At 39.2% G+C, this 144,179-nt stretch overlaps 1 protein-coding gene across 1 annotated transcript; it reads right to left on the reverse strand.

Annotated features, from left to right (window-relative positions):
* Positions 1-2,907: 2,907 nt before the first annotated feature.
* Gad1 (glutamate decarboxylase) lies at positions 2,908-99,952 on the reverse strand. The gene is made up of 11 exons (XM_083143343.1): positions 99,819-99,952; positions 69,588-69,824; positions 45,128-45,331; positions 44,652-44,770; positions 43,182-43,261; positions 40,753-40,924; positions 38,765-38,832; positions 29,140-29,218; positions 17,243-17,392; positions 13,260-13,457; positions 2,908-7,705 (listed from the first exon to the last, which is right to left on the reverse strand). Exons 1-11 carry the CDS (start codon positions 99,907-99,909, stop codon positions 7,532-7,534), a joined length of 1,572 nt encoding a protein of 523 aa, XP_082999469.1. The 5' UTR covers positions 99,910-99,952; the 3' UTR covers positions 2,908-7,531.
* Positions 99,953-144,179: the final 44,227 nt, after the last annotated feature.

Consider the following 144,179-nt stretch of genomic DNA (forward strand, 5'->3'; position numbering starts at 1 on the left):
ACTTTTCAAGCATGCACTTTTCACTTTTAAAACTTTGCACAAAGTACAAATAAGAAAAAAATTAAAGCTTAAGAAATATTTGTGGTAGAGATTATGTCAGCTTTTTTTTTTCTCGGAATAACATTGCTTTTAGCAGAGCTGAAATTTATACATTGTACTTCCCAATAATGTAAGTTAAAAGAAGAAGAAGAAGAAAAGAAAATTGCAATTAAAAAAATGGCCTCTTGCAAGCACAATAGACTAAAGTGAAAGAAAAATGTAGTTTGTAATAATAGTGGTACGTTCCTACAACTAGGAATGTGCCAAAGCCAATTTCAGATGTATGAAAATCGGCAGAAATTGACATATTGGCATCGGCAATAATCCGATATTTAAGCTGGTACAGATAGTACCAGAGTTTACCTTCTAATGAGTTTTATATTTTAATTTTTAAAGTTTTATTGAAAATTAGGTTATGATTCATCATCATTTGTAGAGTTTTTGTAATAAAATTATTGCAAGCTCTCATTCAGAGGATCAACCTACCTCAAAATCAGAAATAAAACAATACATTGCTGAACCAACTATTCCATGCGCAGAATCTGCTGTTGTGTTGGAAATTCAAAATAGAGTATCCAAACCTGAAGCAAGTGGTGAGAAAATACTTGGACATACTTGCTGCATCAGTATTCAGTGTTGCTGGACAGATTTGTGATAAGAGAAGAAGTAGGTTACTTCCAGAACTTCTTCAAAAACTCGTGTTTCTGAAGTTTAATCTGGCACAGTGGTGTAGCAGCTGCCCCCGCAACCCCCGCAATGCAGGGGCCCCCAGGGTGTATGGGCCCCACAATGTGCTCCTGAAATATTATATAATCGCAGAAATTCCACAGATAGTGGCACTTATAAAAATATTGATTTTCGAAAGGAAACAGAAATTTGGTTCCCAGTAACATCATATGACAATGTCTGCGATAATAAGCAGTGGAGTATTGTCTCAACCAGAGGGCCCCGGGCCCCTCCGAAATGTAGAATTAATTTACTTGCTCCCCAGATAGCAATCAATACTCATCTCATACCTTTATAGCTAAGCAGTTTGTCTTAAACATAGTGTGGTGTGTCAATTGTCTACAGGTATGAATCCAGTAGAAAGATTCAGTTGCTCAACCAGTCGATGTCTTATTACTACACAATAAACATCAAACTTGGTAATTTATGACCTTTTACCGCTAATATTAGTTTTATATGTGATATTTAAAATGTAACTTTACACTAAATATTTTCAAGGGGCGCCAAGCCTTTTCATATTGAAATAATAGCTGAAATGAATTTCCTATATTATCTACACCTGTTGCGTTTTAATTCAAAGGGTCCACAAACTTCAGTAGGAGGTGGAGTTCAGGGGCAATTAGCCCTTTGCCCTAAGAGCAATCCCCTACTCTGCCATGCAGGGTACACCATATGAGTTAAAGGTGGTCATTATTTTGTGTAATTTTGTAAGTTCATTTTTATTACACATTGAAATTTTGTGGACTAGCTAACTAGTGAACGAGTACGTCCGTCCCACTCTGGCATCATATTTTTAAGGGGGGCCCCAAATATTTACTTGCAGGGGGGCCTCCAGAGAACTGCACTATGCCACTGATCTGGCAGCATTAAATTTTTAACATTAAGAACAGGAATTCATTTTGCATTTTAAAGAACTGCTTATGTACTAATGTTAAAACTCTTGACAATCTGTTCTTCTTAAAGGTTCACATATCCACTTTGCATCTCTTGAGAATATATATGTATATACATATGGTACGCAATAGAAATGTACATAGCAAATTTATTTTTGTCATGCTGAAAATAACATCCCATTTCTGTTGAATAATCTTATGTATCGGAATAGGTTAAATATCGGCATCGGTTCCAAAAATTATCGGTGAGTACATCAGTATCGGTAAATTTTGAACTTCGTCACATCCCTAACATCCAAAAGTTCATCAAAGGTGTGTTGAAGAAAGTCTTGTACTTTGCTGGGGGTAAAAATAATGTGTAAGGAAAGTAGTGTTGCCAGCTGTTTTTTTTTTTTTTTAATTCAAGGGTTAGGTGGGAGAACAGCATATGCTGAACCTCACCCGCTAAATAAATATATATTATTATTATTATTATTATTGTTACTTCTAGCATCAGCCTTTTGGATGCTGGATGGACCAAATTTGCAGGGATGCAAGACAAAGACCACTCTCTGAGGAAGGACGTAATGTCCGTCCCCCATTTTTTAAAAAAAGAGAAATTATTCAACATTTTTGAAAGTTGTAATTTTTGGGAAATTTCGAAAATTGGATATTTTCCCCCTAGACTCATAAGTGTTGTAATTGGACAGTTGTAATTTTTGGGAAATTTCGAAAATTGGATATTTTCCCCCTAGACTCATAAGTGTTATGAGTCTAGGGGGAAAATATCCAATTTTCGAAATTTCCCAAAAATTACAACTTTCAAAAATGTTGAATAATTTCTCTTTTTTGTTGAAGGTTGTGAATGTGTTCTTTTGTTCTCATTCTTACATGTAAAAATGAAATATATCAGCAAAAATCGGTGGTTAAAGAGTTATAGCCCATTTTATTACAACTATCCCATAATATTCAGAGGGAAACATACTTTTTTGAATTCTGCTTATTAATAATAGTAACAATAGATATGTTGTTTTGTAATTCGAGTATGTCATATCTTCACATGTATACAAATGACCAAAACACAGAACTGAAATATGTGCAGTTTTGAAGAAATGGCACATTGATTGCTACCACATGGTGCTTGTGCAGTTGCCCTGAGCACGATGCACTCATTGTGAGGTGTGTGTGGATATCAATCGTCCTGAGGAATTTAACCTAGATGGATTGAAAAGGAATGGACAGTAATGAAAATACAAAGGAAACAGCTTTTTATTTATTGTAACATACTTTATTCTCTTGTAATACATTATGAGTTTCTCTGACACAGGAAGCATGCTTAGTGCAGACAATATTAACTGCCAATGCACAGTCAACAATAGTACACATGGACACAACATCATCTAAAACAGCTTTTACTCTCATCTCTACACTCACCCTCCCTGCCTCACTAAACGCAAATGTCTACGGTGCCGAGTGATATAATTATCAGGCTTGCAAAAATTAATATGCACATATTTTTACAATACCAAATGCTGTTATTGTTTACAACATGGATAAGGGCTATTGCTATCTCTGTTTAGTAGTGCTAGATGTTATTTTTTTTGTTAGTAAAAGATTTTTGTACTACTGGTCCCCATTGTTAATGGGGTGAGACAGTATGAACGTCCTACCATTTTTTCACTATTTTATTTGTAACACGAAATATCTTGTTTCCCTTAAAGTTGACTTGTGAGAATTCTTGCGTTGATGCACAGCTTGTGGCTGAAGAGAACAGTGTGCATTGACTCGTAAACATGCAAATTACACATGCACACTACACACTCGTTAACATTCATGCAAGTGCCACTTCACTCTAGATTCATTCACAATCCTTATACACTAATATAACAACATGCCATAACAGGATAACTCAGTGAATAGATTGTTCTAAAATTTCCAAAAGAATATTTAAAATTGATATAAAATCTTTGATTCCTTATTGAAGGTATTAAAATTGCAGTTTTTTTTCATGCCTTGAGACTTGTCATGTTTTTTGTAGTGTTGTAGAAAATTGTAAAAAAATAATGGAAATTTCTACGTATTGTTTTATGGTGGAAGACACAACTAGCTCAAGTGGAAAAAAGGGAAGTGGATGGAAACTAATGTGTGGTTTTTAGAGCAGTATTTTGCTTTCATGCATTTGGTTGTTTATTATTGTTCACTTTTCTGTGTTTGTGATGGTTGTGGTTGTGTTGTGTTTGTTCCCTTTGGAAGTGGAACAAAAAGGAATTTTAATGGAAACTTCTTCCCTGTGTGCATTTCACAATTGCCACCCCTATTTTGCTACCAGACTTGTCCGGTTATTTCATGCTTATTTGTTTCAATAGTCATGGCTAATTCTGATGGACTGCTTAGGAATAAGAAATTTTGTCTGGAATTTTATAATTTACCCAGAAAATATGTAACTATCTTGACAGGGGCAGCTCAAGATTTTCACCCAGGTGAGGTGAAATTTTGGTGCACCCCACCCTGTCCACTCCCCCATCTTTCTACTTTGGTCCTCGTACTTTTCATCTTCCTCCAATAAAAACAAAACATGACCGGGGTGTATATATGTACGATTTTAATGATGAAAATTAATAGCCTTGTTTTTAAAATACTTTAATTGATACTGTTAAAGAACATGTTTATTGTAGGTATGTGTTTATTTAATACCTACATAACGACAACAAAGTAACAGTAATTTTGCAGCTTAAATTGCTACATGATTTTGCACTATACTTATGTTATGCAGCAGTAAATTCAATTAATTCTTGTCAATAAATCAAAATCGTTTTAAAACAAGTAGCCATGGATCCGATGGAGGTACATATTGGTTCGGAGACCAATTTAAACAGTTCCAGGTTTGACACCCTAGGCAGTCACCCAGGTCTTAAGCTCCCCCCTTGTATCTTGATAACAATCATAGCCAATTCCACACAGATAAAACAGCTAGAAGAGAAAAGCGAGTGGGAGAGCTATGACATGGTTTACCAGCCCCCTAGGCAAAAATTCATGTTGCTACATAGTTTCAATTTCATAATGCATGCAATGCATAAAATATGTAATGAATTCCGATGATAATGAAAATTGCAAGTGTCCTTCCTTATTAATAATAACATATTTCACTGAGTTATTCCGTTGCAAGGTCATGCTGCAGATTTTTGGTGGGTGGGTGGTGGTGAGAACCGTTTTTGGGTTCTGCAACAACACACCCTATTCCACTGGAAGACATGGATGTTGCCTCAGAAAAAATCGTTAACAATTTTTCTGAAATATTGCTTTCAATATTATTGTTACCATTATTAATATTCTCATCTTATGGAACATATTGTACAACAAGAAATATAATCTCTCATTTAATACAGTCAATATGCACACAGCAACAAATATAATAAGAAAATATGTAACAAGAGATGGAACCTTATGTGCATGTCTCTTTGGAATGAATGTCATGATTTGAATATTTTTTTTCCAGTTCCAAGTAAACCCCCATCGAAAATTATTTGTTTCAATGTTCTGAATAAAGGACAAAGGAGTTCTAGTTAGCTTTTGAATTATCAGTTACGGTAGGTTTTGTTAGTTTTTGTAAGGTGTTATCTGGTTTATTGTAGTGAGAAATCAGGTTTTCATAAATGCAGTACTAATTATGACAAGTTAGAAATTGTTTTAGTGAATTTCCAGTTTCATTACCCTCATTGTAATCGATTTAGTGAATGAAGAAAACTGCATCAATAGAGTGGCCAAGTAGTAAATGTAAGTACGATATATGGATGGACACAGTATTTATTACAATAAGTACCAATTTGGTATATTCATATTTGAAATCCAGAAGATAACTAGAAAGACTTGAATTTTTTGAAAACAATAATTCTTCATCTATTTGCAGTCACTGTAAAAGAATGCAATATCGTCTCCATGCAAATGATATTCATTTATAATTTCGTACCTGAAAGAACTTTAAGATAACTATTCGACATGTTACTAGAACTATTGAATTTTCTGAGCAATTACGAATTAGCCAAAGAGACTTGCTACAAGTATTCTGACTAGAATGTTATTTCCATCTTCTGCATCAAATCACAATTGAATACATAAATAAGCAACTTCAAACCTTTTAACATGACAAAGAACAAATATTCAACACATGCACACACTCTCTCCCTCTTAAAAATAATATTTCTTTTACTTTATTTGTCTCTCTCACATCTTAAAAATCATGATCTGTGGATCTAACCATTGCTACAAAGATGCTGTAGCATACGGTGATGAAACACCACATAAATTTGTCACCACAGAAAATTTGCAACACTGTACATATATAGATATTTCTATGTATTATATAGATATATTTTTATATAGATCTCTTATTTACATGTGAATCTAGATTACTATGCAGTAACCAGGACATATCACAGCAATATACAACATACCAGGCAGTGGGCGCATACTCACGTGGGAAAGTGAATTTTTTTTATAACAGTTGTAAGTTAAATGCCAAACTTTTGTAGAAGTCTTGTACATTTTTAAGGTTTGTTACTCGTTTGGTTTTATTCAGTGTAAGGCATGAGATAATGCAAAAAAGATTCACCTTCTCATCAGCGTGTATGTCATTAATGTCATTTGGTCTACAGTTTTACTATATGTGTTTTTTAACATAATTTTTTCCTTTTTTGTTACTTTAACAACACTACGTTGTCCATGACTGACGTACCTCTGTGGTTACGTGTTCAAGTCTGTTGCTGCGGAAGACATTTCGCCGTTTACGTACGATTAATGTGCCTTTTTAGTTTTATCTATCCCCCAAAATCATCTACAAAATCATTCCTTTCTTATGAAAAATATATTCTGAAGAGTTACGAAATAAATATCGTTGTTTCAAAGACATTTGCCACTCCTCAACCCTTTATTTCATGGTCATTTTCTACTAAGTCTCATTTATACCCTGGAGATTATTACTATATTGGATAACTAATAGAAGCATTAAAATCAGGTACCATGGACATTGTTATGTAAGGAAGATAGAACCAAACTATTATGTTAAATATCTTAGAGAAGGCACAGATTATGATAATGAATTAGCAAGAGAACTACTTGGTTAATACTTACTAGGAAAAGATACAGGATTCTATGATGTCAAATTATGTGTAACAAAGGCTGGAAATAGAAATCAACAGTGACTTCGGAACTATATCGAAGAGCCTGTATACTAATGCTCACCGTACATGTATTCGTAGTTTCCTTATTTAGTCCTTCACAAGTCAAGCAAGGGTTCTGCCATATACGTCAAGAAAGTGAAACCAAAAAGTGCCAATGAAAAGGATGCTCACCAAGGATATAGATATAAGAACTTATATCTTCGTTAACCATGAAGAACGGCAACAATATATAATCGCAACAGACTCTCTCACGTTCCCTACGGGCATTGTTACATTTCGGATTTTTTTGTGTGGAATTAACCCTGAAGAAAATGCCATGATGATGATAATGACAACAGTCTCTTTGCAATGTTGCAGGGTAAAAAGCACAATATATATCTACACATTACAGCACACCATCTACCCTGCACATCGAGCTAAAAGACAAATTACTGACTAAAGGGTTGTTTTTACCCTTATTGATCACTCAAAGAGGTTCAGACAGTCATTTTGTGGTCTACGTAGTGCACATTTATTGCAATGCTACACTATATTTTTCTGCTGAGGTTGCAGGTTTTTTCCCTTCAAATATATATTTATTTATATATATATATGTATATATCTTTCTTAAATTATAACATCTCTTCTTTTTTCAACATCAAATGTGAAGATAACAGATTCCTCAAATTATAATTCAACATGATACTAGGTAAGTCTACTCTAAAGCCACGTTGTGCATTAAAGATCGTGTCCCAGTCTATCTAGCTCTTCTAAGAGGAACTCAATGTCGGACTCTGTCACGGCTATGCTAGAGATGATGTTTCGGAAGAAGTTGGGAGTGTCGTCCAGTGGCTGGTAACCAATCATCAGAGTTCCAGACTCCATCATACGGCCTTTGAGAATGGGTGTTATCTGGAATAATTACAGCAAATTTTAGCCGACAAGGAGAGAGTGGTAATCAAAATAAGCACATGCGTTATTTACATATACACAGTAGTAGGGACATGACGAATTCCGATGTAAGAAAATCAGTCTAAAATGTAATGTTGAAATTGATGTCAGGAATCATTAGGAAAGAAAAGTCAACCAAAAATTATACATTTCACACATATAATTTAATTTTCTTCACAGTAATATATGTTAATTATTGCGAGAATGTTGCAGGAATACAACTTCAGACTAAAGAAGTGTTTTTTGAAGGGGCGACACTATTATGGAGGCAAATGTACTTTGCTTGGCCCCCTGCTCCCTTACCTCCCTGCTGAAGCTTTCCATGGAAGAAATCTTGCGGACATTCATGTACTTTACAATCTGATATATTTTTGGTAAGTTTAATACAGTGCAATATTATACTGAGCCTCCCTGATGGTGGTAATGTAGATTTGTAATCAGAGTCTTGGGTTTTATCCCCTATTAGTGGTCCATATACAGTGGTTCCGATTTCATTTTTAACTGTAAGTTTAGTCTTATTATAACACCATTAAGCCTTGTTTCCATGATTATGAAAAAATATAAATATGCTGACCAAGGCAGTAATTTATTTTATTAAAAACATAAACTAAACGTAACGTTTCAACCTTCTAGCAAGGTCTTCATCAGGCTCTGTATCAAATACAAAAGTAACAAGATACCAAAAACAGGGCATTATATATACACAAAACATTACTCCCTCCATACTATTAGAAAGTTGTTTTGGAACTTTCTAGCAGGTGGCTTTCACTTGTGAACTGAACTTTCACCTAAAAGGCTAAAAATATATGCTTTCATATAGAATGTGGTTGGGCTTTATATCTCACGCTCTTTTTCCTTCATTTTCTTCCTTCTCCTCTCCTCTTTCTCTCTTGTCCTTTCCACTCTTTCTAATAGTCTGGAGGGAGTAATATTTTGTGTATATATAATGCCCTGTTTTTGGTATCTTGTTACTTTTGTACTTGATACAGAGCCTGATGAAGACCTTGCTAGAAGGTTGAAATGTTACGTTTAGTTTATGTTTTTAATAAAATAAATTACTGCCTTGGTCAGCATATTTATATTTTTTCAAGTTTAGTCTGTTTTAACTCAACTTCTCATTGGACACAGTTGTCTTGATTTGTTGGACTCTCTCATTTGTCGTGTATGTAATGTTGTTCTAATTGTTTAGCATATTCTTATCAAATGTGCTGATTTTAATATCCGCAGACAAACTTTTAACCTTCCCAACTGTTTAACCTCCATGTTGAGAGATGGTGACAATGTTTCAACCAACATTCTTAGCTTCCGTACAGACCTTGTACACTGTATCTGAGGAAGTTTTTAGCACCTTACCTTTTTAATGTGTCATGTATGTCCTGTGCAAGTTCCGTTACAACTTGCACTTTAATTATTCTCAAAGGGCTCTTCACATCCCTTTTTTTAAACTCTAATGCAAGGATTTTAGATAAGTGAATACTTCTCATATACATTGAAGGTGCAAAATTGCCAAATATGCTGATGCACCCAAAAATTTTAATTCACTCACTCAATTAAATTTTCTGGCATACAGTGGACTTGAAATAAGTTTGACTTTGACTTTCATAGTGTTGTATTGTAAAATTTCTTTACGCTATGTGTGGCCTATTACAATTTTATTGGATTTTGGGGACCAAAGACCTTAGCTATTGAACTGTCATTGTGATCCTAGGTCTTCACTGGCAGTGGTGCAAGAATGGTGGATTACAGGGGCACATTGCAGCCCCTTCCAAATCTTTTGATCCGAATTATACCCCTCAAATAATTAGCCTTAAGATTCTTTTGTTCAAAGAAACTAGTTTTATTGGTAACTAACGACAAGTTTCTCTTGACTAAATGCTTTCCTTCATGTGTGCAACAAGAAAATGCTCTTCTTTAAAGCATCAATACAGGTGTTGGACTAAGTCTGAGAGATATGTAACGAAAGTAACAGAATCGGCCTTTCATTTCCCAGAAACAATAGCTTCTTGGCTCTTACAAATGTGTTTGTTGTGTTGTGTTGCTCAGATAAGTAATCAGATCTGGAATTTTCTCACAACAATTTCTGCTCTCCAAAATTCCTCAACAGGAGTAAACTGTATAATACTAATATCGCTCTCTTCAAATTTATTTGCCCAGAAAGATCCGACGAATAGGATTAAACAAATGAAGGGGAAAAACACAATGAAGCTCCTATCCTTTACCTGGATTCGAACAGAGTACTCGTGAATTCGTAGCCCACAGAGAATAGTTAGCATATGGAAATTCAATTATAATTTTGTCTGTCTACACTGTGTGACAAACTAACACCTTACTTTCAGTGGGTATTTTCCCTGTACATTAATGGTAATGCTTTACTTTTGAAAGTAAAGTAAGTTGTTACTTTTCAGATAAACTTTCCCGTCTCTGGCGCCAAGATTCCCACAACTTCACAATATTAATTTTCTTACTCGTGTATATCGGGGAGCAATGATTTGTGCTCGTATAACTGTATTCAAAAGAATCAAAGCTGCCATGAACGTATTACATTACATTCTGGTAACTGTTTACGAGGTGTAAGGGGTGACTCTCTAAGAAGGCACCCAAAGTTAACTCCATTTCCATCGTAGTACATCCTGGTAACTCTTTTTTCAGGCCAACGAGGCTTTTGTGCATGGATCCACAGCCAGAATAACCCTCTGTGGGGTTGTTTTGTCCTATGCTTGTCCTTACATTTGCTTAGTGCCCCTTCACAGTCTCAGCTTCTAAGTAGGGTATGGAGATTTCTTTTTCGGATAGAGTATAGCTTAGTTGTTAGGAGTCTGTGACCATATTGGTTTTAGCAATTGATTTAGAAAGTTTTTAACAGATATATTTTTTTTCCCTGAATTAAGCTGCCCTATTGCAATACAAAAATTATGATACCACCATGGGTGCACCAGAAGGGGTGAGACCCTTTGCTGAAGGTGATTTTCATGAGGAAAATAGGGCAATATAATTATTATATATTTTAGTAGTTTAAGACTAAAAAGTTCTGGGTATGCCTATGATAACTTCCTACCATTGAAACATCTAATACCCCCTCAAATTCAGATAGACTAAATTCCATTCTAAATTTCTTCCTGGCCATTGTTCGACACCGAATTCCATCCACAAAACACTTGCAAAAGTCCATCCTCCTGCAAATGTTAAATATCCAAACTCTTCAAGAGAGACATAGACTGACTGACCATATATTTCTACATAAAATAGTGAATGGCAACATCAGAAATGACCGCCTTCTTCAGGAAATTCACTTTCATGTGCCTGCCTGCTCAACAAGAAGCACTCAACTTTTTGCTTCTCAGAAGCCGAGATTGTGCCTCATCCAGCGCTCTCTGTTCCATAGACTGCCCAGTGAATATCATAATCTAGGAAGCCAAATAGACATTTTTGAAAATCTGGACCGTTTTAGAAGAAAGTTAACTAAAAGTATGTAAGTCTCTTAACCACATGTAATTTTTCTATGTTATTATTTTTGTTGTATTATGTTATTATTTTTGTCCTTATGTTCTATAAAATCGTTCCAATGTAAAATGGCTAATGCTGTATTTGGAATCTTCTATTAAATAAATAAAATAAATAAATAAATAAAGCTTCTTTATTCAACCTAGCAGTCACTTCTAAAGAGAAAGATCATCCGCTTCCAAAAACACATAATAATAAAAATAATATTGCTAATCAACAACTGGTTTGTGTTCTCGTATAGCATAATGTGTGTGTGTGTGTGTGTGTGTGTGTGTGTGTGTGTGTGTGTGCGTGCGCTGCAGAAGTGACAATAAATGCCGAAGGAGAGAAGTAACAGCATATGGCTCCAACAGTGGGTAGAAGGCAACAATGCGTTTACCAATGCTGGAAGAGTTATTTATTGTCAAGTATACTCTAAATATGTAATACATTGCAGGTATTTAGAGTAGTTTTTGGCAGCTTAAATGGAAATTTGCTGAAATGCAAATTTACCATGTTCAAACAGAGCTTTCATTTTTGGTAAAAAGCATTTGCGTAGGCCTGGACACTAATTTTTATAAACTTATGTTAATTCTTGTGGACAATGCTGCTGTATAACCTAGTGAAGGATCATTCTATTGTTTGTGTACAAAATTAGAAGACAGTAGGGAATGATGGTCAGATGATGAAGATATGCACTATGAGCATATTTTATTCTTAAATTAGATATAATAAAAATGCAATAACTTTTTCCTATTATGTCTGTCGATTGATTGCAGCTAAATATTTAAACAACATACTGGTGAGGATTAAACATGATTTTTGAGTCCTTTTCTTCATGAAGGGACGATTTGAAGTGCTAATTTTACTATTAAAGTAATTTGAAGCAGAAAGATGGCAGTCCCATAGAAACTGAGATAGTGTCCTTGGGATTTGTGTACTGATAGATATATCTAATGCACAGTGGCAGCGATTGGGTTCCAAAACCAGGAGGGAGGGCAAGGTGCCAAAAAATTGTATATAAGGTTTAGCATAGTGCGGGCGCAAAAGTGGTGAAAAGTTGGGGGGGGGGGGGGAACTGATCTCCCTAATAGCCGCCACTGCTAATGCAGTCTACATGAAATCAACGATAAATAATGTCTAGTGTATTGAAATGTTAATGTAAAAGAATAAGATATTGATTAATGCAACGAAAAGAGGATAGTGTTTCCCACAAGATATGTATATTATTATAATTGCAATATTGCAGTTTTTAGAGCGAGCCTACAAAGAAATGCATGTAATATAATCATTTTGTTACATGAGACTAAAAACATGTGTAAATTACTATTTTCTGGTGATCCTAAATAGCACAATTTATCACACTTTCATTTCTATAATTATGTTCAGTGAGTTACTGGTACATTTACTTTGCATGTAAGGCATATAGAACCTTAAAATAGGTTGTTTTCAAAATTATTAGTGCATATTTTGGCCTTTTTTAGTGCATATAAATCCGCCCCTACTTATCATAACAATTAATTCAATAAAAATTGAATAACCAAAACAGAACGAAAGACATCAAGAGGGTATTCATATTTTTAAGTTAAAAAAAATGGATAACCACAATTTATTCTTGTTAATTTATGACTCAGATTTAGGTGTCTCATGTGCGCACATGAATCAAATGAGTCAGCCATGGTGGAGTGGTTAGTACAGCATGCTTCAACACCAGGGGTCCTGGGTTTGAATCCCAGCCTGGGCATGGGTGTTCATTGTGAGTGTCCCTTCATAAATTTCATCACTCATCCTCATCGCTGCGATTAACCAAAAGTGGCACAAAAAGCGACATAAAATAATCTAATTCAATCAATCAAACAAACAAATGAGTCAAAACAGATTTTAGACAGGCTGCATGAAGTTCTCAAGTAAGACCATGCTTCAAGCAGTTGAGATTAGAGAGCATTAATCATGCTATAAGGATGGTTTATAAGCATGGTAATGCTTTATTGTAATGAAAGTGGCAATGAATGTGCATTTGAGATATGGACCATACCTCTCCCAGTATCTTCTCCTTCTCTGGTCCATGCTTCATGTTCCTGACGCGGGTGGGGATGTACCAGAAGCTCACGTTCACCAGTTCTGGTTCTGGAAGGAGGAGGTGATACTTGTCCGGCATCTGTTTCATTCTCTTCACCATGTACTCACTCAGTTCCATCAACCTGTCCATGTGCTTCTCGAACCCCTCTGTACCCTGGAAACAAAGGACATGCAATATTGTTATTGATAGAAAGAAAATAAGCTGACATTGAACAATCTTGGATCAAGTTTACCTCTCAACCATTTTTAACTTAATTTTATCCATTTTAACTTTTGCCATATCTTGTTCTTAACCTTTCTAGGAAGGATTTAGGTCGATCTGAAAATTTTAACAACTGAAACAAGGCACGTATGGTGACCATTGTAAATAGCCTGTAGCGTAACAGTGCTTGATAACAAGGGCCTACCTACCGACTGCCGGCTTCACTCCCACAGAAGTGTGTGATCATTCAACCAGTTATGGGGTGACATGTGATCAGCATGATGAACCCCCAGTCCTTGTTGTAGGTTTTACATAACCAGGTTATGCTGCTCATTGGTAGCTCTCCAATTTCCTCACGATGGTGGCGACCATCAGTCCCATACACTGGCTGATATCTCAGGAGAAAAGATGTTACACTTTCCCCCCAGGAGACTCAAACCAGTACATGTCCTGTAGCCCAAGCCCGAAGCCTGATGCCTCAGAGCGCACGGCCACAGTGCAGAACATTGTGACCATTGTATTAGTGTCTATTAGAAATACCTTAACAAGCATCTACCGATGAGTAATTTTGGGAATTATGTAAAGTTCCTGGTCATCCAAGCAGAAACTTGAAACTAAACCCAAACACTCTGAAGCATCTTTAACATAGTTTCTAAGTTTGTGCATGAGACCATGGGAAATATTGTTCACGTGTGAATTATCATTGAAACACAGTCTTTTTCACTTCAGAATTAAACTAGACTATTGATCTCAAAGCACCACAGATTAGAGAATATCATGTTCAACAGAATCATTATTCATTTTTTCTAATTTTCAAACTTATATTGAAGCCTCCCTGATGGTGAAGCAGTAACATCATAGTCTTGTAATCAAGGGGTCTTGGGTTTGATATCCAGTAGAGGCACATTGCAAAGTGGTTTGTATACCACGTTAAACTCTAGCTCCGGTCCCGATTAGCCTATATGAGCATAAAGTGGACTTAAAGCAAAAAATTCAAATTCAAATTTATATTAGTGTTGTTCTTAAATATTTTTACAAGTACTGTGCTAAAAATAGTACAAGAATTCTTATTTGAAATGGCTTTTTGTTCCTTTGGCGACATGTTGTTTCCTTGAACTTTCTCAAACTAACACTACTAAGATATAAACATACTTACATGTCTAGTCACACTGAATGTGATTCAACTCTCTCAATTTCTTGGTGCATGCTGACTATCCAGGTGTATATATATTAAATGGACAAACTTAAGAAATATTAACTTTTAATATGGTTACATGTAAAGTCAAGATCACAATTAAGTAAAATTGATGAAAAAAAAATAGAGAAACTGAGTCATTCCATGCGAAATCAACACAGCCTTTGACCTGACCATCTCCGATTTTCATGAAATTTGGGGAGCTGAAACTATGCATGGAACTTAGTAAGTATAACAATTTTTAGTTTCGTGCTTCTTGTAATTGTTAAATTATTCAAGGTCAAAGTTAGCATAAATTGCCCTTTTTGAGCCCGCTTAGCTATACTAAATCTGCTGTAACTCCGCCCCTATTTTGCCTAGAAAGCTCAAATAAAGCTTATTGTACAGGGAATTGAACAAGCTTTCCAGTGATATATAACAAGCCTACCTCTGGATAAAAATATAATTTTGTCACGTGACCTTGACGTTTGACCTTGAATATCTCAAAACATGTCATCACCAAAAATCGTGAAAAAAATATATTTGGTCCCTCATTCCATACTATAAAACATATCAAAAAATCATTCTGGGACTGCAATGGGATCAGAAGATACAAAATAATATGTGTAACTATGTGATTGATAAAAGCCCCATTACATGAACTATGAAGAGTCAAATGTCCCTTAACACTCCCTACAAAATGTGAAGGAGTTATCCTGGATATAATTGGTCATGAAAGAAATAGGTTAGGTACAGGGAGATCCCTAGCCGTGTGTGTCAAGCGCAGGTCCGGCATATTGTTGACCGCCATATTGAATTCAACGCAAAAATTTCAAAGGAAAGGTGGTGATGTGATATATATCAAATGAGGCTAGAATTTCACGAGAAATGAAGTGACGAAGGATTTTCCAACGTATCTTACGCCAGAAAAAAGTTATACACATATCTTTCACTTACAATATATGCACATTATAATGTTGTCAATGTTCCTGTGAGCACACTCGTTGACGTCTCTCACACTCGCATAGAACATTTGGTAATGTAGCATGTGCAACAACATCGCAAGCAACTATGCCTTCTCTCAGATGGTCAATATCAGGGACTTTTAGTGCATGCACCATTCTCTTCAAATGTTTCTGAAGGTAAAAGTCCTCCTAAGATGTTAGATCTGGGGAATGTGCAGGCCTTTTAATAGATCCCCGTGTGCCCATCAATCTATCTAGAAAATTACCATGAAGAATTTGCGAAAATGTCTACATAGTGTGGTCACACTCTGTCCTGTTTCAAAACTCTCGAAAAGTGCCATATCCCGTAAGCAAGGGTGAAAAAACCTGTTCACTTAACAAATCCAAGAAGCCCTCACCATTTAAGTTACCGATGTTGAATATGGACCAACCATTGCCGTTCGCCATACATTATACCACATAATTAGCTTACCAGCAACAACCATTCGACTGAGCAAATCACAGGTATTGCATATTATTTTTATTAACTTCACCGTGAAAATAAAAATTCGCCTCGTCACTGAAGAATTTTTCATTCCAAAGGAAGTGTCACGTAATTGTTTGAGATACTTTTCCCAATATTCTTCACTATTCAACTATTTGGTGAATGTAGCTGATTAAAACAATATGCAATGGTGCGTATACTTCTTTCTCTCCCAAGATGTCAGCGTGATCTCGATGAGTTCCTAACACGTCAAGAGCATTATAATGCTTTGTTTTTAACACCTCGAAAAGGAGAAAATGGTTACAAGCATGCAGTAATAAATTTTTGCTGGTTAAATATATGTTGGATAAACCTTCGTCATTTCATTTCTCGTGAAATTCTAGCCTCATTTGATATATCACATCACCACCTTTCCTTTGAAATTTTTGCGTTGAATTCAATATGGCGGTCAACAATATGCCCGATCTGCGCTTGACACACACGGCTAGGGATCTCACTGTGCCTAACCTATTTCTTTCATGACCAATTATACCCAGGATAACTCCTTCACATTTTGTAGGGAGTGTTAAGGGACATTTGACTCTTCATAGTTCATGTAATGGGGCTTTTATCAGTCACATAGTTACACATATTATTTTGTATCTTCTGATCCCATTGCAGTCCCAGAATGATTTTTTGGTATGTTTTATAGTATGGTATGAGGGACCAAATATATTTTTTTCACGATTTTTGATGATGACATGCTTTGAGATATTCAAGGTCACGTGACAAAATTATATTTTTATCCAGAGGTAGGCTTGTTATATATCACTGGAAAGCTTGTTCAATTCCCTGTACAATAAGCTTTATTTGAGCTTTCTAGGCAAAATAGGGGCGGAGTTACAGCAGATTTAGTATAGCTAAGCGGGCTCAAAAAAGGCAATTTCTGCAAACTTTGACCTTGAATAATTTAACAATTACAAGACGCACGAGACTAAAAATTTTCATAGTTACTAAGTTCTATGCATAGTTTCAACTCCCCAAATTTCATGAAAATCGGAGATGGTCAGGTTAAAAATTGCACATATCTGTGTTGATTTGGCATGGAATGACTCAACTGTGATTGGTAATTTACCTTTGACCGCCACTGGAACCACAGCTTAAAGATGTCGTTATGTCGCCCACATTGAATAACCTTGTCTCCAGTATCGTACTTGACATCATAGAGTTTGTCTTGCTGGAAAAGATACTCTGCACTCATCTGATTACAACTGATTAACAAGCCCTGGAAAGAGAGCATAGAAGTATGTGGGTGAAAATCGGTTTATGTTTCATGAAGGAGGGTGTCAGGGATTTTTCCTACTACAGACCACCCTCCTGGCGACAACATAATAGACATATGAAACAAATATTTACCTGATGTACAGTTTTTTGCAAAGTAAGTAAATTATATTGATTTCAAACATCAACATTTGAACAAACTAATGTAATTTAATTGCAAATTTATTATTATTATATCCTTGGGGAGATTTTTATCCACGATCCACCAGATGAGTAAAATATCCAGCACAACTCTTTTCTTAAAATTTTGACTACATTTTATGCAGTTAATGCATATTCTGTTAGCTCCAAAACTTAGAATGAAACTTTAGCCACAGTGTTTATATTGTGTAACCTCTCGCATAATATTATATTTTTTGTAACTACTAAGACATTTTTTTCCTTGGTTTCAATGGTAGAATATGAAAACACAAACTAGTTCGTGTATTTTACACTTATTTTTTTATTTAACGCATTTTTGCTTGGTTATCCTATTCCAATAACTAACTGAATTTAGTCCCCCCCCCCCCGACGCCCATGAAACCGAGTTGTCTGCAGTTCGTGTTAACGCAGCTCCAACTCGTCCCATTTTATCGTTGCCAAATTGTATTCATTTGACGTAAGGGAGTCTGCAAAGTAAATACCGTTGGCTGCCTGCCTTCCTGTAGGCACTTGACTAAGGAGCCCTTAATCCCACTTCCCTCCCTGAAAAAAATCCAAAGCGGATTAGCATGGGAAAAACACATTAGTCCAAATCAATAGGGTCGCTCGAATGTCCTTTTGAAAAGGGGGCGAGGAGATTAGAAGTCGAGGAAGGCCTGTGTCGCAAAAAGGGCGGGAAAATCCTTTGTTTAAAGGAATGGAAAAATAAAAGAAATTGCATACCACTCCAAGAGCCCCCTTACCTATTCTTCATCCCCTGGAAGCGTTGGCGTAGCCAGAAATTTTTGAAGGAGGATCAAGCCATTTAAAAAACTTGATTAGCAGAAATTATTATTATTATTATTGAATTTTTCTACCCGATTCACCAGATGAATGAATATCCAACACAACTGTTTTTCATTATACTGTATTTTTACATTTCGTACAGTAAGTGCAATAAAATGCATAGTTTTTGTATCTTGTTATTAACAACTTTAACATAACATGGCCAGTGCGATCTCAGTAGTCTGCAGACAGCGCGAGACAACGGCGTCTGAGGAATTCAAAGACTTTCAACGTGGTCAGCTGGTTGGATGCCACTTGTGTAAGAAGTCTGTGCACGAGATTTCCACCATCCTAAACATCCCTAGATCCACTGTTTCCGTGAAGGAACGTGTACAACCCAAAAGTGTGTAGGCCAACCTCCCATGTTGACCTCCAGAGGCTGTCGAGTGTTGAAGAGGGTCGTACAGCGTAATCGTCAATCATCCATCGCCACCATCAAACAGGAATTCCGAACTGCATCAGGATCTACTCCAAGCACCATGACTGTTCGGCGCGGGGTGCGGCAACTTGGTTTCCATGGCCGAGCAGCTGCCCATAAGCCAAACATCACACAGGCAAATGCTAAACGCTGCTTCGCGTGGTGCAAGAAGCGTCGAAACTGGACCATACAACAGTGAAAGCCCGTTGTGTGGAGTGATGAATCACGGTACACAATGTGCCGATCCGGTGGTAGGGTGTGAGTGTGGCGAATGTGTGGTGAACGACATCTACTAGCCTGTATAGTGCCGACAGTGAAATTCGGAGGGTGGCGGGGTTACCTTGTGGTCATGTTTCTCCTGGAGGGGCCTGCCCCCCTTGTTGCTTTACGTGGCAATGTCACGGCACAAGCTTACGTTGACATTTTTACCGCTTTCATGCTGCCTACCGTCGAAGACCAGTTCTGACCATTGTGGGGGAGTGGTTTGACGACGACAACAACGTCCCACTAATGGACTGGCCTGCGCAGAGTCCTGATTTGAATCCCATAGACCATCTCTGTTTTTGGAACCCCGACTTCTTCTCATTTCGGCGTTCCGCGAGGAATGGGCTGCCATTCTCCACAAAACCTTCCGTCACCTGATTGAAAGTATGCCTGCGAGAGTGAAGAGTGTCATCAAGGCTAAGGGTTGGCAACACCCTATCGACTGCCAGTGTTCTCGATGGAGGGCGGCCCAAACTTGTATTTTTAGGTGGGTGTCTGGATACTTCTGATCACAAAGAGTACATCGTTCAAGAACAGCCGTTAAAAGTTAAGGGGAAATTCTAGTCATAAAGTTAATGTTGTTTGAATTTGCACATAAAGCTCTACTTTTTAGAATATTGGAAACTTTAACCTTTACTTTAAATGACAGAATATGAAAACGTAACCTGTCACTCAATTTTTTGATATAACGCAGTTTCTACTTTGGTTATTGTATTCGAATATTAAGTAACTGAACTTTATTATGTTATTAACAATAACAATAAAAAGTTTTCTGCTTTTTTGTAACTTGAAAGAACGACTCCAGTTTTCATGAGACCTGTTCGACCCCCCCCCCCCCCCCGACGCCCATAACTGGAAGATCGAAATTAATTTAAGTAAAACCACGTGACTTATGAGAAATAGTTCCTTTCCTATATTCAGGTTTCATTTTGCCCATGAATATATTGTTCTTAACGGTACAGCTTGTCATGTTAAGTCCCACAACTTCATTATAGTAGCTACTTTGATTTGCGTGGCTTTATGTCATGCACTATTTTCCTACGCGCATTACCCCTGCACAGCAACCATTGGAATAAGCAATATGTCCGTGTTACAGCATTTAACGCCGGTAAACCAACATTTTTCGCATATTTTTATGCATGGAAATTATTAAAACAAGCTTCAAAACCAAAGAACTTACAGACTGGGTTATCAACGCCAGTGTTTCTCAACCGTTGGGCCCCGGTGCCAATTATACCAGGCCGGGAGGTTCTCTTGAAGTTTGCGACTTGCAGCCCGAGCTGGCAACCACCTGAAAATACAGGGTGCTCGGAAATTCCCCTTACAAACTCCTAGGGCAAGTAGAGGGGACTGAGTAGACAATATTTGGAATAGGAACCCATGTCCGGAAACGTACCGTTTCCATGCTACAACCATGACAATGTGTCGGATGTGCCTGTGTTGGTATGAAACCGGGTAGGCAGTACTTGATGTCAGAAGATCACCTGATGGCACGTGACGTCTACAAATTGTTGTGTTTCACTGTCGACACAGGTGTGGTGTTGATCAATGAATAGTACGTATCTTTTTTGTTCCCTTGGAATTGTCACCAAATAATTTTGTTTGTATTATGGACTGAGTCACACGTCATTCACTTCTGTACCTTACGTAACACCTCATTTGACATGGTTGTAATAAATGATTACACTTTAGGTCATCAGGTGATCTTCTGACGTGATGTACTGCCTACCCGGTTGCATACCAACACAGGCACATCCGACACATTGTCATGGTTGTAGCACGAAAACGGTACGTTTCCGGACATGGGTTCCTATTCCAAATATTGTCTACTCAGTCCCCTCTACTTGCCCTAGAAGTTTGTAAGGGGAATTTCCGAGCACCCTGTATTGTCATTTGTTCGGGATTCACCAGGGATAAAGAGCAAAGCTGCTGAGAGGGGACTGTCACCCGTGCAGCCTCCAAATTTGGATTACAACCTGGGGCTGTTCAGGAGTTAAGGCCAGAAGGGTAAAGCGACTTGCAGCCTGAGCTGGCAACCACATGGAAAGACACCCTTTCGTTCGAGTTTCCAATGAGATAGCAGAAAATGCTTTTTTACATTGGTGATGAGAGGTCAACAATCTAACCGTGGAGGTTGACGGACGGACATCACGGTCAATTTAGTTTGCGCAGCAATTTCCATTAACAAATATATTGAAGTGGCTATATTATGATTAATTGCATTTTTTCGGTGTCCGAAATGGAACATTGCAATGAAAATTAGCAATTACCAAATGACATGGCCGTAGACAGGAAAAATATTCGGGGGGGGGGGGGGGTTCATTCATAATTGTTCCCAGGGCGTCGCCAGAAATTTGAATAATAGAAATAATAATAATAATTGTACAATAATAATTAAAATTTCATAATAATAAAACAATTTTATTCCATAATAATAATACTACTAATAATAATTATTATATTATTGTTATATCCTTGAGGGGGCTTACTCAATCCAGCAGATGAGTGAATATCCAGCATAAGTTTCTTTTTGTATTTTTTACGTTTCATACAGTGTGTACTGAAATGCACAATTATTTTACTTCGTCATTAAACTTTAGATACCTTCAAGAAAAAACTTTAAAAGTTAGATGGAAATTTTAGTCATAAAGGTTTTGTTGTTTGACTTTAAAATTAAATTTTTGGAATTTTGAAAAGTGTGGAACCAGTTATTCTCTTTAAAAGCTCAGCCTGGTGCATGGATTGTAACCTCAATCGCGAACGTAATGCGCTACGAAACTGGAGGTACTAGGTTTGAACTCCTATCAAGGGGGATTTATTTTCGATTTTATCGGACAGGGAATTTAAAAGCTGGAAAGGGAATTTTGGAACAATCATAATAGAATCTTCAGTCTATATTCCTTGTGACGCAGGAGCAACACTGGAAAGAGGACAGCAGAAGTGATAATGGAGGGATCGCCGGTGGGCTGCGATTCCGAGAATAAATCCTGTTTCACTAAACTTTCAGAATTCCAAATGTATGAAAATTCTAGCTCGATCGTTTCAACATTGTCTCCTTGTATCAAGAAAGTGTGGGGCGTTACCCCCACACCCCCTATACGCCTTCATGGCGTGGTGCTATGCACAGGGGAGCACTTTACCTTTTTTTTTACCTCCTTGTATTTTTTTGATGCTTCGAAAAAAAATTGAAAATTTGTTACAGATTTTTGGTTTCTGAACATCCATTAATCCAACATGTCAGAAGTTTCTGGGGGGGGGGGGTTGAACCCTAGAAACCCCCCCTCTAAATACGGCCATGCCAAATGACATTGACCAGAGGAAACTAAGAGATTTCTTTACATCTAGTCGTTAACTAATTTAAACCAAACTTTATATTTGGCAACAAGCCTAGACATAATCGAACTGATACTCTCTATGATTATGCCATAATTTATTTATTAATATTAAATTTCAAGGGTATATAGCAGGGTTGTTTAAGGTCCAGGGACCCATACTAAATTGTAATAGGTTCTATTCGGTTCCGCTGCAGGACCGGAACCTTTTTTCTCGCACAATTAATATTCGGTTCAAGTTGCGTATTGTTTCATTGAACCCGGGTTCGATACACGTAGTTGTTCGGATCCCAGATTAAACTGTAGGTCCAGTCTTGATTAGCCTTTCTGTGCGTAAAGTGGACTTAAAACACCAAATCAATCAATGTTTCATTGAAAAATGGTTCCTGGACCGTATTTAAATTGATTCAGAAAGAAAGGTTCCTGGACCGTATTTAAATTGATTCAGAAAAATGGTTCCTGGACTGAATTTAAATTGATTCAGAAAAAAGGTTCCTGGACCGTATTTAAATTGATTCAGAAAAATGGTTCCTGGATTGAATTTAAATTTATTCAGAAAGAAAGGTTCCTGGACCGTATTTAAATTGATTCAGAAAAATTGTTCCTGGACTGAATTTAAATTGATTCAGAAAGAAAAGTTCCTGGACCGTATTTAAATTGATTCAGAAAAATGGTTCCTGGACTGAATTTAAATTGATTCAGAAATAAAGGTTCCTGGACCGTATTTAAATTGATTCAGAAAAATAGTTCCTGGACTGAATTTAAATTGATTCAGAAAAAGGTTCCAGGACCGTATTTAAATTGATTCAGAAAAATGGTTCCTAGACTGAATTTAAATTGATTAAAAAAAAGGTTCCTAGACCGTATTTAAATTGATTCAGAAAAATGGTTCCTGGACTGAATTTAAATTGATTCAGAAAGAAAAGTTCCTGGACCGTATTTAAATTGATTCAGAAAAATGGTTCCTAGACTGAATTTAAATTGATTCAGAAAGAAAAGTTCCTGGACCGTATTTAAATTGATTCAGAAAAATGGTTCCTGGACTGAATTTAAATTGATTCAGAAAAAAGGTTCCTGGACCGTATTTAAATTGATTCAGAAAAATGGTTCCTGGACTGAATTTAAATTGATTCAGAAAAAAGGTTCCTGGACCGTATTTAAATTGATTCAGAAAAATGGTTCCTGGGCTGAATTTAAATTGATTCAGAAAAATGGTTCCTGGACCGTATTTAAATTGATTCAGAAAAATGGTTCCTGGACTGAATTTAAATTGATTCAGAAAAAAGGTTCCTGGACCGTATTTAAATTGATTCAGAAAAATGGTTCCTGGGCTGAATTTAAATTGATTCAGAAAAATGGTTCCTGGACCGTATTTAAATTCATCCGGGAAAAAGGTTCCTGGACCGAATTGAAATAATTTACAGATAAAAAGGTTCTTTACGGAACCCATTTACGCTTGCTGATTTTCTCTCCTGGACCGGAATTGAATTTATTTAAAATTCCTGGACCTTTAGCAACCCTGGTATATAGTAATTAACGTATGAAGTTTAAAAAAATAGAAAGCTCTTTACGAGTAAATGTGTTGGGATCGGGGCATTGACCTTTAAGAAACAAATTTCGCGGGCAGCGAGCTCACGAAGCTGAGAACTACTGATCTACGCGAGCTTGAGCAATTCCACCGTTACAAAGAGCGTTGGCGGGAGAACAATGCTTGCTCCTTCCTGCTTTCTGTGTCGCGCTTGGCACAGGCAGTGTTGCTACATGAAGGGAAATTACCCTTGGTGAAAGGGAATCCGAAACAATTTATTGAAAAATATAGAAATTGCCGGTAAATTTTGTTGTCGGACTTCTGCTTTTTGTTTTATTTGCATACCTTCATTGGTTTTTTATTACTTTTATACTAGCCCAATTAATCTAGATGACATGTATAATAAATATGTATAATTAATAAGAATTGTTGCGGTAAATCAGGTCAAATTTTCAGAGTACGTCAGTGCCAATCAGATTTTTTTAAAAAGGTTTTAATTAGGTACGTTCTTACAGCAGACAGAGAATAATCCCCAAATGGTTCATGTGCTTGCATTCATGAAAATGCATACAAGTTATAACCAGACTCAAATTTAGCTAGAGGTAGGAATTAATCAATAAGAAATTTGTTTCTTCAGCGGCCGAAATTCTTTAACTTGCACAACGTTTCGCTGTGTTACACATGCATCATTTTAAAGACCTAAGAATACAATGAAATGTAATGTCAGTTACTAAAGATGAAAGGCAACGCTATTATAACAATTAAAGTCTAGTATGAAAGCAGCTAATAAAAAAATAATTTTTTATGTGATTATTGTTGTTAAGTTTATCCTCATAGATTCAAAACTCAACTTTCGAACCTCTCAACTACATCTCACATCATCACAAAAAAGGCAATGCATATGCTAGGCCTACTGTACAGATTTACCGAAGACAATAACCCGAAAGCACTTTATTCGCGATTAAAATTATCCGATATGCCATCTGGTGGGATTTTCAGGAACCACTCCAAGTAGGACACTTCGCTGTGCTTCGCTGTGTTGAAGCCGTTCAAAGCATGGGGAACATGCGAAAAAGTAACGTCTACTGTTCACTTTTTTTTCTCTAAATCATTTTGTAGGTCATGACAAGTGAAAAGCTTAACTGTATTTTCCACCCCGTGGAATCAACAAAATGAAATTTGTAAATAAATCAGGGAAAACAGAACTGATTGACAAGATTGGCATAACTGAAATGCGGCAAGGAAATTACGAAGAACGCACGAGTCTGTTAACTTTATTTTCGGAAAGATGATATTATTACCATTAAAGTAAGTTTTAAATTGTTCTTTATGAATATAACATTTTTTCTTCGAAAACAATGTAGTATTTATGTGCGAAGATAAAAATAGTTTGAGAATTAAATAATGTCTGTAATCATAATCGTAAGTCAGAAAAAGGAAATTGACATGCTAATGTTGCTGTTTCATTCAGTAATGACCGGTTCGCTCAACGCGCGTTAAATTTTAAAGAAGCGTTCAATCAAGTTAACGCTACATTAGCACATTGAGGCATTTCTCCAACCTTCGTTAAGGCTAACAGACCTCTAATGTCGTCGTTAAATCTAAAGGCACTCTTTTGCTTCATTGAAGTGCTTAACAGCGCGTTGTATTGTGTCGGAAATAAGATGGCGAAATTGCGTATGCCAGCTGTTGTGTTGAAAGGTTATCCCAAACCGATTTGAACACATTATTTGCATACCATCGCAAAACATACACTAGTTCGATTTCTTTCTACAACAAAAATAATTTTCCCATTTCGTATTTCATATTATAAATTCGTACTGCAAATCAGAAATCACATGTAAGTTAAATGAGAAATATTGTATCAATGTACTTTTTAAAGTTTTGTCAATAATGGCATCTTGATCATCACACATTATTCAAATTTTATTAATTTTGCCTGTCGAGCCAAAAATATATGCTTATAGTTAATTATACGAACTTCATGTTTTTAAAATGCATACTGGGCTTCCACCTTCAATGCACTGTGACCATAAACACAAAATATCACATGACTTTTTAAAATAATGTAACCTCCTTTTACATATTTGAATTTCTATAAGGTGAAGTTATTCACCAAAACATTCGGTGTCGTCGTCCACGCCGTTTTCCAGTGGATCACATAGAAACTGGAGAAAGTCGTGGTTTCTTGCGTTTATGCTTATGTCTGCTTATAACTACCATTCCAATTTTATGTTGTTTTTTAAACTGAAAAATTTCAGAAAACGTAAGAGATAAAATTAAAATGAAGCAACTGTCCTAGAAATAGGCAATACACGTCCTGTACTCTCATTTAATGTAAAATAAATTTGTGACATTACACAATGTAGCCTGCAATCTTTCAAAGTAGTAGGGAATTGTTCTTTAGAACTTTTCAAATTATTATTCACCTTCTCCAATTAACATAATGGAAAAAAATGATTTTGCAGTGACGAGAATGCTCGACACAAATGTTCATCATTCTATATCTGAATTACAAGCGGCTAGGGACAGCTGTATCAAACTGGAGATGCTAAAAGCACCAAACCTAACCTGCCTAACCTAACCAAGTACAGAAATAAAGCAAACCTGCCTAACCTATTTACTTATTTAGCTCGTAGCTGTACGTAAGTACTGTAGAATAAAACATGTTGTTTAATATAACGTGAGTCTTAATATAATCACAAAATCAAAGCAATTATTATGCAGTATATTGAAAATGGGCTGACATATAACGGTGCAAATGAAAATTAAATCGTATTCATAACAAACTGAAAGAGCACTTAAAAATTGAAAAAAAAAATCAACAATTACATGTACAAGGTACATTTACGAACGACTACCATCTCTATGATCTCATCACGTAATATAGCTTACATATGTTGTTTCATTAAGAAAAAAAGCTTGAGGTGCTAAGCAGTTTCAGGTATATAGTTTCGTGCATGGACAATGTAACATTTTCACATTGTGCAGTGACATAAAACACACTACCATCCATTCGGAAATTATTCCTTGTACATACATACAAGTGGTAATGATATTGTCCAAGTGCACTTGTTATATTTTTTACCAGTTATGGTAAATTAAATGTAAAATATATTAATCAACCGTTCCATGTACAAGGTACATTTTCTGAATGACTACAATTGCATCACATAATGAATAATCAAACATATTGTAAAGAACCGTACTACACATGTATGTTTCATTAAGGAAAAAAGCATCAGGTCCTAAGCAGTTTAAAGGTGTTTTCGTTTCGTGCATGGAAATTGTAAGAGTATACATATTTGTTTGAAAAACACTCTACCATCCATTCGGAAATTTTTCCTTGTACGTACGTACAAGTGGTAATGGTACTGCCTAACAGTGCACTTGTATGTTTTTGTTTTTTTACCAGTTATGATAAATTAAATGTAAAATATCATATTAATCAACCGTTCCATGTACAAGGTAAGGTACATTTTCTGAATGACTACAATTTCATCACATAATGAATAACCAAACATAATGTAAAGTACCGTACTACACATGTATGTTTCATTAAGAAAAAAGCTTAATCCTAAGCTTTCTGGTAATGTAGTTTCGTGCATGGACATTGTAAAAGTATGCATATTTGTTTGTAAAACACACTACCACGCATTCGGAAATTATTCTTTGCACGGTACGTTCGTACAAGTGGTGAGGATACTGTCTAACAGTGTACTTGTCCTCTTTACCATTTATGATAAATCAAATATATAATATCGTATTGTATTATATATATTTTTTCTTTGAAAAATATTTGTACGAAACAAAAACGCAACCATTCAGAAACGTCCCTTGTACATATGCATGAACGGTAATCATACTGGTAAACATTTTACGTGCCTTCTTTTTTTGTCAGTGATTATTTGGAAAGAGTAGATTTCTTGTTTGCAATGCCACATTCACATCAATTCCAATAGAAGTGACTTGCAATATTTACATATTATTTAATTACCATGGCACAGTAAGTTAAGTTATGCATGGTGTACATTTCGTGAAATGTTCTCTTTTGTTGAGGAAAATTATTATAGCAAACACACGTTCATTTCCACCTTTAGGCCTCTTTTGCAATGCCGTTTTAATATAATTAAATTTATCAAACTTCAAACAGGTTACCCTAACCTAGAACAGTAGTTTTTATTTATATATTCATGATCTTGTATTGACAGTCGGTAGGCACTCATTTAAATCTAACTTACGAAATTACAATGTACAGTAACTGTTAATCCTAATACATAACATTTTCGGTGTGCGGACGTAAATGCCTAACTGACATTCATTTCTTAAACATATATTCATGTGTTACACATTACTTTATTTATTTTTGTTCCTGGGATTTCATACAAAAAAGCCCAAATCCGCTTACGCACAGTCTACTGTTCACGGTGCAACCAATGAAAACGTTGCATTTCTCGTATCAAAGTATGAGAATAGCAAGGCATCAAAGCAAAACGTCTCTAACATGTCGTTAGTTAACGGGCCTATAAAATCGCTTGAGCGAACATTAAAAGTTTAACAGGCTGCTAAGATTTTAGTGATGCGTTAACTATCAACTCGTTAAGAACGTTTTAAAGATGGTTGAGCGAACCGGGCATTAGTAAATTTTCAGTGAAGACTGAAGATAGCCTCAATGAAATTGTTGTTGTTGTTACTATTATTATTATTATCCTGTGTTGTTATTAAACCAGCCTGCCTCTTTGGGGAAAGAACTGCAACGGCATGTTTACAGTTTTCTCCTGCTCACGGTAGGTAATACAGGTGAATTGCTTTATTTTCAAATCATTTCTGAGAGCCCAGTAACAACCGAGGTGCAGATGAAACAGCACTGCTTTGAAGAACCAGTGCGTATACATTACTTTCGTCTGCGTTTTCCGTGTTATTTTTGCCTATCATAATTAAATGCTTCGCTCTCAGCACATCTTCACCTTCACATCGCATTCGCAATATTTTAAAATATCGCGTATTTTAAACGTCTCTTCCATACCAACAATGGCAACACGCTGCTATTACGTACTACTACTGAATGTAAACAAAGATTTATCCTACATAGATCGGCCATATTGGAAGCGACACTAGCGCTCAGGTGGTAATTTTAATCGCGAATAGTTGGCGACCGGAACGACCAAAAACAAGGTACTTACGTCTTCCTTGAAGTGTACAGTAGAGCACTGCAGCAACGCCCCCATCAACTTATGTGGATTCCACGTCACGGAGTCGGCCCTGGAACAAGAACAAGAAGGGATCTGATAAATAGGGAGCTAATTAATGCCAGTTCGGCGTCGCTAATTACTCTATTCAAACTGCCACGGTTACGGATCCAGGACAAGGGCATGCTGGCGGTGAAGTCTATTTAATGGAGGGTGGGCAGCCATCTTGCCTATAAATTACCCCCATCCTGGTTTATCCCTCTTTTTCGAAGTCTTCCCGGAATCCCCTTCCTTAGATAAAACTCCTTGTGCAAGGGAAAACAATGATCAACCGTCCCTGTATAAAGTTAGGCTTATGCACCACCCCCCTCTCTCAGGGGAAATAGTTTTTCGCACACCCACACAATATAAGCCCCTCCCCTCCCCTCTTTGCTTTCGTATGATTAATGGCGTGCATTAAAATTCAATTACCATCATTCAAATGTGGTCTCCGTCTCTTGCACATGACGATCTTGGCGCCCGCCCCAATTGAGGAATCCGTCCCTCCATTCAGTGTGCTTAGCCGGCAGGTTTTGGCAACACTGAAGCCATTGCTCCGTGAGTAATGGAATGGCACTTGAATGCACGCGGCGGTGGAGGCAGCACGCACCAGATGTTGCTCCGGACAGTGATTTCAGAGCTGTTCGATACGTAATCCCTCCAGTAAAAAATATGTGCAAGGGGAAGTAAGGGGGTCGATAGACGATCGATATGGTTCGCATTCTGTAGCTACGTTGTTACACTTTTTCCGTACACAGAAAGTTTCTTCTAATTTCTTTTTTTAAACGAACAAAGTCGTCGTGAAGAGAAAGAAAGAAAATATATTCAATCTGCGCATGGACAGTCATGTGTTCAGAAATTTCGTAATAGAATTTTAAGCTTTCCATTCAATAGGAACGAGACAGTGAAAGAGTGTTATAAAATGGGGCAAAGGGAGGATTGGCCCCAACCAACCCCACGGGATATGCCACTGCTTCGAATGTACGTTAAGGTATAATTAGGATGAGTCCAAAGAGATCCCCATTTTCCCTTTCAACATCACTTGTAAAATTTTGTTCACTTTGATAATTTTTGTGGAAAATTTAACTTTACAAATATCTAAAAATGAACCTAGCCCCCCCCCCAGTTTGAAAATTCTGCATTAACTCTAGACTATCATAAGGTAGGCATGCATGAAATAAATTATAAAAGTAAAAATACTTATGCTTAAACAATTCAAAAATAGAAACCGATATTAAATATGCTGAGATGATTTTTTTGGGTAAAACTAACTAGTTCAAACCTTTAAAAAAACGATGGCCTTGTAATCAAGAGGTGCCAGGTTCAATTCCCAATAAAGGCCACATTTCAGTAGTGCTCATCCTGCACTTAAAAGCGTGAGCAGGTCTAATCATGATTAGAATATCATTAATTTCTTCTATTCTTTCATGTAACTTATCAATTAAACGTCGTGATTAACCTAAAACGTCAAAAAGTGACCCGTAATAAGTGTAGTTGCCATATTAATACATTACATCATAAACCTTCCATAGGTTCCACAATGTACCGCGGCAAACTTTTTTAACAACTGTAATCTCGCTGACTCGGTGGAGGGTTATTGTTGTTGATTTGTGCTACTACGGGGAATGGACTTCAGCCTTTCTCACAATCTACCTCCCCCCCCCCCAACTCATGTCCTCTCTCACCATCTTCATATTATGGTTTTTAAGTCCTTTTTCCAACTTTACTTTTATCAATTCTTTCTTCCTTTCTTCTGCATTTTTCTTGTCATGAGTTGAACATAAACAAACCAGCCTCATAACCTTACCCTATTTTCTCCTGTTCTATTTCTTCATTATTTATTATCCATGCATCCCTTGCTTCCATAGATCATTCTGGTGACTTTTCTTTCAAAGATACGCAGTGCATTTTTTTCAGTTGCTGTCCTTGTCCATGACAACAACATCTCTTATTAAGAGTTATGTTTATTTACCATTTGGCTTTTCTGGATAGAAGGGAGGAAATTACATGTCCACTGTTTTGTATAGTTTTTAAATGGGCGAGGAAATCAATGGTGTCCCTCTTTGGTAGAAAGTAGGAATATCGAATATAGACTGAAGTGCTAAATTACAATGTAGTTTCAAAACTTAAAAATCTGATTTGGTGCTCTCAGAACGACGTTTAGATAAATGTATCTGACAATTTTTTCGTCTATGGTTAGCGAGGGCGTAGAAAATGGATTGTTGAACATCTAGGATCTTATAATATCTTTGTATGTGAATATTGATCTGTTTTGTTGATTCATCGTTAAAGTTGCATTAGGCTATATGATTCTCTCTCTGTTTTTTTTTAGCCGCCCCTCGTGGCGGAGTGGTTAGCTCATCGCGCTACGATGCCAGGAGGGCCCGGGTTCGAATCCCGGCATGGGCATGGATGGGTGTTGGTTGGTTGATTTGCTGTTTCAAGTCCACTTTATGCACAGTAAGGCTAAGTAAGTGGGATCCGAACCACTATGTGACTTCACCGCGTATCGAACCCGGGACCCTTTGATTACAAGGCGACGACGCTACCACTGCACCATCGGCGAGGCCCATATGGGCATGGGTGTTTGTGAGTGTCCATTCATCAATTTCATCTTATCATCACTCATCCCCATCTTTGCAAATTAGCCAAAAGTGTCATAAAAAGCGAAGTAAATTAAACTAAATCAAATCAAATCAGATCATTCTTTTTTTCTTTTTAGATAAACAAGCCTGCATACATTATTACTACCGTGGTTGGTAATATAGGAAGTTGGCAACTGTGTATGGAAAGCAAGGACATGTAATGGGACCATTTGATGTTGGAAAGGGTAACCTAGAATATTATTGAAGACTAAAATTAGTAAACGCTGTAAGTGCCACAATAATTCAAACACCGTTTTCCACGTTAAGCCGTGAAATGTGCCATGCTTTATAATGTGGTAAACGTGAAATGTGGCTGGTAGCCCTCTAAGTAGTTCAAAGGGCGTGTAAAGAGGTCACTATTGTAAACGATGAGATTTCCCAACACTTTCGCTTTTGGCACTTACAACGTTTACCACTTTTAGTCCTCTATTGTACTTGTATTTTTGTTATTTAGCGTCGTATTTGCCACTTTTGGGTTATCGCAACGATGAGGTTGAGTGATAACGATAGCTCGTTGCACTTTTTGACCCTAGGTGTAGTGCAGGTGTACCCCGGTGTCAGGCTGGTGCAAGGAAATGACGTTTACCCAAGTAGACGAAGAGCGGTGTTCATGTTCAGAATATTCAGCAAATGCCTGTTTGCTGCTTTAAACGTTCATCTGATTGGTTAGCACGGACCACGTGATCGTACACCACACGCTACACCGCTCCAGAACGTGGTGCAAACGGTGCAGACGCCAAATCAACGAAGTAGACGAGTCTGGGATTTGAACCTGGAAACTTCGTTTGCGATACCATTTCATAGGCGCCGACTCCATCGGGCTTGGGGGGGGGGGGGGTCGAGCCCCCCAATGTTAACGATGTGATGGAAGAGCCCCCAAATAATTTTGCTTAAGAGGATCTAATGTATTATTTTGCTTCTCTTGTAAAGTTTACTCTGAATTGTGCCACATGAACTTAACTTTAAATACACATTTGAAATGTTCTAGACCATCAACTTTGGGTGGCTGAGACCGCTGAATCATCAACTTTGGGGGGGGGGGGGCTATGACCGGAGACAGCAAAACACATGACTTATTACTATACCATACTAAGTATATAATTATGAGTATTGTTAACATTTTTACTAAAAAGCGTTTCAAAATAACGAGTTGATATGACAATTATACCAGTATGTTGTTTAGTGAATTCTGAACAATTTGAGGCCGTAAACATGACTTTCAGGCAATATTGATATGTACGATAACCGAGACCTCCGGATCAAGGCGAGTTGAGTCGACCACCCAACACGCTCGGCTACCGAGGCCGGCATAAAACTGTTAGGTTGTCCTCCTAATGTAAATACATACTTTTCAATAAAAATGTTAATTGTTATCTAAAAAACAAATGACCAGATACAAAAGACATAAAAAGACTTTGAAACATTTTCTAAACGTTTTTCATGTTACATTTCTTTTGCATGAGGAATATAATAGCTGCTTAAAAACTGCTATACGAAGACGTAATTTCTATTTTTAAAAAAAGGGAGGAAGTGAGTCATTCATTCATTTATTTCAGTGATCATAGCCCCCGCAATACTTTTGACAAGTCGGCGCTGCTGTACCATTTGAATCTTAGTTTATTGCAAATAGCATTTCAGAAGCGGAATACTGCTTAGTCACTCACTGTTAAAGGAAAATACTGCTGAAGAAAATATTTTTTCACTACCCATGCAGTCCTTTTTCAACTGACAAGGCCACTAATATAGTGTTTATGCAGTTAGAAACAGTAAACAACCTTTCAAAAACAGAGACGGGGAAAAGAAGCATCTTCTTGGGTACCTCACTTGTAGCTAAGCTGCTTTGTACCCAGTCCGCTTAATTCTTCCCACAAAAGTGGACAGAAGCGCCCAGCAGAAGTGACGTGTGTCAGTCACGTGACTCACCCCGTGCGCGCAGGCTTGCCACGCTCGGCAGCGAAATAATCCAGGATTACCTCCGGACCTCTTTATCCTTCTCGCGGCGAGAGAGGAAAGTCAAGCCGAGAGGGTGGCTTTCTGAAAGACCGTAAAATTTAGCACTTTACCTGCACCAAAGTAGGGTAAGTGTAGCAGATTGGGCGAATTTCACATGAATTTACGCCTAACATTTCAAGGCAGATACCCGCGAAATAAATTCTTCCACGAATATTCTGATTACTCTGGTAGAGAATTTATCCCAGAACACTACGAATCAAAAAAATATGAGGCACTGCCTTAAAATGTAGAACACAATCAAAATTACAGTAATTATTTTACTGGGAAATATTAGCAAATAATGTGAAGATCACATATTTTCAGTTTAAAAAACATTTAATTTCAAGTTTAATTTTTTAATCTAAAATCCATAAAGTCAAAATCAATGTGCTTTCAAGAACGATTTTTTCCTGAGAAGTCAATTTTTTTCTTAAAATTCCAGTTTTAATTATTATTATAATTTCAGTCCTCATCTGTGAAAAATTGTAGGGATATTGTCAGAATAGGGCTAGGATGCATGTGATTACATATTTCAATCCAGTGTATTTAAATGAATAAAATCTCAAGGCGTCCACGAATTACACTAATAAAACTCTTATATTATTTTTTGTTTTAATATTTTTATTTATTACTAGATCTTGGATTTTAGGTTATTAACCTATTTTTTTTCCTTTGCCGGTAAGAAATGACAAGTTGCAGCGTTTCATTAAAAAAACAACTACTGATCAAGTTTTGTAGTGCCTAAAATAACCTATTTTGCTTGTTAGATCCTATTGTAGGTTTTACCGCCTAAATCAATCCTTTTTTTAGGTCTTTTTATGTATTTTTTTAAGGTTTTAAAGGATTTATCACACAGCGGTATTTGTTCTGTTTGGTGACGAAGAAATATTCAATGACTGATTTGTTTGAAACATACTCTATCTCTCAATTTCCCATCCTACAAGTCCATGATGTTTTTTCAAAGCTCGAAACAAAGCAAAGTGTCCTACGCCACTGTTGCCTGCACTGACTAGGCGTGTTTCTGTTGAAAGATCATTTTCAACATGTAAGATGATACTCACAGATAAAAGACGGCGTTTGTCTGACATGAAAAAGATTGTTATGTATTGTGCAGGAAATTATACGTACGGTAATTCATTTTTCATGTCGACATGTAACTTTTGCTAATTACAACAATTTGTGGATAATTTTAAAAATAGTGCATAGAAATGGAAAAATTTTGGAACCTACTTCAGTATTTTTTAAGTCTAATTTAATATTTTTAGAACCTATTCTAGGATTTTTAGGACCTATTTTAGATTTTTGGAGCCTATTTTAGGGACCTAGAAACACACGTTTTAGAATCTAAAAATCCGAGGTCTATTTATTACAATCATTTCTAGGACCTCCCCGATGGCGTACTTGTAACGTCTTCACCTTGAAATCAAGGAGTCCAGGGTTCGATACCCGGTGGAGGCACATTGTGGTTTGGATCCCACTTTAAACTGGAGCATGGGCGTCGCCAGAAATTTTTAGAAGGGGGGTCGGGCAAATGATAAAAGTTGAATAGTAGAAAGAAAATAAGTATTATTACCACGGTTATAAATATTATTATACAATAATAAATAAACTAACACAAATAAATTGTATTCGAAATAATAATAATACTTTTGCAAGTCTCGTTCAAGAAAAGGCTTTAAATGTTAGGGGTAATTGTTTTTCATAAAGTTTGTTGTGCGACCTCTCACCAACAACTGTAATTATTGGAATTTTGAACCATTTGTTCTTTGGATGAAATGGTAGAATCTAACCTTGTTGCTTTATTTTTCACTCAATATTTTCGAACCAATGCATTTTTACTTTGATTACTCTGTTCGAATACTAACTAAATGAACTTTATTTCTGTTCTTAACAATAAAATTAACAAACAAACGGCTTTCTTGTATCTTTAAATGAACGATGCCAATCTCCGGGGAAGGGGGGTCCACCGATCTGTTCGACCCCCCTGCCGACGCCCATGAACTGGAGGTCACATCCCGATTAACCCATCTGTGCATAAAGTGGACTTAAAACAGCAATTAAGTTCAATCGTTTCTACACATTTGTACACTGGTCACTTGGTCTATATAGTAAGAGTTCGGACTTAATTACAATTTTGCTTTAAATGGTGGCATATTTCGAACACTTCTAATTCTAGAAAGAAGACTGATCAGAAGACAACGTTCCTTTCTCCCCTCTCACAAATTCTTTTCATGTTGGACCACTCTGTCAATCGCTGCGAGACAGATGGTCTTTTCTGGGAGACAATCAAATGCTATTTGCTCTGACAAGCATTCAGCTTAATCCCCATATTTTAATCCCTGCTCGGAAAGCACGTGGCGTGGGAAAGGCTCCACGTGGTGTCAGATTCCTCTCTGGAAGAACGCCCCCGTCATTGATCCCGGTGGATGTCATCGTTGACTTGGTATGAACCCATCTCGTGTGACTCTTTTTGAAAAGAAAAATGTGTAATTTTTTTTCTTCTGCGGAAACAAATGTACTTCTCGTGTTTCTCCGTGTGATAATCCCAGGAACGGTGTGAAAAGTGATGTACTGTCTTCTCGAAATTCGAGGCGAGATCACAACTTACTCTACTTTATCCAATTGTAGGGTGAGAGGTGTATGCAAATTTCGTCCTAAATTAATAGGCGAATTACTAATCTGTGTTACTGAGTGTACAAAACCTTAACATTTTATTACACACGTATTTTAATTTAAAAAAAATGTTGATATCAAATATTTCGACCTAAGAGACAAATGGATGAAAAACTTAACAGGTAGGGAGGTGATAGAAGTGGCAGACGACAGAATAAAGATAAAGGAAGCGGGGCAGCAAGTGGGGAAATACCTGGGGGAAGTAAGAGAACGGCGGTGAAAGCTATTAGAGAAGGCAGCGAAATGAGTGATCATGCTCCAGTGTAAGTGTAAGTGTGTGTAAAGTAAAATGTATGCGTTTTTGGTGAGAGTGCAGGAAAAGAGAAGTGAGGCGAGGAAGAAGGGAGAAATACTGGAAGAAGAACTGTTGGGGGAGGGGAAGAATGTGTATATAGGGGACAAAGTAAGAGACAGCTTAACAGAAAACTAAATGTAACAAAATATTGTAGAAAAATCAAAACTATGTAGTGCGTACACTCGCACAAAAAAGAAAATAAATCTAAATCTAAATCCATAAAAAATAAACTTAGGACGAGACCGACACGACCCGACCTTCGTCACCCCGAAGGCTTAGTGGTAACGTCGTCGCCTTGTAATCAAGGATCCCGGTGGAGGCACAGCGGAGGTAAAGTTCCCCGTGCATATAGCAACGTGCAATGAAGTCACATTTATGGGATGTGGGGGTAGGGTCCCACACATTCTCGATCGCGGACATTTTGGAGGTGATGTGTTCAGCACCACGCTCCGGTCGATTTTACCCCAAGGGTTGTCCCCAGGTACCCATTGATTTGAGGCTTAGTGTGCCCCAGAGCCACTTTATGCGGGGGACTAGGCCGCAAAAAACTTCAACCTTAGATCATTCACCCCGGGAATCGAACCCGGGTCTCCCGCATGGCAGTTAGACGGAAGGTGCATAGTTATTTGCTTAAACTAGCCCCGATTAGTTTATCTGTGCATAAAGTGAACTTAAAACAGCAACGAGCCAAGCTCCGTGCCGGAGTGGTTAGCACATGGCGCTACGACGCGAGGGTTCCAGGATTTGAATTCCAGCAGGGCATGGGTGTTTTTTCGTGAGTGTCCATTTTGTTAATTTCATCACCAACAGTGGCAGACAAGCGAAGTGAAATACACCAAATAAATCGATACCGACACGAGATCGAAACTTCGAGAACGAGACGAGACTGAAAACGAGACAGGTTCCCACACACACGCTGCTTGTCCTTGTTCCGATCACCGGTAGAGGCACATTCCACAGTGGTTGGGATCCCACTCTAAGCTGTAGGCGCAATCCCGATTAGCCTATCTGTGCATAAAGTGGACTTAAAACGGTCAAACTTTGACACTAGGCTGTGTCTGTACTGCACCGAGTTGAGACCTAGTCTAAATATGGGTGTGTCCCTTTATCAATTAATATCTGCTCATCATTAATCCTCATCATCGAGGTGGTTTAAAGAGGCAGAAAAACGACGTGAAATAAGACAAGTATAAAACACGAAGGCATACAAGGTATGTTTTTATAGTATTATTCTCATTATGCGTAGCTTTTGTTTACAATTTGGTTAATCACGACGATGATGATGAATCTAGTAATTGGACACTCACAAAGGAATCACCATGCCAAAGCTGTGATTTGAACAGAAACCTTAGATAGTGAAGCGTCTTTTCATAAATGCCCATTCAATATCAAATGATCTGAATCTATCCTTTATATGGTAGCATTGCATTCAATTTATATTTTATGTTACTTCCACTGTACGCATTCCAAAAATCTTACTTTGCATATAAATATCAACTCACCTTTCTATTCCTAATCTTACTTAGCATATAAATATCAACTCACCTTTCTATTCCTAATCTTACTTAGCATATAAATATCAACTCACCTTTATATTCCTAATCTTACTTAGCATATAAATATCAACTCACCTTTCTATTCCTAATCTTACTTAGCATATAAGTATCAACTCACCTTTCTATTCCTAATCTTACTTAGCATAAAATTATCAACTCACCTTTCTATTCCTAATCTTACTTAGCATAAAATTATCAACTCACCTTTCTATTCCTAATCTTACTTAGCATATAAATATCAACTCACCTTTCTATTCCTAATCTTACTTAGCATATAAATATCAACTCACCTTTCTATTTCTAATCTTACTTAGCATATAAAGATCAACTCACCTTTCTATTCCTAATCTTACTTAGCATATAAATATCAACTAACCTTTCTATTTCTAATCTTACTTAGCATATAAATACCAACTCACCTTTCTATTCCTGTTAGCCGGGGGTGTCTGTACTTCCTTGACATCAGTATACCACCTCCCCAAGCCGCCTATAAATATATAAAAAAGCATCCAGTTAGAACATCCGAATATCCAACGATGCTAAATTGTTCGTAATTGTGCTCGTAATTTAAATCTTAAATGAAAGCTACCTACAGTCGGGCAGAATTAACTTGAGACAAATGGCTGCCGGCGCCGCTGCAGGAGTACCAACATAAAGCAAACGCTTGACTCTCACGCGAATCATGGGCAATCAGCTGACGATGGGAGATTTGAAAAATTGTACATTGTGTAACGGAAATATCACTGTATTAAGAGGACATGCTAAGAAAATTATAAGTATTATATTTTACACAATAAATGGATAAACAGTTTATTCTTTATCTTTAATCCGTGATTTGGAAACACTGCCGCTTCGCTTGCTTCACCACTCACTGCACGTGAGTCCTTTCAACAGTTGGCAACATTTCGCGCGCCCGAACATAAGAGTTTCCATTGGCCCGTTACAGCGGGAAGTCCCCCGCTCTAGCCAATTCGAGCGCGGTTGCATCACTCACAGAGCGGCCATTTCTCTCAAGTTAATTCTGCCGGACTGTAGGTGTGACACGTTGCGAAGAAAATTAATTTCCAGATGAACAGATTAATGAAGAGTTTACAGGGAGCGAGTGCGATTGATGACAGCTGATGAAGTGTAGTCACTATAAATTTTCTTTCTGATATAATACCTTTATAATAATTCTGAATATTAAAAAAAAAAACACTAAGACTTTATGTACACGGAGGGTCAATGGGGATGGGGATCACCTAACCCCCCACCTCCTGGAATTTTGTAACATTTACTTCCATTCGTTGTATTGTTGGTATTCGTTACCCCACTTTCGTATTTATCTCTTTCTTGCAGGATTTCCGTTTCCCCTTAGAATCTATTTATTCTTGCTTACTCCCTCTCTTTTCGTGATTATTTATTTTACTGATCACTTTCTCCAGTTTTCTGAGTAGTTTTTTTTCCTTTATCCTTTCTCTATCGAACTTCTTTTCTTCCTGTTTCTATCACAGTGTATATCTTTCATCTTCTTTTTCTCTCTACAACTCACTTGCTTTTGTTTCAGTTCATTTCTCTCTTTACTTCTCTTCTGTCCCTCTCCGTGCGTCTTTAAAATGTATATTTTACTGTAACTCTTAAATATGGCGTCATATGGTTTTCTACACACCCACACACATACCACTTCAGAACGATTTCTTTATGAGGACCCTCTACCAGTGCTCGTGTTTATGTGCAATTTATTTTCTTATCCGATATTCTGATGCAAATAAATAGTGTAATTTCAACTCTATCAATCCAATTTAAGCCTCATTAGCATCATGCAAGTTTTGCGGAAATTGCCTATGTTATGTAAATAACACATGTGTAAACATCTAATTTTAGAATTTTACAACTATTTCTGGGGATCAAGACAACTTAAGACCTCATCTAAATTTATTGTTCCTTTTAATTCGACAATAAATGCGAACAAGTGTTCTCGGGTTACAAGTCTATGTTGCGCTCGAAACGTTGGAAGCCAACATAGACTTAACCTGACTTGTAACCCGAGAACACTTGTTCGAATCACGTCGCCAGGAGAGCTACAATTCCGATTTTCAACAATAAATAGTTTTGATTTTCGATTTCACCAAAGCGTTTGATAGAATGCAGTCATGTGTTTTTGAATTGTGATGCAATCTCCGATCGGGCCTCTTCGGTGGCGCAGTGGTAGCGTCGTCGCCTTGTAATAAAGGGGTTCCGGGTTCAATACCCGGTGGAGGCACACAGCGGTTCGGATCCCACTTTATACTGTAGGCCTAGTCCCGATTGGCCTTGCTGTGCATAAAGTGGACTTAAAACACCAACTGAATCAATCAATCAACAGTCTCCGTTCAGAGAAGGTGCGATCGAGGAGAAACTATTGAATAAGTTAGGAATTCCCACTTACATCAATGTGGAGCCAGAGTCCATACTTCTGGCAGATGTCAGCTATTGACTCGATAGGGTCGAAGGCGCCAAGAACCGTGGTCCCTGCGGTGCAGTTCACGAAGAATGGGATGTGACCCTTGGCTTTCCTCTCGACTACAAGGCGCTCCAGCTCGGAGGGAATCATGCGGCCCCTGAAATAGGATGAAAACTTTCTTAGAATCATCTTTACCCTTGTCTCGCAAGGTGCAGTCAACAATTGAAAGGGTTGTGCTCATAGCTTCAGTTCCCATGATGCTCGAGCGTCGGACGTGTTAGAAACTATACCAGCAGTCACGAGATAAGATGGTTTTGACAAAAGTGCGCTGTTGCCATGTATAGAAAAGACAAAGCGAGTGAGGGCGAAGATGGGGTGGTTCTCTCGCATGATGTGGCAACGTTCACCATGCAGCGTTGCAATATCTGATCTATCCAACTACAAGAAGTACGAGAGAAAGGAAAGGAAAGATAAAGAATATTCCACATTGTCGTAAATATCCGAACAAATCAAGCTGTAAGAACGATCTGGCAACAACGCACTTTCTACTGGGCGCCTCATTTCGTGTCGCCGAGTGTAGGCAATCACTGTTTATAGAACGTGCACATTGATATAGTTCATATTTCAATTGAGTGATTGATTTGGCTTATTTTACTTCGCTTTTCTTCCACTTCTGGCGAATCGCGAAAATGAGGATGAGTGATGGCATGATGAAATTGATGAAGCAACACAAAGAACACCCCTGCCCAGGCCAAGATTCAAACCCGGGACTCCTGGCGTCATAACACGCTGTGCTAACAACGAAGATCGACAGTTAGATACCACTATGAAGTATGGCACAAATTTGTAGTAATTAACAACCGCTTATACACAAATCGGTCTCACTTGCGTAGGGGACGATGAAGGGTTAAATTCTTATATCAATCAGTGCAAGCTGTGTTTGAAACATAAATAGTTTAGTGCTGAATAGGCTAGCCAAATTTGACACTTGCATTTGCTCCCCCCCTGAGATTTCTGGAAATAGTTAATATAATTCGAATGGTGAAATTGTAGATATATTTTATAACAAAAAGTATTGTTTTCTGTGACTTACAGGCCGTAAGTTACAGCAACTGTTATTATTATTATATGAAGCAGGGTTACATATAAGCTTACAGTCTATTTTACACTGATTATCTAACTATAAAAACAGCTTTTTGTCCTACATGAATTAATGTTAAGTATACAGTTATGCAAATTGTATTCCATACAGAATATGGACATTACAAATGTATGTAATTAAAAAAAACATAAGTAGTAATAGTAGTAGTAGTAATAGTAATGTATTAATAATAATAAAAACAACAAAAATAAAAAACAGTAGTAATAATAATAATAATAATAATAATAATAATAATAATAATAATAATAATAATAATAAAGTCTCTTTAACTCTCCCCCCCCCCTGAGAAAAATCCTGTGGGCGGCCCTGCGCCTACATGATGCACCTATTAAAAATCGTCGATACTGAAATTGACCATCCTCCCAAAAGAAGGGATAGACGGAACGGTGGAGTAATTGCCGATTTGTTACTTAGTACTCCCCATGGTTTAAGCAGCAAATATTGATTCCTGATGTTCATTGTATTTGGTCACGTTCTATTGCATGCGAGTGTTCTAATGCAACACTGTGCGAATTAAGCTTTTTGCTATGGAGGATGCCCACCCAGTGGCATATTTGTGATTTAATTTTGGGAGATATTTTTTTATTTTTAGTATGGAAATTTCTATTTATGTTAGCAGTCAGTAAACTAGTCAGTCAGTAAACTTGGGTCACTAAATTCTGCGATAAAATTTACACGTGATTTAGACACACTTACTATATTTACATTCTTCAAAAACCCAAACTCATTCACAAAAAGAGCTATAGAATTAATAACACGAAAACTTGACCAAATCTTCCATTGCCAAGTTCAAACTTAATGTCCATCTAACCGACCTACAAGTTTCTTGTGAACACTTTAATGCATGTAAAATATCATCACTATGCCATGAAAACTTAAGTGGAAAACAGCTGCTGTTGTCTCAGTGAGGTGAAGTTGGTCAGTTGCAGAATGGTGTCCTCCTTTTATCCTGCATCATTTTTGGCAGGGAAATCTTTGATGACTTGACCATTAATAGACACGAATAATTTTTCAATTATATTTGTTACATAAATAGAAAATGGCATACTAACTTTCAATCTCATTTTCTTTGAGGAGGACAAAACCATCCCTGGAAAAAATAATGTTCTTTTGCCGAGATAAACTATTTTCTGGGGGGAAATACCCGCCCCCGGTAATTCGCACACTGGTCCTCAAGCTAATAATATTCAATTGAGAGACTTGCTGAAGAGTTCACAATCAAAATAAAACCTATACCATGGCAGATACTGACCTTTTATCAGACGGGACCTCCACGCAATGGTCTGTTCCCAAACCACACACAGCGGCACAGCTTTTTATAGAATAATGGCACTAGAACGAATAGAAAGGGAAATTAATAGAGGTCACCAGGTTTTGGAGTCATGAAAAAGCAGAAAAAATGGCCTATTTATCAATTCCGGTATTGGGCAAGTTTTCCAAAATCTTTGGTTTTAGCGACCTGCATCTCTCAAATGTATTGAACTCCTGAAGAACATCAACAATACTTTTCTTTTCTGCGCCGATATCGGGATCTTGAAATAGTTTGGATGTTAAATCACACATGTTATTTGAATTCTTTCATTTCTATGGTAGAGAGAGATTATTTCCGTAACATCTTTGGCTATTATGCATTTGAAGCTTCGGAACGAGTCACAACTCTCGAAGCAGCCAATTAACCAAGCGAGCCGCTGACGTCTTCTCCACCCAGAACCTATCGCTAAGCCCCTTGCTCAGATTCTACACGCCCACTAGGCTCGCTAGACAGACTCGCGCAGTCCGCTGGAGATGTTCCGAAAGTAATTCGACTCTACCTGATATAGCTTTGATCAGACGTGTATTAGGGTACATTTAGCTTAGTGAAGTTTGACGACTCCGTGACCTAGTAGATTCAGATTTACTCTCTGCCTCTTTACCAGCTAATGTCGTTCGTTCTGCAGGTTGAATCCAGTATTTTAAGTATTGATTTGTTTGTTGAGTAAGTTTTACTTCCAGAAAATTATCCATTGAGCAATCGGGGTATAACATATTGCTTTTTGACTCCAAGATTCTAATTTGAAGCAGATTATAACATAACGAACGCATGCAGGGCTTTGCTAAAGTAGATTTCACAACAAGGTGGAAACTGAAACTTCACCACAAACTACACCCACCATCCGCTTCCCTAGTCTAGAAACGGGATATACTGCGCACGTGCGACGAACAGAGCCGAGGTGGCACGACGCATGCTAAAGAACAAATGACTTCCGGTCTGAGTGTGGCGTTATTCTTGTGTGAAAGGTTGCATTTATTTGTCAATGTTCAGTTACAAGTGGCATGTCGCGTTTGACTTGCCACTTCGTTGTAAAATCTCCAAAATAGAAGGTAAGGTAACACAACGTGGTCTACAATCGTCTTATCACGTTCTATTTAATTAGCTGAAAATTAATAGAAAACACCCGTTTGAATAACAGTATCACTGTGTATATAAAGTTCATTGTATTGCAGAAAGTGTTTTATTTGTAGGGAAACGTTAGCAGTTCTTTAGTAGAAATTCACACGAAAATGGTAACAGATTTATTTTACGTGCATAAACCCGAGGAATTATTTGCAATATATTCCTCTGCGATATTTTATTTTAAAAGCACAGAAGATGTTCTTGCTATATAACATTCTACTTGCAATAACATTAACACTTTCATGTGCTGCCACCTACTGGAACAAAATTATTTTAATTCCAACTCACCTGATCTGAAGTGTACATAACTAATTGCCCGTTGATTGAGTGAAGACCTTTCTCTTTGTATCCGGGGAACATCTTATGCCTGGCAGCCAGGAAAGCGTACAGGTTGGATATGGAGCCACCTGGTGGTCAACGAGAGAATTAAATATTAACCATATTATCAAACATTGTTATTTCTTTTGTTTCCCAAACAATACAATGACTTAAATTACGATTACGTTACGCATACAAGTTCACTTTTGTTCTCTTTGTATTATATGTGTGTATATACGTATATATATAATGATTCTCAGATATAGAAAGACGATTTTTCACAAATATTGGACTGTGAATTTATAGAAATTATAAAATTTCGAAACACTTGCAAACAGAGCTTCATGCAACGCGTGACTAACAGCAATTTCCCCCAATGGGAAGAGATAGACACCTCTGCGCCAATAATTACAAAGTCAGGTCCAAAAGTTCGCTGAATGACTCACCAGGTGCTAGTATGGAGTCTCCATTCTTGAAGGTGGGCCCGATGATCTCGCGCATGCGCTCCATCACGAAGTGCTCCATGAGGATGAAGACCGGGGCGATCTCGTAGGTGAACATGTTGGTATTGGCGGTGGCGGTCAGCCACTCCCCAGCCATGGAGACCAGATCAAGGCCGCAGGAGAGCTGGTTGAAGAACCTTGGGTGACCTGCAACAACAGAAAGTACAGTTAGCAAAGCAACCAGTAACCACCTCATAAGAGCTAATCGTGCGAGTAAGAATCTCTATACGTGGTGTTGCTTGAGAGCCAGTGGTGTAACAAGACACCAACGATGGTGCTGAAAAACATCAATCTGCATTCTTTCCAAGAGCGTCCTGTGACACCGAGTCTGAGTGAGACGATGCCCGACCTTACTTTGCATCATGATTTTCTTTTGCAGGGTGGAAATATATGTGCATAACATGCCTATTCGGACGTAGCGTTGAAATAAGGGGTTAAGATTACGTGCCGAGAAAGTGGATTGACCGCTGGAATCTTCTCTCTCTTTACAAAGAGAGAGAGTGTTTCTTCTCTCATCTACATCATTTCTCTCTCGCCCCTCTCTCTTTTTCGGTTGAGGCGGTGAAAGAGAGATAATGTTCCTTCTTCCTTTCCTCCTTTCTCTTTCTCTCTCTCTCTCTCTCTGGGGGGCTTCTTCTTCTTTCCGGGCCGTTGGATGGGGAGGGGGGAGGAGGCTGGTGGGATGAGAAAGAGAAAGCGAGAGAGATTGCACCACCTCGTCTCTCTCTTTCTCTCTCTCTGAGGAAAAAGAGAGAGGAGAAAGAAAAATGGTGGGAGTGAGGCCACCCTTCTCTTTCCTTCCGAGAGAGAGAGAGAGAGAGAGAGAGAGAGAGAGAGAGAGAGAGAGGGTAAGAGAGAGAGTCTCTACCCCCCGCCCTCTCTCTCTATCTCTCTTCATCTCTCTTATCCCCCCTCTCTCTCTCTTTCTCTCTTACCCTCTCTCTCTCTCCATCTCTCTTACCCTCTCTCTCTCTTTCTCTCTCCATCTCTCTTACCCTCCCTCTCTCTCTCTCTCTCCATCTCTCTTGCCCCCCTCTCTCTCTCACTATCTCCATCTCTCTTACCCCCTCTCTCTCTCTCTCTCTCTTACCCTCTCTCTCCCTCTCTCTAAGGTAAAGCACGTTTATTGATATTGATTATTTTGTCGTCATTGTGACAATTAATTTAATGGATATTAGGACACTCAAATGCCCACCCACCTTCCACGTAGCACACCCTGGACTACATTTTGCAGACTAATGAGACTCTGGTGTCTGAACCCACAGCCAGTGTAATGCTCTGTGGAGGTCGTGTTGTGTGCTGTAGCACAGATAGGCAAAACGGGATTGGACCTTTAGTTTTAAGTGGGGTCAGAACTAATATGTGCCTCCACCGGGTATCGAACCCAGGACATCTCGATCACAAGGAGAGAACGTTACCACTACGCCATCCGGGAGGCCTATTTGTGGTTGTGATTGTCCTTCCCTTCGTGTCATCTTATCACCTTTCATCCTCATCTTTGCGATTAGGCAAAGGCAGAAAATCCATCAACCAAACGATACTTCTTCCTGTTTAGATATTTAAGTACAGTGATATTTTGTAGTTTCGTTGTTTTAGAATTTGATGCATCGAAACAATTCCGTATTTTAATAACAATGTGTGTATGGTATAGCTATATAACGTCAGGTTAACTAATCTAATATAACCGTGCTGTGTGTCTGGGCATGCGCGTTCTTTACGAGTTCCCCATCATCAGCTTCATCTAATCGTTACTCGTCTTCATCGTTGCGATTAGCTAAAATGGCAGAAAAGCGACGCTAAATAGCAATAATACAAAATGCACGCAATCGGTCCATGATCCCCGGCCACTGATAAAAAATTAACATTATAATTCTTACAAATTCATCCGGCAGCTACGAATGAGTAGCGTAGCCCGGTCATGGAAACCCACAACAACGACTGTGGCTTCGTCGTGCTGACCACATCTCACCCCGTAACTGGTTGGGTGAAGCCGGCAGTCGGTAGGTCTTGTCGCGTCACCGGTGTGTGTGTATAAACTAGTACGTATTTGCAAAGTTTGGTTTAGTTCAATGAATTTTATATTCGTCACGGGAAACCTCATAAGACCAGGACACCGGAGGGATTGACAGATTGAGAGCTCTCTCTTGATTCGGTGGGTGACTCGCTTGGCCGATTTTAGTTGGCGGAGCGTTTGAACGTGACTCCTGCTTTTCTGAGATACGAGCATAACGTTGATACGACCACCTACCTCTGCATCGCGGGGAAACATTTGTTCCTCGCGCCTAACGTGTATGCAACACGCCTGAGACTTTTGTTAGCCGGGTTGCATAAGACGTAGGATTGAGAGGAAAAATGTCCGATGGGCGCTAGGAGAAAAATAGCAATGTTTCAGTCTCTCCTCGCGTGAATTTTACTAGGATTTTGGGGATATTATTTTCTTTTATGTTTAACTTTGTTATTCAAGGCTTCCGCGTAGCCTTAAGAGGAAATCCTGTGTTCGATTTCCGGTGGGACTCTCAAAATTTTGATGTTGGTCCATCGTAGTGAGAGCATCTGAGAAGCATAGCGGTGAAAAGACTAGATGCGTTGTCAACCCAATTGATTTGGTTTATTTTACCTCGCTTTTCTGCCACTTTTGACTAATCGCGAAGATAGGAATGAGGGATGATATGATGAAATTGATGAAGGTACATTCACAAACAACGTCCATTGTAAGGCGGCGATTCGAACCCTAGACCCCTGGTGTCGTAACGCGATGTCCTAACCACTCCGCAAAGGAGACCGGCTCAAACCAATGGAAATGACTGACTTGGGTCTCAATGGCTATTCCGTCACGTACTTAGAATAGATAGAGCAGATTAATAGATAGGTCTAAATCATATTACTAACTAGATCATATTAATTTTTGGAGCCCAAAAACGTTGATCTACCAGGGTCCCGTCGTAGTACGCCCCTGACCCCCACTTACGGAATCCGACCCAGAACTGAGAACCACTGAACGTATTTACCCACCCCCTCCTTCCGACACAGTTTTCCCTCACCTTCAACCCCTCCCCCCAAAGAGGAAGGCGAGCAACAGACATCCTCTTAAGCAGCAGGTCAACCGTATTCGTAGGAGATTTCAACTTGGTCCTGTTTTCCGTCTCACTTGACTCCCCTCGCCGCGAAAAGGGGGGATTATCCTCCCCCTCTTACCTCATGCTCCGCTGGAGTAATCCCCCCTAAACCCCCTCGCCCCTTGATGCATCATATTGCATCAGCGTGTTTCTTTTGTTTGCAGGAACACTTTTGATGGTATGCGGGTTCCTGCTCACGGTATGCAATAAATTGGGGAAGTCAACAAAACATGCGATCTCTGCTCCCTCTTGCGGGAAGTTGAGGAATGATATTGCGTCGTGACCGCAAGCTACTTTGGGCCAGCGGCCTGCGGGAAGGATATTAATAATACTGTAAAAAAGCGCGGGGAAATAAAGGTTGAAGCTTGTTTCTCTGCGTGGTTGCGGTGGAACGATGTTACAGGCGTTGGGTTGGGACTTTGGTCGAGTAGTACACAAGGCTGAACGTAGAGTAGAATTCAACACAAATTGGCCACATTGCTTCAAACTCTTGAACTTCAGGGATTGTGTTTTCTGTTTTATTCACTTTCTCCAGCTTCTCTTGTTACCTATTTGTTATTTTATCGTTCTTCCAGCTCCCCTACTTTCTTGTTTTCCTTTATACTCTTTCGTTCCTATCCAATCCTGTTACGATTTGTCTCGATGGTAGAAGAGGGGCGTATGGGGTGACCTTTACAGAAGGCGCCAGAAGTCAATGCCACTTCCACGTAGAACGCCCCGGAAACTGCAATGTTTGAGGCCAAAGAGGTTGGATCTACGCTAAGTATATTCTTTTGTAGGGCTGTGTGTTGTCGTTATATGTGCTGAACGCACCTTGACAGACTCAGTGTTTAGTTAGGTAAGGAGATATTAGTCCTCAGAGACACGTATTATTTTTAGACCAGAGAGACACGTATTGTTTTTAGTTCTCAGAGACACATATTGCTTTTAGTCCTGAGAGACACATATTGCTTTTAGTCCTGAGAGACACGTATTGCTTTTCGTTCTCATAGACACATATTGTTTTCGTCCTGAGAGACACGTATTGTTTTTAGTTCTGAGAGACACGTAATGCTTTTAGTCCTGAGAGACACGTATTGTTGTTAGTTCTCAGAGACACGTATTACTTTTCGTTCTGAGAGACACGTATTGTTTTTAGTTCTCAGAGACATGTATTACTTTTAATCCTTAGAGACACGTATTGTCTTTAGTTCTCAGAGACACGTATTGCTTTTAATCCTTAGAGACACGTATTGTTTATAGTTCTGGGAGACACGTATTGCTTTTCGCCCTGAGAGACACGTATTGCTTTTCGTTCTCATAGACACATATTATTTTCGTCCTGAGAGACACGTATTGCTTTTAGTTTTCAGAGACACGTATTGCTTTTAATCCTGAGAGACACGTATTGTTTTTAGTTCTCAGAGACACGTATTGTTTTCGTCCTGAGAGACACGTATTGTTTTTAGTTCTCAGAGACACTAATCCTGAGAGACACGTATTGTTTTTAGTTCTCATGGACACATATTGTTTTCGTTCTGAGAGACACGTATTGTTTTTAGTTTTCAGATACATGTATTGCTTTTAATCCTGAGAGACACGTATTGTTTTTAGTTATCATAGACACGTATTGTTTTCGTCCTGAGAGACACGTATTGTTTTTAGTTCTCAGAGACACGAATTGCGTTTAATCCTGACAGACACGTATTGTTTTAGTTCTCATAGACACGTATTGTTTTCTTCCTGAGAGACACGTATTGTTTTTAGTTCTCAGAGACACGAATTGCGTTTGATCCTGAGAGACACGTATTGTTTTTAGTTCTCAGAGACACGTATTGCTTTTAATTCTGAGGGACACGTATTGTTTTTAGTTCTCAGAGAGACTATTGTTTTTTGTCCGGAGAGACACGTATTGTTTTTAGTTCTCATAGACACGTATTGCTTTTCGTCCTGAGAGACACGTATTGTTTTTAGTTCTGAGAGACACGTATTGCCTTCAATCCTGAGAGACACGTATTGTTTTTAGTTCTCAGAAACACGTATTGTTTTTAATCCTGAGAGACACGAATTGGGTTTAATCCTGAGAGACACGTATTATTTTTAGTTCTCAGAGACACGTATTGCTTTTCGTTCTGAGAGATACGTATTGTTTTTAGTTCTCATAGACACGTATTGCTTTTAATCCTGAGAGACACGTATTGTTTTTAGTTCTCATAGACACATATTGTTTTCGTTCTGAGAGACACGTATTGTTTTTAGTTCTGAGAGACACGTATTGCTTTTAATCCTGAGGGACACGTATTGTTTTTAGTTCTCAGAGAGACTATTGTTTTTTGTCCAGAGAGACACGTATTGTTTTTAGTTTTCAGAGACACGTATTGCTTTTAATCCTGAGAGACACGTATTGTTTTTAGTTCTCATAGAGACATATTGTTTTCGTCCTGAGAGACACGTATTGTTTTTAGTTCTGAGAGACACGTATTGCTTTCAATCCTGAGAGACACGTATTGTTTTTAGTTCTCAGAAACACGTATTGTTTTTAATCCTGAGAGACACGAATTGGGTTTAATCCTGAGAGACACGTATTATTTTTAGTTCTCAGAGACACGTATTGCTTTTCGTTCTGAGAGATACGTATTGTTTTTAGTTCTCATAGACACGTATTGCTTTTAATCCTGAGAGACACGTATTGTTTTTAGTTCTCAGAGACACGTATTGTTTTCGTTCTGAGAGACACGTATTGTTTTTAGTTCTCAGAGAAACGTATTGCTTTTTGTTCTGAGAGACATGTATTGTTTTTAGTTCTCAGAGACACGTATTAATTTTAAGTCTTCAGAGATACTATTGATTTTGTCTACTGTAAGAGGTTTGACCCAGTGATTCAAATAGCCCCAGTGCTCACGCACCCAAAATGTTTCGTTTAATTTTATTCATTCATTGGATGGTAGAACGGTGGATATCCAGAAATCGATCGTCTTTTGTTAAAACGAATTGAATGTGAGGTTTTCCTAACTATTTCATGGCGAGAAGTAGGTCAGAAATAAAGATAAAAGGCTCCGGAGTGGTGGGAACGAATTTAAAGTCTTGCCTAACTTTTTCATGGTATGTGCGTAAGAAACCAGCGTCTTCTGCTCATATTTAGAGGCAGCCATTAAGGAGGAAAGTTTCAGCTTCGTGAGTTTGCCGCCATTAAATAGTTAGTCAAGGCTTAGCCTGGACCCATCCTAGATTTTTTATATCATTGCTTTTGATCTTTCCCTACACACTGTTCTTTTCTCAATATGTGTCGTCACATCCCTTCCTGTACGTCTCTTGTTGTCCTTTTTGTCGCAGTCTTGGTTGTAGAGAACCTTACCTTGCCATATGTTCATTATTAGTGTAATAGTATTGTAATGCATTCATTGTTTCTTTTCAGCTCTCTCATAGGAGGATTCCGTGATGTAGTTCACATCTGCCAATGGCTGAGTACTACAAGACTTTTTGGTTACTATTGAGAAAATGGAACATATTACAGGAGAAATTGTAAGTAACTAAATTTTACTATTCCATTCGGAAATTTTTTGTTCCATCATAATAGTCCCGATTTGTCTTGGTATATCCATCTGATTAACTGCTTTAGGATACCTTACTTTGTAAATTATTATTGTGATACAAGTAAAATGATAACAGAATGTAATGTAACTCTGCTCACACGTTGCTATTAGTTCCATGATGGTCACGCCAGTGCTTGCAATTAAAGCCACGAAGATCTAATACAAATCTTTGTTGCTCAAAGATTGTGGGGTGGGAAGAAAAATCATTTCGAGCAAATTAACATTCGTTCACCAGGGACTGATTGTATGCTTGTAACAATTGTGTGTTATTATTGGATGTGTAGCAGGGGTGTCCACAGGGGGGATTGTGGCGCAGGTTGCGCTATCAAGATTTTTTTTGGGGATTTTTCCCTTCAAATAATATAAAATTCAACATTTATATCTTTTTCCAAAATATATGTAAAGATTTTAAACCTTAAATGCACCATATTTAATCCATTAGATGAAAAAAGAAAGTGTTTAATGGTATTATCTATGGTGGTGGTGAGGGACAGATATCCAACTTTTACATATTAGACCTTAATTGACATGTGGGTTCTGGGGGGGATTCTGAATTAAATTTTGGGGGGGGACAGTATCCAACTCTAGGTCTTAGATTATGGCGGGTTAGAGGGGGATTGAGCATTAAATTGAGGGGATATCCATTTCTTATGTATTGCTATTGTATTAGACTGTTGCGGAAATTCTGGTGTGGAGACTGAGAATTAATTTTTTGGAGGAGGCAATATCCACTCTTCAATATCAACAGTAAGTCTAAAATTGATTGAGTATTACATTTAAAGCGGGAGATAGAATGTTCTTGATAAAGTGTTAAATCTTAGATTGTCAAGGTATTTCTGTAGTGGAGAGAGACTTCGAACATTAAATTTTGGAGACTGTATTTTGCGATGTGGTATCCACACGTTTTCGACCCCGAACGTGCCAAAGGAAAAGCTGGAAAAGACTAGAATGCATTGACATCCTATTAAATTAATATTCTTGAAAGCCTGCAAAGAAATGGATGTAACAATTTTCTTGCTCGCTTTGCTCGCAATAATGTGTTGATTAGAATGCGTATTTGGCGCTTTAATGAAGTAAATGTGAAGTTTTTATACTAAAGCTGCATTACAAGACAAGCGATATTCTCGGTTATGATGAACGATTTTAGGGTTGGTTTTGAGCGATGGGCCCCCTGTTTAGGGAGGAGGGGCAGATCAAGTATAGTGTTCAGTAAAGCTAGGCAAAAGGTTACTTTCGGTAGATACGCTGTCGTAATTAAATACTTTGTGGAGATTACGATATGGTTTGAGGGCGCGAATGATACGATTTGGGGGGGGGGACGCATGACATGAATTTGGGGGGATGCGCCATTGGCCTTGGGGGGATGGGCACCCCTAACCACAAGAGATGATAGTGGCCAATTTAAATATTGTCACAGCTATTGCTTGGTTTTACCAAGTTTAAGTGCAGCGGCAAAGTAAAAGAAAATGTAATAAATCAGGAATATCATATAGTGTAATGATATTGTTTGATAACGAATGAAACTATGCTGACCCTCATCTCCAAGCCACCAATGTATTTTGGTTTATGGAGTAAATTCGAATTCGAAAATTCAAATTCAAGGTTTGAAACAAGGTCACCAACAAAGACAATGCCAAACTCTGCACCACCATGAGTTATTGAATTGGGCACTCAAACGCTCTACCACATACGCTTAAATCATGATTATTAGAAGGTTAAGTGGGAGGAGGGAAGGGGAGGTATATAAATCTGGATTTAGAATTCAGCCTTTTTTGTAGATTTTTGTCTCATTTCTCATTTTCATTGTTTGGATCTTATTTCTAGCTTTTCGTCGTCTTTTCTCAGTTTCTCTCTGATTATTATTCTTTCTATGTTTGCTCTCCCGGTTTGTCTCATTTCCTTTTTACTCTTTCCCTTAATTACATATATATATATTAGGTTCTTTCAAAAAGTAAGGTGAATTTGTCTGTAAAACTCAGAGTTTTTTGTGTAGCTAATTAAATTTTTGGTGTGTGTCAGATACCAAGGTGATGCAAGTCTGACGGCAATTACAGTCTTCTACGTCAACCCGTCTGGTACCTAGAGCAATTCAAAGATGGCGCAACGACTTGAACATTACTCCAAGGAGGAGGTGCGCAGTGTTATTCGTTTTTTATGGGTCAAGTGAAAGAAACCATCTGAAATTCATCGAGAATTGTTGGAGGTCTATGGAGAGAGTGTTATGTTGCAGTAACAAGTGTATATGTGGTGTAACTCATTTGCAAGTGGTAGGAGTAGTGTGACAGATGATGACAGAAGTGGCAGACCAGAAACGTCCATCACCGACAGCAATGTGTGAGACGTGGATGCGATGATTCGTGAAGACAGAAGAGTCAGGTTGCTGATGCATTGAACATCTCATATGGTTCAGTGAGGAGTATCGTCCATGACCAACTTGGCTTCAGGAAAGTGTGTGCGCGTGCTGGGTGCCCAAAAATCTGAGTGAGGACCAAAAACACCACCAAATGGGCATTTCCCTGACCCACCTCACACGATATGTCCACGAAGGCATGTGTGATACCATGTGTCAAACATACTAAACTTTTATATTTTTTTCTATGCACGCTTTTCAATAAATCGAAAATTCACCTTACTTTTTGATACACCCTAGTATATATATATATTCTCCATTACTTTCTTCTTTATTTCTCGTCTTTCTCTCTTGTCTCGTTTCCTTTACTTCTCTCCCTTTCTCTCTCTGTCTTCTTTACTGTTACTTCTCTTTCTTCTCTCTCTAAACCACGATTCTTTATTTCTTTTTCCTTTTCCCTTTATAATCTCTGTCTCGTTTTCTTTACTTCTCTCTCTTTCTATCTTCTTCATTTATGTTCTTTCCTCTCCTTTTGTCCTTTACTGCTCTCCGTTCTCTCCATTTCTTGTTTCTATATTTATCTTTCTTTACCTCATCATCTATTGCTTAATTTCTCTGTAGAACTTGTCTTTCTCTTGGTGACACGTCAGCTCAACGCCCAGGACAGAAATTTGGGATATGGACTACTTTAGAGAATTGTATAGGATGCCTGAAAATAGAGAGGGGAAGTTTGTCTAGTGTTATCGTCACGAGAGGCTCTACGAAACATCAAAATTCCTTATGAGGGAAGAAAGAAGAGATTTCTCCAGTTCTCTAGACGAAAGGAGCAGTCCATCCACAAGACAATATTCCCTTAAATAAATTGCGTGGTTTAAAAAGCAGTTTGCCATCCGCAGAGGCCGTGATAAATTATCAGAAGGTTGCGAAGGGGAAGAAAAAAGGTCCCACGGGGAATCCCCACGGGACAACCGGGATTCCGGGGGATTAGGGGCAGGAGGGGTGCGTGCAAGTGACATACGCACGCGGCGACCAGATGCGTCGTGGCTTATTGAGTGAAATATGCTATTGTCTCACTCCACTGACATTCAATTAGGACATTAAACCGCTCGCGAAAATTGGTGAGAGATTTTGACGGGAGATGAAGCTCCTGAGGGATGCTGCGGGATTTATCTAAACGAGAGGAACTATGGAGTTGTTTTCTTCCCGGAGAGGGAGAGTGATGCAGTGGAGACCGGGAGATTGGAGAATGAAAGAGGCAGGAGATGATGCTCCACGACTGCGAGGAGATAAACAAAGTCTGTCCTCTGTGTAGGTATCTTATCTTCTCATGAAACTACTTCCTACACAAGAGGGAAAGCTATCACTAAATTCATCGGAAATGTCTCCATGGTTTGTACCTAAGTCTTTTGTTTTTCCAGCTTAGTTTCGTCACGACGACGCAGGATCAAGTTTAGTAATGGATTACCTTCTCTAATTTTCTATAAAAATGAGTGGAATTCTCCTTGTTTTCTTTTTTTGTTACAAGTTACCTTAGACCTTGAATTTAATGTTACTTTGGTGAAGTAATTTCTACTTTGTATTTTGTTTGAGTTTGTCATTAAGTCCACTTTATGCATAGAAGGGCTAATCGGGACTGAACCTACAGTTTCCTCGATTACAAAGCGACGGCGTTACCACTACTTTGTATTTTATCCTACGGTGAAACTCTGTATTGTATTTCGTCGTATGATACAGTCCCATGCGAATTAATCGGAACAAGATATTTTTATGCATGATAGAGTCTCAAACTTGACTATAGATTTATGATGATGAATCTATGACAAATCGTGTAATACAAATTATATAACAGAAAGAAAAACATATTAGCTATTAAGAAATATTTCGAATATGTAATTTATTGTTTCTGAATAGTGTAATTGATGAATTAGGGTATAAGTACAAAAAAAAAAACATAAAGTATGTAGCTATTGTCGTATTTCAATTAATTCGCACGGGACTGCACGTGTGTGTGTGAATTCGCCCACTAATAAATGTATGAACGTTGAGAAAATATTTCAAATAAAGTAGGCCAATCAGAAATGAGGTCTACAGTCCCGTGCGAATTAATTGAAATACGACAATAACTACACACGTTATGTATGTTTGTACTTATACCATAATTCATCAATTACACTATTCAGAAACAATAAATTACATATTCGAAATATTTCTTAATAGCTAATATGTTCTTCTTTTTGTTATATAATTTGTATTACACGATTTGTCATAGATTCATCATCAAGAAACAATAGTCAAGTTTGAGACTCTATCATGCATAAAAATATCTTGTTCCGATTAATTCGCACGGGACTGTAGGTGAACAAAATTCAGTTCGTGTTATAGTAGGTGATCAAGACGAAATTGTACTTTGCGTTTCGTTTTATGGAAGATGATCTAGTAAATTTTGCTTTTTATTTTGTTTTATGGTAGATAATTAAATGAAATACTATATTTTATTTGATTGATTTGGTTTATTTTACTTTGCTATTCTGCCACTAATTGCGAACATGAGGATGTGTAGTGATATGATAAAAGTGATGAAGGGACACACACAATGAAAACCCATGACCAGCGGTAGTTATTCCCGTTATCATCCTTCTCTGTTTTTCGTATATATTGTTTTTTTCTTGTTTTCAAGTCATGGTTTTCAAATTGAGACAAATACAACATGTCTTGCTTGCCCGGGATTCGAACTCGGGACCACTCTTTTTTTATTTGAAAAAGGAATACCCCTAAGCGGCAGTATCTCCCGCTTTTCACTGTTTTCTCCTCAATTTTCACATGTATCAATTTTCTCTAAATTCTCTGTATTTCCATTGGGACAAACACAAATATTCATGACCGAACCAGGATTCGAACCTGGGACCCCTGGCATTGTGATCGACAAGCACTCAACCACGGAGGTGGGTATGTGTTTTATTTCGTCTTGTGTCAAGTAATCAAGACGAGATTCCACTTTCAATTCTCTTATTCTCGATGACTAGTTTCATATTTCTTTCTTTCCCCATTCTCCCTTCTCCTCTGTCTCTCTCTCTCTCTTTCTCTGTGGAGAGAGAGAGAGAGAGAGAGAGAGAGAAAGAAAGAAAGAGAAAAATAAAGAAAGAAGAGAAGGGGAGAAAGCGATAGAGAGAGAGAGCAAGATAAATAAAGTAAAGGCAAGATAGAGAGAGGAAGAGAAAGGAAAGAAGAGAAAACGAGAGTTAGATAGAGAGAGAGGGAAAAATTGGGATACCTCCTCTCTCTCTTTCTCTTCTTCCTTCTTCTACCCCCTCTTCCTTTCTCTTCTTTTGCTTCCTTCCTTCTGTTCTCCCTTTTCTTCTTTTCTTCGTGCATGAGAATCATTTTGACTCATTATCGCGACAAAATTAATTCAAGTCCTTAATAACCGTTCCTGCATGTATACTCTCCTAAACAAATCCCAAAGCCTATACATATGTGTGTCCGTGAATACGTAATCTAAAAATACGGAGTCAGTATGACATAAGGAGAACAAAGGCGTAGGAACGTATCTCAGGGAACGTTCAATATCTGAGTCACTGCCAACCCTCGCATCCAGATGCCGCTGGAAACTGCTCCGTTGCCCCGGGGTTGTAGATGGCCGGCGGCAGATGCTCTGGCCTGTATTGGCTGCGCGTTGAAGTATTGGAAAAAGGGGGGACTGACAGGGCAAAACGCTGGAAGATGGGACGAAGTGATTGATTTGAATTCTTGCCGAGAAGGAAGAATACGTATTCACTTACGAACCAAGTACACGGGAAATACACCACTGTTTTCAATCAAATATTTGAGATGCAAAGTGAAACGCACAGACCAACAGAAATTGCCAACAACTCTAGTTTCATCTTCGTAGCCTTAGCGATTGGTAAAAATAGCTCTGTAGGTATCTATGAAGCACTGAGCTAGTTTTTTTAGAATGCGTTTCAGTCCACCAAGTTTCATGTTTCCATATATCGCAGTTTAGAAGATATGGATATTGCGCAGTGTAGTTGGAACTCGGAAGATGGCGCATAATATTCTGAAGCTATCTTTCGTATACCACTAAATTTAATGTCTGAAAGCCTTAGAAAAAGTTTCTGGAACGTTTATGAGTTACGCTCACGAACGCAACTATTGTCTAAATGTGATTCTAACTCTAAACTTTCTCTCATTAGTAATTTTCGAAGGTAATGTGCAGAATTTCCATAAATGCACTATGGTACTACTTTTTGGTAAACTCCAATTGTGTGTTTTTACGTGCTTATGCATAATTATGATTTAGGACTTCATCCTTTTCTTCTTGCATGACTACTAGGTTGGAAATTCTTTCCCTTCATCTTTCCAGTGCTGATGTTTGGAATATTAAGTTTTAACCAAACTCGCTTCTCCGCGGTAGCTTTTGACATTTGATTTTTTTTAGAATGATGATCATTATTTTTAAGGGGACTATATTAATGTATGCTAGCTGTAAATTCTAAATTATCCTCATAAGAATGAGAGAAGACATAGGGAAACTGAAAGAAGGGAAAGACAGCGGGAGAGATTGTGGTGCCTGTCGATATAATTTACGGTAAAATAGCATAGGAAATCAGAAACATTTTTAGCAATTTTGCGTGTATGGGAAGGAAAATACCAACTTACCTTTTCGACCGGATTTAAGAACCTACAAACAAAATGTGAAGGTTATATGGAGCTAGCAGGACTAATGTGCAAGATTTGAGAATCCAAATAAAGTAATCCGACTTGATTGTACGGAACCACCGACAAAATCCGAAGGTTATGGAGCTAGTATAAATCGTCTTCACCATTTAAAAAAACAACATTAAATATGATCTTAATGATATGGAGCTAACAGAGATTATCTTCAGGATTTGATTAACTGAAAATATAATCTGAACATTATGAAGTTAACAGAGATAATTTGCAGGATTTATGGAACCAGAAGAGTTAATCTGAACATTATGGGGCTCACAGAGATAATCTGCAGGATTTAAGGAATTAGAAGAGTTAATCTGAACATTTTGTAGCTATCAGAGATAATCTTCAGGCTTTGAGGAACCAGGAAAGTTAATATGAATATTATGGAGCTAACAGAGATAATCTGCAGAATTTGAGGAACAAGGATAGTTAATTTGAACATTATGGAGCTAACAGAGATAATCTGCAGGATTTAAGGAACCAGAAGAGTTAATCTAAACATTGTGGGACTAACAGAGATAATCTGCAGGATTTAAGGAATTAGAAGAGTTAATCTGAACATTATGGGACTCACAGAGATATCTGCAGGATTTAAGAAATCAGAAGAGTTAATCTAAACATTATGGAGCTAACAGATAATCTGCAGGATTTAAGGAATCAAAAGAGTTAATCTGAACATTATGGAGCTAACAAATAATCTGCAGTATTTGAGGAACCAGAAGAGTTAATCTAAACTTTCTGTAGCTAACAGAGATAATCTTCAGGATTTCAGGAACCAGGAAAGTTAATTTGAGAGTTATGTAGCTTACAGAGATAATCTGCAGGATTTAAGGAACCAGAAGAATTAATCTAAACATTATGTACATCACAGAGATAATCGTCAGCATTTGAGGACCCAGGAAAGTTAATCGGAATATTATGGAGCTAACAGAGATAATCTGCAGGATTTGAGGAACCAGGAAAGTTAATTTGAACATTATGGAGCTAACAGAGATAATCTGCAGGATTTGAGGAACCAGAAGAGTTAACCTGAACATTATGGAGTTCACAGAGATAACCTATAGGATTTAAGGAATCAGAAGAGTTAATCTGAACTATATGAAGCTAGCAGATAATCTGCAGGATTTAAAGAACCAGAAAAGTTAATCTAAACAGTATGTAGCTAACAGAGATAATCTTAAGGATTTGAGGAACCAGAAAAGTTGATCTGAATATTATGGAGCCAACAGAGATATTCTTCAGGATTTGAGAAAGCAGAAACGTTAATCTAAACATTATGGAGCTAACAAGAGATAATCTGCAGGATTTGAGGTACCAGGAAAGTTAATCTGAACATTATGGAGCTAACATAGATAATCTGCAGGATTTGAGGAACCAGAAAATCTAATTTGAGCGTTATGGAGCTAGCAGAGATAATCTGCTGGTGGTTAGGTGGGGAGAATTGAGTATCACAACATAGGGTGAGCTTATGGAAAACTGTTTTAAATATAACACTAGTGAACAAATTGAGAGAGCAAACTTGATTGGAAATATCTAGATATTGATTTAGACTGAAATGTCCACTAGTTTTTAACACAACAAAGTCAAAGATTCAAAGGTTGTAAAGTTTTATCTTCAGCATGGATGAATAAGGTGTGATCAGCAAGAAGCTCCGATCGCCTTCACCGAAGACAGGTTCTGATAGTTCTGCGTTATATTCGACCAAAATTCATACTTTCCGTAAGATTCTACCAGTCAGAAGATGGGAAAAACAGTCTCGATTCTGAAAATATCGAGAGACTATCGAACGGGGGAGGAAGAAATACTAAGGGAGGGGGTGAACTCCGCAACGTTAAAAAGGCCCTTCAGCTCTATTTCCCGACATTCCAAGCGGCATTAAGCCTAGAATCTCACGAGCTAATGGCCTGGGTTCCCAGCTTATGACAGAAAACTACTCGCAGGGGGAGAAAAAATCCCGGATTAAGGCGCGAGTGGAGCTGTCAGATGGAGGGATGCTGTTGTGTTTCTCCAAGGGCGAGACTAATGATAGGAAAACGTTAGAGTTGCGATTTGGAGAGGGTGCAGTTGAGAGGATGGGGTCGTAGCAGCCTCCAAACCAGGAAGCGAAGGTCTGTATTTGCCCATTTATTATGACATGTATGGGTAGTATGAGGTGTGTGTTAGTAAGTAGTTGTACCATTTGGAAGTCAAGGTTATCGCTTTCAGGACGATCAAGGTGGGTGGATTACAGGTGAGTCAGTGACTGTTTGTGTACGGGCATTGGCTCACGTTAATTTGTGACGTTTCGCCGACTTCTAATCAGGATAGCACTGATCTTTTCTTTCCTTAGCGGTGATGATGTTGTAATGAAGGGGTCCCGGGTTCGATACCCGGTGGGGGCACATAGTGCTTCTGATCCCACTTTAAACTGTAGGTCCAGTCCCGATTAGCTTTACTGTGCATAAAGTGGTCTTAAAACAAGAAAACAGTTCAATCAATCAATTCAATCTTAGCGGTGATGATTGATAACTGACTTACTCTGTGATCACTTCAGATGTGAGGAAAACTACAGGGTGGTTCAATAAGTCACTTAACACCCCCAGTACAACGCCACTGCGGCATGGAACGTGAAAATGGCGATGACCAATCGTTATCAGGCCAAGGGGGAACCACATTGACGTCACCCGCATGGTCGGCAGCCATCTTGATGTCCGCCATCTTGAATTCAACTTCAGAAATTTAAATGGGAAGGGGGTCGTGCGACATATCAAAGTGGGCTAGAATTTCACCAGGAAAACAACTGTGACATTTGTTTTCACCTAACTTTAATTGTTGCAGAGTTAACAATACCACAAAATTATTGCTCAATAAGTCACTTAACACCCCCAGTACAAGGCCACTGCGGCATGGAACGTGAAAATGGCGATGAGCAATCGTTGCCTGGCCAAGGGGGAACCACACTGACGACACCCGCATGGTCTACAGCCATCGTTATGCCCGCCATCTTGAATTCAACTTCAGAAATTTAAATGGGATGGGGGTCGTGCGACATATCAAAATGGGCTAGAATTTCACCAGGAAAACAACTGTGACATTTGTTTTCACCTAACTTTAAATTTAAGGGCGATTTCCGCATGGGAGAGTGACACGTCCTTTCCTTTTTGCTTAAATGTTTATTGTTCAAATAATCGTTAGTATGTGATTATGTGGTATTCGTTGTTAGACCAATCACTGAAAATGTCCGGATATTGACTTACCGGTATGTACATATCTTGTAGTATTGGTTGACATGGGAATTACGATTGTGTTTTGTCTTTACATAAAAGTTTAAAAGAGTGATGATGTGAATTGATCGTGTAAAGAGTAGCACATTTCTTTTTCACTGATCTGAACGAAAATGCCACTAACACGTGAGGAACGGATTGCCATCATATTGATGTCAGGGGAGAGAAGTACGCGTGACATTGCCGCAGACTTCAATAACCGCAATCCTGCAAGACAACCGGTGTCACATGTGGCCGTCAGCCAGTTGCTGGCAAAGTTCCAAGATACTGGATCTGTGGATGACAAGCCGCGACATGGACGTCCGAAAACAGCCACGGATGAGGGTACTGCTGTAGCGGTGTTGGCATCATTTGCAAAGTCCCCAACCCGTAGCACACGGAGACTGGCGCTGGAAAGCGGTGTCAGCAGGGGTTCAATTCAAAGGATTGTACGTGACCACCACTGGCATCCGTATAAGATACAGCTGCAGCAGCACCTTAGTGAGGACGATCCAGACAGGCGTTTGCAGTTTTGTGAGTGGGCTATAGCACAACTGCAACGTGACCCTGCCGTCGGTAGCAAGATTCTGTTCAGTGATGAGGCTAATTTTTATGTGTCGGGAGAGGTAAATAAGCAAAATCTGCGGTACTGGTCACCCGAAAATCCACATTGGACAGATCCCAGCAAGGTGACGGGAGGCGGGAAGCTAATAGTGTGGTATGGTACTTGGGGTTCCCGACTTGTTGGTCCATTTTTCATTGAGGGCAACTTAAATGCAGAGGGCTACTTGCTTCTGCTACGGGATCAGATCTTACCATCCTTACTATCCGAGGATGGGAGCTATCCTGAATGGTTCCAGCAAGATGGTGCTCCACCGCACTATGGGATGATAGTCCGTCAGTACCTGGATCAACAATTCCCTCACCACTGGATTGGTCGCCGAGGGACTGTGGAATGGCCTGCACGCTCACCTGACCTGACACCATTGGACTTTTACTTCTGGGGACACCTGAAAGCCATGGTGTATCCTACGAAAATCAGGGATCTGGCCCATTTGCGCACACGCATTGTGGATGCCTGTACTGCAATAACTCCTGAGGTTCTTCAGAATGTGGTAAGGTCATGGGAGAGACGATTACACGTGTGTGTTGCGCAAGAGGGACGTCATATTGAGCATGTGTTATAACTTTGTGGTATTGTTAACTCTGCAACAATTAAAGTTAGGTGAAAACAAATGTCACAGTTGTTTTCCTGGTGAAATTCTAGCCCACTTTGATATGTCGCACGACCCCCTTCCTATTTAAATTTCTGAAGTTGAATTCAAGATGGCGGACATCAAGATGGCTGCCGACCATACGGGTGACGTCAATGTGGTTCCCCCTTGGCCTGATAACGATTGGTCATCGCCATTTTCACGTCCCATGCCGCAGTGGCGTTGTACTGGGGGTGTTAAGTGACTTATTGAGCCACCCTGTATATAACATGTGATGAAATCGCAAAAGTATCTACACTGTAGTCCACAGTTATTTTGGTTTTATATTTTAACAGAGATGTTTATGCACAAATAGGCTAATCGGGACTGGACCTACAATTTAAAGTGTAAACCGAACCACTGTGTCGTGTGCCTTCACCGGGTATCGAACCAAGGACCCCCTTTTTACAAGGCGAGGACGTTACCACTATACCAACGTGGAGGTCCACTGCAGTCTACTGGTTCACTATACCGCGTTTGTTAGAACTTGTCCCGTTTCCCGCGCTAGCGATCGCTCGACAGTCTCGGTGCCAATGAGAAACAAGGAAAAAATCGTCTGCTGGGCAGCGAGGAGCGAATGGCAGCCAGAAGAGAGGCGCTTACGTAGACGCTGTTGCGACGTTGCGTATTTTAATTGGCTGCCTGGCTTTGACTTTCCCCAGCACGGAGCAAAGCCAGCGATCAGTTAGCGCGGGAACCGGGACAGGTTGTAACAAACGCGGTATAGTTTAGTAGTACACGGCTACAACCAAATTCGTTCTATGTACACTCACCGGCAATAAAAATCCACTTATCGCCGTAAAGTTAGGCAACACACATACCTCCTTGAAGGGAAGCAAGTATTTCGAGATCTAGGTGCCCCATTTTTATTGCCGCTGACTGTACTTTACAATATAAAAGAAACACCGAAGGATATACTTTACAATATAAAAGAAACACCGAAGGATATAATTATAATATTAGTATTGAGCAATTAATTTCAACAATCAGTTGTCAAAATTCCGGCGGCCTCTGACGGAGTGGTCAGCGTAACGTGTTGCAAAGCTAGAAGTCCCAGGTTCGAACCCTGCTCAAGCATGGACCTCTCATTATGTTTACCCCATCAGTTCATTCATCCTCATTGTCATGAGTAACCCAAGTGGTATAAATGCGACGTAAAATAACCAAGACGGAAGCAGAAAATAGTTGCCAGTTCCACAAACGTAATAACACTAGAACAGAACACAATCACATATTTTCCTCCTGCAAAAGCAAATGCGTAGGAAGCGAAAGGTACAGGTTAATCGATAACCACTTTGTGTAATTAGAAAAATTACGTCATATACTTCAATTGATGTCATAACACGTGGATAGTATTCTGTTTCAATCCTAGTATTTTAAATGTGCAGCTGCTGAATTAAGCGTAGGCGTAACATAGTTTTGAAAGATTGATTGAATTGATTTTGTTTATTTTACTTCGCTTCTCTGCCACTTTAGGCTAATCGCGAAGATGAGAATGAAAGATGAAATGATGAAATTGTTGAAAGGACACTTACACAAAGAAGACTCAAGCCCAGGCCAGGATTCGAACCGGGATCTCTTGCGAAAGTTTTGATAAAAAGAAGCGAAATCACTATCGTAGGTCGCCGATCGAAACACACCAACAACGCCGTTGTGATGCTGACGTGATGATAACCTGCCAATGATGACGTTGCGCGCAAAGCCAGAGAGCACGCAAGGGCCTTGCTACGAGAAGGCATCGGCACGGTACAGTGTAGGAACGAGTGGCACAAATAGATCAAATCACGCCACACCAAACCACAAAGAAGGCATATGCAGCGAGTCAAGTGGATTTGGCGTGATCAGCCACCATTGTGTCTACAGAAACTGACCCCATCCTCCCCCCCCTGGAGAGATCGAGTGCGACTAACTCAATAAGCGAACCCCCCCCCCTTCCCCGAGGCAAGGGTGTGGGGCGAATTGTGCGGTAACTAAGTCGAGGGGGGCAACAATATCGGAGCAATTTAATTTCGTGCACGACAAAGGTGGAAGAGGAAGACGGATTGAAGTCGACGACGCGACACGTGAAAGCTCGCCACAATAACAGCCAATCAACTGAGGGGGTTGGTTATTGTATAACCTAGTTTTCACGCCACATGGGGAGCCGAAATGAGAAGATAGAAAACAACAATTTATGAGATTGCAACGGGGGGGGGGGGGGATCTTTTATCGTTGAGATAAACAGAAGCGTGTTTGAAGGGTGTTCCATGGTGTTCTGGTTAAGTAGTAGGCCAAATGTCTTCGGTTCGAATCCCGGATAAGGTATGTGTATTTCACATCTATTTTAAGCTTGCATTTAAAGACGCATTGTTTGTTTGGATTGTTGCTTTAAGTCCACTTTATGCACAGAAAGACTAATCTGGACTGAACCTAAAGTTTAAAGTGTGATCCGAACCACTGTATCATGTGCCTCGACCGGGTATCGAACCCGGGACACTTTGATTACAAGGCGATCACGTTACCACTACGCCATCGCGGAGGCCCCCTTTTAAAGACACATGTTAGCAATTTTTAATAATCATTATTTTCATTACTACCGTGTAAAACATTAACGAGAAGATGAATGATGATATGACGAAATTGATGAAGGAACACTCACCCATGCCCAGATCGGAATTCGAACCCGGGACCCCTCATGTATAAATGTGTATCTATTATAGCTATAGCGTCGCCTTTCTGCCAGTTTTTTTATAATCGCGACGATGAGTGATGATTAGTGAAGTTATTCATTATTATTATTATTATTATTATTATTATTATTATTATTTTACACTGTATTTTGACAAGGTACTCTATTTGACAAATAGTTTATGCAGCACACTGAAACAAGATGCTATCATTTCATCTCAAGACGTGCATACGGTAGCCATTGTTGTTTAGCTGTATATGAATTGTAGCTATAAATAGATTTCATTATAAGGCTTGACAACACAATTGAGCAAAACGCGATCCAACTCTGTAGAATTTATTGTATGAGTCAGTTACATGCAGCGTGGCAAAAAGTAGCATGAGTAACATTATATGTAATTATTTATTGTAATTCCGTTTCTCAGGATCCTTAACAGAAACAACGACGCATAAATTAACAACAATAACTGTTTATTACCGTTACTGGTAATATACAAGGCTGTACATTTTCATTAGCGTCTACGACCAGAGACCGCCATACTCCCGACACAGACTACTCATGGTTTTAAGCCTCAGCGTGGCGTCATTTATGAACAGCCAATGTTCGCTCACTGCTAGCTATAAATGTACCTGTTATCTATCCACCGTGGAGATATTCGGGGGATTTATCATTTCGCAGAAGGAAGATATATAAAAGTTTCCCTTCGGCGCATGGGCGTAGATTTTGTCTCGAGATAAAGAGAGAAGTCCGTTCTCTGCAGAGAACTTGACAGCTGTCAGCGCGAGAGGGGGCATTCAATAGATCTGTAATTGTGGATGGTTCAGGAGAAGCCCACGACGAATGCTGTGCAAGGGAGGAACTCGGTGTTAAAGTTCGGCAAACAAGAAAGACACTAATCCTCCCGTATTTGCTCTTTTATCAGCGCCTGCCACCTCTTGGGAGCCTCTGCGGGGACCGTTTGCTAGAGAGGGAGATGGCATCCGCAGTGTTGCCAGCCCCAGCTTACAAAAATACCCTGGATGGCATGAAACATCAACCTGGTGTGCAAAATGTTGATGAAAAAATATTAATGTTTTTTCGAAGACATGCTTTACTTACGTGCCTATAGCAGCAAACGCGTAACAAGTCGCCTGAGTACGACTGCGCTGTTGCCACATATGGAAAAGTCATAGCGAGCGAGGACGAAAGATCGCTGGTTCACGCACACGGCGTGGCAACCTTTGCCATGCAGGGTTGACTAGCTCAAACTTCAACCCTACCTCCAAAGGACAATGGACCGGTATCTTCCGTGATCCGTGCAGAACGATGAAGGTTACATTACATGAAGACAGGACAGGGTACATCTAATTCCCTTGCATGGGATTTCTTGTAACGAATTCATTTCGATTTAGGGAGGAAACTTCCCTTTCCTTCCAAATTTTGTTTTGAATTTCCCTTTTCAGATGGAATTTCCATTTTTCGGGAAAAATTATCCTGAGATTTTCTTCTTCTGTCGAAACGGATTCCCTTTTGAAGGAGTATTTTGTGGGACTTTTCCGCATTCACCCTCCTAAAGAGAATTTTCGTTCTCCGGGATGAAATATTCCCTGATCTGGTAATGTTGTAGCCGAGGTGGCAGTCGACGGCGCGTGCTGTGGGTGGGGGAGGCTTTCTCCCCCTCCGCCCTACTCGATTCGCGCGACTGGATCCCGAGTAATGCCCCTGTCACTCACAGCTGGGGACGAGTGATGAGATGAATTGGAAGTTCCAGTTGCACAGCTTTTTCCAGCATCACTCAATTTCGTCTGCAAACGCCGCGCTGTTTGGTGCCGTAGTCAGTATCATCAGCATACATATAGCTATAGAGAATACAGAATTGACAAATGTATAATGGAAATGTACCGGTAGTAATGAGATTTTCGGTTTTTGGTTAAAGTTCCTTCATTGTAAATTGTTCCCAATGACACGGATGCTGGTTCCTTACGTGACTTTTATGGATAGGATACTAGAGAGACAATTGGGAACACCAGGGTTTAAAAGTAGCAGTCGCAAAACACAAAATTGAAATTTTCATTGTTTTGGCTTGGTTGCAATTTCTCTGCAATTCTGTAAAGATGGTAAATTTTGCATGAAAGTGATCATTTTAAGGTGGCTTTGTATTTACCAGTTTGATTTTTCCCGAAATCTTTACTGCTTTAATTTGAAAACTTTGATTTTCTCAAAATTTTGAAATGGTCTATGGCCCCATCAGCTCCTTCCTGCGTACGCCAGTGGTAAGGGGTTGCTCTTTCTGAAGACACCCAAATGCCAATCCCACTTCCACGCAGTAAACTGCGGTTTCTACATCTGAGTCTACGGCCAGTATAATCCTCTCTATGGTTGTGTGTTGTCCTGTGTTTTGTCGTTGTATGTGCTTAGTGCCCCTTTTGCAGCCTCAGCTTTCAACCTGGGTAACGAGATTGTAGCCCTCGGGGACATACATGTTGATTTTAGCTATGATAAGGGGCTTGGCAAGCTGTAGGTCCAGTCCCTAGTGGCCTATCTCAGCGTAAAGTGGAATTAAAACGAAGATTTATCAAACTTTGACGCTAGGCTGTGTGTGTACTGTGGGACCTGAACATGGGTGTCAGTTTTCGGGTGCCCCTTCGTTATTATCCACTCATCGTTCATCCTCAGCGTCGAGAAGGTCGCAAAGAGCCAGAAACGCTACGTAAAATAAAGCTATGATATTTAAGGCATATATTTGTATTATTCTCATTATGCGTAGCTTCTCTTCCAATTTGGCTAATCACGACGATGAGGATGAATTTAGTGATGGGACACTCACAGCCATGCCAAGGCTGGGGTTCGAACCAGTAACCTTACATACTGGCCGCTTGCTTTCACAGAACTCGCTGAAAAATATTCACATGGAGCATTTGCCATCGGAAGGCTTATTGCATAGAAATGCTTGTAATATCGGAGACTATATCAATATGCAGCAGAACTTGGAGCTATTTTTGTATTTTTTTCTGAATACGACTGAACCTCATATAAATAAACCAAATTCAATAAAGAAACGTGTACAATGAAACCTCGATTTTACGTTTTTCAGGGGACCAAGGTGAAAGAACTTAAAGTACGGAAAAATGTAAAATCGAGTAAAAATTAATAGCATTTTGTTAGATTGAGACTATCAAGATTGGATGTATAATGCGGGAATGTAATCTGTAAAATCGGGATTCCACTGTATATGGATATTCTAACCAGAAATCTGTTCCAAATTGTTGGTGACCGCTAAGCATTACATTTATTAGATTGCCCGATCGCAGAGTATTCACCTGCGGATGCTTCTTCACTCAGCACAGTTTGTGTAAAACAAACACTAGATTTGGCTCTAAAAGCGCCGTGTTGGCAACACTTCACCTTGGCATTTGAAATAAAGTGCGAGTTTTTCATCCCTAATTAAACCAGTAACAGATTTGGAAGATTCGTTGAAAAAGGTGTCATAGAATCAAGAGAGACACTGACCTGTCTTGACTTGATACTTGAGCGCTGTGCCACAGTCATTGATCAGTTGCTGGAGATCCACGGGTTTGTCTGGAACGTCCAGCTCCAGGAGCTTCCTCAGGTCTTCAGGGTGATGGAACTCAAGGATCTTCTCGTTTCGGTCGTTCGTGTCCTTGACGAACTGAAGAAGATGCTCCACCACTTGCAGCAGAAACTCTCGTGTGGCAGGGTAGCCATTTTGGTTGATTGGGAGGATATCTACAAAATAAGAAAAAAATACAGTTGACTTTTGGTTGCATCCTCAATCTAATGTTACGATGATTCAATACAGTACTTCCAAGGTAAGTGTATAAGAGTTGTCACCAAATGGCTTGTGTGCACTCATTATGTAATTACGAGACCAAATAGAAATGTATGAGAATTCTGAAGTACCTTTCAATATTACATTTCGAACTTGGCAGATGCTCGTCCACAAGATGTTCGTACAAGTAAGAAAATATTTATGCATCAGTACCCACCTATGACACATAATTATTGTATATTGTAAATTACTTATGCTTAGTCTTTTGCTTATGTCTGTGTGAGCTCCTTGCATGCACCAGTAACCATCAGTTTTAAAACGATTTATTTCTTATTTCTTTCAAATTAGTGAAATACTAACTTGTACAGTCACGCACACTTCTGGGTTGTAACAATTCCGTTAACATTCAATGGAATCGTTATAATCCATAAGTATCCGTGACTGTATATTACCTTAGTATTCCCTTGAATTAAAAATTTCCTCTTGTGAGGTTAACGAGGATCTGGTGCCTAGATCCACAGCCGGAATAATCTACTGTGTGGTCGTGTATAGTTTTGATGTGTGCTGAATGGACTATATAAACTCAGACTGAATCCTAGCTATGGAGATTCTAGTTCCCTGGTATTTTTTTGCGTTTAATCATGACAAGCAATCCATCTCAACAAGATGACTTTTAATGAGGACACTGTTTCATTACGCAGATCTGCCTACCAACATAACGTAGCGGCCACAAATAACCTAAGCGAAAAGCATCCTAACTTTAATTCAATCAATAATATCATACTTTCTTATTTAGTGGCAGGAGATCAGATCTGACGCATCCACATTTTAATTTTATACATCTCTTTCATCCAGGCCTCCTTTTTTCAACCAACGATCCTCTAGCATTCTGCATTGTTGGGACTACAACAACTGGACGTGCAGATATGCTCACTAGGTCTAAAATCTCACTCGTAATGATGGTCGTGTAGCCGCTATATAACAAGCTTTAATTACAGAGTCCTCACGCGGCAACAAAACCAAACAACGCCATTAACTCTTATCTGCATTGCGCATAAAATGTCGGTCGTTCAGGCGTAGCGTAAAAGAATGTCGTGGAATAGCGTTAACTGCCTGGGAACATAAATATTGAATATGAGCGAGTGTGAAAGGGAATTTCTAAGCTGAGCGATCGTAGCACCATCTGCTGTTCGAAATTCCAACTGGTTGTCCGCGCAAATGAATATTTTTGCAAGCCGTTAATGGAAGTTTTATTTTTATTTTTAAACAATGTTATAACTGTTTGTTCAATGTTACAAATGAACGCGACAGAAGCACGATAACACTTAATAGGGGAGAGTTGCCTATATTGTACCACTTCGCAATTTTTGGACGATTGTCGACAAAATATTAAATATATATTCACTATTGCATTACTAAAATAAAATTTACTGTTTTATGCAACACTCCAATAAGTTACAATTGACTTAGTGAATTCAAAATATGTTAAATAGCTATTTGTAAAGAAGTTTACAAACGGTACAATATTGGCAACTGGGTTCCCATTTCGTACCGGATAAAAAATCGCAGAAACAGTGTGTCAAAGTAATGAAGTAATACATGTAGGCTTTTATATAATCTTTCAGAATATATTTACTGAAGCTAATAGTTAAAATGAGAACTTCTACATTCAATATAACAAGTTAATGTGCAAATGAAAAGATAATAATTGAAAGTTCAGTTACTAATATGAAATTTGCTGTATTAGGACTACACTTTCATATTATAGCCTGGGAGCAGTAAATCACACATCACTTTCACAACTACTACAGATATAGATCACAGCATTTTTCTTTGCTCCTGAACATGAATCGTGGGTCCACAGTTTGCAATGGACACCCTGAGTCATTGCTTCCACGCTACATGCATCGCAGATATTGCAGTACCAATCTTCTGCATGTTCATGGAGGAGTGGATGAGGATGTGCTGTTATCGGGGAATATTGCTTCTCTATTTGATGCTGGTTCGGTTTTCGGTCGACACGTTTTCTTCGTTTTCTTTGTACATCGTCTGTTACCAGACGTAGAAGGAGCTTCGAACAGAACCGCAGATGCAGTGGTGTCGGGATGAGACGTTTTCATCTTTTTTTTTTTACTCAACTTGCTTTTGTATGGAGAAGCTGTTAGTTCTACAGCTGGCTGGGATCTCTTCCGAGTGGAGTGTATCGCCCTGACAGGGGATATTTCTCCTGGGGTCACCTTTGCGCAGGTCACTGGTCGTGGCAAGTCAATAGGAGCTACATCGGCGCCCTGAACCTGATCGACACCCTCTGTAGGTTCCTGAGAAATTTGAGAACTGCAGCAAAGTCAGAGTTTATGAAAACGTGACGGTTTACAGGCCAGATACCACACGTTTTGAAGCAGCTCTCTGCAACAGCTGAAGTGCATGCACGACTGTAGCCGTGTGCAAATAACTGGGACACATGATATTGGGTTACTGCAGATCCGACATTGCTTCTCATCCAAGTTCCTATGGCTTCATCATAGTACCTTTTCAGTGGCGAGAAGAAACCGACGTCCAAAGGCTGAAGTCGATGGGTTGTACGCCCATGAAGCTGCAGCATTATTACCCCGTGTTCTCTGGCCACAGTCAGAGCTTCATGATTTTTAGAGTGGGTGGTATGGCCATCTAGTAGCAAAAGAACTTTCCTTTCCGGGAAACAGTTTACGTGCTGGATGAAATGTCGGAGGAACTTCACAAATACATCTCAATTCATGTACCCACTCTCGGAGACTTCCACCACACTTCCAAGTGGCGCGCCCATCTTCAGGGCATCCATCACTCATTCTCTGCCTCTTGAATATGATCATGGGTGGTACGTAATGTCCTGAGGCGTTTACACAACACACAACAGTTGTGGTGACACCTCTCTATTCAGACGTGATTCCTCCGACCTGCTTCTTCCCTTTCAATCCCACTATTTTCCTCATATGTTTCTGCACAGTGGTCACTCCTGACTCATCCATGTTATAAAGTCTTGTGCCATCCAGTCCATTTGAATCTACACACTTTTCCAATATGTCAAAGAAAGCGTTTACAGATTCTCTGTTAAATCCCCTGGCTCGAGCGTATGATGTTGGCACTGGCTGTCTCACAGATAACGTGGGATGTCGTCTCATGAAATTATAGAACCACCTTTTACCTGCCATTCGTTTCTGTTTGTTGAAATTATGGGACAAATTATTTGCTTCCCCGATGTCGAAAGCTAACCTCCTGACATCTGATATTGACAATCCAAAGAAACTTTCCTCCATCTGAAGAAGGTATTTCTCAATTTTCTTTTCCAGTTCGGGCGAGAAAACTGTACAACGACCCATTTGCTTCACAGATTCATTCGCATATGCATTTTTGGTCTCTAGATGTCTCTTCAGAGTGGGTTTTGGGATGTCGTACCGTCGACAACATTCATTTATGCCGCAATCCCCGTTCCTGAATGCAGCCATGACCATCTCCAACTCGTCTGTAGTCCATGATCCGTACGTCCGTTTCGTATAATAAAATTGGGGTACGGACCATTAGTCACTTTCATCGCAGTTTCCTATATTGTACCGGTACAATATAGGAAACCAACGATTGGTACAAATTAGGCAACCGGCACTCTCTCCTTATTCCCGCCATTCGTCTCCTAACAAAGAAAACTCTTGCACAAACTTCGCAGTCAACATGCTCCCGAAACTTACATCTAGGATGCACTTCAAGATCAGTTACTTCAAACTCACCATTCGACGTGTATCTCCTTACGCCTTCGACACAATTATTACTTCACACACTGCTAAAACCTTCAAATGTTTCTAGCAACTAGCAGACACGAGCACAAACATCAACTTTCAATACATGCCGCTAGATGGCACTCATTGGCATGGATCACAGAAATCCAGCGGTGGTACGACTTAGAAGGAGGTACAATATAGGCAACTCTCCCCTATGTAATTAACTTTTATATTTGAAGTGGAATCTGAATTAGTAATTGAAGTTAAATATCACAATGCATGATGGATTAAGTGTAAGATTCCTTGAAATGACACAAACGCATTAATGATGATCAAACTAAATTAATAAATTTATCTATAAAATGTTAAATTCAAAGAAAAAATGCTACGTCTCGAACCCCGCCCCTTCAAGATTTTATAGCTATAGGGGTATCAAATATTGCAACGGCGTATATATAATATGCTAGGCTAGTTCAGTGGTTCCCAAAGTGTGCTCCACGGCGCCCTGGCCACCGTGGCGCCTCGAAATGTTCCAATATTTTCATTGAAATGACAATGATTGTTATTAACATGTATTGTTCCAAATATTTGCTTATTTAGCAACTTTTGCACACAAAAAATGGTTCTGAATTTGAAATATGTTTTTTTTTTTTAATTTAAGGCAAATAACTTAACCACGCTAACTGAGCGTTGCAATTGTTAAAAATAGTCTGATTTGGGCGCCGCGAAACGAAAAGGTTTTCGAACCACTGGGCTAGTGCATGAGTTGGATATCTAGTTGAATTGTTTTCCAGAATAATGGACCGTCGGATCACATTACTTTGTTTATGTATCGATAGCAAAGGTTCTGGAGTCCACCCAGCCTCTAGTAAATGAGTACCTGGGGTAGGAGCGGGGCAGCTGGATTGTGGTGCTGATCACATCACTCCGACTTAATGACCGATAGCAGTAAGTGGTCGAATTTCGACCTCGTCACCGCAGTTTTTTTGGAACGAGTAACGGCCGGGGCATCTAGTCGTCACTCATCCTCACCGTCGCGATTAACCAAAAGTGAAAGGAAAGCTACGCCAAAAAAAGTAAAGAAATTGAAAAATGCAATAAGCGAAGTGGTCGAATTCATCAGTACATGTTTCAAAGTTCGGTACAATATACTTTTTCAAGTGTTCACAATAGAAAATCAAAGATTTTTTCACAAGGAACATTGCTTCAGAAAATTAATACTTTGGGACAATGTAGGTTCACTACACAAGCAAGACGTCCGTACGTAAGCGTGGTCTTTTTCTGGCAATAAAACGTACACTACAGGAGCAATATATGTTGCATCCTCGGTACTTCCTATGTCAACGTGTATCCTTTACAGTTATTTACATTAGCTTGGACAACTTTTGAAAAGGTTTGAAGGTTTCGTCAATAAAAACTGTCTTGTTCGATTCTTGCAAAGTATTGTGGAAATCAAACATTAAATTCTTCATCTTCGATACAATCATGACATTTGATATGTACGTAAATTCTACATCTTCAATACAATCATAGTACGCAAATTCCACGACACCTGCCACTTTGAGTATCGTAGGAGTTACTTCCACCTCTTTTTACCCTTCCCTGTACTCGAACTGCACGATTGATTGATTGATTTGTTGTTTTAAGTCCACTTTATGCACAGAAAGGCTAATCGGGACAGGTCCTACAGTTTAAAGTGGAACCCGAACCACTATGATCCTCCACCGGGTATCGAGCCCGATCCTCCTTGATTACAAGGCGGTCGCTACCACTATCCCATCGGGGAGGCCTCAAACTGCACGAATTTTGCTTGTACACCCAACGGGAAAAGAATTGGTAAGCGAATTGTGCGCCACTATTTTCATTCAGTCTGTTTTTCACAACATGATGACAATGAATTGAAATAAAGAAAACGTAAATAAGCAGAGGACAACGTCTGCATCACATCAACAGAATTCCATTGTTTAGAACAGCACAGGATGTAGAAAAAATTATAAAAAACGTGATGGGTAATTTGCCTACAATTATATTTGCCGTTGGCTGTACGCATATTCCATGTACGCACAATCCACGTACGCGAAGACCACGCAACCGTTCCTGCCAGAACTTGCGGAGCCTTAACCGGATCCGCTAGCTCTCGGTTGCGTGGGCACTGAAACGCCCTGTATATCTATCATGGATCGAACCCAGGCATTCTCGGTTTCCCGCTGATGCTTATGCCAGACTTGTATCGAGGGAAGCGCAACGAACCCCAAACATTTCGCCACATCGTTTGAAAAACTCGAGGGTGCCAAGCTCCCTGGGGGACGCCACTGTACCTGGGAGATAAGCCCCACACTGTTTACACAAGGGGGCGTCCTGCCCCCGGGACAATTTGCATCTCCAAAACATATGCGTCGCCGCAAAAGTCGATAAGGGGGGGATATTCATCAACTGCTCATTGTATGCGGGCGGTTTTGGGCGAACGTCGTTGCGCACGTCGATGCTTCTTTGTTTTCCTTCCCTCCCTCTTCCCCGATCTGGAGCCGTTACATATCTCTCCTCCCTCGTGCCTATCTGTTCGTCTCTCTCTTTTAATGTGGATGATGAAGTGTCGATTCGCAGCTTTTTTCCTGTTTTTTTTACACCATCTTTCTCTCCCGGAAGATGGACGAGTAAAGGGGTGGGGATTCGGAAATGAGGAACATCGTGTCGGATGCTGTGGATCTCTTCCTGTCTCTCCCTGCGGAGTGAGATAAGATTTAGATGCTGACGAGGACGGAGAAGACTTCTGATTGGTCAACGATTGAGAACTTGAAAGCGTCCAGAGAACACAACGTTCGAGACATCCATGATTGCAAATGGATGTTTTAGTCAAAACATTTTCTGGCAACATAGACTTGTATGTAACAGCCTCGACTCGACCGTGTCCTCATTTCTCCACATATATTACGAACTGCATTGTCAGAGACCATCCCTCAGTTTGCATTCAGCAGAATCCTATTTTTCTGGTGAGAAGAAAAGGAAACTTGAATGAGATAGAGTTGGGGGTGCTATCGACACGGTACTTGCCAGAGTCTCGAGGCCGATAACACCCGTCCCGGTCTAGAAGGGCAAGTGTCGCTTTCGAAATACATCAATTTTATCATATCATTACTCATTCTCATCTTCGCGATTAGCCAAAAGTGGCAGAAATGCAAAGTAAAATAAACGAAATCAATCAAATCAAATCAAGTTATAGTTATTTTTCTGCTAGAATTTACAGTTTATGATATAGAGCATAAAGTCTTTCCCTGATTACAAACTTTTATTGCTAAAGAACTATGCTAGATACAGATATGCGGTTTGTTGGAAATGGTAGCTTAACTCATAATGTTATGTTATCAGTACACTTCAGTACACTTCGACATGTGCTCCCTTTGTTTCCCTTAGAACGTCTAGGCGATACTCAATTTCTCTCCATGTCTTTGCCAACATCTCTTCCGTCACCGTCTCTATAGCATCCCGTATTCGTGTCTGAAGAGTTTGCATATCAGGAACTGGTGAACTAAACACTGTGTCCTTAACGTAACCCCATAAAAAAAGTCAAGAGGGGTTATGTCCGGCGACCGCGGTGGCCATGATATGGGAATCAGAATAAGAATCAGACAAGGAAATGGAACTTGATGTATTGCACTACTTATTGCCATAGGTTTTATTTGCCTATCTACCGTGGAAGTTGAGATATAATAATTCATAATCAGGGAAAGACTTTATGCTCACCCTGTACTAGCTGATTACCCGGCGTTTCCCGGGTATTTATTTATCCAAATCTTCTATTATACAGGAAAATAATGAATTCTAACTATAGTTTAAATATCATCGTGAATGTCATCAATTATCTTAGCGACCCCGAAAACTACTGATTCCAGACTAACATCGGTCGTTTTCGATTATTTTTACATGTCAGCCCTTCCCACCCCCACCCTTAGGGGTGCCAGGGGTGTCTTACCGCCACAGCATTTCTTTCCAGATTGTAAGTCATATGTGTATTAAGTTTGGTTCAAATTGGTCCAGGCGTTCGAGAGTTATGCCGGAACAAACATACATAGCCTACATATATACACACATACATCAATTTTTATGGCCTCCCTGATGGCGCAGTGGTAGCGTCATCGCCTTGTAATGAAGGGGTCTAGGGTTCGATATCCGCTGGAGGCACATAGTGGTTCGGATCCCACTTTAAACTGTAGGTCCAGTCCCGATCAGCCTTACTGTGCATATAGTGGACTGAAAACACCAACTCAATCAATCAATCAATGTTTATATATATAGATTGACCTCTTCTACCAGAATTAATAGCACAGACAAGGCTATATACCCCCTTATCTGTGTTAATAGTTACCTAGTTTTCGTTGTCTTTCTACCAGAATTTATATTGACTGTTGTACACCCTCACAATCTCTCTTTTACTTTTGATGATGTTTATTTCGTTACAAGTTCCTACAAAAATCAACTGAGTTATGTCTAGAAAAGTAACAGTATTGCAGGCACTCAAGAAATAGTGTCACTTGTTTCATCGTTACTTCTCTGTGGCCGCAGGAGACGTGCGAGTGGCAGATCATTTTCTCCGACTTCCATCCCCCCTCTTATCAATAAGGTTCTAATCCCTGTTATCAATCTTTCCTGTGTTTCCTCAGGGGGGTGCCTAAAAGAGGAACGCCGGAAGATCAACCCTCCACCACTACATCCCCTTAATACCTCCATTGACACCCTCTCCATACGCAAATTTATTTTCGGGGAGGAAGCTTGATCTAGTTCTGAGAGATGCTCGGCAAGCAGATAGCTGGATTGGAGAAAGAAGCAGTGATAGCAGGCGGTACCCAATAATCCCACCACACCGAAATTATTTCTAGATTTTGGAAAGTAGCGGTTAATAATGTTCATTGAGAAGAGACATGAGCAGACAGACAGTGGCGGATGCAGTTGGGAAGGGCGAATTTAAGTCGGGGACCTCACCCCACCGAGAATCAGTTCTACTAAGCTACACTTGCACTGTTTTACACAAACACAGTGTATTTTGGTTTGATTTGGTGTTTTAAGTCCACTTTATGCACAGCAAGGCTAATCGGGACTGGACATACAGTTTAAAGTGGGATCCGAACCACTATATGCCTCCACCGGGTATCGAACCCGGGACCCCTTGATTACAAGGGAATGACGCTACCACTGCGCCATCGGGGAGGCCCCACAGTGTGTTTTAAAAGTCTTGCAGGATTCTAGAAAGCTATAACTTTAATGTAATAGGTTTTTTACAACGAAATATTTTTTTTTTACATAGAGGAAAATTTAAAATTTTGTTCTGCCCACCCTGGTGGATGACGTGTGTGTGCAGGTGATCACGCGATCACGTGATTCCAAGATGGCATCGATGCAGGAAAAACCTACTGTTTAAAGTGGGGTCCGAACCACTATATGCCTCCAATTCAAATCTTGTGTTTTGTTGCGGAGAAGGTTCCAAACAGGTACTGCGAACAGGAACCAACTTGACTTCAATATTCTAGAGATTAGATTGATGTGGTTTATTTTACTTCGGATTTCTGTCACTTTCAGCAGAAAGATGAGGATGAATGATGATGATATGATGAAATTGATGAATGGACACTAGCAGAGAACACCCATGCCCATGCCTGGACTCGAACCTGAGGCCCTTGCGTCGTACCTCGCTGGTCTAAGCACTCCGCCACGGGGGCTGACTATAGAGATTAGAATATAATTTTGCAGAAATAGGGACCATGGCTGGGATCCATTGTTATAATTGCATGTCGTTATCATAATTCTCCCATGTCACGGTAAACTGAGCAATCAGACACGAGAGGTAAATTGAATAAGCAAAGAAAACAAAAACGTATTCTCTCAGGTCTCGGGTTTGATCCAGTGATGTGCATCTACCCGTAAACAACGACTGTCTACATTCTACGTGCAGACAATGTAAACTATGTAATCTACGTTGATGACGTAACCACTGTAGATAACATGGCGCTATAGAGTGTCTCAACCTTAAAAGTCAGTATGGAAGTAAATGGAGTACTTCCCTCTCTCTCTAATACACGAGTTTTCCCAATAGCTCTGTCCATCTCTACGACCGCTGCGTTGCCAGATGTTACAAAATTTACAAAATGTAAAAGTCATAAATTTCAAACGGTGAAATCATTATTCTGTAGAGTTTTTTATGGTCTATTTACTGACAGCATTATATAACCTGTCATAAATTCATGTGATCTGAAATTTACATAATTATGCAATTTTGCAAAACGCTTAATTTCTTTCTAGTAAATACGTACTTCAAAAGCCATAAATATCAAACCGCTTGAGCAACTTTGCCAGTTTATTTTCTATGTGTTCTATGGTGATTGTAGATATGATATTCTTCGCCTGAATGAATTAATTTGCTTACGAAGAGAGTTATATATACATATATTGGATATTTTGTATAAATCATCAGACCGTAACACGAAAAAGTTGGTTAGCGAGAAACTTTCCGGTTTGTCACGATACACGTGCAGACCAAGCGAGAAAAGTGTTGACCAATGTTTGAAGTTATTTTTAGAATGCATTGTTACTCCACAGCACCGTTATTTTTTGTAAAATCGTAGATTGTTTACGCGGGCTGTCTCGTGTATGAAATTCATTGCGCACCACCGACGTTACAATTCAGTTGCAAGCAGGTGTCCCGGTTCGTAGGAAGTGCAGTGTGCTATGTGTGATAATTGCGGATTGCATGTAAATTACATATTTCGTTTAATAATGGATAGAGAAGCTGGAAAAGACGCAGTGTTGGTAAACTTCGAGGTAAAGAACGCATAATAGTTACGTGCGTGTTAAATCACTTTTTAAAGTCAATGAATATCAGCAAGACGGTTAAGACAGCGGCTGATATTACCGAGGGTTCTGAACGTCTTGTATACAGGACACGAAAGGAAGAAACCGAAGATTCTCTCAAAACGCCGGCAAAAAAAGCAGTCTAAAAGAATGGGAAAACAGAATAATGCCAGAACGAGAAAATACGATAGCATACTGCAAAGTGGAGTGCGTCGCATAGTTCATTCCTTGCTTTTCGAGAACATTCCACTCACTCGGAATTTAATATTCAGGAGGGTAAATGATGACAGTTCGTTACCGAATATATCTTAATTTATTTTTGGATTTATTTAATTCTGTTTATGTAAAGGATACAACATTCAACGTAGAAAGTAACAATAGTTTCGTGTATTACACATATAATGCAAATGTAAAATAGTAAATAGTTGCGTCAAAATATAAACTTTTACATGCAAATCTTGAGGTAACTATCGTTTTTTTTCCAAAACGCATAAAGTACATAGCTTTTGAAGATTTCTTATACGGTATTAAGAAAGTAAATTTGTCGCAATCATTAGCGATTAACAGCGACTCGATGCGCCTCCGCTTGTTGATCTGGCAATGCTGCGCTCCATTTAACCCATACTGAGTTTTAAGGTTGAGACGCTCTATAGTCGTTCTTCGTGCAAGGCACGCACAGCAACCATCAACCAGCTTCAGTAGGTGAAACTAGAAAGCGTGAAGTATGCCACTGTCCAGTAATATGTGTTTTAAGGAGTGATTTAAGTATTTATTTACCTTGACTTACAATTTCATTGCAGAATAAACTTGTCGAGGCCTAAAAACAAAATGCAATGTCCTTAGAGTGCACAAGCTTTGTTTTACTTTTAGTTCCACTCATGCGTGGAAAGATCTGCTTTAAAGATACATACACTTTCCTATGCAGTAACTAGGCGAAATAATATATTTTTTTTAGCTTTCCTTTTTGTCAGTGTAAGAAATAAAGTCAGCTTTCGCCTTTTGTTTTTCCTCCGGTAGTCCTATCTCCCTCGTTGTTGAAAATTTGATAACTTTCATCACGTCGGATGATCTTAAATTGGTTACAGGCACAATTACGGCGTGTTTCAAGAAGAAAAATACTTTCTCTTTTAAACAGCACTGGGATATCTTTCTTCCCTCTTGTTTGCATTGTCTAGAGTACACACATAAAACTAAATGCATCATATCGATTTGATGCACCAGAATGCATCGATTGATGCACTAAAGTGTGTTTTATGGCTTCTTCAAAGAATCAGATTCACATTTGATGCATTTGGGTGCATTTTTGTATGTCGTGAAAGAAACACCAAAGTGCATCATTTGATTCCAATGAGGATTTATTTCAGTCAAGATGCACTTCAATGCATCAGTTGAGGTGCCTTCCTGCATCTTTTTGGATGATGCACTTAAACGTTTGGTCTGAGCTACAGAGTTTATGTAGGTCGGACGAAACGTTTAAGTGCATCATAAAAAAAGATGCATTCTGGTGCATCAAAACGCATCAAGGTGCATCAAAATGCATCAAATGATGCATTGAAGTGCATATCGACTGAAATAAATCCTCATTTGAATCAAATGATGCACTTTGGTGTTTCTTTCACGACATACAAAAATGCACCCAAATACATCAAATGTGAATCTGAATCTTTGAAGAAGCCATAAAACACACTTTAGTGCATCAATCGATGCATTCTGGTGCATCAATCGATATATACATTTAGTTCTCTGAGTGTAGAGTATGTAAACTATAAGCCAATGTAATCTTCGTGTAGATTACGCGTAGACAACACATGTAGACACAAACGTGTAGTCTATGGCACATCACTGCTCTTTTTCAGGAATATTACGCAGTGGCGGATAAAAAAAGAAAAAAGAAATAAATAAAGGGGGAACCCCATGACGAGCCCCCCTCTGCCCGCATACATTCAGGGGTATGCGCTTTATGCCCTGGTGCCTTAATATAAAAACCAGGGCGTCAATTTTCTTTGAATTTTGGTTCCCCTGTTTACTTATTCACAAACTTTATTTAAACTTACTTGCAAGTGAATACAATGTGTTACAAATACAATTATTCCTGGCCTATTCTGGGATCCAGAAACAGGTCGGTTATACACACAGTTTGTACTACCTACTATTATTTATCTTAATTCTTTATAAATTGGAATTTGAGATTATGACTTAAGTATCTACGTTTAGTTTTGTTTCATTTCTAGAAATATGTGTTTAGGTTTATTTAAGGTTATTCGTAAATGAGGATACAAATTCAATATCATCTCAAACCAAGTAGATATATTCAGTTCATATTCGTCTTTTATCACCAACTTAGAAAAAAATGTACATAAGTAATTCATTGTGAAAGTAATCTGTTTACCTTTGTACTGTCTTGGCTTGTTTATGTTGATATTTATACAGGGTGGCTCAAAAAGACACTTAACACCCTCGGTACAAGGCCACTGCAGCGCGCAACGTGGAAATGGTGATGACCAATCGTTGCCAGGCCAAGGGGGAACAACATTGACGCCACCCCCACGGTCGGCGGCCATCTCGATGTCCGCTATCTTGAATTCAACTTCAGAATTTTAAATGGGAAGGGGGTGATATGATATATCGAATCAGGCTAGAATTTCACGAGAAATGCATTGGTGAAGATTTTTTTGATGTATCTTTAATCAGTAAAAAGTTATGACTGAATTCTTGTATCAATTTGCTCCTGTTCGAGGTGTTAGAAAAATGCCTTAACATTTATTTAGCGCACCGGTAAAGCATCGAGATCAAAGTGACGTCTAGGGAGAGAAGTTCGTATGGCATTGCACAAGATTTTAATCGGATGCATCCATAAAGAGCTGTGGATTATGAATGGTTGTCACGAACAATTACAGTGTGACGCTTCCATTAAATGAAAAGTCCTTCACAGTGACAAGGCTAATGTTTATGTTCATAAGGAAGTTCATAAACAGAATATTGGAAGCTATTTATTTTGTTTCCGGTTTAAAATGGCGTCTGCTGTACTGGAAATTTCAATAAATAAATAAAAAAATTTAAACTGTAGGTCCAGTTCCGATTAGCCTTTTGTGATCAAAAAGTGAAATTTTATAAAAAACATTCTCGAGCCTGTCTTCTGCCCAAATGTGAACTTAGTCTTAAGGCGAACCAGAAGTTTGGCGTACCTATCGTAGGGAAGAAATCTGATTTTGTTAGAACGTAGCTCGATGCACATATCCTAGAGAGACTGCTTAACTATTCTGCCGATAACTCAACCCCTCGCCTCGAAGGGGAAGAAGAAAAAAAAATGGCAACACATTTTCCCTGTCATATGTTAACAGGGGGGTTCGTTTTTAATTAAACCGACCTATGGAATGCAATAACCGAATTCCTTCGACATTGAGCGGAGGGCGGTAGGGAAACATTTGTTGTTTTCTGCCCCTCGTCTTCGCTGCGTATTCCAGTCTTCCTATCGATATGACGTCACGGATGCTGGGGAGATGGGATCGGGGTTAAGAGCAGCCCGGCCGCAGATGGTTTGGAGATTTTAATAAACGGAAAAGGAGGGAGTTGCTGGAGAGGATGTTGCAGTGTATCCAAACATATTTTTATGGCACTTGCTTTAGTAGTCGATACTCGTGTACATTATAGTCATACTAAAGACATACTAAAGTGAACTAGGAGAGATACGACGATGAAACTTGGTGTTTCGATTGTGCTTCGTGTTTTTCTTGTTTAGCGTCGCTTTTCTGCCTCTTTAGGCGTATAGCGACGGTGAGGATGAATGTTGGCTGCATGAAATTGATGCCCACGCTAAGACTTCAACCTGCGACCCTCTTTGGCTCAATGCACTTGGCCACTGAGGTAGCAAATTTGTTTCGAATGATTCCATTAGCCCGTCTGCCTGTGTCTAAAACAGAGTCAAAGTTTTAAGACCACTTCGTACCGAATTAGTTTATCGAACCCGGCAAACATTGATTACAGGCCACAGTGATACAACTATGCCATTGGGAAGGCATAAGAGCAACAATATCTGACCAGGTGTCATACTCATATATCGGAGCACGGGTGCTACAATGATAAAACTTGCTGACTGATTGATTTAATTTATTTCACTTCTGCCTTTTTTGGCTAATTGCGAATAAGAGGATAAATGTTGATGAGTTGAAATAGATGAAGGGATGAAGACAAACACACATGGACAGCACACAATGCAAGTTTCATAGAGGATTATAGTGTCCATGGGTCCAAACGCCAGAGTTTGTTAGTCTGGATAATGCAGTCCAGGGTGTACTACGTGGAAGTGAGATTGACATTTTGGAGTGCTTACTTTATGCCCTTTTATGACTCTTGGCCGAATCGCGACAGTGAGTATGAATGGTGATTATATGATATTTATGAGGGGCCACTCGCAAAGGAACGCCCATGTTCAGACCTGAACTTCATCCATCATCCTTCCATGGCAGGCTCGTGAATCTATAGTTTTAAAGTTAAAACTTGATGAATTATAATATGTTTTACTGTGTGAATATCACAGAAGAGTAACATGAACTAACTAACTAACTCTCTAGCCTTCTTAAACCCGAAGATTCATGACTGCAGCAACACAGGCCTTCCATCTTTCCCTATCTTGTTCAAGATCTATATACACTTTTCCATCCCTACCGATTTCCTTTAGGTCCATCTCAACGTGGTCCTTCCATCTTCGTCTTGGCCTTCCTACAGGTCTCTTACCATCAGGTTTCCCAACAAGAATCCTGTAAACTCCTCTAAAAGCTCTCAGATTATCTTCGCTCTGATTGGCTGTTCTACAGAATCCAATCGATGACCAGTTGCAATTAGAAGAGTAACATGTTCAAGCATTTTACGAATTTTCTACACATATTTAGACAAGACATTGTGCTGTTTATTATCTTGAAAAATATAGATTTTTCTCACTAGAGACGTGAGAAAGAACTGGTAGTTAGCAACACTGCTCCTCCGTTGGCTTTCTTTGTGCGAACGGACGTACCCGTTGCCCGAGGAATGGTATTTTAATCATCCATCTGGTAACACATGGCTGCTTGCAATTTCGCCATTGTCGCAGCAGATTAAACGTTAACTTATCGTTTCGAGGGGAAGGTGAGGAGGGGGGAGGCTGCATCGGAAACTGATCTGGGGCGATGACCCCCCCATCCCACCCCTACCCACCGTTTCTGTACTGTAACTTCGTTTTTTTTTCTCCCCTAAACGGAATTGAAGTTCTTCGCCAATGGATAGCTTCGCAGTCTCTCCGCTTTTAATTTCCGGTGGCGCTGGTGTAGCGTGATGTTGGGGCCTTGGTGGCTTCCGGTGTGTGCCCTCGTATCGTTTCGGTTATTGTCCACGTATGACAAGAGGACGTGAACGTCTTATCTGGCGAAGACAAAACGAAGACTTTCAAGTATTGGCCCGTGCGAATAAAACTGAGCACCTGTTCGTTTTCCAAGGTTTTGGAGCACGAATAAAAAAAAGCGACTGAGAACATGCTTACACTTGCTACACTGACGAGCAAGTGCATTAAAATTAATTTTCAAGGGTTTCATGAAAGGAAAGTGAAATTTTCAACTATACTGGTTCCTAACGAAATTAAAAGAATCCTATTTACAACAAAATTTCTCTTCTCTTGTATTATCAACTATGGAAGAAGATAAATAGTATGCAAAAAAAACAACAGATGGCAGTCGTGAGGCAAGAGTGGTCTTTTCCCCATAAAACACTAGAATATTTCCTATATTAGGTTTTTTCCTAGGTGAGAAATTGTTCGAATTTGGAAGAAAGAGTATGAAAAGTTCTCCTCACACATCAGCAACTGATACGCAGTATAATTTTCTTTCAATTCCACGGCGCCCTTTGCTAAATTATCACCTTTCACCATGTTGTTTACATAGATTACGTCATCTATGTGTATAAAGTAGTCTGCGTGTAGAATGTAGACTATCGTTGTTTACGCGTAGACACACATCACTGGTTGTAGGACTTTGCGACCGGATTACGGTCACTCACTCGGAGCTCCCCAATTTCCTCACGATGGTGGGTTGCCACCGGCCCTATACACAGGCCGAATATTCCCGGAGACTGAACCCGGGATCGAACCCATGCCATCCCGCAGCCGCCGTCCAAAGCAAGGTGCCTTAGACCGCACGGCCACGGAGGAGGGTTACATAAAAGTACTTTTTTCCAAAAACAAGTTTTTGCTGAGTAGTACCGAAAAAAACTTATGATATGTACCCGACGTGATATGCAAGAGCCCTTCTGACCTATTATTTATGTATGCTCCTGTTTGGAGTTTCCCAACAGAAGTGCCAAAAATGCATGTACTGGCAACCCTGGCTCATCCCTCGCATCTACGGAAGATTAGCCTTTCCCCCGCTGCCAATTCACATCCCCCCGCGGCGCAGGATTATGACACCGAGAGATTTCCCTTCCTGTTGTTATCCTTAGTTACAAATGATGGACTTTTCGCGCTCTTTTCCTTTGTCATTGCGAAAGATCAACAGACTCCTGCAGATCAGGGCTGCTACGTGAAAAAAAAAGCCCCTTATACCCAGGAGGGGAATCTCTACATTGTGTAGTGCAATCTTCTATTTCGGATGGGAAATGTGCTTCTTTTCATTTAGAGAGAAATTCATATCTTTAAAGAGAAAAAAAATACTTTTATGAAAATAAGTCGTTTTGTCTCTTCGAAGGGAAATTTTTAGTTTTGAAGTTTGACCCTTTTTTTTAATAACATACTTTTGAAGTTTTCACACGATTTTAGTAATAATAATACTACTACTAATAATAATAATAATAAATACAGGGTTGCCACTGTCATGAAAAATCTGGAATCAACTTAGAAGTACAGGAAATCGTCTAGGAATTTCGTGACAACATTTAAAATCTTTAGAAAGTCAGGGAAATTCAAGATTATTTTTTCATGTCAGTTTTGGGCTCTTTAAACACATTTAATTATTTCCCCCAACGGCTTTCTTTTTGGGAATATTCTGGGCGGTGTCCTGTCAATCGCCACTACTGACAATTATCACCAGGGACAATCGCCAACAGTCCATTAGCTGCGCGTGACCCACTGTCCCCTCCCTCCCCTTAGGCAATCACCGCAGGACCTTCCCCTCCGGCCGCTAGCCTCACTTTCTCTCGTTATTGCTCTCGCATGCCTGCTCTGCCTTGAACAGTCAAGTGAATTTTACTGATTCCCATCACACTTATTAATTTTATTGTGCCATCCCTCGACAGAGTTGGTGGTTCGATGACGCCTGTTGTAACAATTCCAAATCTCGATTGGAACTTCTTCGTTTTCCATCCATCTCTCCACGAAATAGTCCAAAAATCCAGAAAGTTTTTCATTGTCAGGCACTCTGGAATGTATTTCCAGCCAGCCGTCGAGAACATCCTCAGGCCGAAGAAACGCCAAAGCAGCACACACGCTGATGATCATCCTCAGTTCTTCGTTCTTCATATACTCACAAGCAAGTCCAAAATCTTGAACTTTTCTCCAGATGGACTTTCTCATGTGGAAGTAGCAACCTTTTACTTCTACTGCGGGAAATACAACTTTAAGGGCAGAAGTTGCTGCCCATTCAAAATCGACTGTCACCTTCGCTGGATTCCACTCTAGTATGGCCTCAGTAACAAGGCGGAAAAGTCGAATATATGTTTCTTTCCTTTTGTTTGGCAAGAGAGCAAAATAACTGGATATAGTATATTTGTTTCGTTTTTTGAGCTTCCAAAATCTGCATGAATAGTATAAATTTGCGAAAATTGTTTACTGCAACTCTTAAAAGTGCCATCCATAAAAAAATCTTGCTTACTTCTCAAAGCTTCTTTTCCTAATGCTCCACTAAAAATAATAAGTCGCCCGCCTGTGTTGTCGTCTTTCAAAAGAGAACTACTTCCATCTTTCATGGTAAGCATTCCCATTTCCAGAACAACTTCTTCAGATGAATATTGAGAGAAAGTGGGGCTACCGGGCGGAGGGGAAGGTTCTGCGGTCATTGCTTCAGGGGAGGGGACAGTGCGTGATGCGCAGCTAATGGACTGGTGGCGATTGTCACAAATTTTAAGCTGGTGGCGAATGACATGTATTCATTTTGGGCAGTGGCGTATCCAAGGGAGGGTTGCTGGTTGTCAGAATCCCCAGTATTCATAAAAAATAATGCATGAAGGAAAAGATGGCAAAATGAGGGCTGACTATTAAAAAAAAGTATACGCCACTGATTTTGAATAAAAATGTTCTGCTTTATTTCCGAGATTTGTTTTCAACATTGTTGAATAAACCTTGTTCTAATAACATGTAAATTTGAGAACACATTATTTGTTTAATGTTAAATCAGTGCTACTTTTGCTAATCTTGAAACAGAGGATGAGGGATGATATGAAGAAATTGATGAAATGACACTCATAAAGAACGTTCATGCCTAGGCACTGATTCGAACCTTTGCGTCGTATCGCTCGCTCTGTGCTAACCACTCTGCCCCGGAGGTCGGCGGTAGTGTATTTACAGACGAGAACGAGAAGATTGTATTTTTAAAACTCGGGACTAGACCGAGAACGAACAGATCTCCTCACAAGACTCTCGGTCTTGTGGCCTCTCAATACCACCACTGGTATCAATCAACAGTCACCATAATCAGCTACAAAGAACAGGTGTTATCTTGCCATTAAATTCATTCGTCGTCTGACTTGTCTGTTGCCCATATTCCAGTGACTTTAATCTCAGGAGCGCGGAGATTTTCAACAATGGAACAGGTGAAGCCTGAAGCAGCTCGAATTGACAACAATGCCATTGTTGTCGTCGACGGGAGCAGATTGTGAGGATTCACTCACGCATCCGTCTGGGATTGTTATTAGGAAAGAGGGCAGCCACGTTGTTCGACCCTTATCTCCTGGCGTATGATAATCGATTGTCTTTTGTTCTCGTTTTACACACACAAGTAAAAAAAGAGTTGAAATTACTTGGGAGTCAGAGAAATGAGTCACCGACAGAGACTTGTTCTCTCTGTAGCGTAGCGTACGTTGTGATCGAGAATTGATTTGACTAGGAGGCTTACCGGTGGGGTGCTCTTAATCATGGATGTTAAAATTTTCTGTTTCTCCTTTTCTCTCTTTCTATTTCTTTTTCCTTTCGTTCATCTTTATTTCTTTCTTTTTGCGTTAGCTTCTCTTTATTTCCTTCTATTTTCCTTTTCTCCCTCTCCTTTGCTTTCGTTTCTCTTTATTCCCTTGTATTTTCCTTTTCACTCTCTTTTTTGCTTTCGTTTCTCTTTATTTCCTTGCATTTTCCTTTTCTCCCTCTCCTTTGCTTTCGTTTCTCTTTATTTCCTTCTATTTTCCATTTCTCCCTTTTCCCTTTCTTTCTATATATTTCCTTCTATTTCCCTTTTCTCTCTCTTTATGATTACGTTTCTCTTTATTTCCTTGTATTTTCCCATCTCTCTCCCTCTCTGTGTTTATCTATAATTTTCTGTTTCTCATCCTCAATGCTTCTGTTTCTCATTATCTATTTTCCTCTTTTTCGCTGTATCTTCTCGTCTATCATTCTCAAAACCCATGCCTCTTTCTCTTTCTGTCCAATTTTCAATGCTTCTGTTGCTCTTGCTTTCGTTCTCTCTCATGATCTGTCTCTCCATTCCTTTCTGCGTCATTCTAAATACCCCTGTTTCTGTCTTTCTTTGTCATTCTCTCTGTTTTTACTCTATTTCTCCATATATTTTGCTCGACACCCCTCTCTCTCTTTCTGGGTGTGTGTTTTCTGTCATTCTCAGCGCCTCTGTTGTTCTAATTTGTTCTGTCTCTCTCTCGCTCGCTCTGTTTCTTTATCTCTTTCTGGCTTTCATTCTCAGTACCTCTTTTTCTCTCTTATTGCCATTATCTCTTTCTCTCTCTCTCTGTTAATATTTATCCTTCTCCATACTCTCTCTCTGTGTTGCGTGTGTGTGTCTTTTCTCTTTCCCTGTTTCTTATCTCCGTTTCTGGAGTGGTTATCATAGCGCGCTACTGCGTCAGTTGTCCCGGGTTCGAATCCCGGCCTGGGCATGTACGTATGCTCTTCGTGAGTGTCTCTTCATCAATTCCATCATATCATCACTCATCCTCATCTTCGTGATTACCAAAAGTGGCTGAAAAGCGCAGTAAAATAAACTATATCAATTAATCAGTCTATTATCTCTGTCTGTGTGTTTCTTGCTCTGCTATAACTGATTCTAAAAATGTACCATGGGCGGGCACAAGGCCTCATAATCGCATTTCAACTGCAAATGTTTGCTTCCTTGGCCATGAAATTGGGGTAGTTAAGTACAAAAGGTCGAAGAAATTTTATAATACTAATAATGTAAAAAAGAAGTCTGATAAGAACTTGCGCGAGTCTCAAATATCAAAAGAACCAGGCGAAAGTTTATGCTTTACGTTATCGCGAAAAGGAAATGCAAGTCTTAATAGCACGTGGAAAGCGGTATTTTGCTGTTGACAACCTTCAAAAGGTAATAACTCTATATAAACACAAGGAAATACAGGTTTTTAAGTATTACGATAAGAAAATTCATAGAAGTAATAAAATTCACCACATTGCCTCCGAGAAATATATTTATCCAATGTTTTCTAAGAACATTGTGAATTAAGTTTGGCTATATTTGTTTATGCGCAGTTTATGCACAGATGGGTTAATTGGGACTGAACCTACAGTTTAAAATTGGATCCCAACCACTGTGTGCCTTCACTGGGATTGAACCAGGCACCCCTTGATCACAAGATGATCACACTACAATACTGAATGGGACCACTTTTGATCGTACTCATTCGAGTGTCCAATTCTTGAGCGTGCTATGTTCGAGTGTCCAATTCTTGAGCGTGCTATGTTCGAGTGTCCAACTCTTGAGCGTGCTATGTTCGAGTGTCCAACTCTTGAGCGTGCTATGTTCGAGTGTCCAACTCTTGAGCGTGCTATGTTCGAGTGTCCAATTCTTGAGCGTGCTATGTTCGAGTGTCCAACTCTTGAGCGTGCTATGTTCGAGTGTCCAATTCTTGAGCGTGCTATGTTCGAGTGTCCAACTCTTGAGCGTGCTATGTTCGAGTCTCCAATTCTTGAGCGTGGTATGTTCGAGTCTCCAATTCTTGAGCGTGCTATGTTCGAGTGTCCAACTCTTGAGCGTGCTATGTTCGATTCTATAATTCTTGAGCGTGCTATGTTCGAGTGTCTAATTCTTGTGCGTGCTATGTTCGAGTCTCCAATTCTTGATCGTGCTATGTTCGAGTGTCCAATTCTTGAGCGTGCTATGTTCGAGTCTCCAATTCTTGAGCGTGCTATGTTCGAGTGTCCAACTCTTGAGCGTGCTATGTTCGAGTCTCCAATTCTTGAGCGTGCTATGTTCGAGTGTCCAACTCTTGAGCGTGCTATGTTCGAGTCTCCAATTCTTGAGCGTGCTATGTTCGAGTCTCCAATTCTTGAGCGTGCTATGTTCGAGTGTCCAATTCTTGAGCGTGCTATGTTCGAGTGTCCAATTCTTCAGCGTGCTATGTTCGAGTGTCCAACTCTTGAGCGTGCTATGTTCGATTCTATAATTCTTGAGCGTGCTATGTTCGAGTGTCCAATTCTTGAGCGTGCTATGTTCGAGTGTCCAACTCTTGAGCGTGCTATGTTCGAGTGTCCAATTCTTGATCGTGCTATGTTCGAGTCTCCAATTCTTGAGCGTGCTATGTTCGATTCTATAATTCTTAAGCGTGCTATGTTCGAGTGTCTAATTCTTGAGCGTGCTATGTTCGAGTCTCTAATTCTTGATCGTGCTATGTTCGAGTGTCCATTCTTGAGCGTGCTATGTTCGAGTGTCCAATTCTTGAGCGTGCTATGTTCGAGTGTCCAATTCTTGAGCGTGCTATGTTCAAGTGTCCAACTCTTGAACGTGCTATGTTCGAGTGTCCAATTCTTGAGCGTGCTATGTTCGAGTCTCCAATTCTTGAGCGTGCTATGTTCGAGTCTCCAATTCTTGAGCGTGGTATGTTCGATTGTATACAATGGAATATCACACATGTTAAATATCCGGATTGGTAGTTTAAGCTTACAATCACCTATTTCATTTTCATATATCACTGTGTATTGGTAATGTGTACTAAACTACATTTTACCATGGAGATGATGTCTATGTTCACTTAAGTTTCAATTTCACTCCGTCTTTCACTTCACGGTCCGTATTTGAGGATCAGTTACCACAGACAAACTACGGGTGTGCGTGTAATACTGGGCTTCGAGCGTATACCGATCGTTTTGCCTGTTCGAGCGTTATTCGCTCGAGCGAAGAAGCCCTCAATTCCGCACGCTATCTAGCGTCGTCCGTGCGAACTATTTGGCGCTGAAGCGAAATCCTCTCCGTGCAGCACTCTACCCTACACCGTCGGAGAGGTCCCTTTTCACATTTTCACCTTTATATTACACCATTTTCCTAAGTCGACCTCCACGACTCGTGAACACCTTAAAGTTCTTGGTTCGAGTCGTGGCATCCTTCATCACTTTCATATAATATTAGATTCTCCTCGTAACGGTTAGCATTAAACAGAAAGGCTACGTGTATCAAGGTCGCTTTTCCAACATACTGGGAATGGTAATGGCAGGACTTTTCATCAGAAGAGCAGTGAACCCAATTCAAATATAATAAAAAATATTTTTGTTCACATTTCAGTTGCTCGGATTATCTGTTTAGGAGCGATTTTACAATACCTGGCACTTCCCCAATTTCTTTCATATTTCGCATACTCAATAATTTAGGAGTCATTCCATGCCAAATCAACACAGATATGTGCAATTTCCAACCTAACCATCTCCGATTTTCATGAAATTTGGGGAGTTGAAACTATGTATGGAACTTAGTAACTATGAAAAATTTACTTTCGTTTGTCTTGTAATTGTTAAATTATTCAAGGTCAAAGTTAGCATAAATTGCCCTTTTTGACCCCGCTTAGCTATACTAAATGTGCTGTGATTCCGCCCATATTTCATCTAGGAAGCTCAAATAAAGCTTATTGTACAGGGAATTGAACAAGCTTTCCAGTGATATATAACAAGCTTACCTTTGGATAAAAATATAATTTTGACACGTGACCTTGACCTTTGACCTTGAATATCTTAAAACCTGTCATCACCAAAAATCGTGAAAAAATATATTTGGTCCCTCATGCCATACTCTAAAACATATCAAAAAATCATTCTGGGACTGCAATGGATCAGAAGATACAAAATAATATGTGTAACTATGTGACTGATAAAAGCCTCATTACATGAACTTTGACGAGTCAAAAGTCTTTTAATACCCACTACAAAATTTAAAGGAGTTATCCTGGTCATGAAAGAAATAGGTTAGGCACAGGGAGATCTCTAGCTGTGTGTATCAAGCGCAGGTCTGGCATATTAGGCTTCCTAATCACGAATCTGCAGTTAAAATTTGGCGCTCACGTGAAGAACTTGCAAAATAAACGGGTCCGTGATCGCAACCGACATCCTCGATTCCTCAAGAAAACCAAGATTTATCGTAAGATTTTGTGTTTCGGATACCTAAATAACGAGATATATATTCCTAATATTAGTACGACCCCAAATTTTAACCATGTTAGCCTAACCTAACCGGCCTAACCTAACCTAACCATGCATGGTTCGTGGGGCTATCCGTGAATGGTTTGCGGGGCTACCCGTGCATCGTTCGAGGGGTGTAAGGCTAATTGAAACCACGGACCGTCAAAATGTTGCGATAAAAAATTGGTTTTCTTGAGAAATCGAGGGTGTCGGTTGCGATCATGGACCCGCTTATTTTGCAAGTTCTGCACATGAGCGCCAAATTTACTTGTCAACGAACTTTTCCTACAATTAATGCTTTGGCTGAGCTGATATCTACGCTTGAGGAAATGGAATTCAAACACCATCAAGAGTCACGAGCCCGACAAGTGGTTCCAATATCACCATCTATTGAAAACATGGAACCCACGGAAACTAAGACTAGATCGACCATAAGACTTGCTGCCCAATTAATGGGAGAAGGCAGCTGCACAAAATAATTGCTTGAATGAAATAAGATACTATGAAGAAGGATCGTCTTCCCTGAATAGAAGAAAGCACTACATTACATCTCTTGGATGACTGAAAACACTATATATATTTCCAGTATGCAGATGTTGTCTACCAGTTGAGGACTGCGAGTAGAAGATTGAAGACAGAAGAGAAGGCTTCAGAACTCCCTATTCTTCGGGGATGTCTCTTCAATATAACTCTTATGAATATCTACTTTTCTTCGGATCTAAGGATTCCTCATCAAGTGCCATTATTATTCTCTTATTTATGGGATCTAAGGATTCCTCTAATATCTTACTCTATATATATTGTATTCTTATATATTCATTATTTTATTTCTATGTTATATGTATCTTTATATTTCATATCTTGCTTATGGTTTGGAGCTACTCAATTTCACAATATGAATTTTTCAAAAACGTCTTGGTTTAAATCTTATGTACCAAGACTCAGAGCACTTGCCTCTTCTCTCTTACGTACCTTCTGACCTTTCCACTATTGTAAAATCATACCCCTGTTTAACCTAACTTCAGCCCCAATCGGTTTATCTGTGCAAGAACCTTAATGTTGTCCGAACGAGAATTAAGATGTGACTTTTGTACTTGATACAGAGTCTGATGAAGACCTTGCTAGAAGGTTGAAACGTTACGTTTTAGTTTATGTTTTTAATAAAATAAATTACTGCCTTTGGTCAGCATATTTAGTTTTTCAAGATGTGAAAGTTGAGTAATGAGAATTCTGGACCCCCTCCCACTTGTACAATCACCGGCAATAAAAATGACACCTGGATCCTAAAATACTTCATCTCTGCTAGCCGTTGTATGTGCTGCCTAACTCAACGGCGGTGGTAGAAGTTGCCATTGAAAATCTGCAATTAAAATCCACTTATCGCCGTAATTTAGGCAACACACACACAACGCCTGGCAAGGATGCTAGCATTTCTGGATCTTTGCATCCCAGTTTTATTGCCGTGACTGTACCTACATGAAAGTGTGGTATTTCAAGCGAGGAGAAAATTCCATAAGCTGCCTTTGAAGCATCGGGATATTATATCGGGTGGTCCAAAAGTCCCGGAACGGTCACATATCGTGAGAAATACACATCGAATCGGAAAACGAAAAAATACATGTTTAATAAGTGAAAGAAAGCTATTCAATGATTTCACACTTGATTCCTCAACCCCGCCCCAACCCCAGGGGTTCCTAATTGAGGTAGGAGAATGGTTGATTGCTCGTTGGACTCGGAATGAAGTCCTCTTTCCGATTCTACAATACAAAATGGAGGTTTCCATTTAAAATTTCACAGTTGCCCCCCACCCCACCTCCAGGGGACTGGGGTGGGGAATCAAGTGTGATATCATTGAATAGCTTTCTTTCACTTATTAAACACGTATTTTTTCGTTTTCCGATTCGATGTGTATTTCTCAAGATATGTAACCGTTCCGGGACTTTTGGACCACCCGGTATAAATTATACATTTAGTTCCCTCTCTCCAAGAGTAGAAGATTAGCGACGATGGATGGAATTCCCCCTAACCCCCGTTGAAAGCCGCCCTATACATTCTCTCAAGCTAATAAAGTTCTTAATCTTTTCAGCATTTAATGCTTTGTACAGTGAACATTAATACTCCCCAATATGTTTTGATTGATTCAATTCCTTTATTTTACTTCTTCGCTTCTTGTGCCACATTTTGGCTAGTTTGCGAAGATGAGGATGAGTGATGATATGATGAAACTGATGAATGGACACTCACAAACATCCATGCCCAGGCCAGGATTCGAACCCGGGACTCCTGGCGTCGTAGCGTCCCCAGTAGGAGTCGTGAGTTTGTAACCGTGTGTCACACACAAACACAGATATATGAGCTACAGCACAATGTGTATCATGTAGAATAATGTTCAGGGAAGAGTTTTCTAAAACGAACGATGTAAGTCCTATAGTAAATATGAAGAAGGAGCCTAGTGTACGTATTCATAAATTGTGTTCCATGTATATGTGGTGTATGTGCATGTGTGTGTTTATGTATGCATGTATGTATATTATGTATGTGTATGTATGTATGTATGCATGTGTACGTATGTATATACAAGCATACATACATACACAAACACGTGTCTGTATGTGTGAGTGTTTATGACACGTGACATCGCATTGTAACAAATTCAACTTTCCTGAATAGTATTTTTGCAAACTTCATTAGCTTGAGAGAATTTGTTAAAATACCTTACAGAAAGCTTATCTTAGGTTGGTTTTGTGCACAATAGCCTAATCGAGACTGGACCTATAGTTTAAACTGGGATCTGAACCACCGAGAGTGCTCCAACTCTGAATCGAACCCGGAAACCCTTTATTACAATGCAACAGCATTAATCTTCACGGTGTCGGTGAATCTAAAGAATTTCGAGGAACATCCATTAGTGTAAGATCAATATGGAACCGAGGATAAGGAAATCATTGTGAAATGTTGTAGAGAAACCCAAGGGAAAATGCATCAATGCATCGGTTCAGAGATTTCGATGAGCGATGTACAAAGGAACCTGCCGGTACATGCATGTTTGTGTGTGGGGTTTAAATGCATCAAATACATTCGATGGAGTAGAACTCTGAATATCAATAGTTCCTTGGAAAATGTTGCTCATTGCTAGGAATTTACTGAAGTATTAGTAACCTCCTTGACGCATTGGTTAGCACAGCGCGCTATGACGCCAAGGTGGTCCCAATACGCGCTAAGAAAGGCAAAGCTGCGCATTTTGAACTGAAGACATTAATTTATTAATTGGATTGGATGAAAAGTAATTAATTCTTGCGCCGGTGAGGCCTTCCTAAATCATTAATAACTAAACAATACATTGTAATGTATGGTAATGTATGGCCGACTCTACGATATCTCGATAGATTTTAAAATTCGGCTAACAACAGTAAAAAAAGTTGTAGCTAGTGGTATGTTTGTTATTCTTATTTAATGATACACGTGATACAGAAAACGCATACTGTACTCGTTATTTTAAAAATAGGCAATGGAAATTTCCATAAGCGAACTTGAAATATTTACTATTTTTTTTACCTACTTATATTGAATTTTTATTTTAGTAAAATAAGTTCGAAAATTTTCAAGTGCCTTGTATTTGGCTACCTCTGGTTCCGGTTCTGAATCCCGGCATGTGAATGAGTGTGAGTGTCACTTTATAAATTTCATATCATCATTACTCATTTTCATCGTCGCGATGACATAAAAAGCTAAGTAAAATAAACCATATCAATCAATCAAGTCACTGTAGAGTTGGAGGAGGATATTTTCAACGTTTTTAAAGGGGAAATGGTTCATTTGTAGTTGTAATCGAAAATTGATGGAAAGTAATTTAAGTTTCTTTGTGCGTGCGTGTGTATATATTACTATAAGTTAATTTTCCTCCACGTTTCGATAATCTCGATGAAACGCATCGATTGATGCACTGAAATATTTCTTGGCCTTTGCCAAGAATCAGATTTACAGTTTCATGCATTTGTGTTATTTTAATGAATCAGGTGATGCGTTTCTTATGCAACGTCCTGCTTCTTCCTGGATAATGCACCTAGGTGCCTACCCTTATACAACACTACCTGAAACAGTGAAATATTGGTTCGAGAAAATTGATGACAATGAATATGAAGTGATACGACGTGTAAGAAATATGGCTATGAAATAAACGAGGAAGAACTCGGTAGACATCACAATTGGTGCAACACAGCTAATCGAGGGTTGATAACACCTCTATAATGGGTGCTATTTGACACAAAGGGTTGGTGCTACTTTGCACCACATTGATTCTCTTACACACTATGGAAATAAAATAACGAACCATTAAAAGCGGTAAACTGGAAGAAGTAATCGACCGAGATAAGGAGTGTAAGATCACGGACCGAAGCATCCTTATAAAAAGCATATCCGAAGGGAAAGTATTAGACAAGAAAAGTTGATTCATGTGGTTATTTTAAGATTTTTTTCTTACTTGAGACCCATCGCGACGATGAGAATGAATACTGATAAGATGATATCGGTAAAGAGACAATCGCACACATAGAGAGAACATAACACAAGTCCCACAGAGCATTATATTGGCTGTGAGTCCAGTCGCCAGAGACTCGTTAGTCTGCAAGAATGCAATCCAGGGTGTCTTTAAGAAAATGAGCTTCAAACGTGTCTTCAGAAAGGGTAACCACCTCTTACAACCTTTAGGCAAGTAAGGACGGCGGTGTTTGCATCACATTAAATACGTGAAGATTGTTGAAGTTGTGGATTCCGAAGTTGAGAGTCTAGGAGATGTAATGTATTGGTTGCAGCAATGTCGTGCATATTCAGAACATAAAAAAACTGAAGTATAGGAAGGAAATAGTAAAGTGGAATTGTAGTTAGAAGCGAAATGGTTGTAGTGGGAAATTCAAGTACGTATTCAATAAAAAAAATGGTAGAGACAGGTTAGGATACTATGCAATGTAAAAGTGAAGTCTGAGAGTTGATTCCTCAGAATAAGGGTAACTGATAGGGGAAAAGAATCAACAGGAAGAATATATTATTCGCTAACCTCCTGAACTTCAATAAACTAACTCATCACTGCGAATCTACGATGACTAATATTTAGGCTGAGCTATGGCCATGGGTGCATACCATTTCAGAATTCAGGGGAGTAATAAGGGATGGTACTATTGATCCATCCTTTTTTGAGAGGAAGGGAGGGGGTTGGAGGAAAGGGGGGTGGGCGTGGCTTATGTCTGAGGGTTTACATGGCGATGGTCTGCGATGGAATTTACCAATGGAAGTTTGGGGTAAGTGGTTAGTTCTGGGAGATTAAGCCAGCGACGGTTTTGCTGTTGAGGGAGTGAAAATTAGCGAAGGGGTAAGTTGAATTCATGTATACGTGTATCTCTTTGGTGATGTCGTGATTGATGAATCTGTGTTGTCACGGCTGATGCATAATCTGTCAATTGTCTGAAAGGTGAGGTAAAGTTTTGCTAGGCAAGGATCCGTTCTGTTGTGGTAAAGCTTCGAAGGATCTTATGGGTGTTTCTCTAGAAGGCAGATGAATCGTTTGGGAGCATTTCAGAGTCGGATATGGGCGCGTTAAGAGTGCTTTTTTCTAGTTTTCGTCTCTAACTGGTTACACTAGATTACTTGAACCCCATTCCAGAGTTTGGAGAACGCTTATTTGCGTCTTGGTAACACTGTGCGTCCCTTCTCTTTGGAGGAAATCCACTGGGCCTCTCATAGTGAAGAGCAATGTTCTTGACATCACTCTGAGGTTGCTACATAGGAATACTCACCTGTGTATATCAGCTTGCTCAGATCCCTTCCGACACTCAACCTGGGCTCTCCCTTCAGAGGCGAACTCGGAGGTTTCCTGGCTGAAGACATCTTTGGGGCTGCTGCAAGATGTTGGTTCCTCCGCTGGGCTTCTGTTCTGGGTTTCTCTGAGCTCCGATCCCGGGACGCGTACTTCCAGGGCTCCCGTTGTACGTAGGCGTCCGGTAGGCGTGGCCTGTCGCGGACTCCGCCCACTGGAACTGCCTCCCACGCTCGCGTGGGGACCTAGCGGAGACCGCCGGAGCCGCGAGGCAGTGTGGCCTGAGTTCCGGCAACCTGCATAGCACGCCCGGCATCCGGCTTGCCTATTTTCAGGTGCAAGGTAAGTTGTTTTTGTCTTTAAAGGTTACCGGTGCGTCTTCAGAGAGGTAATGCGGTCGTTGCGACCTGGTCACCGGGTAATTCCGTTCGGTTTCGCGCGCGCGGTAACGACGGTTGCCCCAACGCACCATTACGGTGTACGAGTTGGTGCGTTCGAGAGAACCCGGTAACTCACATACTCCACGCAATGCATCGATAGTGGGCGACATATGTGGAACATGTGAGGGATTGCGTTCGTGCCGCGACGCGTGCTCTGCAGCCAACCGGACGTCCCCGAGAGCGTCACGTGACGTTCCGCGCGCCAATGCGTTGCCTTGATCCTCTTCCGGCGTCTGAGGAACGTAGTGTTGCCAACGGCCGAGAAGTTCCAGACGACGGAACCAGTGTTGCCAGCGGACGATAAAAAAATCGGGAAACCTAGAAAATTCGGAGCATTCGCAACAAGAAGATCAACGGTTCAAAACCAGGAAACAGTGCTAGTTCTGGATGTAAATTCACCCATGTTCATAAAATTTGATTGTTATATAATATTTTGCGAGGAACAGTATACGATGGTCTGGATGGTATAGCGGCTAACGTGTTGTGTTGCATGTTACATCTGGTTGGAATTTTGGTAATTTTGGCGTCGTTTTTAGTTCATCACAACGATGAGAATGGTTACAGAAATGGATGACAGAATAGGTGAAAGGATAGGAAACAATATGCATTATCCGATTGATTTATTTATTGAGTTTTCCAGTTTATGCACAGGTAGGCTAATCGAGACAAGACTTACTGTGTAAAGTGGGATCCGAACCACTATGTGCCTTCACAGCGTATCGAACCCGAGACCCATGAATTACAAGGCGACAACGCCATCTCTACGACATCTGGGCCTTTTCCGAGATTTTAACCAATGGCCAAACGTGTTGGTTCTTTCACCTTCATTCTTTCTAATAACATAAGTGTCATAGTTAATCACTCCGTAATAAAAGCACCGCAGGTTCGATTCTTCACAGGGTACACGTTTCATATTTCATGATTAGAGCGTACCACTAGTCCACATTTATCTCTGAACATGATGTTGATTATTTTTTAGCTTTCATATATCTTGGCCATCATTCTCATCTTCATAGCGATCGCTTTTGATGAGAAGATGTGAGCGGCAAATGTTCGGGGCCTGGAATTCTTGAATATTTGTCATGACTTCCATTCATGTTATTCCTGATTATCATCGGTTCCACTACGTTTATTCCTGATTCTTTTTCACGGGTCCACTCATTTTGTTCTGATGCTTTTTCATGATTATCGCTCCTTTCTTGTTCCTCATTCTCTTTCACGATGTTCACACATTCTTAATCAGCATTTTATTATTCCTTCTTGTTTGTTATCTCTATTTGTTTGTATTTGTAAAGAAAAAGGCAAAGTTCCCCGTGCCATTGAGGCTGGGAGAACCCCAGAGCCGCTTTTATGCAGGGACCAGATCCCACCGTAGATCACCCACCCCTGGAATCGAACACGGGGCTTCCGAGTGGCAGACAGACACCTACCGGCTGGACCAGCGCGGCTCCATTTTCATTTGTACTTTTCTTATTTTTACGTCGTTTTTCCGTTTCTTTGGGTTAACCGCAACGATGAGGATGAAAGTTGAGGAACATCCATGCCCAGGTGGACTCTCTAACCTGGAGCTTTCGGTTACAAGATTGTTGGCCAACCAGAAAACTTAACCAGCCGCCAACCATTTCAATAATATTATTGCTGTTTCCTGATTTCTGCTCTTCCTACACACAGAATCCAAATTAATTTAATTGACACAAATATGCATATATTTTTTTTACTTAAGCAACACATTAGCCGACCTCCGTGGTGGAGTGGTTATCACTGTTCGTTGCTACGCTAGCGGTTTCGGGTTCGAATCCCGGGCTGGGCATGCGTGTTCTTTGTGAATACCCCTTCGTCAATTTCATCGTGCCATCCCTCATTCACATCTTCGCGATTAGTCAAAAGTGGCATAAAAGCGAAGTAAAATAAACGAAATTAATCAGCCGATCAATCGAGTAACACACTAAAGAGCATAAACTGCCAACTGTGCATTTTTAGTTTGTGAATATTCACAGACTAATTCATAAGAGTTCACTTTTTTATCAGCCAGTTTTCCGTGTATGCACTAAAAAATGTACCAGACACGATCGTTTCAAAGAAGCCAAAGGCCGACCTTCGTGGCGGAGTGGTTAAGCACATCGCGCTACGACCCCAGGTGTGCCTCGTTCGAATCCTGACGTGTGCATGCGCTTGCTTTGTGAGTGTCCCTTCATCACTGATCCTCATCGTCGCGATTAGCCAAAAGTGTCAGAAAATCAAAAAAAGATAATCTATTTCCACCCATCAATCAAAGAAACTAGAAATGCACGTCTAACCATGTTAATTGATGCATCTACGGTTCATCAATTTTGATTGATTGATTTTTACTTCGCTTTTGTGCCACGTTTGGCTTAATTTGCAAAGATGGGGATGAGTGATGATTTGATGAAATTGATGAATGGACACTCACAAACATCCATGCCCAGGCCAGGATTCGAACCATGGAGCGTCAGAGCGCGATATTCTAACCACTCCTCCACGGAGCCCGGCGATTCATCAATCTTGTTTTTTGCATTTGGAGTTCTCGTGTAGTCTTGATATTATATTTATGATATTCACTTTTGGAAATCTTACTCGGTGTAATAATAGACCGGGGAACATTTGTTACAAGCAGTGCAACAGAAAAAAGCTGATATATTTTAAAACCTTGATTTTTAAATGTTTTTTGTAGATTTGTTAACTTTGAGTGTGCATTGCTATGTAGGAAATTTTTAACTGTACGCTGATGCTCCAATTTTAAGGTGACCAGATTTTTAAAGCAACAAAACGGTACATTTTTTATATTTAAACGGGACAAAACACAAGTACAAAATGTACAATTTTTAATATATAAACTGTTTAGTCATAAATACTTGTTTGAAAACTAAATGCTGTGTAAATAACTTACAAAATATGGTGATATGCACTGCACTCCAATCAAGCAGTGTTTTAGAATTTGTAGTAATTTGTTGATATTTCACCTCTAATACAAACACGCTGTAGTAAGATGTGAATGACTGTTACTATGCCATAGTTCATAGTAGTAATAGAGGACAAATTTTATTCCGATAAGTCATTGTCACAAAAAGGCACATTTTGGCAACACTGGGATCTGCACTACAGATACTATCGGATTAAAAATTATAGATACTCGAGTTTAGACTGCAATTAAAAAATTACCAGTAGACCTACAAAAAAACGAGTTACATCAAAGTTTAGGTTATTCAAGTCTGCGTTAATCTATGCTAACCAATTTTTTTTCGAGTATGCCTTATATTTTTTATCGTCGTCAGAACAAGAAAAGGGGCGTTTTTTAAAGTTTTGCAAACGATCTCCCTTTTTGAAATTCTGTTAATAAAAAACGGGTTGTCCGATCGTCATGAAATTTTAGTATGGTGCGGGCAGAAAGGTTATAAATACAAATCTTAATTTTCAGATTTTTTAAAATTTGTCAAAAAACCGTTATCAACAATTTTGCAAATCAACTTTTTCTTAGTATTGGGTAGCCCTACAAATACAATATTGGTATTGTTTTGAAGCTCATTGCATCTGTTTTTAAAATCCATTATCGTTGTCAATTCACAAGAGAAACCAATTGCATACAGATTTTTTATTCAGCGAAGTAAAGATGTACGCAGAACGTGTCAACAGCGCAAGCACCGAATCGCATAGCCAGCCCGCAGTTTCCACGGTTCATCTGATATCGCTGTGTGCCGCGATCGTTTGCAAACCTTCAAGAAACCGCCACTTTTTTTGTTCCCACGACGCTAAAGAAAATAAGGCATACTCGAAAAAAAAATGGTTATTTTAGATTAACGCAAAATTGAATAAACCAAATGTTGATGTAACTCGTATTTTTGTAGGTCTACTGCTTAATTTTTAATTGGAGTCCAAACTCGAGTATCTATAATTTGTAATCCGATAGTAGTGTGAAAAAAGTGCACAGAATCCACTATGCAGACCATGGGGAAGAGAATGGCGATAAAAAAGTTCAATTTGCCACCAGGTTGAAATGTGGCGCTGTAATAATGAATATTGAAAAACATGAGTGATTTAGCAGAGTTATTAATTAGAAATTCAGTTGTTAGTGGCTGAAAGTTGCGAGAAAATAATCTCCCGTTTATTGCAAGATTGCAAGGTAAAGGCAAATCCATAACCAATTGGAGCAGTTTACGTTATTATTACAACCCATCATGGAAGTACAGCGCCACATTTGAACCTGGTGGCGGAAAATTGAACTATTGTTTTCTTTATCGCCGCCCTCTTCCCCATGGTCTGCATAGCAGATTCACCAAATTTCAGAGTTCTACGATGCCTCAAACAGGCTACAGAGGGCTCTGAGTTGGGTAACTTTAATTCTGGCCACCCGGTACATCAGAAATCACACAGAAATGCATTAAATGGTAGTTTTATCAGCTGCTGTTCCGCGTGATGTTCTAAAAATGCATTAATTGAGAATATCGGACACCATCATGACAAAGAAACCAAAATTTCACGTTCAGCTACGTCGTGCATCAATCTCGAATTGATGAATTCCGAGTTTTGTGTGAAGCAACGTTAGATTATGCTCCATCAGCACGACAAACATCAACCTTAGCAGGCAAGCCACTCCACACCACTGCGCTCGCCGCATTAGGGAAAAATAACTGAACAGAGGCGAGGTATGTTCTCACAAATTATGTCGGAACCATTTCTTTCCCCTATGTTGTAAGTCCTTCTTCATGTATGATATCATTTCTAGAGAGTATTCCCAATTTACTAATTGTCAGCACATTTGAGTGCCCCCCCGCGATGGTGTAGTTGTAACGTCGTTCCCTTGTAAGCATGGAGTCCCGGGTTCGATACCCGGTGGAGATGCATATTGATTCGAATCCCAGATTAAACTGTAGGTTCAATCCCGAGTACCCTATCTGTGCATAAAGTGGACTTAGAAACAACAATTCAATTCTATTCAAAATCAGCGCTTATCATCATTCATCCTCATCTTCACAATTAGCCAAAAGAGGAAAAACGCGAAGTAAAATGAATCAAATCATTCATTTATCTAATCACCGTTTATCCCCATCTCTGCGATTAGTCAAAAGTGGCAGAAATGCGAAGTAAAATAAGCTAAATTGAAACTAAATTAAAATCAGACGTTGCAGAAAATGTTTAGTTTCTCAGCTGGCAACACTGCGAGACAGACTGTGTAATGGGGAAACCGAGAGGGTGGGGATAATTAATTGCGAACCTCCGTACGTTTCGATCTTTAACCTGCGTCAGAGCATCCAGCCCAATGGAATTCGTCGGGGAAAGCTCCAATCAATACGACGGACCGCCGTCGGAGGGGGCGTGGTCAAGATAGAAGGGGCGGGTTTTATCTAGCTATGTATAACTGTCCCGTAGATTGTTATTTTACGCCAGTCTCCTCAACACAGTTTGGCAGGTGAGGGCTGAGACCTCAGGAGCATGCTTCATGTTACATTACACCATAAAACCTTAAAAAAAATATCTATTTCTCAGTAGACGGGAAAATTTCTTACATTAATGCAAATCCCATTGAATTTGCACATAATATTTAATGCTCTGAGGTAAGATTCTCACAGTTTCGCTTTTATTTTTATGGAGGAAAGAAAAGAAAAGAAAGCTACGTGGAAAATGAAACGGAATTCTCTCAATCCGTTTGCTTTGTTAGTGTCCTCTGCAGAGCAATCTATTTGACACACGGAAAATTATTGCAAGATATCTTGAAGTTAGGTAAACTTGAGTTTGAAATTCTAAATGCCTTATGGTGGAAATTTCCAGATTGTAGATCTGTCATAGCCAGGGTACCGGGTTCGCGAGCGAACCACAGCGCTACCAGGAGCGAAGCGATAGGGAATCGTCCACGGACGTCCCTGGGCTGGCCGCATTTTTGACAAAATGTGACTGCGTAAAATGCGACATCGAACCTTCCGCCACGCGGAATGACGGACGCTCCTGATACCAAATCGCCAGCCCGACACGGATAACCGCGACGGAGCTAGGGCGCAGGTTCCTCCGCATCTTTACATTTAGCGGGTGACCGACCCTGACTTCAGGTCGATATTTTCCATCTGATTCATCCTCGAAACTCGACATCTATCATGGCATATATATATAAAAAAATTATTCCTCCATTAATGGTAACCAAGTATAACCTTTAAGCCCTATGTATTTTCAAAATCAATTGTGGCAAGGACATACTAAAAAAAAACTAGACAAGTTAGGAAAATTTTTGGGGTGGGGTTAATTTAAAACTGGTCATTAAAACTATCCTTTCAATTTTCATTTGGTTCATGGTGAAATAAATGAAAATCCCAGCATCTCTACTAGGTAACGTTCTATTTTCTCATCGCATTTCCGGAGAACTGGATGAGAAGCCCAAGCGCTCCACCACGTAACGAACTCTGATGTTCGTGGGATCTTAGCAAGAACATTAACCAATTAATCAATGGGTGATGTAACTTATTCATCCTTCAGCCTCGATGATGAGAGCACTTGTCATTAACATGACAAGTTAAACGCTTGGCAGTGCGAAAGGCACAACTAAAACTAAACAGCTTAACAATTAGAAAAGACAATGGTCACTCATTAGGTTTTATAAACCTTTGAACCTGAATCATGTCTGGGTTAGCATAACCTGTACCTGTCTATCTGAAGAGTGATGATAAATTCGAGGAATAAAATAAACTAAGTCCTCTCTGGGCTTCGTTGCAGGTTGATCAGGACTCGCCTCACTTTCCCTCAACTCCTATCTCCAAGCTCCTCTCTCTCCTCAATTCAAATCAAAAGTCAGTCCCTTCTCAGTCTGTCTCACCTCTATATCACCCAGGCCATGGAGACCTTCCTCCATGCCGAATCGTGATTTTTAATGCCACTATGCAAACAGCTGACTCCATAGGCTGATGGAACTTCCTATATCCTGAATACATCAGGAAGTTTGCATAGCACAACACTGTGCATTATTTACATACCACAGAGGTTGAGACAACTGAGATAAACAAGGCTTTAAATAAAATATAATCTTATGGATTGATACTAATTAACAATTTGTCCCAGATTAATATATCCCGTAACATTTGTGACTTGTGTTTGTAGGTGTAATTCCAGTTTGAGTATGTGAAATGGCAAATGTAAACTTTACACCTTAAATTAAGTGTTTTAATACTATACCGTTTAATTTAATGTAATTAGACTTTTTGGATAAACTGGAATCCCACAGACCATTTATATTGTTAATGTATTTGTGTGTGGATGGTGAGAGGCGGTAATATGTAAGGTTGAAATAGAGAAAACACTTATACCCTGCTTGTACCCTTGAATTTTTGGAAAGTTCGTATTGAAAACCTTGAATTTTATCAAGGTCCTACAATGGCCATCTTGTTTCCTCTCGCTCAACCATTTTTAACATTTTCTAAAAAAAATTAAGTGTAGTACAGTGACTTTACTTAAATAAACTTTAAAATATAAGTGCATAAAAATTATACGTTTTGAGCTTCGGGGGGTGGGGGGGGGGGTCCGAACCGGTCGTTCGTTTAAAGTTACAAAAATGCAGAAAGTTTGTTATTTTTATATTTAATAACATATAAAACTTAGTTAGTATTCGAACAGAACAAGCAAAAAAATGCGTTGAATTAAAAATAAATGAGTGTAAAATACAGAAACCTGGTTATGTCTTTTTATATTGACCTGAAATGGGGGTTAAAAAAATGACCTAGGCTAAATATAATTTTCGCTCGTAAAATAAAAGTGTGATTTTTTCATAATTTGGAAGAGAGTTTTTTTTTTACATTTTGATTTTCTTTATTTTACTTCGCTTTTTTTGTCACTTTTGGATAATTTGCGAAGATGGAGATGAGTGATGACATGATGAAATTGATGAATGGATACTCACAAACATACACTCCCAGGCCGGGATTCGAACGCGGGACCTCTAGCGTCGTAGCGCGATGTGGAAGTGAGTTGTTGAATAATATGATAAAACCCGTTTTGTGGTGTTTTACACCTCCGTTGGTATACGTGTTTCAGAGTAACGCAGTTTGTACACACAGAGAACTAAATGCATCATATCCATTGAGGCACCATAATGCATTGATTGATGCACTAAAGTGTGTTTTGTAGCTTCTTCAAAGAATCAGATTCACATTTGACGCATTTTGGTGCATTTTTGTATGTCGTGAAAGAAACACCAAAGTGCATCATTTGATTCAAGTGAGGATTTATTTCAGTCGAGATGCACTTTAATGAATCAGTCGATGCACCTTGATGCACCTTCCTGCATCTTTTTGGATGATGCACTTAAACGTTTGGTCTAAGCTACAGAGTTTATGTAGCTCAGACGAAACGTTTAAGTGCATCATCATCAAAAAAGATTCATGCTGGTGCATCAAAATGCATTCAGCTTCTCGGCTGAAATAAATCCTCACTTGAATCAAATAATGCACTTTGGTGTTTCTTTCACGACATACAAAAATGCACCAAAATGCATCAAATGTGAATCTGATTCTTTGAAGAAGCTACAAAACACACTTTAGTGCATCAATCGATGCATTATGGTGCATAAATCGATATGATGCACTTAGTTTTCTGTGTGATACGGTGGGCACGGCGCTCACAAAACACGAACTGTCATGAAAAGGGGCATGTCTGCACAGACAGAGAACAACACCATAACTGGTATCATCTGGCCATGGCCGCTCCAAATTACAGTTACACAAGACCAGAAAGTGATATCATTATCTGGGCCTAAAAAACTTGCAATCATATCCCAGGGTGAGCGCCACGCTTACACGTATACGAACGGAGGGTTAAATATTAGGGATGTGACGAAGTTGAAAATTTACCGATGCCGATGTACTCACCAATAACCGATGCCGATGCCGATATTTAACCGATTCCGATACATAAGATTATTAAACAGAAATGGAATGTTATTTTCAACATGACAAAAAATAAATGTGCTATGTACATTTGCATCTACAAAAAAGTGGTTGTCTGAACTTTAAAGAAGAACATAGATTCTCAAGAGATTTTAGTACACAAGCAGTTCTTTGAAATGCAAAATTAATTACTGTTCTTAATGTTGGAAATTTACTGCTGCCAGATTCAACTTCAGAAACACGAGTTTTGAAAGCACTTCAGGAAGTAACCTACTTCTTCTCTTATCACAAATCTGTTCAGCAACACTGAACACTCAATCACTGAATACTGATGCAGCAGGTATGCCCAAGTATTTTCTCATCACTTGTTTCAGGTTTGAATACTCATTTTTGAATTTCCAATACAACAGCAGATCCTGTTCACGTGGACTAGTTGATTTAGCAATGTACTGTTTTATTTCTGATTTTGAGTTAAGGTTGATCCTCTGAATGAGAGTTTGCAATAATTTTATTACAAAAACTCTACAATGACGAAGAATCAGAACCTAATTTTCAACAAATCTTACAAAACTAAAATATAAAGCTTATTAGTAGGTAAAACTGTAGTATAATCTGTACCAGTTTAAATATCGGATTTTTACCGATGCCGATATGTCAATTTCTGCCGATTTTCATACATCTGTAATCGGCTTCGGCACTTCCCTAGTTAAACTACTAAAGCGGGTGGGGGGAGATGCAATTAAGTGCTAATGCAGTTTTCTTTATTTGTACTTTAAACGTACGTAAATTACACCGCAAAGTTTTGTACAAGCCATCTACCTCCTTTCAGAGTATACCTTGGGCGATACAGTTGTCAGTCAGCATCTAAAAATGCAATTGTGTTTGGCGCGCATCACATGATAATTTGCTTATATTGTGACTAAATTTACTTTAAAACCACAGATTAAAGCGATAATAGTGGTCAGCAAGGGAACCGTAAAGTAGGCTTATTTTAAGTTTGCTGAAGGAGAAAGAAATTTACCACAAGCATTTCAGTTAAAAATAATATTGTCTTTTGCATTGACCGTATTGTATTTTCGATTAAAAAGACCACGTCAGAAAATTTAAATATTTAAGTTATGCTAGAAAATGCATTTAAAATACACGAAACAACAGTGGAGGAGAAGAAGAAACCTAAAAAATTAAGAAAAAAGGCAAAAAATACTGGAAAATGACCTAAAAGCAAAAAAAGGCCGAGAAATGGAAAAAATGCAAAATTAGAATTATGTTTTCTGGTTCTAACTGAAGGAAAATAGACTGTAATCAGGTTTAGCATTGTCTTTGAGGCCTAGGAAACAAGATGATTTGTAACACCATTAAGCTTTGTTTCCATGATATTAAAAACTCAATATGCTGACCAAGGCAGAAATTTATTTTATTATAAAAAATATAAACTAAACGTAACGTTTCAACCTTCTAGCAAGGTCTTCATCAGACTATGTACCAAGTACAAATGTAACAAGGTACCGTAACAGGACGATATATATACACAAAAATACTCCCCTCCAGACTATTAGAAAGTAGTTGTGGAACATTCTAGCACGTGGCTTACCCTTGTCAACTGTACTTTCACCTGAAAGTGAATGTGGTTGGACTCTTTATCTCACGATCTATTTCCTTCATTCTTCTTCCTTCTTCTCTCCTCTTTCTCTCTTGTCCTTTCCTTGAACCGTTACGTTTAGTTTATATTTTTTATAATAAAATAAATTTATGCCTTGGTCAGCATATTGAGTTTTTCATAAGATGATTTGTCATCATCTTCCAACACTTTTCATACCCTTCTTCGCTATTGGCCAAAAGTGGGAGAAAGTGAAGTAAAATAAACCAATCAGAATAAACGTATTAGTTGTGAGCGTTAAAGCCGACACACGAAGAAATCGTAAGAAGTTGCACGCCATAACCTGAGTTTAAAATTCTACATTGTTCCTTCTTTATTACTCGTAAGTTTTTTTCCAGAAAGAAATATTAAAAAATAAATAGTTGAAGCATCCGACGAACGAGGAGTTTCAGAGACCATTTGGTAAAAAATAAAGGGTTCGATTTGATTTGATTTTTGTTATTTAACGTCCTTTTTTGCCACTTTCGACTATTCGCGACGATGATGATGGCCATAAAATGCAACAAGTAAACCGTTATCAAGTCCTATGTTGATGCATTTCTGGCATTTTTCGTACTGCTGGCAACACTGCTTCGGGATCTGAATGCTGGGTGATATCACATGATAACGAATGTCCCCATCTGAGGAACTATTTAAACAAAAGTGATGTAGAGCTGTTTTCATGTCGTTTATACAGCACTGTGCTATCGTAAATTTTCGTCCCTGTTTCTGCTCAAATACATAGCTGCAATAAGCAATAACCTAGTTTTAAAAATAATTGCTTTTTCACCTGTTCTCGTAGTATATGAGAGAACCACTTTATCCTTGGCAAGCGAGTCATCCCATGATTTGTTTCCTTCATCAAGATAAAAGGACACTTTCAGATGTATATACAGGGTGATTATTGAGTCACTACACATTTTTTGTGATAACGTGACGCAATATATTTGTTTTGTACTTGATGTAAAACAGTGCCAACAGCAGGAGATAAAACAGCCGTTGTTTGTGTCCGTCTGCGTCGAATGTCGTATGAACAGATGACGGCCGACTTCGTCATGTTAATGAACCGGTTGTTCCTCGCCGCTGCTTTGGACTCCACGCTCACCCGACCTAACCTCCTTCAACTTTTCTATCTGAGGGTTTATCACGTCTAAGGTGTACAAGGCGAAGATCCACAATTGAAACAATGGATCGCATTTGATGAGATTCCACCGGCTATGCTGAAGAGTGCTTTTCGGACCTTGGTGATTCTATGGCAGCTGTGGGCCGATCACGCAGCCCGGGCCCTAACCATGGTTACGCTTCACGTTTTGTGTGCAACGACGTGTTAGCGATAAAGTGAATATATCGCTTGAATGCCAAGCCACGTGAAGGACGGAGCGATAGTGTTGCAATATGCAGATATTAAACACCGGAACAAGAACAATCTCTTGGTGGGAACATTTACCATAGCCTGTGGAAAAGAAGATGCGGTAGCCACTATCGCCCTCAAACGTCTGGACGGAAACTTTAAGTTACAAAGCTATGGACCACAGATTAAATGTATATGGACCGCGGCTCAAGAAATTCATAGTGTGATTAAAAAAAATCATCAAATTACATTGTAAGGTGTATTATTTGTATTACATTTTGTGTTTATATTCTAACATATTGAAACAAAACATGTTATTGCTCCTTTCTAAACACCGGCCAAAAGTATTTATTTCATGTTATGTATAATAAGTAGCTACCGTCAGTATATTCAATTTATCTGTAGCTATAATCTGTAAATGGGTTTATAGCTTTTAAATGAGAAAACATCTTACCCCGGGAAATGCGCGTTTGTGCCCTCGGTTTCGCGTGTTCAGTTTCTGACATTGTTCCCTATCTGCATTTGCAACACTAGCGCATAGATTTGGATTTCGTTTCAGTGATTGAATTCACCTCTTACCGTCGTTTCGCCATCAAGAGGCAAACAAGCTTCCCCCCCCCCCTGCCCGCCCCCTTGCGGTGACGTTCGGTTCTAGTGAATTCACCTATTGATGGCTCTAACCTCTACCGGCAGTATCCTGAGATTTACGTGGCCTGTCGAACATTTCTGAAAGCGGGTTGCATAAGATCTAGGCCACTGCATGATATTGCCTGGTGTGTTTATGGGGTAGGTGTTGAAGTAGCTATGAACACAAAAGGAATAATATTGCGGTTGGAAAGCAAGAAAAAATTAAGAATATTTCACTTCCGGCGGAGAACGTACCCTTTGGGGGCGGGGGCAGATACTACATTAATTCCCGAACCTAAAACGCCCCAGACCGCAAGTTTTTAAGCCCTCGTTTGTCTGTAATGGCGTCTTCAAAATGGCGGTCATGACGAAGATTCTAAACCTGAAACCTCTTAGTTTATTGCAGTTATTTATCATTCATGACATCTTATTTGCAGTTTATAACTGTATTATGATAATAACACATTAAAAATACACACTTTATCAAATAATATTAGATATGGCCAATATGGCCGCGAAAAGTCTCAAAATAACCCTTTCAGCTACTTGATCATGTTTTGGATCAAACCTTATGTTTTGGATGTGCCAGAACTCAACGGTAGCATCGAAAATAGTATCAGACGAAGACCATGAAATAATAATAGTTCAATTTTTGACAATCTGTAAATGTACAGGGTGTTCCATAAGTCTTGACACCATAAGACAATTGCGTTATTAGTGCAGATGGCGAAAAATGGAAAGAATGGAAAGTTGTTGGAAATATGAGGTTTTCAATATAATGTGCTTGAATTTTCAACGTAGCATGCACCGTTGAGGCTATTCGCTGGTACGAGCCTCAATAAGAACTGACATTGCCTTGTTGCCATATGCTTCGTCCTTAAGGAGGTATTTACGTTATCGCAACACCGTAATGTACTCGGTAAATTGAGAATAATGGCGCAAAATTAGAGACAAAGTAAGAAGTGTGCGTGTGTGTGTACAGAAACACACACGCACACATACGCACAAGCACACAACTACAAAACCTGTAATTGTGTCTAATGTTATTTGAAATAGAGGTTGTTCATTACGGCATAGTGATATGAACAAAGGATAAAATTTGGAAACGAAAGGGGTCTTAATTTTTCCTTTCTAATCAGGGTAGATCACCACTAAAATATATTTGCGCTCAGACAACATCTTCTGTTGGCGCAAATCGGAAATGAGAACAATAATGACGATTAAGAGGGTAATTGTTCACGCAGACGTCGCCTTCGGTGCCCTAGGTTCGCCGTATCGAGTAAGTTGTGTCTCTCAAAGAATAAGGAAAGACATCTGGTACCGTTCATCAAAAGGAAGGAAGCAGTGGAGTTGACCAAAACCAGCAGAAAAAAAATATTAAAAATGTAATGATTCGTGTGTTACGGGTTGCAATCTTCCATCATCACGCTGCTTCTCCTCCAGACTCCTCTGGCGCACAGCCAAAGGGCCAGTGGCACGCATGGAGGGCGTCGATATCCATATCCAATCTTTAGTCCCATTTTTGGAGATACCCTGGACAACTGTGGACCTTAAACTCTACTGGTTACGCTCGTCTTTTCTTGTCCCAAAACACTTTGAAATTTAAAATTTCAATATTTAGTCTTGTAGTAAGTAACATTGTATTAATTAGGTTAACTAAGCCGTTAATACTTTCAAAACGGTCACATTTAGTTTACAGTGCTTGGATGGCAGCGGAAAATGACGGTCTTATACCATCATTTATCTCTTCAGCTTATTTTCAGTGTGTGTGTGTGTTTCTGTGTAAATAAGTTTATTGCTCTGAACACAATATCACATTTTCTACTCACGTACGAGTACATGCCATGTCCAGGACCAATACTGGAACACAATAAAAACTAGGGCTGAGCCGAGTCATCGTCGCGATTAACTAAAAGTGGCAAAAAAATTTACGCTAAATAGCAAAAATAAAAATAAATCAAAGTATGATTTTTAAAAAAAATCGGAATTGCTTCTGTAATGTGAAGCAATTGAAAATACCCTAGAAAAGACTTTTATGAAAAAGTAAATTATATGCTGAGTGATGTATTTTTTCGATGGAAATAATGGTGAATGAAATGATGAATAAGAGGAGAGATAGGATTTTTTTTATTCTTGAATCGCTGCTTTTATTTCTTCTGTCAACTCCAATCTGTTTTTTCTTCTTCTTTCCGCGGTCTCTTTATACAGATTTCTAAGATTTAATGCAGTCTGATTTCCCAGAGGATTCCCCTTTCGCAAAACGTCTTCGCCCTTTCTCCCATCCTCGCCTCCACTCGGCTGAGCCTCGCTTAGAGGAGCAGAAAAAAAATAAAGACAAGCGGATAAGCGCTGCTGCTGCTGCCGCCGTGTGTCAATGCTATTTTTTTTATAAACTTTATCAGTTACCTTCCCTCCCCCCTAAGTTTTCTTTCATCGTTTCCTCCCTTAAGCAAATACGACCTGATAGGTCGAGCCTTCTCTCTCTCTCTCTCTCTCTGTTTTTGCATCTCTTTCCACGGGTCTCGGCTACAGATCCCCCGAGACGATTCTGCGCAGGATTTCTGCCCGTTTTCAGCACTTCCTGCGCATGGCGGGGCCACGGGCTGGCGCTGGGTGGAGCTCGTATCCTGCGCGGATAGGCTTCCGCGCGATGCATGCCCGCCGTGCACGCGCAGCTCTCCCAGGATACTCGTCTGGCACCCTTCTCCAGGAGGGGGGCAGAGAGCGGCATGTGGGATGCGGGGTTGCCAGGAGACGGAGAATTTCATGCATTCGCGCTAAAATAAAACTTGGAATGCTCTGAAGTTCCACACGTTGTTATGTCGAAAACTGTTATTTGCTTTGGAAATTTTCCTCATTATATCGAATTCTCTTCTCGTAATACAAAGCGAACGCAATGGAATGAAGCCATAGATTTGTTTCCAGGAAGCAATTGTTTATTTGCGTTTGAATCTACTAGGTATTGCCGGTTTCCAAGTTGCACACGTTGCCGAAGGTCCTGAGGTCGATTCCATGGATGTTTGTAGTTGTACTTTCATCAATTCATCGTTCATTATAATGTTCTTGATTAATTGAAATGACTTGATATTTGATTTTGTCTTTTCAGTTTCAGATAATCATGTGCGCGAATATGTTTATTATTTCATTCTTTCTCTGCGTTAAGAGGCAGGTTTTTCACTGCAACCTCCAATGTCTTACATTTCGTCTCAGCGCATGATCTACTGCATCGAGCGAGTTATTTAATATGTTTATTGCATCCACAGTGGCGTACTGTCGTGGGAGTTCGTGACATTTCCCAGATCACCTATGATCAAAATGAGTGTAACAATTGTAGAAAAGGTGACATTGTTGCTGCAAAATGAACAACAAAGACACGAAATGTGATCAAAAGTAGAGAAAAAACATTGCAGAAATGCTCAGATTTTTACTGAGAAAATTAAAGAAGGGGGCTCGAAATCGGATGAAAACTAGTGAAATAATTTCAGAAACGGTGATATTGTTGCTGAAAATGAACGACGAAGACACGAATTAATGTAATATCATCTATAATCTGTTATCATATTTTTCTCCGGATCCTTTCACCGTTAACCATTCCTTCCAACGAGCTTTTTAGGAGGCAGTTCCTTCTTAGCCAATGTCCTCGCCAAATTGTTTTCCTTTTCTTGGCCACTTTAGCATTGCACTTCTTTCACCAACTCTTTCCAAAACTCTGTTCGTTTCACACGCATTCTTCGCCATATCCACATTTATGAAGCTTCTAGTTGCTTTCCTCACCTCTTCCAAGTTTCTTCGCCATAGAACGCTTCATTAGTTCCCCTCTTAGCTGTTTGTTCAAGAAATCCACAAAGAACACTTCGTCTTCTTCTATTAAAGGTTTCTCTTTCAATTGCTATTCTCATTTTGACTTCCTGACTGCAGGACATGTCACTGCATAGGATACATCCCAGGATATTTTTGATGCTGCCAACTTATTCAATTCTTTGGCCTCGAATTCTGACACACAGACACACATATATACACATGTCTCCAGCACATTTAAAGCCCCAATCCTACCATTGACTGAAATAAATTTTCACCATGAAGGAAGACCAGGAGGCAAAAAAAAATGTTCCAATACGACTCCTTTCACCGCGAAATTGTCTGGAAACACCAAGAAAACTTTAAAAAACCTACTACTTTTTTAATGATGAAAATGTCCTTTTTGAGGCCACTAGCAACGTCCGTTTCCTGAGACAAAATCCGATATTTTTATCTCATACTTTTTCGTGGAGATCGACAGTAAAAGTCGCGATTGTTTTTTATTAAATGAAAGATATGTTACACTATCGTGTTTGCCATGTTTGTTGTTGACCATGGAAACGGACGTTGCTAGGCGACCTAAAGGAAGGGTATTTTCGCACCCGAAACTACGGTGAGTGAGTGATACTTGCATTTTCGTATGGACCTATTGAATTCGTTCATGTGAAACATGTAACTAACTATTGTGAAACGGACAGTACTTACTCAGTTTATTATTAAGAAATAGACAATCATACGCGTATTTTGAGTATTTGAACAATATATAAGCACGTACACAGAACAGAGTATGTTTATGTATATAGTTTCAGCTGATATAATTGTATATTTTTTAAAAGTTCATTCCACATACTGCACGTGTTTCCTTTTCATAGTTACATTTAGCCATTTCGTGAATTCGTGAACAGTGTGTACAGTGTGATTCATAAGCAGTACCAGGCAAATTGGTTATTATTTTAATTAGGTTCTCCTTACACACTACACGTCAAACTGGCTTGTTTAATGCATACGAAGCTGAAGTACGCACAGTGGAAGATTCACGCCTTATAGTCTACTTAAATTGGTGTGAGGCAGTATGCTTCTACGAATGTATATATACACAACACTGTTCCAGTTTCCGCGAGTTTATTTACATAATGTGCAAACACGATAAGACTACATAATATAGTTCGTTAGATAAACTCGCTGAAAGAGAAACGTTGTGTCTTATCACTAGACCTCGATGAAGTCTTATAGTGCCTATAAAAACCTATTTTAGGTTTATGCGCCTAAATCAAGCCTTTTTGTTTAGGTATTTATATATTTTTAAAGGTTTCACAGGATTTTTATGTCACACTTAGGCATTTTCTTTGTTTGGTCACGAAAAAATTTAATGACGATCGTGTTTGAAACGTACTCTCTGTTGATTTCCCTTCCTCCAAGTCCATGGTGATTTTTCAAAGCTCTAAACAAAGCAAAATGTCTGGTGCCACTGTTACCTATACAATCCAAAGTGCAAACTTCTGATCTGTGTGGTCTGGCTCACTTTCGCGTCACTTCGGTGCTTTGTGGCATTCACGCCTTGCAAACTAACATTTCAGCATTGAAGTTTGCACCACTGACTATGTTTTTGTTGAAAGATTATTTTCAGCATATAAGATGATCCTCAGACAAAATTTCGGAGTTTGGCTGTAGATAACATGAAAAAAGATTGTTGCCTAACTATACGGCGAAGAGTTAATTTTAATAGCAAATTTCCAATGGTAAGTTCTGCCATCGCCGTAGGGTTAGGCAACACACATAACGTTATACAAGATAGTGCGTATTTCAGGACATAGATGTCCCATTTTCATTGCCGGTGACTATACCTAATCAGTATTTTTCAGGAATTTTGAACTATTTTAAGTTTTTTTGAACCTACTTCAGGATTTTTCGAGCATAACTTAAGATTTTTAGAACCTATTTTAGGATTTTTAGAACCTATTTTAGGATTTTAGAGCCTAATTTAGGAAGCTAATAGCAAACTTTTTAGAACCTAGAAATCCGTGGTCTACTTATCACTTTTCCAGTTTGATGGATAAACATTCAACCAAACTAATAATGAACTAGATTGGTCTCTTGCCTTTTTAAAGATAGTCAAAGGAACAATGGTTCACTGTTAAATCGCTTCTCCGCGTAGTATGGAAGAGAAAGTTCATGAACTAAATAATAATTATGTGAGTGAGTACAAGTTTGGACCTTAAAAACATTATGGAATGTACTTAGCCTTCTCCTCCATATATCGTAGTTGCTCGGACACCTTAACAAAGTGTCTACCTGGAGAAAATATCACTTCCTCTCCCTGTGTCAGAATCCAAAATGCACAAAGGCTTCGTTATTACGTCATTGCGTAAACGATTTTATTGACCTCTGGTGGCAATAATAAACATGATTTCATCAAACTTCCACAAATGAAAGCAAGATAAACCAAATGTCTGCTCCGCGCGCACTATGGTCCTAACTCTGGAGAATGAAATCTCACTGATAGTGTTTTGTTTCAATAGTTATACTTGACAGTGCGTGAAACGAAATGAATGTGTATAATTCGACTATCATTGTCTACATTCGACTGTGCTGTTTGCATAACCTTGCCTCAGGCGGCAGCTTTCAAACATTGAAATTTTTCGTAAAGATTAGGCATGCACAGGAGATGTACTACGTAGACATTTTCAGCGAAAAATGCAGGTTCGACTAGGACTCGAACCCGGGTCTCTGGCATACCGTGCCATTGCTCTAACCACTGAGCTACCGAGCCGGCCTGGCCTCGGCTGATTTTTCGCTGTCGCTGTTTTACCTGTGTGGAATCGTCTCTGCCAGTGCTACCGCAACGGGATCTGTTGCCTTTGAAACTCTGTAGATGTAGAGTGCTTCGTTCCTCTCAGCGTTAAACGCAGTTTTATAATCGCGCAATAAAACACTAGAACATTCAATACTAACGTTGGGCAATTCACTCACATATAGCGAAAGACAAATTACATAATTAATTGCTTACTTTCAACTTATCGTCAAGAAGAAAACTCGAAAACCCCAAAATCTATATTTGAATTCTCTCCGTTTCCAAGTTCTTATTGATCCTTCACCTTCCCCTGTTTTTCAAACTCAGTCTGTCGTCAGGTGAGAAACATTCAGGTGGGTTCACTTCCTCTGCTGAGATGAGAAAGTGACGTCAACACGAACAGATTATGAGGTATTTATAAACATATATACAGGTTCCAACCATAACTGTATCAATCTAACTATAGTTGTCTGTGACAACTTGCACATTATTTGAAATAACAAACAATTAGAAATCTTAACTTCTTACAAATATAAAACCTTAAACTATCAGGTTCGTTACAAACTACTTCAAAGATAAGAAACAGTTTGCTATACGCCTATGCTTCGTAGTGTATAGAGTTACTTACAGCGAAAATTATCAAGCATATCCTGTGAGGAGTCTGTAATATTTGTGGATTTTTGGTGATAATGTTTGGAAGGAAAATTCATACAAACGGCATAAATAGTTATTGGGGAAATTATATTGTACTAAAATGTATATTTTTATTGTTTAGACTCTTGGGAGTACGAAATTATCCACCTTTGACAGCGTATGTGAGATAGTTGTTGAAAATGACGCTGACGAGAATATCCTTCAGAATGTATACATAGTTCCCAAAGGGTGCTAAAGATGACCTTTTGTATCTATCTCGAATTTTTGTATCGTTCACGGTATACAAGGTGACCATACATTATTGAACGCATTTTAAAACAATTCAACATGTGCTCCATTTGTGGCACGTGAAATTTCCAGTCCATAACACAGTTTCTCCCCAAACGTTGTTCTTGCAATGATGATGACTGTTTTATCTCAATAGTGAATACATTAGAATTATTAATACTGATTTTCGCTCGTACAGAATACACACTCCCCTTCTCGTGAACTGTCGCCTTATTGATATTGTGGTCAACCAGCGTTGGAGTGAACAACTGTGGTCAGGACAGCGCGACGGCAGGGGTCCCGGGTTCGAATTCTGGCCTGGGCATGGATATTTTTTGTGGGTGTCCCTTCATCAATTTCATCATATCATTACTCATCTTCATTGTCGGAATTAGCCGAAAGTGGCAGGAGAGACATGATAAATAACAAAAAGAAAATACTTTTGCACCATCCTTTTGGAATCACCCTGTTCTTATACAGGGTGTCTCATAAGTAATAGCGCAAACTGACACAATTGAAAGTACACGATAATAGAAGCAAAAAAGTCTGAGTAAACATGGGTCTGCAAACGAGCCGATTTCGAGATAATCGCGAATGTGTGATTACAAGCCGCCACTGACATTGTTTGTAAATGTCCTCCTAGTTGGTAAAATGCTAATAATGTGTGCGAATGTGTGGTTACAAGCCGTCATTGATTGCATTTTGTAAACACCGAGTGCTTTACTCCTTGCGCGTTCCAAGGTTTGCTCTTTCTTTACAAAACAGAACATTTCCGAGAGGTGGCGTTGTAATCAAACAGGATGGATACAATCAGTACAGAGAATTGTACATGCTTGTGACCAATTCCGAAATGAACCGGGCGTGTTCGAAAGCATTTTACCAACTAGGACGACGTTTACAAACAATGAAGTCAGTGGCGGCTTGTAATCACATATTCGCGATTATTTCGAAAACGGCTCGTTTGCAGACTCATGTTTACTGAGGCTTTTTTGCTTCTATTATCGTGTACTTTCAACTGTGCCAGTTTTGAGCTATTACTTATGAGACACCCTGTATAATATATCCAACAAAAAACATATTTACACCGGTTATCAAGCCTGTTGTCACCCTGATACGGCTAACGAACAGCGTATTTTCTCCCCTCCGCAAGACATCCTCCACTAACGTGTCGGCATCTGTGCTTGGCACAAAAGTTTCTTGTCAGAGATTTACCCTGCGTGCTCCCAGAAGCTGCTTCTCCGGAGCAAACAAAGAAGCATCGCCGAGGCACACTAGCGCCTTTCGGCCTTTGTGCGGAGGTATGGAAATTCGCTCGTAACCGCCGTCCGCTGCAGGTGACGTCGCGCGGAATAATGGAGCAGAGAAGCGGAGGAGAAGTTCTCTCGTCTTCCCATCTGCGGAGTGAAGTATTTGGTGTTTCTCTGTGCGGGTCGACGGTTCATTAGAATTCTGCCACTTCAACTGTCTCTCCATCCCTCTCTCTCCGCTTTATTTTCTCATTCTTCTCTCACTCTCTACAGCTGCCTTTGTATCTCTCTTTCTATTTATCTTTCTTTCTTTCGTTCTCTTTCGTTCCTTCTCTCGTTTTCTTTTTCTCTCTTTTCCATTTTTCTTTTAATTTCCCATTCTCTACTACTCTGTTTTTCCTTTCTCCCTTTCTTTTTAATTTCTCCGGTTCTCCTTCATTTCCCTTTCTGTCTTTCCTTCGCACTTGTTTCTCGATTTATCTTTTTTCTCCCTTTCTATCTCCCCACTATACATCTCTCTCTTTCTCTCCTTACTCTATATATTTCTCTCTCCCCACTCTGTCTTTTTTCAACATTTCTTTCCCTCTCTCTCCTTACTTTATTTTCAATCTCCTTCCACTCTATATTTAGCCGTTTATTTCTCTCTCTCTATCTCTGAAATTTATTTTTCTTTATCTTTCTCCATCTCTCTCTACATTTCTTTCTTTCCTCTCTTTCTCTGAACTATCTATCTCCATCTCTCTCTTTATTTTTCTCTATCTCTATCTCTCTCTACATTTCTTTCTTTCTTTCTTTCCTCTCTCTCTCTCTCTCTCTCTGAACTTTATTTTTCTCTGTCTCTCTCCATCTCTCTCTACATTTACACTTCTTTCTTTTTTTCCTCTCTCTCTCTCTGAACTTTATTTTTCTCTATCTCTCTCCATCTCTTTCTACATTTCTTTTTTTCTTTCCTCTCTCCCCACATTTTATCCTTTCAGTTTATGTAGCTGTATCTGTATCTCCGTCTGCCTATTTTCCTTTTGTTCAATCTCTCTCAACTATTTTTCGTCTTCATCTCTTTCTTCCACTTCCTATAGCTTTGTTACTCTCTCTCTCTCTCTCTCTCTCTCACACACACACACACACACACACACACACACTCTCTCTCTCTCTCTCCGTTGTTGCTGTCCCCCGCACGGTCTCTCTTCACATTATTTTTATAGCTGTCACTGTAGTTGTCATTCGACGTGCGCGCGCACACACACACGCACTCATACACAGTATGCATATAGTACACGGTGTCGTCGTGCAACTTTTCTTAACATTTTGCTGATTAAGACCTCCTTTTGGCGTATAGCTTTTTTAGTTACCTATTTTCATCATTTTGGATGGCTCAAAACCCATATTTAAAATATGTGAATTTTTTTACATCGTCTTCAATTCGAATACTCGTCACAAGCCTGCTAAAATTCGGAATTTGTATTCTCCTCTTGTTTTTCTCTTTCCCCTTTCCTCATGCGCCTTTTTGGCGATAAAAAGGAGGGGGAGAGTTGTAACGTTTTTTGGCTTTCGAGGCATGCTCGCGCAACGAGTACCTCGTAAGGTGCCCCGTTCTTTCGAGATGGGAAATCGATTCTGCGTGGCGTGGTTTCGACTGGTTCTGCCACGTTGAAAGCTTCTCTGCCTTCACAAGCGCGTTGCTGTAGCAAAGAATCTCATCTTCTAAAATTGATAGCAAGGATACTGTTCCTTTTAGAAATCCTTGCACGCGAAGAAAAGGAAATGCAGAACCCTGCATGCGATCGTTTCTTACCCGTTCTTCGGTGATTAAAATACAGGGTGTACATAAATGAATATCGGAGTGCATTTTCTCTGCGATATTCAGGCTGGCCACCAATAAAGGGGGCACAACTTGATCAATTACGTTTAACAATGAGAACATATTTATAATACTGGCAAACTTTTCGCTTTCTAAAGATAGCAAATTAGACATCAAAATGACAATTTTATCTGTTTTCCACATAATTTTCAATTTGGGCTCCATTTAAATCAATGCAAGCTTGAAGATGTAATTGGCTTTCCTTCTATCTGTTCGTGGCTTACCAGTTTTTTAAGGTCTGAAACACTTCCGGTTGCATCAAATAACTTGTTGATTCTTGATATAGTGTCATTTTTAAGTGCTAGAGGTGCACATTCCTGCAGCATCAGCTACACGTTATTGGTAATGGAAAATACACGTACACATTTGACACGCTGCTCAATACTTTTGGCGACTTGCTGCCATTCTAAACAACATCCACTTCTTCTGCAGTGTAGATTAGATTTTAAACACGTGTAAAGAAAGATATAAAGGAAGGAACAATACTAGCTCAATTAATACAAAAGTTAAAGAGTGACAAAAGGTGCCCCTTAATTCGTGGCCACCCTATACAATACAATAGTGAATCATACCTGAGATGGAAGAATAACTCAACGAGTTTCCATAAAACACGTTATGAATTCATCACTGAAAGTCACACGACTATAACAGCCATCAACTTCCTGATCCAGTATTTCTTCGCAGAAGTTGGTACGGGCCACATGATCGGCTTAGGGCCTGTAACAGCTGCACCCGGTAAGATTTCAGTCGGAGTCGTTTTCTTAGCACTTTCCACACTGTCATGGTCGGCATTGTTAGTTCTCGACTCTCCCACCGTTCAGATTTCCTAGGACTACGCACGAATTGTCCTGTGCTCATCCCGTTACACAAGCAACCTTTGTCTGGAATTGGTTATACCCCCTACGAATATTGTTGTCAGATGAGGGCGTAACATGCAAATCTTCACCAATAGGCCCGTTGAACCGTAATAACTTAATTACACCTCTCAAATTCCAAAACAGAAAAAGTCTTACGATCGGGAGTCGCTGGCATCTTTACAACTGGCGCTGTCATGAGGCAGAGTTGGGAAACATATTTTGGCGCGTAGAATCGAAACTTACACTGTTGCACTTTCATCACTTGTTGGGCACAACCAGCTGAGGTTACTTACATAACCATGCGAAACACTTAAAATTGTGATATTAATTTGTATACACCCTGTACAACTAGAGCAGATTATATAACACCAGAATTCGCCAAGCTTGAGTGTAGTGTTGCTCTTCTTTGTTACGTCATTGTCTGTAACGTGCCCAGGAAGGAGTTAGTGGGATTTTGTTGAGATTTTCTAAAAACAAGAACGTCGAATATTAATACTTGAAAACATGGACTACCTTAAAAAGAATTGAGGTAGTAAAACCGACCTATTACGATATTCCTGCGTCCAGTACTGATCATAGTCACTATTATACAGGGTGTTCCATAAATACTTGAGTGGCTGCAAAACTTTATTGTAAGTAAAGTATTGAACTTAAGTTAATGAAACCAGTCAAACCAAGAAACTCAAACCGTTTCTTTTCTACACCTACAAATGTTCTATGTGTGCACCACGCGTGACGCAGCACGCATCAACACGATAGTCAACTTCTTGCCACACTAGCTTCAACATGGGCCTGTCTATAGTGTATATAGCTGTGATGATGCTCTTCCTTAGGGCTGCAATATCAAGCGGCATCTGTGAGACGAATAACTTGTCTTTGATAAGACCCCACAAAAGAGGTTACACGGTGTAGTGTAAGGTCCGGTGATCTTGGGGACCAAAACATTGCACAACACAGTGTGAGTGATGTGATTGATTTGAGTGTCACCTAGTGGCAGGGATGTGAACTCTCAACTTAATAAAACATACACGCACAATTTGTATGCGTTCCTTGATCGTTCTGGACTGGCTTAATTAACGTAAGTTTAATAGTTAACTAGCAATTGTAACCCTCAATTATTTATGAAACTTCCGGTATACCGATCATGCAGTGGCCGAGCTCGTTAGGTGTTCGACTTTTGCTTTCGCCAACAATGTTCCCGGGTTCGATGCCTGGACGAGGGTGTTCTTTCTGAGTGTTCCTTTATCAAAAGTGGCAGAAAGGCGACGCTAAATAATAAAATACAAAGCATGCTGATCCGTTGTAACCGAGGGGAACATGGACAATGCAATCAGCTGCTTGCATTGTCCCCGTGCTCCTGCGTTGCCAAATTGTGCAGCTCTGTCAAAAGGCACCAGAGAAAGGGACGCGAGAGGAGAAAACAAATGACTGTGCAATTTGGTTCGTGAGTTTGCCGGAGGGATTATTATCTTGGTTAGGGGGTGAAATAGATTTCCATGTCAGAAACAGAGGCAATATGTGTAAATCGGTAAAGTAATCCAAGAGCCGCATGGTTTTTGGAAGCTAGGTAATTGAAATTTTTTTTTTCCGTTTCGGCCCTCAGAACCGTTTTCTGGTCTCGTTAAGGACTCCCATCTTAAAACCGAATATAGAAAGTGTACAATAATTTCAACAACACTTGTATTTATGTGAGGAGTAAACCTTGAGACCATAACGAATATTTCTCACTGCGACAGCACGTGTGTCAAACAGTATTTTTCTTATTAATTCAGTCCAAGTAAGCTACTCTACAGGGCTTAAGCATTTTCATTCGGATATTCACCGATGGATTCAGCGCTGAATCCATCAGATTCCACCTCTTCCACCACAAACAGAGACTGGTGCAAGCGGTGGATTTTAGGAATTGTGGGTAATTGTAGCCTGCTAACGATGAGCTACAAATGGCGTCGATGAGAACGATGTAAGTGGATTACGGGCCGGAAATCTACAGAATAAATGTGTGTGTTCTGCCATTGCACTTGTAAGTAGAAATAAATCTTCCTCTTCCTTCGTACTATTCTTAGTTGTTCTTTTAAATTCATTCAACAACGGTGTTTCCATAAAAAACAGAAGCAACAGCCGAAACTGCAGAGAAAAGAGGAACTGTAGCCTCCATTTTGAAACAATTTGTGATGAAAATTCGAACGTTAAGTGGTGGAATAGGCGATGACGTCAACTGAAGCTTCAGCGCTGAAAATACGAAGGTACTGATTGTGTGCTCGTCCTTGCCAGCTTTGTTTTTTTCCCTCGAAAGCTCTTCGTTTCGAGTGGCGTCACATGCTTCGAACCACTGTTGCCAACCTTGTTCTTTTGTAACCTCACCTCGAAATGTTCCAAGGACCATTCTAAGTCTAGCTCCACGTGGAAGAACATGGCTTCAATTCTAGCCCTCATGTACGGATCAGTTTCAGTAAATTGCAGATACGTCCATTTCTAAAGCTTCTTTTCCTTTTCGTAGTAGTATTTGCATCATTATTACGCATTCAACTGCACACTCGGTGGCTGAACGCGTCGATCTAACCACCGAAGTTCCCGGGACGTCCGGATTTTCCCGGAAATGTCCTACATTTTAGCCTTATGCCCGGCGTCCGGGAGGAATTTGAAAAATATAATAAATGTCCTACATTTTGAGCGTCACATAATATTAATTAGGAAAATACGAAGCAGAAAAAAGTCAAGCAAATTACAAGTCTATGGACTGCGCTTCCAAACTCAATAGTGAAATTTATTTTGATTCAGTCATTGCACAAGAAGAATAAAGTTTGTCCTGCTATTAAACAAACGGGAAAACGGAAGCAATTAATGAACAGTCTTGGGACCACTTTCTGATAACGTCACTGTTCAATGCCTCAGCAGAATATCTTGCCTTAGGGTTTATACTGATGGAACAAGGTGTTGCCCATTCTTATTCAATATTCAATATAATTTGATTGTAAAGCAGGAGTATGGAGAACAAAGTTATTCAGGGTGTGTGCCAGTCATGGAAGTCAAGAAAAAGTAAAGAAATCAACAAGTAGGTTAATAAAAAGGCAATAAATTATTCTTGTGGTCAAGAATTTTTGCTATTGATTGGTTGATTTAGTTTATTTTACTTCACTTTTTTCTGTCCCTTTGGCTAATCGCGAAGATGAGGATGAATGATGGTAAGATAAGATGGATGAATGGACAGTCACAAACACTTATAGGGACAACCGACACAAGCCCCACATAAGATTATACTGGCTGTGAGTCCAGACGCCAAAGCCTCGCTTGTCTGCCAAACACAGTTCAGGATGCATTAATACGAGAAAGCAGATCTAATTCTCTTCTTAAATTCAGCTTCAGTTTTCATCTTAACTGGCCCTTTGGTAGGGATTTTCATTAAATGAATATTTATTTTCTTAATTACTAATTTCCAACTTTACCTAAGTAGGAGCTAGAAAAGTCCAGAAAAAGTCAAGATTTCTGGATGTATTATTTTGGTAGATACCCTGTTATTGAACTAAAAACTACCCAAGATGAAACCATTTTAAATTATGGTAATTGCTGAATATTTGTTTGCCATTACAGGTCATAATTCAAATGTTGAGAGAGTACTTTCATTACCATCAGCACAACAGACTCACGAGAGAATGATTTTTTCATAAAGTCTGTAAAATGTTTGGTATTGGTCCCTATAATTTCAATGAGTTTGACTGCCCACTCTAACATCAATATATAGTTTGACTAAACCTGAAATTTTGATAAAAATTGTCTCCTCTGAGAAGTACTTAAATCAAGTAGTAAGAGGTGCATTGATTAGTATGATTGCAAGTTTTGAAATTTTGCATTTAAACATTCGTTGGGAAATATTTTTTTAAAAACTGAAAAGTGTCAGTTTTCAACTACTTCCTAACGTGTTCTATAGAAATATGTATTTTTTTATTGAGAATGTGTTGCGTCCTACATTTTGACTTAATGTCCTACATTTCCCTTACAGCGATCTAGTAGCCCTATACGGGCTCGAATCTCGGCCTTGGCATAAGCGTTATTTGTGATATCCTTTCATGAATTTCATCGAATCATCATCCGTCCTCATAATCACGATTATCCAAAAGTGACAGAAAGGGGCGGCTAAAAGCATTATTGTACAGTCACGGACACTTCTATGTTCTAACAATGCCATTGACTTTCAACAGGATCGTTGCAACACAGAATTGTCCGTGACTGTACGTTTCATATTGCTGTCCCTCGGTACGAGAGAGAAGTGATACGACGAACAATAAATTTACTGATACCTTGAACTTTCTGGTAACACCCGGACTCAGCTCAATTTTAGGTTACCCCTATAATGATCGGGACTGGATCTACAGTTTAAAGTCTGATCCGAATCACTGTGCCTCCACCGGGTATCGAAACACGCACTCCTTGATTACAGTGTGTGGACGTTACCACTACGCCATCTAGGAGGAGCCCTATGCATTGAACCCGATCATGTAGACACATAGAGGATGTGAAGGTAGGGTTTCACAGATTCTCGAACCGATTTCACTCATAGTAGATCAGCACCACGCTCCGGTCAACCTCAGCGAACTCTGGTCTCCCGCATAACACGCTCTATCAACTGGATCACCGCTACCAAGGTTCGATTTAGTTCTTTTTAACACTCTGAGGTGGCAACACTGCTTGAACTAATGCGATCTCCGATATACTTCAAGTGAGCCTCCTTTGCAACTTCAATTCTCGAAATCAACAACGATTTCAATGTGGGCGGGGTGCGATCTCATAATTTTCTTGATATCATCCACAGCAGAGATGTGCTTGTCACGTGACAATGAAGATACAATCTTAAGCAAACATGACTAATTGTGTCACGTGTTCTACTCAGACTCTCCTTGATCAGATATCTCCTTTCTGAGAGATCCTATCTTCATTATGCTGCCGTATCTACAGATAAAACCCGTATCGTTTTTCGTGGAGTACATAATTGCAATGCTCTTGTTGGGACCCCGGCGTAATCGTTCGATTCACGCGTGCAGGCGAACTTGCGTTTTAATGTTTATGTCGATGGAGAAACGACGCTTATAGAGTTTGAAGAGCAACTCAAATAACAATCCATTTGCAATAAAGGGCTTGCAAAATCAAGGTCAAAATTCGAGATTTCTTTTTCCACACGGCCGAGTTGGAAGCAATACCATGCATGTAGTTCCGAATCTAAGCCAATTTCTACCGAGGACAATTGCAATCAAAGCAAAAAGGGTGACGATTGAGATCAATTCGTGGACAAATTTCCTTTTAAAACTTGCAGGTAGGACAATTGCGACTGCCGACAATTGCGATCAACTTGTAAAAATACATTTCTAAAGTTTCAGGTAGGACAAATGCAACTGGACAATTGCGATCATCTTGTAAAAAATACATTTCTAAAGTTGCAGGTAGGGCAATTGCGACTGCGGACAATTGCGATCAACTTGTAAAAAATGCATTTCTAAAGTTGCAGGTAGGACAATTGCGACTGCGGACAATTGCGATCAACTTGTAAGAAAGTGCATTTCTAAAGTTGCAGGTAGGACAATTGCGACTGCGGACAATTGCGATCAACGTGTAAAAAAAAGTGCATTTCTAAAGTTGCAGGTAAGAGAATTGGGACCACTTCATAAAATAAATATCCTTTTATAGTTGGAGGTATGGAGTGACCAGAAACAAAAGCCTCCGCGCATCTTCCCCTCCATCCGTTCAGCTCGGCTCACGATGAAGCTTGCTCCATTCTTCCCCTTCCCTCCACACGCGAGTACGATGTACAACACAAACGGTTTTGCGTAGGCTCTTTTGTTTATTATCCACTATGGAACAGTAGGACATTTGGAAGAACTAGTCCCGGGTTCGATACCCGGTGGAGGCACATAGTGGTTCGGATCCCCATTTTAAACTGTAGGTCTAGTCCCGATTAATCTTATTATGCATATTGTGGACTTAGAACACCAATTCAATCAATCAATTAATCAATCAATCAATCAACAATTGGAAGAACTGCCCTTTCGTAAATTGCAGGTAGGACCGCTGACAATTGCGATCAATTTGTGAAAAAAATCTCTTAAAAGTTGCAGGTAGAACAACTGCCACCAGATGGAATAAGTTTGGGGTGAAACGCAACTCTTTCGGTAGATGCCTTTATATATTAACAACTAACTAACTCTCTAGCATTCTTAAACCTGAAGGTTTATGGCTGCAGCAACACACTGTCCCTATCCTGGGCAAGATCAATCCGATCTTTTTCCATCCTTATCGATTTACTTTCTGTCCATCTCAACGTTATTCCTCCATCTTCGTCTTGACCTTCCTACAGGTATCTTACCATCAGGTTTCCCAACAATAATCCTGTAAAATCTCTTTTCCTCTCCAATCTTAATATGTAGGGCTAGGATTCTGCTGTCCAATAAAGTACCAATGAAATCCGTAAAAACAATGCATTCATGATTTAAAAACTTTAAAAAAATAACCCGAAAAAATGACCTAAAATATTGTTTCTCCTTGTAATAAATATGCTATAAATAAAGAATATGAACCAGCAAATGCATAATTTATGATCATCTGAAATGTAAGAAAAGTATTATCATATTAAAATCATTAATTTACTCCACTCCAAAGTGAGAAATTGAGAAGAAGAGGGAGAGAGATACAGAGAGAAAAGGAGAGAGAGAGTGAAAATGAGAAAAAATGAGATAAAGAGGCAAATAGAAATTGAGAAAAGAGAGATTGATATATAGAGAGAAAAGGAGAGAGAGTGAAAAAGAGAGAAAAATGAGAAAAGGCAAATATGAATTGAGAAGAAGAGAGAGGGATACAGAGAGAGAGAGAAAAGAGAAAGAGAGAGAGAGAGTGATAAAGAGAGAGAATGAAATAAAGAGGCAATGAGAGAGAGAGAGAGAGAGAGAAAGAGAGATAGAGAGAAAGACAAATTAAGAAAGAGAGATAAACGAGACCTTAACATGCGAATGGTTATTAGCAAATACTGCGCACTGGCGTCTGGACACGATGCAATCCGTTGCAACTATCATTTGAGTTCAGTGTTTGAGTTTTAGTTCCAGTATGTTACAACAAATATCTGCGAGTTTAGTGAGGGCCAATGAACAGAACTTTCTTTTTCATGAAGGGCGACCCATTAAGAAACAAGAAAGATTTAAATTAATTGTTAAATGCAAAAATATTTAAGCTCCAGAAGTAAGAAAATTACCCAAAATGCCAAAAAATGCCTTATCGGGCCAAAACCGCTAAAAATGCACAAAAATACCCAACAAATCAACCTTTAAATCCTTTATTTATCACAAAACAAGTAAACATTAAAGTGGGTGCATTTCTGGATTACCAGAAGAAAGATACAAAGTAATTCAAATGCAGACCTACTTATTAGCACCAGATAAAAGTCCCAATCATGGGCGTCCGGAAGGGGGGGCAAGGGGGGGCCGTGGCCCCCCCCCTGGAAAATGAAAGTCAACCAAAAAATATGTATTTCATACATATAATTTCATTTTAGCCACAATAATATGTGTTATTTATTGCATGAACACCATAAATTCAAATTTAAGCATTGTTTTAAGGGAACAACACTATTTTTGGGGAAAATTTGCCTTTGTTTGCCCCCCCCTGGAAAAAAATACCTTCCTTGCCCCTCCCTGGAAAAAATACTGCGGACGTCCATGGTCCCAATACAAAACTGGTTCCAAACCTCCCTGATTAGGCTCTTTACGAACCTGAATACGATGAGAAGTTGAGCCCTGGTGGTACCCTTAAGGAGAGACACAGACTCTTCATTTTATCAACTTGTGCCTTGATCCCATCTCTCGTCATCTCGTTCCTCCCGTTAAGAAGAAGTCATTCTAACTCGGCTGCGTATTGGACACAGCCGTCTCGTCTCACCCATGGTCACTTGATGCAAGGCCTGGACTCTCCAATCTGTCGTGTCTGTAATGTCGTTTTAAGTGTTCGGCATATTCTTTATTGAATGTTCAGATTTGGCTTTCCTAAGAAAACAACTTTTTATCATCCATGTTGGGAGATGACAGTTTGATGCCTCACAGATACTTGAAAATTGCAATAATTAAAGTATGTTCAAAATATTGATCAATATTGGTGTGTAAATATTCTTCTCCAGTTATAAACATTAATTTAGCAAGAAATTTGCTTTAGAATACTCAAGAATTACATCAGAACACTAAAGTAGATGTTATGTAATCAAAAAGTAAAGTTTTCGTGCAAAATTGGTACAAAATAAAAAAGTTTAAATTTTGCATAATTTCTAGGATGATTAGGGCGGCATTATTGCGGACCCCGCGAAAAACAAATATGCTGGAAAAGTATCGGCTGGTATCGTAATTCTAACCGATACTTTCCGATACCGATATATCGGCATCAGTATCGGCTCGGCCCTAGTTTTAACACATGTTTTTAGCTTTTTAAGAACAACAGGCCTTTTCCACTGTTTCTGAAGGTTTTAGTGTGACCTTGTCTTTGTAGTGTGTTTTGTATATCCTGTCCATGTGTCTTTGTAACTTTTCATTTTTAATCTTTGTCAAGGGGTTGTTCACCCTATTTTTTAACATTAAGGTAACGGTTTTTGATAAGAGGATTTTTCTTCGTATACTTTGAAAGATGGAAAATGGTGACGCACACAAAATGTTTAACTCGTCCATTCGACTAACCCAGGGTGCGAAATCATTGAAAACTGATGGGAAGAGGAAGATCTTAAATATACACACACGCGCACACAAATATACAGAATTCCTATTATACACTTCTAGGGGTTGTAGAGGGGACTTAGTAGATCAAGTTTTGATAAGGAACCTATGACCGGAAACGTACCGTTTTGGTACTACACGGATGAGAAGATCACATAATTTCACATCTCCATAATCATCTAATCGGGCAAAAATGGTATGTGATGGAGTGGCACGATGCGGAAAACGCTCTGCATACAGACGTTGCGCAGCTCTGCCATTACGCCCAGCTTAGACGTAAATTAACAACATGTCGGTGTTCTCGGCAAACGTGTATTGAACCATACAGCACTGTCTTCTGCAACGACTGAATAGCAACTGACGGGAAGGTCAAAACACATCGGATTGTAAACAGAGGACGTTGGAAGGAGCACACATGACATCAGGGGACTGAAGATTTTGCCCTCCGTCAATGTGGGTTGCCTACCGTGAAGGTGGAGATGTGAAATTATGTGATCTTGTCATCTGTGTAGTACAAAAACGCTACGTTTCAGGACATGGGTTCCTTATCAAAACTTGATCTATAACCTCTAGAAGTGTGTAATAGTAATTCTGAATCACCCTGTATACATATTTAATTACTAACTAACTAACTAACTCTGTAACCTTCTTAAACCCGAAGGTCCATGGCTGCAGCAACACAGGCCTTCCATCTGTCTCTATTTTGAGCAAGATCTATATAAATTAATTACTGTATACTTATTTATAATGTTATTGAATATTATAATATATTACTAAATATTCAAAAATGTATTATTAAATACATAGAAAGGAATTAATTTGTTATACTCTATATCAGATATTTATAAAGTAACAAACTAATTCCTTTACTAATTGGTTAAAAATGTCAATAAATTAGAAAGGAGCTGGAATAGTCTTATTATGTTTAAGTTTTTGTTATCATAAATAAATTAGATTTCATAGTTTTATTTATCTTGCATTATTATTTTACTTTTCTTGATCCTATCTTGTTATTGGTGTAAATCTGTTAATGATTTCTTGAAAGAGAAATTACAACCATCCTACCGTTTAGCATGTTATTCTTAGTAAAGAATATGTGAAGTCAAAACTAATTGCTTACCTTGTGTATTATAACAAAAACTCTCCCTCCGGAAATTTTTGGTGGTCGGGATTTTTGAGGACAAGGTTGTTGGTAGGGGGAAATTCCCCCCTGTTCCCCCAGGTTTTCGCACCCTGGTCTAACCTAGCTGGTAAAGCAACACCAGTTAAGCTACTGTAGTCAAATTCTGTGACTTAATTTACGATTTCTTCACATAATATATCTGTGCAGAAGCAGAATTACGAATTAACCTACTTGCACGCAACTACTTCTCACAAACCACGTCGTTTTGCTTCAGGCCTGTACCATGTCCTACCCCTCGAATCATGAAGTATTTTTATGTGAACCTATAAAAGGGTTTTTGTGGAGAGAGACAGGCTCCATCGGTCTAGAATCTGCAATATTGAGTAATTTTAGTTTTATAACCATAGATGCAAAACTTCCAAACGTCCCGATTTAATCAGGACAGTTCATTCTTTTTAATTCCTCTTCCGACTTTTTTTTCGAACTGTATGTCTTGATGGGAAAATGTCTCGATTTTTGGTTGCATTTAGAGAGATATTCTTTATTTTAATAATCATTGCTGATATGTATAATTTAAATTATGAGTAAATTATTTTCTACGCTAGGCAGGCTATCTGCGAAGCCTGAAGTCTAGAGAATAAAATTCAGGAGAAAAATTGGTCAGAAATTGCAATTAATATTATTCATATCAGTGAGATGATGATGCTGATTCTGGAGTTGGCAACCTGATTTCTCATGAGTTGGTAACCTGATTTCTTATGAGTTGGCAACCTGATTTCCTATGAGTTGGCAACCTGATTTCTCATGAGTTGGTAACCTGATTTCCTATGAGTTGGCAACCTGATTTCCTATGAGTTGGCAACCTGATTTCTCATGAGTTGGTAACCTGATTTCTTATGAGTTGGTATCCTGATTTCTTATGAGTTGGTATCCTGATTTCTTATGAGTTGGCAACCTGATTTCCTATGAGTTGGCAACCTGATTTCCTATGAGTTGGCAACCTGATTTCCTATGAGTTGGCAACCTGATTTCTTATGAGTTGGTAACCTGATTTCCTATGAGTTGGCAACCTAATTTCCTATGAGTTGGTAACCTTATTTCCTATGAGTTGGCAACCTGATTTCTTATGAGTTGGCAACCTGATTTCTCATGAGTTGGTAACCTGATTTCTTATGAGTTGGCAACCTGATTTCTTATGAGTTGGTATCCTGATTTCTTATGAGTTGGCAACCTGATTTCCTATGAGTTGGCAACCTGATTTCCTATGAGTTGGTAACCTGATTTCCTATGAGTTGGTAACCTTATTTCCTATGAGTTGGCAACCTGATTTCTTATGAGTTGGCAACCTGATTTCCTATGAGTTGGCAACCTGATTTCTCATGAGTTGGTAACCTGATTTCCTATGAGTTGGCAACCTGATTTCCTATGAGTTGGCAACCTGATTTCTCATGAGTTGGTAACCTGATTTCTTATGAGTTGGTATCCTGATTTCTTATGAGTTGGTATCCTGATTTCTTATGAGTTGGCAACCTGATTTCCTATGAGTTGGCAACCTGATTTCTTAGGAGTTGGTAATTTTTTTTTTCTATTCATAGCCTAGGACCACGTGACATAGTGAGATAGCCCAGTTCTTGGACTGAGTATACGCCACTGATCTAAACATAGAATTATCACTGCTGTTCAATGGTCCTGGTACAAGAAATTTAAAGGAAATTAGAAAACATTGTTAATTTGAGGAAAACAGTAATATGTGAATATACTTCTGAGAATTGAGTGTAAGCCGTTGTTTGGACCATAATATTGCCACTCTATAATTATACGTTCAGCGCTAGCTGCAACACTACCATAGCATTTGGTGATCACATGTAATACTCTAACAACAGCATTTCGCCTTCCGCAATGAGTCCCGAGTTCGAATCCTGGCCTGGGCATGGCTGTTCTTTGTGTGTCCGTTCATCAAATTTCATCATATCGTCACCCGTCTTCATAATTGCAATAAGTCGAAACCGGGCCCTCCTCAAAAAAATTCCTGGGTACGGGCCTGTTTTGCTTAAACTGGCTTCATTCTCTCAGTGGACGGAGGATAGCTTCCGACGCACACCGACATGACGACAAGCGCAAAACTTTCATTACATGCTTCGCGTGCTCTTTCACACCACGGCTGTAACTCAGTTGATATGCACATCAGACGTTACGTTTCTACGAACTTTTCGTCATAGTTTCCAACTGCCCAAACCATTCACGGTGGAATTCTACTCACATGAATCAGCCCTTTGTTTTCATGACGTCACGCTGTCTCTGGGAAAGAAATATCGCTACATCCCCCTCTTCCTCGCATTCCTTCGCCTGAGCGCCGAGGCGCATTGTTGTTCAACAGAGGACATTCCTCCCCCCTCCCGTTCGTCCTGAGCCCCTCTTATCCTCCGAACGGACCAATTTAATGTCAAATAACAGCAAATGATTTCCCTCTTTCAACTATCTCAAGCAATGAGCCAGAAGATGCGGGATTTTGCCTTCCGCCGTCTCCCCCTCCCCCGGATCCCGCAAAGGGGATCACCGGAAAGACGTCGGACAGTGTATCCAACCATGTGCGAAATTTTTTCAAGATGAAAAAAAGCGATGGTGCGGTGCACCAATTGAAATCATCCATGTCTCGCAGGGTTCCCACCAACCTGGAAAAGTCAGGGACACCAACACATGAATGAAAAGGTCAGAGCACTTTGAAAATATATTGAAAAAGTATTTTTTTTTTTGTACCTGCAAAACAAATTAAACTTTTTTCTTCAACTAGCTTCTTGATGAGAAGTATTCTATGTAAAAATGCAAATTTTTTTTCCCGTTAATTTATTTTCAACAGGGTTAAATAAAATTTCTCAAGTGCAGTTTACCTCTTAAAACTTTGTTATTTTAATGTTAAAGCACAACAAATTGGTCTGGGAATTTATTTTTAAACTGCTTGATAAATGTCAGGGAATTTGTTTTACCAAGTTCTTTAGTTAAGGAGGTAAAATTTAATGGAGCGAAGGACCTGGCAAGACATGGAAGTATAACCTGTACGTCTTTTATTTCCCCTTTATAAATAATAAAGAAGTGAGACGTGGATTATATTATCGGCGCAGTGGAAGTTAATTATCATTCAGTAGGTAATTAAACTATTTAATGTAAACTTAATATTCATTCAATCATAATATTTATTAACAAATCAGATTATACTTTCCACATTTATATATGTATCACAAGGTTCATTCACAACCCATATAAACAACTAAGAACAACATTTTAGTTTATTCAACAATAATAACCATGTATAATCTCCCCATTAAATTGTAACAGTCCGTCCAATTAAATCGTCAAAAGTCAGTACGTAAAGGCTATACGAGTCAACTGCAACCCCGCCCAAAACCCCCACAGCCTACATGACCCGGAGCACTCCACCTTCAAAAATTAAATATCCTCTTTAGCATTTTCAAAAGGTAGACATAATTATATAAACGTTAGGCAAATTACAGCAGGCCATGCAGGCCCAAAAAGGGTGATACACGGATATACAGTATACTCAGCATGTGTCCAGTTAGTCCTACGTCTCCTCCAGTCGGCAAGGATCTGCCACGCCAAACTCCTCGCTCACCCAGCGCAGAAGCCTAGCCAATGGCATACCCTACCTTAGTCACATGTATATTGCGTCTTCAATACGTCACCAATGAGTTATTGTACACTATGGGCTAACAATAGGTATGTGTGTGTGTGTGTGTGAGAGAGAGAGAGAGAGAGAGAGAGAAAAGATGAAAAGAGAAGCAAAAGAGAAAAGGAAAGGAAAGAGAGAGAACAAGAAAAAGGAGAAAAAAGAACAGAAGGACAGAAAGGAATGTTTGAAAAAGAGATAGGAAAATTGAGAGAGTGTATCAAGCAGAAAGAAAAGTGAAGAGAGGGAGAAAAAATATCGAGAGATAGGAAGAGAAAGAGAGAGAGAGAGAGAGAGAGAGAGAAAAAGAAGAATAGTCTATACTGCGAGCCAGCATAGAATGCTCCGTTTGTCAAGGATCCATAACAAGCGAAACATTATTAGGAAATATTGCTCACTAGGTCTGGCCACGATTTGCAGAAGTAACGTCTCCGTTGCGTCCTGTCTGCTGGGATGTAAGAGCTGGCCTCTGCCAACATCTCTTCCGTGTAGTACATCCTGGGTTGCATTATTTGGGCAGGCTTACGAGGCTATTGCGCCTGGACCTACATCCAGAAAGAGATAGATAGCCCTCTGTGGGTCTCGTGATGTACCTTTCATGTATTTTTGCTTCTGATTATCATCCATCTTACATCATCACTATTCTCCCCCATCGTATTAGCCAAAAGGAGCAGAGAAACAACGTAAGAAATCAATCAATATTTCATGTGTCTGATTTCTCAATGCAGCGAACATAGATAGGTTAAGAAAGACACCGGAAGTTATTCAAAACTACAAATATACCCGCAATGTCCCGGTTCTGATATATGCATCTGCTCACCAACATGGCCGTTACGAGCTGTTGTATGTCTCGACTTGACATGTTCGTTTCTGTGCGAGTATCCTTTCAGCACAAATGTGCAAACTTTTCATTTTAATCTACGAGGGAGTGCTGATAAGTATTGAGCTTTACCCAGAAACAATTGAGCTTGAAGACTGAAATTTGCAGGGTGTACAGGTCAATTCTTCTCTATGTAATGGTGCAAAAATCGACTTTCCATTATTTTAACTTCCCTTTGTTTTTCAGGTCCAAAATGAAAATGGCAGCACCTCCAGAAAAGCTCTTCAAAGACGTCATCCTGTTGCATGACAATGCCTCGCCACACACACTGCAGGTGAAACAATGGCGACACAGACCTCCTTAGGCTTTCAAGTGTTGCCCCACCCACCCTATTCGCTGACCTGGCTCCCATCTGTTCCCCTTCTGAAAAAACACCCAAAGGGACAACGATTTGCAACATGATGACGCCTTTGGAGAGCTTTTCAGGAGGTGTTGCCATTTTCACTTTGGACCTGAAAAAGAAAGTGAAGTTAAAATCATAGAAAGTCGAATTTTCCACCATTACACAGAGAAGAATTGACCAATACACCCTGCAAATTTCAGCCTCCTAGTTCAATTTTTCTGAGTAAGGCTCAATGCTTATCAGCCTCCCCTCGTACTTTGTCCTCAGATAGTCTAATCGAAATTGGACCTACAGTTTTAAAGTAGTGTCAGAATCACTGTGCATTTTGACTTCACCGGGGATCGAAGCTAAGGTCTCTTTGGACGATAGCGTTACCACTACGCCATCAGTAGGCCCTGTCCCATAATTTTTATCTAATCATCATTCACCCTAAACGTCGCGATTAGCCTACAAGAGAGAGAACAGCAACGCAAAATATCAGCAGGGATGCATGGACATACTACATTTCATATTTCATCTAGCGGTTTATGACATTTCGAAACTACTTAACGAGCTTTATATAATTATTTTCTTGTAGTTTACGGTTATAACAAGCATAAGAAAACAGTTTTTCTTTGTGACGTTTCAGGAGAACACACGCTCCTTTCATCAGACATTTATTTTCATTTTGACTAAAGATACAGTTATAACAATGGTTAGTAATTTTTAAACAAAAAGAATCAGTTATATAATGGACGTTGTCAATGTTACATTGTTGTAATATAGCAACTTAACTGTGAAAAAAAGCAGTCTGTTGTATTTCTGTTGTAACCCATGAATAACAATGTAATTTCTTTCCTTGATCTGCAAATTAAGACAACTGACTCAACAATTCAAACATCAGTCCATAGAAAAAAATTAGCGGGTGAAAAATACATCCATGCCAATTCAGAACATTCGCGTATAACAATGGATAACATATTTTTAATTTTTTTCCTGAGAGCACAAAGACTATGTTCTAATAATGAGGATATCAAAAATGAAGAAGAAAGGCTTTTTAATATAGCAAAAGAAAATGGCTTTCACACTAACAGAATAAACCAAATCAAAAAACAAGTTGCAAGAAAACTAAAGGAAAAGAGAAATACAGACAAAGATGAAAAATCTGTTGAAAAGAAATTTGTGTGCATTCCATTCCACAAGGGATTCTCACATAAAATTGCAAAAATTTTCAGAAGTTTTGATTTCAAAATTGTTTTTAAATCACCAAGAAGTTTGGAATGTACATTTAATGAATTCAAAATGAGAAACTCTCTACCAGATGCGGAAACCACAGGAATATATAATATAAGTTGTTCATGTTCAAAGGATTATGTGGGACAAACAGCAAGGAAAATGGCAATAAGATGGCACGAACACGATTTGGACATTATAAATCTAAACCCAAGAACAGGTTTGTCAACTCATATCATCGAAGAGAAACATTTGATTAAAAAGAGAAGGGTTTTAAAAAGATTAACGGGAAACACAGAGTTGAATGTCTGGGAAGCTTCGTTCATTGCAGAAGAACACTGGAATAAATTAAATAATGAAAATGGTAATGTAGATCCAGTATGGAGTTTTCTTTTTCACAAATGGAGTAAGCCACCATCTTTGAAATTTAATGTAACAGAAAACATCAAGAGACTGTGTGAAAACAATGATGAATTTGAATTACCTGATGATATTTGGGATTCATAATTTAAAAAATCTCAAATAAAAATACAACAGACTGCTTTTTTTCACAGTTAAGTTGCTATATTACAACAATGTAACATTGACAACGTCCATTATATAACTGATTCTTTTTGTTTAAAAATTACTAACCATTGTTATAACTGTATCTTTAGTCAAAATGAAAATAAATGTCTGATGAAAGGAGCGTGTGTTCTCCTGAAACGTCACAAAGAAAAACTGTTTTCTTATGCTTGTTATAACCGTAAACTACAAGAAAATAATTCTATAATGCAAGCAATGCGTACATACAAGAAGAGCTTTATATATACAGGGTTGTTGTTTTCCTCCTCTAGTTATCATTTTTTGGCACTTAAGGGATGGGGTTGGAGAAATAGTTTATCCAGGTATATACATGCGTCAATTGAAGTTCCTGGAATTTTTGGAAGACCACACTGTATAGATGGATTGTCTTTAGAGGCGATGAAAATATCACTCATCTTGGAGGAAATTCACCACAGTTGGCAACTCTGAGATAAGGAAGAATAGGGGAACCCTAATCTGACCAAGGGTAGGAGGCTAATTTCCAGGAAGATTTCGCTCCCCGCGAGGTCTATTGATTCCCGCCCCCTCCAAGCTGACAGCAGGAGATCGAATTTGGTCGCCGGATAGGTGAAGGCACGTGGCGGAGGAAGGAGGGAGGGGGAGCATGTAACGTTATTTTCCCAAACGAAGTGGTGTTGATAAAAGGTAGAGGAGCCTTGTAACTTACAATCCGATGCAAGTAACTATAAGATGAATTCGACCCCCTCTGAAGAAAAAAAAATCAGATAGCTTGTTATTTCTATTATTAATAACAGACAAAGTTCAATTAGGTAGTATTCGACGAATTAAAATATGCATTAAATCGAAAAAAGATGACTATAAAAATGCAGGATCCAGTTTATGTTTTCATATTTTATCATTTCAACCACAACATAAACGCTATGACTATACTTTGCCCCTAATTTTTAATGTATTTTCCTGAACGAGGTATGTAAAAGTTAACAAAACAGAATAACTATTCTTTTCAGTTCGCTATCAATGTAAAAATATAATAATGAAAGCAGTTGTGCTCAATATTCACTCATCTGGTGCATTAAGTAGAAATACTATAGTAATAATAGACCTAATAAATGGTTTGGAATAAAATTGAGATATTTTTAAGTATTTTTCTCAGTTTCGTAAATATTAGTCTCATTGAAACCAAAAGACAGTTGTGTGAGAAATCATTCGAAAAACGTTGATCACACCAAAAAAAAAAATGATTCATGTAAAACTTGTTCGGAACTATGAGACTTATCAGGCGAGGTGCCAGTCTACTCCATTTTCCATTGACAGATCCTGCTATTTATCATCCGTTCAGAAACTATTGGGCTCGAACGAAGTTACAGTCAACCCTGTATATGTGTATGTAAAAGGTAAAGCTATCCACTATTCATTGCACCGTGACATGGAGGCGCATATGTGGGGTAGGGCCTCACATTTTCTCGATCTCGGCCATAGAGGAAGTGATGTGATCAACGACATGCTCCGACTGACTTTACTCCGTCAAGATTGCTCCAAGTATTACTCTTGGGTGATGTCTTGAGCGTCTTTATGCAGGAACATTGTACCACAATTTGCGCCTGAGATCAGCCACTTCAGTATTCGATACATATTGTATGAAAATGTCATTAGGTACTTTGAGGAAAAATGATGAAAGTTTTCCAGACTGTGTGAGTTTTATTCATTTAAAGTAACAGTGTTCTGTAGAGTAAGATAGGGGAGGAGCCATATTCATGTAACAATGTCCTCTACAGTCTTTACAGAAATGTTATAAGGTGGAGATATGACCGGAAAGTCATTCGGACTTTTTTTAAAATATGCAACCAAGTTGCTGCCAAAAGTGATGGCAACAGGACACTCCTATCCGTGTTGATTGAATGAACGATTTATTTTATCTCTCGTTTCTGCCACTTTTGGCTAATTGCAAAGATGGCGATTAATGGTGAGAAGATGAACTGGATGAAGAGACAAACACACATGGACAGACATGGATTATACTGGTCATGGGACCAGAGCCTCGTTGGACTGCAAAATGCAGTCCAGGGTGTACTACGTGGAAGTGAGCTTGACATTTGGGTGTCTTGAAGATGGGTCCCTTTCGTGTTAGTGGCGTTGTTTAGCACAATCTTTGACGTTACACCGGTTGCGCTCAAACCGCACCAAGTATCGAGGTCTTTAACACTCGTTGAGGTGTTTCGACACTTTTGGTAGGAATATACTATTGGGGAGATCCTTAAGTTTGCATCTGAACCTCAGCTTTGTGAAAATCCTATATGCTGACCAAGGCAGAAGTGAATCTTAAGAATAGCGAAGAATGCGAACAAGAAAAAGGGAAACAGGGAAGAGGAAGAGGAAGGGATTATCTACGAAGTGAGGTGTAAAGAATGTCAGAGTGTGTAGCTACATAGGAGAAACGAAAAAGAGGCTGAAAGACAGGTTGAAACAACATAGGGATGATGTACAACTTAAGAGAGAGAGAAATGCAATATTTAAACACACGAGAGAAACAGAACATGACATAGAGTGGGATGAGGCTAAGCAGATAGGAAGGGAGAAGAGAATACTAGTAAGAAAATAGAAGGAGGCCAAGGAAATAGAGAAGAAAGGTGAAGAAGACACAATGAACTGGAAGGGGGGACTGAAGATAAGCAAACAATGGAAGAAGGTGTTAGAAAGAGTGGAAAGGACAAAAGCGAAGGAGGAGAAAAGGAAGATGAATGAAGAAAGAAAGAATAAGGAAAAAGAGCGTGAAATAAGGAGTCCAACCATGTTCCAGATGAATGGAAATGTTTATGTAAATCGCCTGTCAGATGAACCAACAGTTGACAGGAGAAGGCCACCTGCTGGAACACCTGGAAAGGAATGTTCCAGATAAACAACTTCCCAATAATCATGTGTCTGAAGGGGAGTGATTTTTGTGTATATATATCTTCCTGTTTTGTACCTTATTTCATTTGTATTTGGTACAGAGTCTGAAGAAGACTCGCTAGAAGGTTGAAACGTAACGTTTAGTTTATGTTTTAAAACAAAGTAATTTCTGCCTTGTTCAGCATATTGAGTTTTTGGTTATCATAGATACAAGGCTTAATGGTGTTCTCAGCTTTGTGTCGATGTCATATGTCAAGAATACGAATGTAATTTTACAGCTTAAGAATCGAAACAAAGTGGAGAACGCAATGTGGCCAAACTTCAGATTTGCGAGCCCGTTAGGTGCCGTAAACGTAGAGATTCTGAACTGAAATTTTTATGTAGTCGCTGGATAACTTGAAGAGCTGGACTGGTATTGCAGTTGGGCTAAATTGGTCAACCCGTTCTTACTTTGATCCATTCCCCATAGTGGGTAGCATCTTTTCACATGCATCTGTGTATCCCTTGATAAGAAATTGCTACAAGTCTT

This window comes from Lepisma saccharinum, chromosome 21 (assembly GCF_977018435.1).
Source record: "Lepisma saccharinum chromosome 21, izLepSacc3.1, whole genome shotgun sequence".
Lineage (NCBI taxonomy): Eukaryota > Metazoa > Arthropoda > Insecta > Zygentoma > Lepismatidae > Lepisma > Lepisma saccharinum.

What these genes read in the sequence shown, in the direction of transcription:
- Gad1 (XM_083143343.1), bottom strand. Translation starts at nt 99,909, where the DNA reads ATGTCTTCAGCCAGGAAACCTCCGAGTTCGCCTCTGAAGGGAGAGCCC. An exon ending in CAAGTATCAAGTCAAGACAG is followed by an intron (nt 45,332 to 69,587) that starts GTCAGTGTCTCT and finishes CTGTTGTTGCAG; the next exon opens with GTCACCCAAGGTTCTTCAAC. An exon ending in AGGAGAAGATACTGGGAGAG is followed by an intron (nt 7,706 to 13,259) that starts GTATGGTCCATA and finishes TAATTATTCCAG; the next exon opens with ATAACACCCATTCTCAAAGG.